This window comes from Hyla sarda, chromosome 5 (assembly GCF_029499605.1).
Source record: "Hyla sarda isolate aHylSar1 chromosome 5, aHylSar1.hap1, whole genome shotgun sequence".
In the NCBI taxonomy this organism is placed as follows: Eukaryota; Metazoa; Chordata; class Amphibia; order Anura; family Hylidae; genus Hyla; species Hyla sarda.
Window position 1 is genome coordinate 366,545,876 of NC_079193.1, and position 113,336 is coordinate 366,659,211.

Here is a 113,336-nt window from a genome sequence, read left to right on the forward strand (position 1 = left end):
GAATGCTGGAGCCTGCGTTGGGAGCTCGTGATGTCATGCTAGGGGCAGAGTACCCCTTTAAGAGTGTTACAGTCTGTTGGTTTGTAGTAAATATCTGCAAAAAGTTTATTACCCATTATAGTGACTTCTGTGTCCAAAAAATTGACTTTATCATCTGAAAAGGTAGGAGTAAATTGTAAATTGGAGTCAATAGTATTTAGAAAGAGTTGAAAATCAAGAAACTCACTAATGCTCCCATTCCATATCATGAAGATATCGTCTATGTATCGTCACCACCACAGGAGTTTAGTGGAGTGGAGGAACACATAGATGTGCTCCTTCTCGAAGTCAGCTATGACAATGTTGGCATATGTGGGCACCACGTTACTGCCCGTGGCAGTCCCTTGTAATTGTATGTAATAATCATCATTGAATGAGAAATTATTATTTTCCAGAACAAAACATAGTAATTCCATTAATAGATCAATTTGTCTGTGGGCAAAATTGGTCCTTTTTAGGCCCTTTCTAACTGCTCTCAATCGCCTATCATGTTGTATGGAAGTATAGAGTGAGACAATGTCAAAATTAGTGATAATACAATTTTCTGGTTGGACATTGGGTGTAATGGCTGAGAGAAAATGCATAGTATCTTGCAGGAAGGATTTTGTGTCGGTGGCTAGTGGTCTAAGAACTTTATCTAGAAAGATGGACATATGATTGGAAAGAGATCCCCTGCCTTAGACAATAGGCCTACCCGGTGGATTATCTAGGCTGTTGTGGATCTTGGGCAGGAGATATAGGACTGGTGTGATGGGAAATTCAACAAATAGAAAATACCTAAATTTTTTGTCAATAATTTGATCATGCAGGGCTCTCTCAAGAATACTAATTTAGCGTAACATCTCAACCTTTGGATCTCTACTCAGTAATTTATATACAGCACAATCGTTACGTTGTCTATGCGCCTCCTTCAGGTAAGTACTCTGGTCCATGACCACAACCCCACCACCCTTGTCAGCTGACTTAATGATGAGGTTGTGGTCATGGATTAGTTGTTGCATAGCTAAAATCTCACCATGGGTTAAATTGGGATGTTTAAGGCGTGTTTGCTGTTCTTTCATACGTAAAAATTCCCTTCTAAGGCAATCAGAAAAAGCTGAAATAGCAGGTGATTCTACCGGCGGTTGGAACTCACTATATGTTGGTAAATCAAATTTCTTAAATTCAAAGGCATGAATTGAATGTTGAATGTTCTGGTCAGGACATATTCGCTCACCAGAAGATTCGTTTTTTTTAATTATGGAACCATATCTTAAGCTTTAATTTAAGTACAAAGCATGTAAATTCGAATTCTAGCCGGAACCAATTATTGTAAAAAAAAAAAAATATATATATATATATATATATATATATATTTCAACTAAACGGGATGAGTATTTAACTCAGGGAGAGTTCACCACTCCTGGTGTGACGGAGCTTTCAAGGGCCCTTGAAAGCTCCTTCACACCAGGAGTGGTGAACTCTCCCTGAGTTAAATACTCATCCCGTTTAGTTGGTCTAAGGCCCCTCATCTCAGCCAAGCCAGATTACCCTGCTCTGTACTGTCGAGGGGCAAGTACCCCGAAACAGCTGTCTGCAGATGGGTGCTCTTTCCTTCTGGAGAGAGAGTTCTGGCTTGGCATCAATCCCGATTAGCATTTTATACTGCGTAACTGGTGCTAAGCTGATACCAGGGAACATCGCCTGAAAAGGTGATGTAATGAGCTGATTTGCATATTCCCCTATATATATTTCAAATATTATAAAAAAAATAAAAAAATAAATTAAAAACTGTCTAACCAAATAACATTTTTAAATTTTTTCTCTAAGGATTTTTTCCACTGGTTCCAGTTACAACAGCAGCAATGTTATATTCCCATAATGTCGTAAACCTGCGTAGGATAAATGGTTGCTTTGTATCAGGAATCATTTTTTGGGGGGAAAAAAAAGACAAAGGCCCAGTAGAGCAAAGTTACAAGTTTATTGTTCTTTAATAAATACAATAATCCCATTCACGTGTATACAATGAGCTCCTTCAACTAGTTCTAGAGAATCACAGTTTTCTGCCGCAAAATAAAAATAAAAAATACACTTGGAAAATGAAAAAAAAATTAAATATATAAAGAACAATGAATAATGAGCAACAGAGAACTGGTTAAAATCAACAAATTTAGAATGAAAAGCAGAAAATTTAGATATCTTTTTGGTAAAATGTGGATATATATATATATATATATATATATATATATATATATATATATATATATATATATATATATACCGTATCTCAAAAGAAAAAAATTACATTGTTTAAATCTTCTATTGAACAAGCTGATATTTTTTGTAACTTTTTCTATATTCTTTATTATTATATATATATTAGCAGCAATTAGCTTACTGAGATATAGTGTATGAGACAGATTCTCGTCCTGCCTAGACAATGTATCTGTATTTCAGCAATCTCAAAATAAAATAATAAAAAAAGCATATATTTTTTAAAATTTGAAGTATTTTTTGTCATTGATTTTTTTTTTCTCGCAAAAAAAAAATATTTTGCATTTCTTTGAATGAAATAGAAGGATGAAAAATCTTCAAAAATTATCGAGAAAAATACATTTGGTTAGACAGTTTATTTGATCATATTTGAAATATATATATATATATATATATATATACAATATATATATATTTTTTTACATAAAAAAAAATCCACATAGGAGTGGCTTATCATAAAAACTATTTCCTACAATTTATCAACTATTAAAAGAAATTTAAATGCACACCACATTTATAAATATTTTCAATTATTTATTTACATTTTTTTTAGCGCCAAATAGCCCAATATCGATGCAAACGCCATTACATTGAGTGTTATTATTAATTTAAAAAAAACAAAAACAAAAAAAAACAATGAAATAAATTTTTTGCCAGTGTTATAAGAGCTATTGAAATCAAATACAAAAAGATTTGACTACAATCTTTTTTTTTTTTTTGGAAGTTTTTCTTTTATTTTTTTGGGAGTGTGTTGGGCTATAGGAGTGGCTACGTGCTAAAGGTTAAATGTCGCGCTTAACAATCTTTGGTCCTCTGAATATTTCTGTTTTCCAGAATTTAGGTTGCCATTAACCCTTTGGCTGTCATGATAACACTTCTCCAGGGCGGAGATCGGTTTAATCTGTACAATTGGCAGGAAAATTTACGCTGATCGCCGAGGTCATGGATTTAGCAGGAGACTTCCATAGATTTGACATTGTTGTGCTCAGGGTTGTTGGTGTTGTTCACATCCATCCTGGTGTCTGTGTGGGAGCGGCCGCGGTTCCCCTCTCCGGTCTGAGCTCGGCTTCGGTTACCGTCTCCGGTGTGGGAGCGGCTCCTCGACCCTTCATTTGTGTGAGACCGGCTCCTATTGCCATCCATAGAGGACACGCTGGCGCCAGAGTTGGTTCTGGACCTCATCAGTCGGGTCATACTGGCAGCGGGCACTACGAAAAAAGAGGTGTTGTAATACATGGGTACAAAAAGATCACTGCAAAACTCATATAGGTAAATCTTAACCTCTTAAAGGGGTACTCCACCTCTGGCATCTTATCCCCATCCAAAGGATAGGGGATAAGATGTTAGATCGCCACGGTCCCGCTGGGGATCCCCGCTGCGGCACCTCGCCATCATTACTGCGCAGAGCGAGTTCGCTCTGTGCGTAATGACGGGCGATACAGAGGCCGGAGCAGCGTGATGTCATGGCTCCGCCCCTTATGACATCACGGCCTGTCCCCTTAATGCAAGTCTATGGCAGGGGGCGTGATCACCGCCACGCCCCCTCCCATAGACTTGTATTGACGGGGGCGGGCCGTGATATCACGAGGGGCGGAGCCGTGATGTAACGATGCTCCGGCCCTTGTATTGCCCGTCATTACGTGCAGAGCGATCTCGCTCTGCGCAGTAATGATAGCGGGGTGCTGCAGCGGCGATCCCCGGGGTCCCCAGCAGCGGGACCCCGGTGATCTGACATCTTATCCCCTATCCTTTGGATAGGGGATAAGATGTCTAGGGGCGGAGTACCCCTTTAAGGACCGGGCCATTTTTCCTTTTTGCACTTTTATTATTTCCTCTTCACCTTCTAAAAATCATAACACTTTCAATTTTGCACCTACAGACCCATATGAGGGCTCCTTTTATGCGCCACCAATATCACTTTGTCATGACATCATCCTTTTTGTGGAGCAAAATTTTAAAAAAATATGCCATTTTGTAACTTTTGGGGGCTTCCGATTCTACACAGTGCACTTTTTGGTAACAATGACCATTTATCTTTATTCTGTAGGTCCATACGGTTACAAGGATACCCAATTTATATAGCTTTTATTTCATTTTACTACCTAAAAAAAGTTCTAACTACATGCACCAAAATTTGTATGTTCAAAATTGGAATCTTCTGACCCCTATAACTTTTTTATTTTTCCGCATACGGGCCGGTATCAGGGCTGATTTTTTGCACCGTCATCTGAAGTTGTTATCATTACCATATTTGTTTTGATGGGACTTTTTGATCGCTTTTTATACAATTTTTTTTATGTATGCAAAGTGACCAAAAATATGCAATTTTGGAATTTGGTATTTTTTTTACGTAATCGACATTGGCCATGCAGTTTAATTAACTTTATATTTTTATAGTTCGGACATTTGCGCAATACCATATATGTTTATTTGTATTATGTTTAGATATTTTTTTATGGAATTTGGGAAAAGGGGGGTGATTCAAACTTTTAATATGGAAAAGGTTAAGGGGTGTTTATTTTACTTTTTATTCAACTTTTTATTTTTTACACTTTTAGTCCCCTTAGGGGATTTTTAGGAGGAATCAGTAGATTACTCAAACAGATCAATGTGGTTCCATAGAAACACATTGATCTGTGTGCTCTGCTCTTGATTGATAAAGCCTGGAACAGCATAGGAGCAGAGGTATCAGAGCATCTCTACTCCGACTTCTGGTTGTAGTGAGGGACCGGCGCATGCGCAGTTACGCAGCGCAGAGCAGCTCTCCCGACGCACAGCTCATGTCATCAGGACGTGAGAGCTGGGTAAAAAATTCAACTCATGCGCTCTGAACACAGAGTGCTGCACTCAGGGGGCGTATAACTCCTCGTCACTAGGACGTGGGGTAGCAGTAAATGGATATGCAACAAGGGGGGCGTTCTTCGGAAGCCTTCCTGCAGAACCCAAATAAATGAATATGCAACAAGGGGGGTGGCCTTCGGAAGGCTTCCTCCGGAACCCAAATAAATGATTATGCAACAAGGGGGGTGGCCTTCGGAAGGCTTCCTCCGGAACCCAAATAAATGAATATGCAACAAGGGTGGCAGCCTTCAGAAGCCTTCCTATGGAACCCAAATAAATGAATATGCAACAAGGGGGGGCAGCCTTCAGAAGGCTTCCTCCGGAACCCAAATAAATGAATATGCAACAAGGGGGGGCAGCCTTCAGAAGCCTTCCTCCGGAACCCAAATAAATGAATATGCAACAGGGGGGGCGGCCTTCAGAAGCCTTCCTCCAGAACCCAAATAAATGAATATGCAACAGGGGGGGCGGCCTTCAGAAGCCTTCCTCCGGAACCCAAAAAAATGAATATGCAACAAGGGGGGCGGCCTTCAGAAGCCTTCCTCCAGAACCCAAATAAATGAATATGCAACAGGGGGGGCGGACTTCAGAAGCCTTCCTCCAGAACCCAAATAAATGAATATGAAACAAGGGGGGGGGGCTTCAGAAGCCTTCCTCCAGAACCCAAATAAATGAATATGCAACAGGGGGGGCGGACTTCAGAAGCCTTCCTCCAGAACCCAAATAAATGAATATGCAACAGGGGGGGCGGCCTTCAGAAGCCTTCCTCCAGAACCCAAATAAATGAATATGCAACAAGGGGGGGGGGGGCTTCAGAAGCCTTCCTCCAGAATCCAAATAAATGAATATGCAACAGGGGGGGCGGACTTCAGAAGCCTTCCTCCAGAACCCAAATAAATGAATATGCAACAGGGGGGGGCAGACTTCAGAAGCCTTCCTCCAGAACCCAAATAAATGAATATGCAACAGGGGGGGCGGCCTTCAGAAGCCTTCCTCCGGAACCCAAATAAATGAATATGCAACAAGGGAGGGGGGGCGGCCTTCAGAAGCCTTCCTCCGGAACCCAAATAAATGAATATGCAACAAGGGGGGCGGCCTTCAGAAGCCTTCCTCCAGAACCCAAATAAATGAATATGCAACAGGGGGGGCGGACTTCAGAAGCCTTCCTCCAGAACCCAAATAAATGAATATGCAACAAGGGGGGGGGGGGGGGGCTTCAGAAGCCTTCCTCCAGAATCCAAATAAATGAATATGCAACAGGGGGGGCGGACTTCAGAAGCCTTCCTCCAGAACCCAAATAAATGAATATGCAACAGGGGGGGGCAGACTTCAGAAGCCTTCCTCCAGAACCCAAATAAATGAATATGCAACAGGGGGGGCGGCCTTCAGAAGCCTTCCTCCGGAACCCAAATAAATGAATATGCAACAAGGGAGGGGGGGGGGGCTTCAGAAACCATCCTCCGGAACCCAAATAAATGAGTATGCAACAAGGGGTGCCGACTTCGGCGCCTTCCTCCGGAACCCAAAGAAAGAAGTCCGGTGGGGGGACCTGCCTGCAGACCGCAACACAGGAGGTGAAGTACGACACTTTAGAGGACTTAAAACTTAAGTGAACCCTTTAGAGACTCTTGTTCCCCCACACTATAACCTAGTGTATTGGGTTTAGTGTGGGTGACCTGGCTGACAGATTTCCTTTTTATTTTGATGCAAAACGACAACAAGAAATTCTAAATTCAAAGACAAAGCTATTGGTAACACAATACTTACTGTAGCCCATGCCTTGGACAAAATATTTGAAGGCTTCAGCAAGCTTGGCAGGCTAAAAACAATAAAAAGTTACATTGAATAAGAATTATTATTATTATTATTTTTTATTTATTTTTTTAAGTCGAAGTTTATTCAGAAATTTTTGGTTTAAAGTTTACATACAACAACAAGAATTCAAAATAAAATAAGTTAAAGCATTATTATTATTATTATTATTATTATTATACGCAGATTTATTGAGCTATTTTGTGTGACACTCATTAGATAATGTACATAAAGCTAAAAAAAATAATAAATAATTATATAAAATAAAGTACAGATAGTTACCTGAACAACTTGTGGAAATCCTCCACAGTCTGACATCTGTGAAGAAATAAAGGAAGGAACATATTTTTAATGGCGGAAATTAAAATCTTGGGTCAAGAGCTGAGCCTACCAGATACAGAAGGGTTTTCTGGGAACACAGTTGTCATCATCAATAGGAGATTGGGGAGTCTAAGATGACCTTTAGGGTCCTAACCAACTGGCTCCATAAAGATAAAAAGATTTGTAAATTACTTCTATTAAAAAATCTTAATCCGTTCAGTACTTATGAGCTGCTGAAGTTGAGTTGTTATTTTCTGTCTGAGTGCTCTCTGATGACACCTGTCTCGGGAATTGTCCAGAGTAGAAGCAAATCCCCATAGCAAACCTCTTCTACTCTGTGCAGTTTCCGAGACAAGCAGAGATGTCAGCAGAGAGCACTGTTGCCAGACAGAAAAGAACAACTCAACTTCAGCAGCTGATAATTATTTGAAGTACAGTGGTCCCTCAACATATGATATTAATTGGTTCCAGGAGAACCATCATATGTTGAAACCATCATATGTCGAGTACATATGTCTATGTAAAAATGGTAATTGGTTCCGGGGCCTTGGAACCATTGTATGTTGAATACATATCTCTATGGGAAACTGCTAATTGGTTCTGGGATGACCATTGTATGTGGAGTGTATGGGGAGTGTTTAACAAACCAGGGTGCCGCCAGCTGTTGCACAACTACAACTCCCAGCATGCATGTACAGCCATTGACTGTCTGGGCATGCTGGGAGTTATAGTTTTGCAACAGCAGGAGGCACACTGATAGGTAAACATTGATGTATGGGGTGTATAGTGTGTCTATGTATTGTATGTGATGTGTGACATCGCATACAGTACTGTACAGTTCTTTAAATACCTTCAGGGGGGACAGAATGTCCTCCATTACCATCCTGCCGACTACAGCTCTATAGGAAAGGAAGGGGAGGGCAGCCAGCAGCTCATTGGATGCCTGCAGCAAGATGCTGCAGGCTATTGGCTATGGCTGCACTGGGGGGTGGGGCTTACATGGAGCTCACAGTGGAAGCCTGCATGAGTTAGCAGGACAGCATGTGAGTAACAGGAGGCAGAACTGGGCACACGGGGCACATTATACAACTATCTGTCAGTTGCTGAAGTTGTCAGCGCTGTCAGATAGCTGTTTGTACGATGGCCCCGACACACAGCAGCATCATATGTCGAGGCTGCCTTCAACATACGATGGGCTCTGAGAGGCCATCATATGTTGAAATGATCATATGTCGGTGCCATCATAAATCGAGGGATCACTGTATTAAGATTTTTTTTATAGAATTAATTTTCAAATCTGTTTATCTTTCTGGAGCCAGTTGATATATATATATATAGATATATATATATATATAAATATAAAAAGTTTTTTTCCTGGATAACCCCTTTAATAATGGGGTCTGATGCCCTATGACCACAGAAGTAATGGGAATGTGTCCTCAGAAAACTGTTCAATTTTGAACTACTGTTTAAATCAGGTATACATATCAATAATTTTTTAAAGATTTTTTTGGTGATTTTTTTTCTATTTTTTTTTTTTATCTTCCATTTTATTGTCTTGCAGTTCCCTGTCTGGCCACTAGGTTTAATATTAGACTGAAACTTCCTATTCTATGTGTAATGATAAGGAGAAGGCTGATGGAAAGAGATCTGTACAGAATAACATTAAAAGGTGACACCAGAAAATAGAGAAGACCATAGATGATGTTCACAGCGCAGCCTCCCCCTCCCTGTAGAATTACATATTTAAAGGTCAGAGAGTACACCCGGTAATCCTTTCCCATTCATGATAACGGGACAGCTCCTGACTATTGTTGCCTATGTCCATGAGCTTGTTGTAAAGCATAACTCTAAAGCAGTGTCTCTCAACCAGTATGCCTCCAGCTGTTGCAAAACTACAACTCCCAGCATGCCCGGACAGCATGCTGAGAGTTGTAGTTTTGCAACAGCTGGAGGCACACTGGTAGGGAAACATTGTTCTAAAGGCTTCATGTCCAGAAGGAAAGTTATCATAGCTGAGTGATTTTTTACCTTTAGTAGTGTGGTCTTGGTTGGGTCCAGTTTTGAATTGCATTCCACCTAAAATTAAGATACAATTTGTCTATTAAAGTTTCATGTCTTTTGGTTGTTTAGACAGTCACATTGCTTAGAGATAAATAGTGTACAATGAAAGAATGAATTGAAGGGGTGGCGTCTATTAAAGGGCTACTCCGGTGACATTTTTTTTTTTCCATATCAACTGGCTCCAGAAAGATAAACAGATTTGCAAATTACTTTTATTAAAAAATCTTGATCGTATCAGTACTTATCTGCTGCTGAAGTTGAGTTGTTCTTTTCTGTCTGACAACAGTGCTCTCTGCTGACACCTCTGTCTGTCTCAGGAACTGTCCAGAGCAGGAGAGGTTTGCTATTGGGATTTGTTCCTACTCTGGACAGTTCCTGAGACAGACAGAGGTGTTAGGGGAGAGCACTGTGGTGAGACAGAAAATAACAACTCAACTTCAGCAGCTAATAAGTACTGGTAGGATTAATATTTTTTAATAGAAGTAATTTACAAATCTTTTTAACTTTCTTGAGCCAGTAGATATGAAACAAATAGTTTTTCACTGAATAACCCCTTTAAAGTATAAGACAGCAAGAGTTTAGGTCGGGGGTGGGGGGGTGTCTTCTAATGCAGGTTTTTGGGGCAACAAGCTTCTGTGCCTTGGGCTAGGGCAGTTGAAGGGAAATATGAACAAATTCCCAATTGGATCGCACTATAGCTCCATGAATGGTTGCACCCTCCAACATCTTTAACCTACACTCTGGTTCCTCTTGGCTTTCTCTTTAATATTTGTAGAGTTTTTGCATTTATACCTTTCCAACATTAAAGGGGTATTCCAGGCCTGGTGGAAGGATTTTATCCCCCCCATACGAAAGCTAATTTTTCCTCCCCATCGACCCTGCCCATTAGCTCCTCCCAATGTACGGAGGTGCACGTGATGTTGGACAGATCAGACCATAGTGATCTCCCCTGTCTGCCTCAGAAGTGGCGCGATCCTCCAGCAGGCTGAAAAATGCTGATTATTAGTGATGAGCGGCAGGGGCCATATTCAAATTTGCAATATTTTGCGAATATATTGACGATTATTCGTCCTATGTTAACGAAATTCGCATATTCGCTATGTTCGTTCACTTTTTTTTTTTCCATGCAAAAATTCACATGGAAGATTTGCATAAAAATTTGCATGTGAAAAAAAGAAAAAAATACAAAAAACGAATATTCCTCATTACGAATATATACAGCACTATATTCTAAATATTCACGAAATAGCAAAGTGACGATATTTGCGATAAAAATTTGCATGTGAAAAAAACAAACAAGAAAAGAATCGAATATTCCTCATTACGAATATACATAGCACTATATTCTAAATATTTGCAAAATAGCAAAGTGCCGATATTTGCGATAAAGATTTGCATAACAAATATTCGTGCTCAGCCCTGCTGATTATTAAAGTATGAGTGGGGGGGGGGGGGGGTAGCAGGGCATGGGTTTTGCTTGATGGGCAGGTTCTTTAGATGGGCAGATGCTTCAGATATTGGCTTTCAGAGCTGCGCCCCCATCAAGAGGGCGCTCTAGGCGGCTGCCTATTTTGCCTATAGGCAGAGCCGGCCCTGGGGTATTCCCATCTGATGAAGTTATCCTCTATCCACAGAATAGGATATATCAGACTTGTTGGTGGGACATTGCTGAGTTCAGCGTTTTTCGGCGGCCCTATAGAGAGTTCTGGCTGTCCATGCACTATGTGCACCTTTCATTCCGCGAACAATTTTATCTTTGTCCTTGAAATTGGGAAAAGTCCGACTGCTGGGACCCCCACCTGTACATAGGGGATAATGTCTTCAGCTTGGAATACTCCTTTAATGGCTGAACCAATGCTCAACTGAAGTATATTTTAAACAGGCATTGTCAGAATCAAAAACTTTTTATAAATTTTACATCTTGGCAAAACATTAACCTTTCTAATGTACTTCATAAAAAAATTCCTATTTTATAAAAATCATGGCTGATAAAAAAAAGACCACTAGGGGTCCCCAAACCATCCAGAACATTATCCTGTCCAGCTGCAGCATCATCTTTGTCCCAGCTGAAGCACAGGCTGGGACAAAGTCCAGGAAATGAGGACGGGACTAGCACTTCTCTGTGCTCACTCCTGTCCTATCAAACCGCAGTATGAAAAAAGAGAGGAGGGGGGTTATAGAGGAGCTTGCAGTGAATGGATGAAGAGACCCAGCAAAGCACAGCAGACTCAGGGAGGAAGTGAATGCATGGTGAGTGAGGGCTCAGTGCTGGCCTCAGACACACCCCTTCCTGAGCAGTGGATGTCAGAATGAGTGAGCAGCAGAACAAAGGGATTTGTGAGCCAAATACAGAAGTTAGACACATAAAAAGACATGTAAAGCATCTCCATGACCTAGTGAGTAACATATAGAAGCATTGTTACTTTTCTGCGATATGACAGGTATGCTTGAAATCAATTCTGTTAATACAGATCCATGACATCTATGGGAGCAGAAGTCCATAAATCTAAAGTCTAATCATTATTATTAGGACCAAAACCTAAGGACTTACCACAGCGTCCACAGCAGGAGAACTGTCACCAACAACCAGAAGAGCAGGACACCTAAAACACACAGAAAACACTATTTAGATACAATAAGAAGGATCAGTGATGGGTCCCAGGGTTCCAGTCCTGCAGGAATCAATGGGAATGGAGTTCCTGCACTTTTTCCATAGCAGCAACATTGTTCCCATAAGCAGAAGTTCTGCAGGACCAGCCCTTGAGGGGAAATCTTAGGTGATCATTTAGTTTGCCTGGAGATAACTATTGGAGTTGTCCGGTAGCCTCTTATCCCCCTTTCACCATAGGTAGAAAACTAAGAAAGGTAGTTGGTAACAAGGAATACAGTTGTGAGCTCCTCGGGGGTGGGGCTTATTGTGAAAACTGTGCTATAATTTGAAGGGGTTATCCAACATTTTGCTAAAATTTATATCTTGCTGGAGAGAGAAAAAAATAGAGAAAAAAAAATATAATCTATGCTTTCCAAGAACCAGTTTGGTGCCCAGAAGTTCTGTCTTCTTTCTGCTTCTGAGATGAGTGCTTGGTGCAGGACCTGCTGGTTCAGCCAATCACTGTCCCAAATGGGATATCACTGCAGCAAGGGACTGGCTGAATAAGCAGGTCCTGCACCAAGCACTTATCTCAGAAGCAGAAAGAAGACATATTACTGGAGTACCCAACAGAGATTAATGGGAGCTGTGGGGGACCGGGAATAGGTAAGTATAGGTATTTTATTCTTTCAATAAATTCTGCCACAAAGAATCAGGCCCTAAAGTGAACAACACTGAAATGGTAGGAAGAGCCGATACATCTGAAAGTTTGAAAAACATTAAAGGGGTACTCCGTCCCTAGACATCTTATCCCCTATCCAAAGTATAGGGGATAAGATGTCTGATCGCGGGAGTCTGGCCGATGGGACCCTCCACGATGTCTATGCGGCATCCGGCATTCTAAGCAGTATATGTGGAACGCTGGGTTCCCATGGCAGGAGATGTGATGTCACGCCAAGCCCCCTCGTTATGTCACCCCACGGCCCCTCCATTCATGTCTATGAGAGGGGGCGTGACGACTGTCACGCCCCCTCCCATAGATATGAATGGAGGGGACATGGCATCACGAGGGGGTGTGTCTCCTGCAGCAATAAACATGAATGAAGGGGGTGTGGCATGATGTCTCAAGGGGGCGTGGCATGACGTCACATCTCCCACCGCGGGAACCCAGCATTCTAAAGATACTGTTTAGAATGCTGGGTGCTGCATGGACATCGCGGGGGGGGGGGGGGGGTCCCAGTGGCCAGACCCCCGCGATCAGACATCTTATCCCCTATCCATTGTCTAGGGGCGGAGTACCCCTTAAACACTATTTTCTTTTGTGCTGTAGAAAAGACAAGAAGGGAGATTTATCGAAACTTGTGCAGAGGAGAAGCAATCAGTCAAATCGCTTCTTTAATTTTTGAAAAGGCCTCAGAGAAATAAAAGAGGCGATCTGATTGGTTGCTATGGGCAACCAACGATAGTTTGATGAATTTAAGAGAATCTCGACTTACTTTAATGTTACTGCATTGGTTCCAGGAATTGGACGTTCAATTTCAAGATCTCTGCGGCTGCGGAAAAAAAAGAACAAAAATAAATAAATTTGTTGAATTTTCCTTTTAAAGGAATTTTAATGTTTTATTTTGTTAGTTATGTCCTGTTTGCTTTATCTTTCTAGTACGAAGTAAAATACGAGTCAGAAGTTGTTCTGAAGGTTCATGTCCATATATTAGTACAGACTGTGCTTTATTAGAGTAACTGCACTACTGTTTGTATTGTAGTGCTATATTGTTACATTGTAACATATATATCCAAAGGTATGAATGTAAAACTCACATACTTTATATAGTAGTTATATTCTTGTACATAGGAGCAGTATTATAGTAGTTATATTCTTGTATATAGGGGCAGTATTATAGTAGTTATATTTTTGTATATAGGAGGCAGTATTATAGTAGTTATATTCTTGTATATAGGAGGCAGTATTATAGTAGTTATATTCTTGTATATAGGAGCAGTATTATAGTAGTTATATTCTTGTATATAGGAGCAGTATTATAGTAGTTATATTCTTGTATATAGGAGGCAGTATTATAGTAGTTATATTCTTGTATATAGGAGCAGTATTATAGTAGTTTTATTCTTGTATATAGGAGCAGTATTATAGTAATTATATTCTTGTATATAGGAGCAGTATTATAGTAGTTATATTCTTGTATATAGGAGCAGTATTATAGTAATTATATTCTTGTATATAGGAGCAGTATTATAGTAGTTTTATTCTTGTATATAGGAGCAGTATTATAGTAATTATATTCTTGTATATAGGAGCAGTATTATAGTAGTTATATTCTTGTATATAGGAGCAGTATTATAGTAGTTATATTCTTGTATACAGGAGCAGTATTATAGTAATTATATTCTTGTATATAGGAGCAGTATTATAGTAGTTATATTCTTGTATATAGGAGCAGTATTATAGTAGTTATATCCTTGTATATAGGAGCAGTATTATAGTAGTTTTATTCTTGTATATAGGAGCAGTATTATAGTAATTATATTCTTGTATATAGGAGCAGTATTATAGTAGTTATATTCTTGTATATAGGAGGCAGTATTATAGTAGTTATATTCTTGTATACAGGAGCAGTATTATAGTAGTTATATTCTTGTATATAGGAGCAGTATTATGGTAGTTATATTCTTGTATATAGGAGCAGTATTATAGTAGTTATATTCTTGTATATCGGAGCAGTATTATAGTAGTTATATTCTTGTATATAGAAGCAGTATTATAGTAGTTATATTCTTGTATATAGGGGCAGTATTCTAGTAGTTATATTCTTGTATATAGGAGCAGTATTATAGTAGTTATATTCTTGTATATAGGAGGAAGTATTATAATAGTTATATTCTTGTATATAGGAGGCAGTATTATGGTAGTTATATTCTTGTATATAGGAGCAGTATTATAGTAGCTATATTCTTGTATATAGGAGCAGTTTTATAGTAGTTATATTGTATATAGGAGCAGTATTAAAGTAGTTATATTCTTGTATATAGGAACAGTATTATAGTAGTTATATTCTTGTACATAGGAGCGGTATTATAGTAGTTATATTCTTGTATATAGGACACAGTATTATAGTAGTTATATTCTTATATATAGGAGCAGTATTATAGTAGTTATATTCTTGTATATAGGGGGCAGTATTATAGTAGTTATATTTTTGTATATAGGGGCAGTATTATAGTAGTTATATTCTTGTATATAGGGGGCAGTATTATAGTAGTTATATTCTTGTATATATGAGCAGTATTATAGTAGTTATATTCTTGTATATAGGAGCAGTATTATAATATTCTTGTATATAGGAGGAGTATTATAGTAGTTATATTCTTGTATATAGGGGCAGTATTATAGTAGTTATATTCTTGTATATAGGGGCAGTATTATAGTAGTTATATTCTTGTATATAGGAGCAGTATTATAGTAGTTATATTCTTGTATATAGGAGCCGTATTATAGTAGTTATATTCTTGTATATAGGGGCAGTATTATAGTAGTTATATTCTTGTACATAGGAGCAGTATTATAGTAGTTATATTCTTGTATATAGGAGCAGTATTATAGTAGTTATATTCTTGTATATAGGAGCAGTATTACAGTAGTTATATTCTTGTATATAGGAGCAGTATTATAGTAGTTATATTCTTGTATATAGGAGCAGTATTATAGTAGTTATATTCTTGTATATAGGGGCAGTATTATAGTAGTTATATTCTTGTACATAGGAGGCAGAAGAATTTGTTAACTTTGAGTTTTTGGGCTCTTTTTAATAATATAGTATAAGATATTTCAGGTTAACCATTATCATAAGCTCCAGAAACAATTAAATAGACTAATTAATTCTATGTAAGTTGCTATGGTGACCGTGTCATCCCTATTACCTGTTATATGACTTGACAAACAATGTAAGATTATTCTGGTTGATGTCATTGACAATGTGCTTTCGGTAGGTGTACACTAGATCGGGGTTGTTATGGATTTCCTCCTAGTTACGGAAAAAAAAAAAGAGAGAGAGATAAGCTTAGATTACATCCCAGATAGATGCCGGACGCACTGCGGTTATGAATATCTGAATCTAGGTCAGTAAACAAGCTGCTTTACCCGAGGAAAAACTAAACACATAAAAGCTACATAGACAGAGTCCCCGGAGCCTGTAATATAGATAAAAGCTCATGTCTCCCTGTGTTACACAAGATCACTTATGATAATATCAGTGTTTATCCAATACTGCATCCAATGAATGGACTTATTTATAGGGCTGGATAACCCAAAAATGTACATACATGACTGTAGCCGGGGCACCATGTAGAAACCCTTGCCCCCTAGCAACCGTAGTCCCTATGGACAATAACTTCACTTGCACTACTTTTTTTCACTACTTTTTCACATGCCCACACGTCACAGCCGGGTTACCCTCCGTGCTGGTTCCTCGTGTGTCACAGATTGATCTTTGTGGACCTGAGGAAGGTGCATGTTGGTGCCAAAACGCGTTGTCCAATATTTTCTATTCTAATAAATTCTTGTCCTGTGCAACCGTGGCTGATGAGTCCCGTCCTTTACTAGCAGAAGCTCTCCACCCAATTCCCTCCTTTTCTCTGCCCATTTTGAACCCCTAAAAACTGTCTATAGGAGTGCCAGTGATACTAGGGCTATGTACTCCTGTATCTCCAGGACTCCCATAGACAATATATGGAGTCCGTGCCGACCCAACTACTCCAGTTAAAAGCCAGGGCCCTGTTTAGAGAGAGATGATCTCTGTGATTCCTTGAAATCAGGCACTTATCAAAGAATAGGGGGAAAGTTTGTAGGGGATGGAATATGCCTTTTAATAGTTGTCATTTGAACAGTTTTTTCAATGATCAATAGCACAAGTGAATCTGTAATATATGGTATTAGACAAAAATATTATCAACCTTCTTCCCCCCTCTCCTGTGAGACTGTTTTCCACTCTGAAAATCAGCTCAGCTTTGTCCTGTGTCTGCAAGACAAGCAATACAAGTCTATGGAGCGGGGAGGATTGAGCTCCAACCACCAGCTCTGAAAGAGCTGAATAATACCATATACAAGTTATATAATGGCCATAAATAGTTCTGCTCCTCATGTACACACACAGGGCAGCATACCCTGAAAAGTCACCTGAAATGACAGGTATGTTTTATGGTAACAAAAGTTATCTAACAAAATGTTCTGCAACTTTACATAGTGTAGAACTTTTTATGCCTGTCGTCTCTCTTTGTTTGCCTTGAATCTGTGAAAATCTACAAGTGTTGACGTGTATAGATATAATAATACACTCACCTTGGAAAATAGATGGGAAATCAACATATCTGGCAACCCATGGGCAAGTCCAGAAAGCTGTGAAACATAAACAAAAAGTAAAAAAAAAGTCATTAAAAACTCTCAACAATGGATACCAAGCTTAAGCTCTTCTGCTCAACAGGAGGTTTCTGTCCTCCCTGAGCTCGCCTTAGGACCCCTGCGTTACGGTTTGACAGGTGTACCACCGCAGTCAAACTCCCCACCTGGAAATCCAAATTTCACCCTTCATACAGTTGTAAAGGAGGAGCAATGGCCTGCTGGTATTTATATGCAAACAGAGGTATCGGAAGAAGAAAGGGCTTTTCCCAAGTGATTCTAAAAATTAACCCATTTTTGGGAGTAGCAACAGGATTGGCATTCAAGAAAATACACGAAACCCTTATGCATGTTCTTCCCTATTAGTAAAAACAAAACGAAAAATAACCTATCACACTTATCATTACACTGACAAAACAGATGCAGAACGCTCTCTGCTGCTTTACTACAATGATTATATATGTGGCTTCTACTGCTATCGGTGTTGGTCACTGTTCACTGTCCCTCACAGAGTTCTTCATCTATCACCTTCTATCTCTAATATAGCAGCTAAAGCTATGTGCATAGGCTTTTATAGTGGCCCTGACATCACCCCTATATGGCCTACTGATTGTTTGGGTGAGCTGTTTGAAAGGCATTATGGGATTCCCTGAGGCCATGTGATCCTTTCTCCTTTCTGCCATGTGGCTGATGTTATTTTAGCAGGTTCTGACCAAAATGAACCACCCGAAATTTGAGTTAGCAAAGTTCTGACCAAACTTGAGTTTTATGAGTTCGGTTGGCTCATCTCTAGTCATAATGACGTCATCGGGGGAGGGGACGGTTAGTCTTGGTCACACCAATCTATAAATTAAATTTGGAGAGGTGCCAACCCTTCAGTAGGTGGCAATGTAGAGCAGGTTCTTTTCTTTCTAGAGCTACTTTGCATACTTTTTTTTCCCCCCCATGGAGCATTTCATGGCCTGTAAGACCCCATATAGCAGAGTCCATACGCTAGACACACTACCCTTTCAGTCCCAATAGAGAGCCACCAGAATAAGATATCCCTGCACTGTTGGATTAGAGGGGTCTAAAGATGCCAAACCTGCAGAGTTTCTATGTATAGATCAGTGGTATCCAAACTGTGCCCCTTCAGATGTTGCAAAACTACAACTCCCAGAATGCCCGGACAGCCGTTGGCTGTCCGGGCATGCTGGGAGTTGTAGTTTTGCAACATCTGGAGGGCCACAGATTGGTGATCACTGGTATAGGTTACAGTGATTTATATTATCCAAGCAAATATGAAACAATTATAGCAAGAGAAGACAATACTGAGTCAACAGAGAAAGACCGAAACGCGTGTTTTGGATTTACCTTAGTGGCTGCCCAGTCCATCCAGCCCTCGGCACAGGGGTTAATGTTAATGAGCAACAAGCCTTCCACCATGCTGGGGTGATTCAGCTGGAACAGAAAGCATGTGTTTGTTCAGAGCACAATTCAGTACATTTCCACGGAGAGAGAACAACAAGCCGCGTTTCATGTGGAGTCCCTGCAGCTGGGAGCAAACGCGCACATTCCCCAGCCGGTTTGTTGTGAATTAAGTAGTATCGTCTAATCCTTTTAATGGATCTTAATGAGAACTTGATGTCCCATGTGGAAAAAAAAAAAAAAAACTTTGGTCGCGCGGTGCATCATCTCAATACGTCATAAACAGACATTTTATTGGTGAAATACAGATGTAGCCGAGATTATTTGACATTTCACAACCCCCTTGGCTGCCGCAGTCCTGTGCACAGAGTATTTATTCTTCTAATCCCTGATCACTATAAAATGCAAGGCCTTTGCAAGTCCCTGAAACCCCTTTAAAGGGGTACTCCAGAGGAATTTTTTTTTTTAAATCAACTTGTGTCAGAAAGTTATATAGATTTGTAAATTACTTCTATATAAAAATCTTAATCCTTCCAGTACTTATCAGCTGCTGTATGCTCTAGAGGAAGTTGTGTAGTTCTTTCCAGTCTGACCACAGTGCTCTCTGATGCCACCTCTGTCCATGTCAGGAACTGTCTAGAGAAGGAGCAAATTCCCATTGCGAACCTTTCCTGCTCTGGACAGTTCCTGACACAGACATAGGTGTCAGCAGAGAGCACTGTGGTTAGACTGGAAAGAACTACACAACTTCTTTTGGAGCATATAGCAGCTGCTTAGTACTGGAAGGATTAAGATTTTTACGTAGAAGTAAAGGGTTCAGTTTTTAACTTGTGGTCTGGTGGTATTAACCCATGCACTATTACACTGTCCAGATCCAGTGTATTAGCTGGACTAATGGGGTGTGATCGTGACACTGTGTTATAACTAGTGTAGTTCCTCAGGGGCGGGGCATGACACAGGGATTCAAGAAGACCAAAGAGTGTCTCTGTGTTATGCTCCACCCCTGCAGACCCTAAATGAAGAAAAATACAGTGAATCAGTTTTCTATGTTGCATTGAGTGTTCTTTTCATTGAGTGTATTCAGGGATATTACTTTTAGTTCCGTGCGGACATCATTGAGAAATAAAACAATAGGTAAATGGCAGCTTAAAAACTGAGGTAAACTTACAGCAAATCTAGTGAGGATATAAGCACCGGCTCCGATTCCCATCCCAATGATACTCTTTAAACTGTGAAAACAAAGAATTATACATGACTTTCTGCCGCATGTAGAGTTGTCTCCTACAGGGGGCACCATCCACCTAAGAGCTGAGAAACAAGTATTGGGATTCTGAATGCAAAGATGATGCCTTCCCAATATAACAAGTAGAGATGGCCCCCACAGTGATGGACAAGCGTCCAATCAGAGAAGCGCCCTAAATTCTCTCTACTTATGGGACATATGAGAAAAGGGTTTTTGTAATATATTTAGCTTTTCATCAAAATAAATATATATGACTCCTTACCCGAGCTGCTGTACAACACCAGGTAGCATTTCAGCCAGTTGGTCCATTGAAGGGTACACATACCTGCGCAAAATAAAATATACTTATTAAAGTGGTTGTCACATGTAGAAAGTCAATTGTCATAGATACTAAGTCAATAGAGGCAGGTACCACATTTAGGATCTTCACCCTTGGCTAGAGTGGATAGTAACTACAAAGAGCGTCTCCTACCTACTCTGGAGGACCTCTCCTGTCCTGCATTACCCAGATTATCCATTGATATGAATGGATGCCATGCAATGCTCCTTTTCCCCTGTGGTGGCGCTGCAGGAATAGTGAACACTTGCTGCCAGATTGGCTCTCAGATTATTGTTGATTCCAGGAGGTCCCAGCAGAGGTACTATTTGTAAGGACACTTCTAAAAAGTAGGGATGGTCCAAAAACGGAGAACTCCTTTAGTACCTGATTTGGCTTTTTTGATCCTCATCTCTGCTAGTCTTTATCCTGTTGCCCCCAATTCAGTTGTACTGCAGTCTATTGTGATTGTGATCATGGCTAGTAGCAAAGGTATTGTGAGAGTCTATTGTGGTCCCCATGGTATTTTATCTCTTAGGTAGAGTCAGGGGAGGGCGGGGCATCAGAGTTTGGACTAATGACATCACTGCACCTTTGTGATGACATCAAAGTTGTCCAAAAAAGTGTGATTGATGGCTTCTATGACTAGAACCTCCAATGGGAGCAACATATGGAGACACATTGGTTGGGAAACACTGGTCTACTGGACTATGATGAGGAACCTTTGTTAGAAATGTGTCAATCATTGATGGCCTCTATGACTAGCACCTCCAGTGCTGGCCCCTTCATTGACAGATAGGTGGGCAATCATACGTTAAAATGTAAGGGGGATACAAGAAAGTGCCCCCACTCCTTCAGCATGCCCATCAGTTCTAAGAGTTATGGAGGTTACCTTGGTTGGACCTCCACCCATAAACCTTCACAAGTAGAGAGCCCAATGGAACTGAAATTAATTGGCTTCAATTCTAGGAGTTGGCAACATCTGGAGGCCCATTGGCTGGGAAACACTGGTCAAGGACTATGATTAAGAATGTTTGTTAGAAACGTGTCCCTTCATTGAAAGGTGGTGGCCAATCGTATATTAATGTATAGAGGGATACAAAAAAAGTGTGCCAACTTCTTCAGCATGCTCGCAAGATCTGTAAAGGTTACGTTGGTTGGACCTGACCTATGACCCTTTACGTAAAGAGAGCCCAATGGAACCAAAAGGCACTGGTTTCAATTTCTGGAGTTGTCTTGTAACATCTTGAGGCACATTGGCTGGGAAACACTGGTCTAGGACTATGATTAAGAACGTTTGTTAGAAACGTGTCAATCATTGATGGCTTCTATGACTAGCACCTCTAATGGGGAGTGCTGGTCCCTTCATTGGCAGATAGAAGGCCAATGATACATTAAAATGTAAGGGGGATACAAAAACAGTGCGCCCACTCCTTCAGCATGCCCACAAGATCTGTGGAGGTTATGTTGGTTGGACCCGACCTTTGACCCTTCACGAGAAGAGAGCCCAATAGAACCGAAAAGGAACTAGCTTCAATGCCAACCCCAGTAGGTTCACCATTGGGCTGGTTTGGCATTGGTGGCCTATTGGTAGTGTCTTAGAGTCCTGACAATGAGGGGGAGAGTCCCAGTAGAGGGATACCCCATTAGCCATCAATGCATTTGGTGTACAGCAAGTATACAAAAGGAAACTCAAAGTGGACCCACTTGTTTGTTGATGCCCTTTGTTCAACTTAAGACGTTTTCCGTCACTGAGCCGTACTTAACTGTGATTTCCCCCGGACCGAAATCCTGAAGTCACCGCGCATTACTAAATCTTAATTCTGATAAGTCTCATTGAAACTGACAGGGCTTAGTGGTCCATTAACCTCTTATGTCCCAAAAGTCCACTAATCCCAGGCGAAAAACACAATGCCAATCATCTCATTAGGGGGGCCTTACCCGGTTGGAAAAGACGCCGCTCCTTCTTGCTGGCCTGGTGCGTCCACATGGCACACGGAGAAATGCTGCGTGATTTCGTGCATGTCTTCATAGTTGAACAGGGCGTTGAAGCACGTTTTGTCTGTAATTTAGGAAATGCACTAACGTTACGGTGTGGAATCGGTAAACAAGGTCTCAAAGTCATAGAACAGTGGTCTCCAAACTGGCGACCTCCAGATGTAGCAAAACTACAATTTCCAGCATGCCCGGACAGCCAACGGCTGTCCGGGCATGCTGGTAATTGTAGTTTTGCAACATCTGGAAGCCCGTTGGTTGGGAAAAAAAAACTTGTCTAGGACTATGATGAAGAACATTTGTTGGAAACCCGTCAGGACGGCAATGAATTTTAATAGACCATCATCTGGGGTGCTGAAACTTTACATCATCCCTCTGTTTAGGGCCACACAGGGTTCGGTAGATCTTAAAGGGTGTGTGTGTGTGTGGGGGGGGGGGGGGGTACATCACAAAATTTAAATACATTTCCCAATTTTGGTTATGCAAACATCTGGAGGGCCACCGTTTGGAGACCACTGTGATGCTATTTAAATCATATTTTTGGACGATTATGAAAAGTTTTACAAACAATGTGGGCAGCTGGAATAGTCTGTGGTATTTCACTTGGTGCATGTAGTTGAGTAAAGTGGAGTGACAAAAATTCTTTTTGGACATGGTACCTTAGAGAAAATTGGCAAATTTAAAGTGATACTCCGGTGAAAAACAATTTGTTTTAAATCAAATGCTGCCAGAAAGCGAAACAGATTTGTAAATGACTTCAATTTAAAAATCTTAATCCTTCCAGTACTTATCAGCTGCTGTATACTCCAGAGGAAGTTGAGTGGTTCTTTTCAGTCTGATCACAGTTCTCTCTGCTGACACCTCTGGCCATGTCAGGAACTGTCCAGAGCAGGAGAGGGTTTTCTATGGGGATTTGCTCCTACTCTGAACAGTTCCTGACACAGACAGAGGTGTCAGCAGAGAGCACTGTGGTAAGACAGAAAAGAAATTCAAAAAGGAAAGAACTTCCTGTGGAGCATACAGCAGCTGATAAGTACTGGAAGGGTTAAGATTTTTAAATGGAAGTAATTTGCAAATCTGTTTAACTTTCTGGCACCAGTTGATTTATATACATTTTTTTTTTTTGCACTGGAGTACCCCTTTAAATGTACTGCTATAACAAACACCAACAATGGTGGTTGGGGCTTCACAAAATCTTACGAAAACTAACTTTTTTATGGGACGTACTAAGAAAAAACTATACAATAATGTCAGTGTATATAGGACACTATGACATCATGTTGGTCCTGGTCATGCAATGTTGTGCCACCAAAATATAATTATGATCTGAAGGGTTAAGGAGGAATTCCTTAAGGTTGGACACTAAGCCAAGGTTACCAAGGACTGGATAGTATTCTAGGTGGTCACTAGGGGTTGACACTATCCTACGGGTTCAAGGGGTTCCAAATGGTATACACTATGTATACTTCTTGGACCTATAGAGGTTCTCCGGTGGAAAATACATTTTTTTTAAATATACTGTTGCCAAAAAGTCAAGCAGATTTGTAAAATAATTCTATTTAAAAATCTTTATCCTTCCAGTACTTATGAGCTGCTGTATGCTCCACAGAAAGTTGTGTAGTTCTTTCCAGTCTGACCACAGCGCTCTCTGCTGCCACCTCTTTCCGTGTCAAGAACTGTCCGGAGCAGGAGAGGTTTGCTATGGGGATTTGCTTCTACTCCGGACAGTTCCTGACACGGACAGAGGTGTCAGCAGAGAGCACTGTGGTCAGACTGGAAATAACGACACAACTTCCTGTGGAGCATACAGCAGCCGATAAGTACTGAAAGGGTTAAGATTTTGAAATAGAAGTAATTTACAAATCTTATAACTTTTTGGCACCAGTTGATTAAAAAATAAAAAAAAATAAAAAAATAATTCCACCAGAGTAGGGTCAACACTGGCTAAGATATTATCGGAAGAAAATCTTACCATTGGTCACCAGAGTTGTCACCATAGGGTAGTTGTTCTAGGTACTTTAAAGGGGTACTCCGCCCCTAGACATCTTATCCCCTATTCAAAGGATAGGGGATAAGATGTCTGATTGCGGGGGTCCCGCAGGTGGGACCCCCACAATCTCTGTGCAGCACCCGGCATTCGTTTAGAATGCTGAGTGCGGGCGGTGGGAGTCGTGAAGTCATGGCCACACCCCTCGTGATATCATGCCATGCCCCCTCAATGCAAGTCTAAGGGAGGGGGCGTGGCGGCTGCCGCCACGCCCCCTCCCATAGACTTGCATTGAGGGAGCGTGACATGATGTCACAGGGGGCGTGGCCTTGACGTCACGACTCCCGCTGCCCGCACCCAGCGTTTGGAACAAAATGTTCAGAACGCTGGGGCAGCGGAGTACCCCTTTAAGTTGGCTCAAGGTGGATTTACGTTTCCATTCTTACAATATTTGGCCCTACAGCGTACGTGCAGCCCGTTGTGCCGTAGCCATTAGAGATGAGCGAACTTACAGTACATTCAATTCGTCACAAACTTCTCGGCTCGGCAGTTGATGATTTATCCTGCATAAATTAGTTCAGCTTTCAGGTGCTCCCGTGGGCTGGAAAAGGTGGATACAGTCCTAGGAGACTCTTTCCTAGGAATGTATCCACCTTTTCCAGCCCACGGGAGCACCGGAAAGCTGAACTAATTTGTGCAGGAAAAGTGATCAACTGCCGAGCCGAGAAGTTCGTGACGAATCGAATTTACTGTAAGTTCGCTCATCTCTAGTAGCCATACATAAATCATACAGAGATTCTACTAAAACAAGATCACTCACGATTCAGTCCGATGTCGTGGTACGTCAGTATGACGGGTCTGTTCAGTCTGGGCGTTCCACACATGGTGACGTGGACAACTCCATGAGCCGTTTCGATGTCATGTTCCTGAAGAAGAAGATAGAAGAAGGGTTTATAAAATGTCATACAACAATTCTGGGGACTGGTATTGGTTTTCTTTGTCTGAAAAATTCCCCAAATAAGGCAGGACCCGCCCAAACATCAAGACCCCTCCGAGAGTGTCCAAGAGGTCCGTGTGATTAGCCGAGAGCATATCCAACCACGTGGTGAGTTTTAGGAGCACTATGTAATATACGTTGAATTTAATTACTATTATTTTTCAGATTTTTCATCTCTTTATCCGATATGGCGTCAAGTGACTAAAGTCTTAATGGAGTGATCCTATGCAATGCCTTGTTAGGTGCACAGAAGACAAAAGCATTGGATCCTTAAAGGGGTACTCCGTCCCTCGACATTTTATCCCCTATCAAAGGATAGGGAATAAGATGTTTTATCGAGGTGGTCCCCCTGGTAGGACCCCCCATGATCTCCCTGTTGTACCTGCATTCATTTAGAGTATCGGGTATAGCACCGGAGGCTCGTGGCGTCACGGCCGCACCCCACTCGTAATGCCACGTCCACGCTCCCTCAATGCAAGTCTATGGGTGGGGGCGTGACCCTGATGTCACAAGCCTCCGCCCCATATCACCAGTCATTCGGCTGGTGATCTCTAGGGGTGGAGTACTCCTTTAAAGGGGGAATCTGCTCGAAAACTTATTTTTTTAATGAACTGGTGCCATAAAGATAAACAGATTTGTAAATTGCTTCTATTAAAAAATCTTTACCCTTCCGGTACTTATTAGCAGCTGTATGCTACAGAGGAAATTCTATTCTTTTTGAATATCGTTTTTGTCTTGTCCACAGTGCTCATTGCTGACACCTCTGTCCGTGTCAGGAACTGTCCAGAGCAGGATAGGTTTGCTATGGGGATTTTCTCCTGCTCTGGACAGTTCCTGATACGGGCATCAGGTGTCAGCAGAGAGCACTGTGGACAAGACAAAAAAAGAAATTCAAAAATAATAGACTGGAAGGGTATTTTTTAATAGAAGTAATTTACAAATCTATTTAACTTTCTGACACCAGTTGATTTAAAAAAACAATAAAATGTTTTCCACCAGAGTACCCCTTAAAGTCAAAAGCGTCTACATGTGAATCACACTCTGAAGCAGGGGGCGCAGTTGCACCAGGGCTGTGGTCATTCAAGTCTCAAAGGCCCCTCTGCCACATAAGACATCAGTATTATTAATGTTTACAATTATAAATAAATACATTTTTGCAAATATTTTCTTATAATATTCTAACAAATATATTATCTTTTCATGTGACAACACTGAAGAAATTACTCTCTGCTCCAATATAAAGTAATGAGTGCCCAACCTGTATAACAGGGGTTAATGTTGTGCCCCTTCAAAATAACTCAACACAGCCATTAATGTCTAAATGTGGGCAACAAAAGTGAGGACACCCCTAAGGGGAAATGTCCAAATTGGGCCCAATTACCCTTTTTCCCTCCACAGTGTCAAGTGACATATTAGTGTTATAAGGTCTCAGGAGTAAATGGGGAGCAGGTGTCTTAAATCTGGTGTTATCGCTCTCACACTCTCTAATACTGGTGACTGAAAATTCAACATGGCACCTCATGGCAAAGAACTCTTTGCGAATCTGAAAAAAAGAATTGTTGCTCTACACCAAGATGCCCTAGGCAAAAAGAAGATTGCCAAGACCCTGAAACTGAGCTGCAGCCTGGTGGGCAATAGTGATGAGCGGCAGGGGCCATATTCGAATTTGCAATATTTTGCGAATATATTGACGATTATTTGTCCTATGTTCACAAAATTCGCATATTCGCTATGTTCATTCACTTTTTTTAATGCACAATTTACATTGAAAATTTGCATGTGAAAAAAACACCCAAAAAATAAATTTGTTATTCCAAATATATAGCAATGTATTCTAAATATTCACGAAATCAAATCGCGAAGTGCCGATATTTGCCATAAAAATTTGCATTATGAATATTCGTACTCAACACTAGTGGGCAAGTTCATACATAAATTCAGGAAAGGTTCCAATCAGAACAAGCCTCGCCATAGTCGACCAAAGAAGTTGAGTGTACGTGCTTAGCGTCGTATCCAGAGGTTGTCTTTGAGAAATAGATGTATAAGTGCTGTCAGCATTGCTGCAGAGGTTGAAGGGGGTGTGTGTCCTGTCTACAGTCAGCATGGTGGTGGAATGTCATGGTCTGGGGCGGCATGAGTGGTGCTGGCACTGGGGGCTACAGATCATTGAGGGAACCATGAATGCCAACATGTACTGTGACGTACTGAATAGTGTGGAGCGCGAATATTCGAATAGCAAATTTTTATCGCGAATATTGCCACTTGGCGATATCGCAAATATTTAGAATATAGCAAAATATATATTCGTTATGACGAATCCCAATGATCATTCCTCCCTGCTTCCAGCTTGTGGTCCAAAGAAGGTGAATATGCGAAAATTCCTTCTTTTAGCTTGTGGGCCAATGAGAAGGATGCAAATACAGATGTCAGAGGTTAGCAACATCCCTAGCAACCAATAGGAAAGTAGCTAGTTTGAAAGATATAATTGTGCATGCGCATTTTGCAAATTTCATTATGAATTTCGTATGGAAAAAAAAGTCAACGAATATGCGAAATTTGCGAATATATGACGAATATTTATCCATATATTCACAAAATTTTGTGAATTTGAATATGGCCTTTGCCGCTCATCACTAATACTGAAGCCCGATCCCCGCCCCTCAGACACTGGGCCGCATTCACACACTATATATATTACTAGAGGTTGGATAAAGCTTTACGTTCTTACTCCCGGTTATTTCCTACATGATATGAGCGTCTGATTCACTGAAGATAATTCCGCTTTGTGTTATGTAATGTGTTATTCCTGATAAAAAGTCCTTCGATTCGTTTGTATCTGTCTGGACGACCTAATGAACCCTGAAAAAGGTCCCCGCTGGGGTCTCCATAGTGATATGGATTAGATGTCACAGCGATGACCCCTCAATATACACGGGCAAAGCTTTACTCCACAACCCGGAGGACTGGATACATACAGACTCATATAGAACAATCTGTCTATCTATCTATCTATCTATCTATCTATCTATCTATCTATCTATCTCATATCTCTCTATCTATATATCTCATATCTATCTATTTCATATCTATCTCATATCTATTTATCTCATATCTATCTATCTATCTCATATCTATCTATCTCATATCTATCTCATATCTTTCTATGTATCTCATATCTATCTATCTCATATCTATCTATCTCATATCTATCTATCTAATATCTATCTATCTCATATCTATCTATCTATCTCATATCTATCTATCTCATATCTATCTCATATCTATCTATCTCATATCTATCTCATATCTATCTATCTCATATCTATCTATCTCATATCTATCTATCTATCTCATATCTATCTATCTATCTCATATCTATCTATCTCATATCTATCTCATATCTATCTATCTCATATCTATCCATCTATCTAGTAAAGAGAAGCGGGCAGCACTACGAAGTGAAGGTTGGTGCTAGCTGGTTGACTCGGTCCCAAGTCCCAAGTAGATATGCAGAGAAGACAGCAGCACTCACTGTATACAGGTGGATAATGTGTGGCTTTATTCACAAAACATCAAGATAGCTTGACAAAGGCCTTGTGAGAAGGCTGAAACGTCGCTATCCTTATGTTTTGTGAATAAAGCCACACATTATCCACCTGTATACAGTGAGTGCTGCTGTCTTCTCTGCATAGCCATCTATCTATCTCATATCTATCTATCTCATATCTATCTATCTCATATCTATCTATCTATCTCATATCTATCTATCTATCTCATATCTATCTATCTATCTCATATCTATCTATCTCATATCTATCTATCTCATATCTATCTATCTCATATCTATCTATCTCATATCTATCTATCTATCTCATATCGATCTATCTCATATCTATCTATCTCATATCTATCTATCTATCTCATATCTATCTATCTCATATCGATCTATCTCATATCTATCTATCTCATATCTATCTATCTATCTCATATCTATCTATCTCATATCGATCTATCTCATATCTATCTATCTATCTATCTATCTATCTATCTATATCTATCTCATATATATCTATCTATCACATATCTATCTCATATCTATCTATCTCATATCTATCTATCTATTTGTCTATCTATCTATCTCTTATCTATCTATCTCATATCTATCTATCTCATATCTATCTATCTATCTATCTATCTATCTATCTATATATCTCATATCTATCTCTCTCTCATATCTATCTATCTCATATCTATCTATCTCATATCTATCTATATCTATCTATCTATATCATATCTATTTTTCTATCTAATATCTATCCTTTCTATCTATCTATGTGGCTGATATCTATCTATCTATCAAGATAGACATGAGATATAGATTGATTGATAGATAGATAGATATGAGACAGCTAGATATGAGATAGATATGAGATAGATAGATAGATATGAGATAGATAGATAGATAGATATGAGATAGATAGATAGATAGATAGATATGAGATAGATAGATATGAGATAGATAGATAGATAGATATGAGATAGAGAGATAGATATTAGCCGATAATTAAATAGATAGATATGAGATAGATAGATAGATAGATAGATAGGAGATAGATAGATAGATAGATATGAGATAGATAGATATGAGAGAGATAGATAGATATGAGATAGATAGATAGATATGAGATAGATAGATAGATAGATATGAGATAGATAGATATGAGATAGATAGATAGATAGATATGAGATAGATATGAAATAGATAGATAGATAGATATGACATAGATAGATATGAGATAGATAGATATGAGATAGATAGATATGAGATAGATAGATATGAGATAGATAGATAGATAGATATGAGATAGATATGAGATAGATAGATAGATAGATAGATAGATAGATATGAGATAGATAGATAGATATTAGCCGATAGATAAATAGATAAATAGGATCTTATACTATAGGACACGGCACACACCATACATAGCCCCTTACTCACTTCGTTGGTGGTTTGGAATACACTGCCCTCCACATCCAGCACCATTATGGGATATGATTTGCAGCGGAGTGCCACCTGTGCCCACGACTTACACGTAGGCTCCCATGTAACATTCTTATATATAGCTCTGTATAAGTACGCCAGCTCCCAGCATGCACCACCACCACAACAAGCTCAGTTGGGATGAGGATGTGCTTAACCTGGATCTGTGTCAAAGGTTCATCATATGACAAATGCTCTCCCAATCCAGCTCAGACAACAAAACAAGGTCAACAGAAAAGATGGGGCCCCCCAGGACCAAGATAAATCCCCTCCATCCCCAGTTAAGAAGGGCACAGCATGGCACGTAGAGTGGCCCCCACAGACTGTAACACCACAACAACCTGATTACACCTGGCAGGTGTCACCTATACTTGGCCAATGTGGGGTTAACGGGGTCCCCATCCCTCCAAAATTGGTTTGAAAAAAATAATTTTGAAGGTATCATTTAGGATGGACCCTATAAGAAGGTTCCTAATGGACGTCCACTATGTGTCCATTCATTCTGCTCTGGAGGACTCATTTCTGCCATGTGTAAGGGTACACTGGAGCCCGAAAAATATATTCAAATCAACTGGGGCTAGAAAGTCATAGATATTTGTAGATTACTTCTATGTACAACTCGTCATCCTTCTTATCAGCTGCTTATCAGCTGCTGTATGCTCCAGAGGAAGTTGTGTAGTTCTTTCCAGTCTGACCACAGTGCTCTCTGCTGCCACCTCTGTCCATTTCAGGAACTGTCTGGAGTAGGAACAAATCCTTTGCTCTGGATAGTTCCTGACACAGACAAAAGGTGGCAGCACCTTTGATAGATGGATAGATAGATATGAGATAGATAGAGAGATAGATAGATATGATATAGATACATAGATAGATATGAGATAGATAGACAGATAGATAGATAATAGGAGATAGATATGAGATAGATAGATAGATATGAGATAGATATGAGAGAGATAGATCTCATATCTATCTTTCTATCTATCTCATATCTATCTATCTATCTATCTCATATCTATCTTTCTATCTATCTATCTCATATCTATCTATCTCTCTCATATCTATCTCATATCTATCTATCTCATATCTATATATCTATCTATCTCATATCTATATATCTATCTCTCTCATATCTATCTATCTATCTCATATCTATCTATCTATCTCTCTCATATCTATCTATCTCATATCTATCGATCTATCTATCTCATATCTATCTATCTCATATCTATCTATCTATCTCATATCTATCTCTCATATCTATCTATCTCATATCTATCTATCTCATATCTATCTATCTATCTCATATCTATCTATCTATCTATCTATCTCATATCTATCTATCTCATATCTATCTATCTATCTATCTCATATCTATCTCATATCTATCTATCTCATATCTATCTATCTCATATCAATCTATCTATCTCATATCTATCTCTCATATCTATCTATCTATCTATCTATATCATATCTATCTATCTCATATCTATCTATCTCATATCTATCTATCTATCTCATATCTATCGATCTATCTCATATCTATCTATCTCATATCTATCGATCTATCTCATATCTATCTCTCATATCTATCTATCTATCTATCTCATATCTATCTATCTATCTCATATCTATCTATCTATCTATCTATCTCATATCTATCTATCTATCTATCTATCTCATATCTATCTATCTATCTATCTATCTATCTATCTCATATCTATCTATCTATCTATCTATCTCATATCTATCTATCTATCACATATCTATCTATCTCATATCTATCTCTCATATCTATCTATCTCATATCTATCTATCTATCTCATATCTATCTATCTATCTCATATCTATCTATCTATCTCATATCTATCTATCTCATATCTATCTATCTATCTATCTATCTCATATCTATCTATCTATCTATCTATCTATCTATCTATCTATCTATCTATCTATCTAAGGGTTTGTTACAATTGTATCCTATACATCAGCAGTAGAACTCTCTCTCTGTATTCCTGACATTTTGCTACAATGTTTAAGGCCAATAAACTGTCTTCAGATTCTGTTCAGGTAGCAGATTGTCCAGACTGGATACATTTGTAACAAACCCTCAGCCATGAGAAGGATTAGACCTGTACGGATTTATAGTCTCTAGAAAGCAGAGATCTGGGAAGTGGTGAGGAAGTGGATAAAGGTAGATTGGAAAGCTGCGGAACTTAATTAGTCGGTGACTAATCTTAACAGAGTCCCTTATAAATCTCCATGATCGGTGACACCAGAGTTTTCTAAACACAATGAGGACATATTGGAATCTTCTGCTCCAGCGATATCAATGACATTTTCTTTTCTCCTCACATTTCAAAGGTCCCTTGTGCTGCTTGAGTTAATTTTGGTGCCACTTTTTGCTTTTTTTCGTGCCATTTTTTTTTTTTGGCGCCAAAATTTCCATGTTAATCCCAGAAAATTCCGGCAGAAGAATTTTACATAATATTCCATGATTACTTGTGCCGACACAAGCGATAACTGTATGAATGAAACATCTCCAAGGATTAAAGGGGTACTCCGGTGAAACACTTTTTTTTTTTTAAAAACCAGCTGGTGCCAGAAAGTTAAACAGATTTGTAAATTACTTCTATTAAAAAATCTTAATCCTTCCTGTATTTATTAGCTGCTGAATACTTTTCTTTTTGAAACACAGAGCTCTCTGCTGACATCACGAGCACAGTGCTCTCTGCTGACATCTCTGTCCATTTTATGAACTGTCCAGAACAGCATGTGTTTGCTATGGGGATTTCCTTTTACCCTGGACAGTCCCTACAAATGGACAGAGATGTCAGCAGAGAGCACTGTGCTCGTGATGTCAGCAGAGAGCTCTGTGTTTCAAACGGAAAAGAATTTCCACTGTAGTATTCAGCAGCTAATAAGTACAGGAAGGATTAAGATTTTTTAATAGAAGTAATTTACAAATCTGTTTAACTTTCTGGCACCAGTTGATTTAAAAAAAAAAAAAAAAAAAAATGTCACCCCTTTAAAGGCAAGTGCAGGTGCAGTGACCATGTAAAAATAAATATATAATAATTATTTTCATTTTCCAATAGTAAATATTTATTTTTCTATAATTGATTAACTGCTTAAAGGGGTACGGGGTACTCCATCCCTAGACATCTAATCCCCTATCCAAAGGATAGGGGATAAGATGTCTGATCGTGGGGATCCCGCCGCTGGGTATAGTATAGCATGCGGCACCCACCTGTTTCTTGTCCAAAAGCACTGGAGGGTCTGGGTCGCGACCACGGGAACGGAAGTCCATGACGTCATGACTCCGCCCCCGTGTGACGTCACGCCCTGTCCCCTCAATGCAAGTCTATGGGAGGGGGCGTGACAGCCGTCACACCCCCTCCCATAGACTTGCATTGAGGGGACGGGCATGACATCACATGGGGGCGGAGTCATGACGTCACGGACTTCCGTTCCCATGGTCGCGACCCAGACCCTCCAGCACTTCCGGATAGGGGATAAGATGTCTAGGAGTGGAGTACCCCTTTAAGGACTAGGCAGTTTTTTTCATTTTTTCACTTACATTTTTTTTCCCTACTCACCTTCTAAAAATCATAACACTTTCACGTAATGACATCAATCATTTCACCACAAAATCTGTGGCATAAGCAGAAAAAAAAATTCTGGGGCAAAATTTAAAAAGCAAACAAAAACAAAACGCCATTTTGTAACTTTTGGGGTCTTCAGATTCTACGTAGTGCACTTTTCGGTAATAATCACACCTTATCTTTATTCTGTAGGTCCATATGATTACATTGATACCAAACTTATATAGGTTTGATTTACTTCTGTTAAAAAATTATAACTTTTTGCATCAAAATTTAAATGTATAAAAACGTCCTTTTCTGACCTCTATAACTTTTTTATTTTTCAATATACGGGGCTACATGAGGGCTAATTTTTTGTTCCGTGATCTGAAATTTTTATCGGTAGCATTTTTATTTTGATGGGACTTTTTGATTGGTATGTTTCTTACATAAATGCCATTGGTCGTGTGGTTTAATTGATATTATATTTTTATAGTTCGGACATTTATGTGCACGGCAATACCACATATATTTATATAAATTTTTATTAGGGAATAGGTTAATTCACATTTATTAACTTTATTTTTTTTTACACCATCTTTAGTCCTCATAGGGGACTATAAAATGCAATCTGCTGATCATTGATCATTGATCAGTGTTATCGGTGCTCGATTGCTCCAGCCTCTAGAGACTGCCTGGAGCATCCTAGCAACAATCAGACGGCAAGGAGGCAGGTAAGGGCCCTCCTGCCGACCTATAAGCTGATTGGGACACCACGGTTTTACCGCGGTGTTCCTGATCAGCTCCACTAAGCTGCCTGGACTTTGATCGCGGCATTTAAGGGGTTAAAGCAGGGTTGACGCAATCGGTGATGTCCAGTATTAGTCACGGGACCAACCCGCTATGACGCGGGGTCAGCTCCTGACCCTGCGTCACTGAAGGGGAGTGGGACAAGGACGTACAGGTACGCCCTTTGTCCTTAAGATGTTAAAGGAGTTATCCAGGAAGAATTTTTTATTTTTTTTTATATCAACTGGCTCCAGAAAGTTAAACAGATTTGTAAATTACTTCTATTAAAAAAATCTTAAAATCCTTCCAATAATTATCAGCTGCTGAAGTTGAGTTGTTCTTTTCTATCTGAAAACAGTGCTCTCTGCTGACATCTCTGCTTGTCTCAGGAACTGCACAGAGTAGAAGAGGTTTGCTATGGGGATTTGCTTCCACTCTGGACAATTACTGAGACAGGTGTCCTCAGAGAGCACTTAGACAGAAAAGAACAACTCAACTTCAGCAGCTCATAAGTACTGAAAGGATTACGATTTTTTTTTTTATAGAAGTCATTTAGAAATCTGTTTAACTTTCTGGAGCCAGTTGATATATATATATATATATATATATATATATATATATATATATATATATATATAAAAATTTTTCCTGGAATACCCCTTTTTAAAAAGCAAATAAATTAAATAAATAGTTTGTTTTTTGTAACACAAGATACATTTTGTCAACAGAAATCGATACATATATTTAAAACTCTTTTTTTTTTTCTATGAAAGGAAAAGAATCATTAGAAAAGACCCAAATACTTGAATGGCCACCACTTCCCCCCTACATAGGATCGTCGAATGACCCTCATAGAGGGTTGGTAGTGGAGACTAGTGTTGAGTGTGAATATTCGAATGGCGAATTTTTACCGCGAATATCGGCTCTACACAATGATGTGTACTGTGTAAAAAAGCTTGTGGTCTAAAGAAGGCTCCAATATTATTTACTGTGTGAGTCGATGGAGCGCAAATATTTTGTATATGCGAAAATGCAAATATTTGCGAATATTGCCACTTGCAGAGGACACCGATCCCTCCCTTCTTTTAGCTTGTGGGCCAATGAGACGGATGCAAATACAGATGTCAGAGGTTATCAGCATCCCTAGGAACCAATAGGAAAGTAGTTAGTTGAACGATATAATCGCGCATGGGAAATATATGAATTTAATTACGGATTTCACATGGAAAAAAAGGGAACAAATATGCGAAATTTGCCAACATAGGACAAATTTTCATCCTTATATGTGCGAAATATCGCAAAGTCGAATATGGCCTATGCTGCTCATCACTAGTGGAGACCCCAGGGCATGCGCCCTTTTATAATCACCCAGATTCCTCATATGAAGCAGAGAAATTTTGAGACATATAAAACAGCATAATAGAGACAAGTTAGATCTCCAGGGTCTACAGTAAAACAGATCCAAAATGGCTTCTGTAGACCCCATATACTCCTTTTATTATTGGTCAGGGGGAGCTAGGGCTGCAACGAAAAGCTCCTGTGCCCAGGCCTAGTGCAAGAATATATTACCTACAAGCCCAAAAGGCTAATACTAATCAACAAAACCTACAAAAATTAGCCCAAAAATATTCAAAATTTCATCTTTATTATTGTATACAAACAGGTGGAAAAACACCCATAAAATAACCCACCCCTAAAAAACTCCCCAACAAAAAGCTGAGCAGGATACCACTGGGATATATACAAGGATCACAATACTACCAATAATACAGTCCTGCAGTATCAGTTTAGTCAGCACACGGTAGAACAATATCTCAAGTCAAAACTTTACCTAATTGTGACATGCTGACGGCTCCTCGGTGGTTTTCCTGCGCCCTCTTGAGAAAGGAATCGTCCGAAACACGTGTCGAGGTCGCAGGATAACCACCGAGGAGCCGTCAGCATGTCACAATTAGGTAAAGTTTTGACTTGAGATATTGTTCTACCGTGTGCTGACTAAACTGATACTGCAGGACTGTATTATTGGTAGTATTGTGATCCTTGTATATATCCCAGTGGTATCCTGCTCAGCTTTTTGTTGGGGCGTTTTTTAGGGGTGGGTTATTTTATGGGTGTTTTTCCACCTGTTTGTATACAATAATAAAGATGAAATTTTGAATATTTTTGGGCTAATTTTTGTAGGTTTTCTAGTGCAAGAATATTTGCCACCCTAGCGAAAGCTAATTTTGCCACCCCTTGACTCTGCCCATTGGCTCTGCCCTTACTGCTGGGGTGACACACTGTAACAAACCTCCTAATGTAATCACCTTACTACTGGGGTGACACACTGTAACAAACCTCCTCCTCATATAATCTCCTTACTACTGGGGTGACACACTGTAACAAACCTCCTCATGTAATCTCCTTACTACTGGGATGACACACTGTAACAAACCTCCTAATGTAATCACCTTACTACTGGGGTGACACACTGTAACAAACCTCCTCCTCATATAATCTCCTTACTACTGGGGTGACACACTGTAACAAACCTCCTCCTCATATAATCTCCTTACTACTGGGGTGACACACTGTAACAAACCTCCTCATGTAATCTCCTTACTACTGGGGTGACACACTGTAACAAACCTCCTAATGTAATCACCTTACTACTGGGGTGACACACTGTAACAAACCTCCTCCTCATATAATCTCCTTACTACTGGGGTGACACACTGTAACAAACCTCCTCCTCATATAATCTCCTTACTACTGGGGTGACACACTGTAACAAACCCCCTCCTCATGTAATCTCCTTACTGCTGGGGTGACACTCTGTAACAAACCTCCTAATGTAATCACCTTACTACTGGGATGACACACTGTAACAAACCTCCTCCTCATATAATCTCTTTACTACTGGGGTGACACACTGTAACAAACCTCCTCCTCATATAATCTCCTTACTATTGGGATGACACACTGTAACAAACCCTCTCCTCATGTAATCTCCTTACTGCTGGGGTGACACACTGTAACAAACCTCCTAATGTAATCACCTTACTACTGGGGTGACACACTGTAACAAACCTCCTCCTCATATAATCTCCTTACTACTGGGGTGACACACTGTAACAAACCTCCTCCTCATATAATCTCCTTATTACTGGGATGACACACTGTAACAAACCCCCTCCTCATGTAATCTCCTTACTGCTGGGGTGACACACTGTAACAAACCTCCTAATGTAATCACCTTACTACTGGGGTGACACACTGTAACAAACCTCCTCCTCATATAATCTCCTTACTACTGGGGTGACACACTGTAACAAACCTCCTCCTCATATAATCTCCTTACTACTGGGATGACACACTGTAACAAACCTCCTCCTCATATAATCTCTTTACTACTGGGGTGACACACTGTAACAAACCTCCTCCTCATGTAATCTCCTTACTACTGGGGTGACACACTGTAACAAACCTCCTCCTCATGTAATCTCCTTAATACTGGGGTGACACACTGTAACAAACCTCCTCATGTAATCTCCTTACTACTGGGGTGACACACTGTAACACACCTCCTCCTCATGTAATCACCTTACTACTGGGGTGACATGGTGGTGCTGGCTGGGCGGGTGCTTCAGGTGAGCAGGGGATGCAGATGCTAGCTGGCTACTAACTTTCTTGCAGCGGGCAGAGCAGCGCCCCTATCAAGAGGGCGCTCTAGGCGGCTGCCTATTTTGCCTATAGGCAGAACTGGCCCTGCCTTTGCCGCAATACAAATTCTATTACAAGGCCCCCACATACAATGTACCATTAAAATACTTGTCTGGGGAGGATGATTGGGGCCCCCATCCGACCTCTGGGACCTGGACCCCCCTGTCCCCCAAACCATACAGGAGAGGTGGCTGCACATGTATGTGGCCTTTTCCAATGATGTCTATGGAAGTAATGGAGGAACTAAATCCATTTGACATCAGAAGAGACTTTTATGTTTTCATGGCTGCCACTGAATAGGATGCTTGAATTTTTTAAGTCAACCGGTGCCAGAAAGTTAAACAGATTTGTAAATAACTTCTATTTAAAAATCTAAATGCTTCCAGTACTTATCAGCTGCTGTATACTACACAGGAAGTTCTTTTCTTTTTGAATCTCTCTTCTGTCTGACCACAGTGCTCTCTGCTGACACCTCTGTCCATGTCAGGAACTTTCCAGAGCAGGAGAGGTTTTCAATGAGGATTTGTTTCTACTCTGGACAGTTCCTGACAGGGACAGAGGTGACCGCAGAGAGCACTGTGGTCAGACAGAAAAGAAATTCAAAAAGAAAAGAACTTCCTGTGGAGCATACAGCAGCTGATAAGTACTGGAAGGATTAAGATTTTAAATAGAAGTAATATACAAATCTGTTTAACTTTCTGGCACTGGTTGATTTAAAAAAAAAAATAATAATTCCACCAGAGTACCCCTTTAAGTTGATAGACTCCACATTAATGTAATGTTATTATTGGGGCGATTTGTGCTGCCGACTTCATAGGAAGTAAAGTGCAAGCGAAGCGCGGCCTATTGCCGTGGAGACAGATGGCCGCACATAACACGACCGCGTCACTGTTATTAGGGAAGCAGCCTCTTTAACCACATAGTTGCATTAAACACCATCTCAGGGAAGAGGAGGGGGGGACGGACACCGGAGTCTGCAGGGGTAATCTGCTGAGGATGAAGGCCGCCATCTGTCCAGACATTGTGACCTTTATACAGCACAAGAATTGTTCCATGCACAACATTGGCGCGGAGCGTGTATACAGAGGAAGACGTTAATATGTCACAATAACCTTCTGGAAGTCTTTATGGCTGACTGTGTATAGGGTGGATGGGAAATGAAGAATTAACATGATCAATGGAGCCTGGAGAGGATTAGACTGTGGGCTCCTTCTAGTACAGTGGTCTCAAACTGTGGCCCTCCAGATGTTGCTAAACTTCAGCTCCCAGCATGCCCGGACAGCCATTGGCTGTCCGGGCATGCTGGGAGCTGAAGTTTTGCAACATCTGGAGGGCCACAGTATGAGACCACTGTCCTAGTACATCTATGGTAATAATTAAGATTTGTAGAGGTCACCAATGGTCTTCTACTCTACAGATCATTGCCCAATCCCCCTCTTCCAATCATAGCAGTGCCCCCATCACATACCGCTATATCCTCACTGGCATGTCATTGCCTGCTACAAGACCAGCAAACCCCTCCCATGACATACTCTGTGCTACAGTGCACCCTGCTCTTTCCAGTATGTTCCTCTCCTGACATACCCTGTGCTGCAGTGCACCCTGCTCCTTCCAGTATGTTCCTCTCTGACATACCCTGTGCTGCAGTGCACCCTGCTCCTTCCAGTATGTTCCTCTCCTGACATACTCTGCGCTGCAGTGCACCCTGCTCCTTCCAGTATGTTCCTCTCTGACATACCCTGTGCTGCAGTGCACCCTGCTCCTTCCAGTATGTTCCTTTCTGACATACCCTGTGCTGCAGTGCACCCTGCTCCTTCCAGTATGTTCCTCTCCTGACAAATTCTGTGCTGCAGTGCACCCTGCTCCTTCCAGTATGTTCCTCTCTGACATACTCTGTGCTGCAGTGCACCCTGCTCCTTCCAGTATGTTCCTCTCTGACATACCCTGTGCTGCAGTGCACCCTGCTCCTTCCAGTATGTTCCTCTCTGACATACCCTGTGCTGCAGTGCACCCTGCTCCTTCCAGTATGTTCCTCTCCAGACATACCCTGTGCTGCAGTGCACCCTGCTCCTTCCAGTATGTTCCTCTCCAGACATACCCTGTGCTGCAGTGCACCCTGCTCCTTCCAGTATGTTCCTCTCCTGACATACCCTGTGCTGCAGTGCACCCTGCTCCTTCCAGTATGTTCCTCTCCTGACATACCCTGTGCTGCAGTGCACCCTGCTCCTTCCAGTATGTTCCTCTCTGACATACCCTGTGCTGCAGTGCACCCTGCTCCTTCCAGTATGTTCCTCTCTGACATACTCTGTGCTGCAGTGCACCCTGCTCCTTCCAGTATGTTCCTTTCTGACATACTCTGTGCTGCAGTGCACCCTGCTCCTTCCAGTATGTTCCTCTCCTGACATACTCTATGCTGCAGTGCACCCTGCTCCTTCCAGTATGTTCCTCTCTGACATACAATGTGCGGCAGTGCACCCTGATCCTTCCAGTATGTTCCTCTCCTGACAAATTCTGTGCTGCAGTGCACCCTGATCCTTCCAGTATGTTCCTCTCTGACATACCCTGTGCTGCAGTGCACTCTGCTCCTTCCAGTATGTTGCTCTTCTGACATACCCTGTGCTACAGTGCATCCTGCTCCTTCCAGTATGTTCCTCTTCTGACATACTCTATGCTGCAGTGCACCCTGCTCCTTCCAGTATGTTCCTCTCCTGACATACCCTGTGCTGCAGTGCACTCTGCTCCTTCCAGTTTGTTCCTCTCCTGACATACCCTGTGCTGCAGTGCACCCTGCTCCTTCCAGTATGTTCCTCTCCTGGCATACCCTGTGATGCAGTGCACCCTGCTCCTTCCAGTATGTTCCTCTCCTGACATACCCTGTGCTGCAGTGCACCCTGCTCCTTCCAGTATGTTCCTCTCCTGACATACCCTGTGCTGCAGTGCACCCTGCTCCTTCCAGTATGTTCTTCTCTGACATACTCTGTGCTGCAGTGCACCCTGCTCCTTCCAGTATGTTCCTCTCTGACATACCCTGTGCTGCAGTGCACTCTGCTCCTTCCAGTATGTTCTTCTCTGACATACCCTGTGCTGCAGTGTACTCTGCTCCTTCCAGTATGTTCCACTCCTGACATACCCTGTGCTGTAGTGCACCCTGCTCCTTCCAGTATGTTCCTCTCCTGACATACCCTGTGCTGCAGTGCACCCTGCTCCTTCCAGTATGTTCCTCTCCTGACATACTCTGCGCTGCAGTGCACCCTGCTCCTTCCAGTATGTTCCTCTCTGACATACCCTGTGCTGCAGTGCACCCTGCTCCTTCCAGTATGTTCCTTTCTGACATACCCTGTGCTGCAGTGCACCCTGCTCCTTCCAGTATGTTCCTCTCCTGACAAATTCTGTGCTGCAGTGCACCCTGCTCCTTCCAGTATGTTCCTCTCTGACATACTCTGTGCTGCAGTGCACCCTGCTCCTTCCAGTATGTTCCTCTCTGACATACCCTGTGCTGCAGTGCACCCTGCTCCTTCCAGTATGTTCCTCTCTGACATACCCTGTGCTGCAGTGCACCCTGCTCCTTCCAGTATGTTCCTCTCCAGACATACCCTGTGCTGCAGTGCACCCTGCTCCTTCCAGTATGTTCCTCTCCAGACATACCCTGTGCTGCAGTGCACCCTGCTCCTTCCAGTATGTTCCTCTCCTGACATACCCTGTGCTGCAGTGCACCCTGCTCCTTCCAGTATGTTCCTCTCCTGACATACTCTGTGCTGCAGTGCACCCTGCTCCTTCCAGTATGTTCCTCTCCTGACATACTCTGTGCTGCAGTGCACTCTGCTCCTTCCAGTATGTTCCTCTCTGACATACCCTGTGCTGCAGTGCACCCTGCTCCTTCCAGTATGTTCCTCTCCTGACATACCCTGTGCTGCAGTGCACCCTGCTCCTTCCAGTATGTTCCTCTCTGACATACCCTGTGCTGCAGTGCACCCTGCTCCTTCCAGTATGTTCCTCTCTGACATACTCTGTGCTGCAGTGCACCCTGCTCCTTCCAGTATGTTCCTTTCTGACATACTCTGTGCTGCAGTGCACCCTGCTCCTTCCAGTATGTTCCTCTCTGACATACAATGTGCGGCAGTGCACCCTGATCCTTCCAGTATGTTCCTCTCCTGACAAATTCTGTGCTGCAGTGCACCCTGATCCTTCCAGTATGTTCCTCTCTGACATACCCTGTGCTGCAGTGCACTCTGCTCCTTCCAGTATGTTGCTCTTCTGACATACCCTGTGCTACAGTGCATCCTGCTCCTTCCAGTATGTTCCTCTTCTGACATACTCTATGCTGCAGTGCACCCTGCTCCTTCCAGTATGTTCCTCTCCTGACATACCCTGTGCTGCAGTGCACTCTGCTCCTTCCAGTTTGTTCCTCTCCTGACATACCCTGTGCTGCAGTGCACCCTGCTCCTTCCAGTATGTTCCTCTCCTGACAAATTCTGTGCTGCAGTGCACCCTGATCCTTCCAGTATGTTCCTCTCTGACATACCCTGTGCTGCAGTGCACTCTGCTCCTTCCAGTATGTTGCTCTTCTGACATACCCTGTGCTACAGTGCATCCTGCTCCTTCCAGTATGTTCCTCTTCTGACATACTCTATGCTGCAGTGCACCCTGCTCCTTCCAGTATGTTCCTCTCCTGACATACCCTGTGCTGCAGTGCACTCTGCTCCTTCCAGTTTGTTCCTCTCCTGACATACCCTGTGCTGCAGTGCACCCTGCTCCTTCCAGTATGTTCCTCTCCTGGCATACCCTGTGATGCAGTGCACCCTGCTCCTTCCAGTATGTTCCTCTCCTGACATACCCTGTGCTGCAGTGCACCCTGCTCCTTCCAGTATGTTCCTCTCCTGACATACCCTGTGCTGCAGTGCACCCTGCTCCTTCCAGTATGTTCTTCTCTGACATACTCTGTGCTGCAGTGCACCCTGCTCCTTCCAGTATGTTCCTCTCTGACATACCCTGTGCTGCAGTGCACTCTGCTCCTTCCAGTATGTTCTTCTCTGACATACCCTGTGCTGCAGTGTACTCTGCTCCTTCCAGTATGTTCCTCTCCTGACATACCCTGTGCTGCAGTGCACCCTGCTCCTTCCAGTATGTTTCTCTCTGACATACTCTGTGCTGCAGTGCACCCTGCTCCTTCCAGTATGTTCCTCTCTGACATACCCTGTACTGTAGTGCACCCTGCTCCTTCCAGTATGTTCCTCTCTGACATACAATGTGCGGCAGTGGATCCTATTCCTTCCGCTGTCTAACTCTTACTCTTAGTCACACTGCCTTTCTTCAGTCATGGCACTTAGTGATGAGCGGCATTGGCCATATTCGAATTTGCGATATTTCACGAATACATAGACGAATATTCGTACTATATTAGCAAATTTCGCGTATTAGTTATATTTGCATATTCGAGGAAGAAAACAGTGAGGGGTTGGGCAACTTTACTATTGGTTGCTAGGGATATTGATAATAACCTCTGACAAGTGTATTTGCATCATTCTAATTGGCCCACAAGTAAAAAGAAGGAATATGCGCATATGCGGGAAAAAGGGAATATTCGTAATTTCAAATATATAGTGAATATATTGGAAATCTTGGCAAATTTGCGATATTTGCGAAAAAAATTTGAAATGCGAATATTCGCGCCCAACACTAATGGCACTGCCACTATTCCATAATGCCATGATCTCACCAATATAGACACTGCCTTCCGTGCACTCCTCTGCAGACATGCTCTGTGCTGCAGAAGGACCCTGCTCTTTCCACTATGTAACTTTTACTATTAGTCACATTACCCATTGCCTTTCCTCAAGTCATGGCACTGCCCTGTCATCTGTATTCCAATAATGACTGGCACATCCCTTTCCTGACATACTCTGTGCTGCTGGGTCTGTGACCTCCCATCTCACCGTCCATATAACATTATCATAGGTGTGGATAGGTCTCTGCCACTATTATAAAAAAAAAAAAAAAAAAACATAGCTTATATCTTCCAAAAACAGTGACACCCCTGTCCTCAGGTTACGTGTGGTATTACAATTCTGCTTTGTTTAAGTTAATGAAACTGATCTGCAATACCACACACAACCTGAGGACAAGACTGGCGCTGTTTCTGGAAAGAAAGCAGCTTTATTTTTATATATATCCTGGATAACCCTTTTAAATACTATACTCTGTGAGTGGAAGGAACACCCAGGGTCATCCAGCAGCACAGAGTATTTCAGGGGAGTAATTCAATGATTGTTTACCTGTGACAGGTCCTCATAGAGCAGGGTTTGACAACCAGTGTGCCTCCAGCTGTTGCAAAACTACAACTCCCAGCATGCCCAGACAGCGGGAAATTTCACAGTACACTGCAATTCATTACCTTAGTATTGCAGTGTACTGTACAGGATATTGATTCATCACACAGTAAAGTCCCCCCTATTTACTTGTGACAGGTCCTCATAGAGCAGTGTTTGACAACCAGTGTGCCTCCAGCTGTTGTAATACTACAACTCCCAGCATGCTCAGACAGCGGGTAATTTCACAGTACACTGCAACACATTACCTTAGTATTGCAGTGTACTGTACACGATATTGATTCATCACACAGTAAAGTCCCCTGTTTACCTGTGACAGGTCCTCATAGAGCAGTGTTTGACAACCAGTGTGCCTCCAGCTGTTGTAAAACTACAACTCCCAGCATGCCCAGACAGCGGGTAATTTCACAGTACACTGCAACACATTACCTTAGTATTGCAGTGTACTGTACAAGATATTGATTCATCACACAGTAAAGTCCCCCCTATTTACCTGTGACAAGTCCTTATAGAGCAGTGTTTGACCACCAGGGTGCCTCCATCTGTTTCAAAACTACAAGTGCCAGCATGCCCGGACAGCGAGTGTTCAGTAATTTCACAGTACACTGCAATACATTACCTTAGTATTGCAGTGTACTGTACAAGATATTGATTCATCATCACACAGTAAAGTCCCTCCTATTTACCTGTGACAGGTCCTCATAGAGCAGTATTTGTCAACTAAGGTGCCTCCAGCTGTTGCAAAACTATAGCTCCCAGGATGCCCAGACAGTGGGTAATTTCACAGTACACTGCAACACATTACCTTAGTATTGCAGTGTACTGTACAAGATATTGATTCATCACACAGTAAAGTCCCCCCTATTTACCTGTGACAGGTCCTTATAGAGTAGTGTTTGACAACCAGTGTGCCTCCAGCTGTTGCAAAACTACAACTCCCAGCATGTCCAGACAGCGGGAAATTTCACAGTTCACTGCAATACAGTACCTTAGTATTGCAGTGTACTGTACAAGATACTGATTCATCACACAGTAAAGTCCTCCTATTTACCTGTGACAGGTCCTCATAGAGCAGTATTTGCCAACTAAGGTGTCTCCAGCTGTTGCAAAACTATAGCTCCCAGGATGCCCAGACAGCGGGTAATTTCACAGTACACTGAAACACATTACCATAGTATTGCAGTGTACTGTACAAGATATTGATTCATCATACAGTAAAGTCCCTCCTATTTACTTGTGACAAGTCCTCATAGAGCAGTATTTGCCAACTAAGGTGCCTCCAGCTGTTGCAAAACTATAACTCCCTGGATGCCCGGACAGTGGGTAATTTCACAGTACACTGCAACACATTACCTTAGTATTGCAGTGTACTGTACAAGATATTGATTCATCACACAGTAAAGTCCCCCTATTTATCTGTGACAGGTCCTCATAGAGCAGTATTTGCCTACTAAGGTGCCTCCAGCTGTTGCAAAACTATAACTCCCAGCATGCCCAGATAGCAGGTAATTTCACAGTACACTGCATTACAGTACCTTAGTATTGCAGTGTACTGTACAAGATATTGATTCATCATACAGTAAAGTCCCCTTATTTACCAGTGAATGGTCCTCATAGAGTAGTGTTTGACAACCAGGGTGCCTCCATCTGTTGCAAAACTACAAGTGCCAGCATGCCCGGACAGCGAGTGTTCAGTAATTTCACAGTACACTGCAATACATTACCTTAGTATTGCAGTGTACTGTACAAGATATTGATTCATCACACAGTATAGTCTCCCCTATTTACCTGTGACAGGTCCTCATAGAGCAGTATTTGCCTACTGAGGTGCCTCCAGCTGTTGCAAAACTATAGCTCCCAGGATGCCCAGGCAGTAGGAAATTTCACAGTACACTGCAACTCATTACCATAGTATTGCAGTGTACTGTACAGGATATTGATTCATCACACAGTAAAGTCCCCCCTATTTACCTGTGACAGGTCCTCATAGAGCAGTATTTGCCTACTGAGGTGCCTCCAGCTGTTGCAAAACTATAACTCCCTGGATGCCCGGACAGTGGGTAATTTCACAGTACACTGCAACACATTACCTTAGTATTGCAGTGTACTGTACAAGATATTGATTCATCACACAGTAAAGTCCCCCTATTTATCTGTGACAGGTCCTCATAGAGCAGTATTTGCCTACTAAGGTGCCTCCAGCTGTTGCAAAACTATAACTCCCAGCATGCCCAGATAGCAGGTAATTTCACAGTACACTGCATTACAGTACCTTAGTATTGCAGTGTACTGTACAAGATATTGATTCATCATACAGTAAAGTCCCCTTATTTACCAGTGAATGGTCCTCATAGAGTAGTGTTTGACAACCAGGGTGCCTCCATCTGTTGCAAAACTACAAGTGCCAGCATGCCCGGACAGCGAGTGTTCAGTAATTTCACAGTACACTGCAATACATTACCTTAGTATTGCAGTGTACTGTACAAGATATTGATTCATCACACAGTATAGTCTCCCCTATTTACCTGTGACAGGTCCTCATAGAGCAGTATTTGCCTACTGAGGTGCCTCCAGCTGTTGCAAAACTATAGCTCCCAGGATGCCCAGGCAGTAGGAAATTTCACAGTACACTGCAACTCATTACCATAGTATTGCAGTGTACTGTACAGGATATTGATTCATCACACAGTAAAGTCCCCCCTATTTACCTGTGACAGGTCCTCATAGAGCAGTATTTGCCTACTGAGGTGCCTCCAGCTGTTGCAAAACTATAACTCCCTGGATGCCCGGACAGTGGGTAATTTCACAGTACACTGCAACACATTACCTTAGTATTGCAGTGTACTGTACAAGATATTGATTCATCACACAGTAAAGTCCTCCTTTTTATCTGTAACAGGTCCTCATAGAGCAGTATTTGCCTACTAAGGTGCCTCCAGCTGTTGCAAAACTATAACTCCCAGCATGCCCGGATAGCCTTCGGCTGTCCGGGCATGCTGGGAGTTATAGTTTTGCAACAGCTGGGGGGCATCCTGCTTGGGAAACGCCGTCATAGAGGAACAGTGATCGCCTTTTCTATAGAAAGACTTAATCGTTTGGAAAATGCTCTTTCGGGAGATCCGCAGCTTTGTAGCGCTGGATATAACAGCGATAAATGGATTAACCTCCCCTCACTGGCTGACACACTTACATCTCTGGGGCAAACAAGACAAGTGGGCCACCATGACACAACCAGGAGACGACGCGAGATGGAAGAGACGTCTAATTTAGGAAACAAAAGATCCAGAATAGAACTTATCTTTCTTCCCAGATCCAGAATTTGATACAACTTCAACAAATGTATCAAAGACTTTAGAACTGACACTAATACAGTATAAAGGATACATTCCATTCTTAAAGGGGTACTCCAGTGGAAAACATTATTTTTTTTTATTTACATCATCAGATTTGTAAATTACTTCTATTTAAAATCTTAATCCTTCCAGTACTTATCAGCCGCTGTATGTTCCACAGGAAGTTCTTTTCTTTTTTTTTGTCTGACCACAGTGCTCTCTGCTGACACCTCTGTCCGTGTCAGGAACTGTCCACAACAGGATAGGTTTGCTATGGGGTTTTGCTTCTACTCTGGACAGTTCCTGAGATGGACAGAGGTGTCAGCAGAGAGCACTGTGGTCAGACAGAAAAGAAATTCCAAAAGAAAAGAACTTTCTCTGGAGCATACAGCAGCTGATAAGTACAGGAAGGATTAAGATTCTTTTTTTTTTTTTATAGAAGTCATTTACAAATCTTAGACAAAAATTAACCACACCTCAAGAATAACACCCAGCCGGGTACACAATGAAAATTAATGAAAACAGTTGGTTTGAAAAAATGTAAAGATTTTATTAATATCTTAATAAAATCTTTACATTTTTTCAAACCAACTGTTTTCCTTAATTTTCATTGTGTACCCGGCTGGGTGTTATTCTTGAGGTGTGGTTAATTTTTGTCTATATTATTTATTACTTTTGATGGGTGGGGATCGATCTTTTAACCACATTAACCTCGGATACATGGTTGTGAGCTGCACACACAATTTCCTCTGTAGCATACAGCTGCTAAAAAGTACCAAAAGGATTAAGATTTTTTAATAGAAGTAATTTACAAATCTGTTTCACTTTCTGGCACCAGTTGATTTAAAAAAAAAAAAAACTCCGGTGAAAAGCAATTTGTTTTAAATCAACTGGTGCCAGAAAGTTAAACCAATTTGTAAATTACTTCTATTTAAAAATCTTAATCCTTCCATTACTTATCAGCTGCTGTATGCTCCACAGGAAGTTGTATTTCTTTCTGGAGTTCTTTTCTGTCTGATCACAGTGCTCTCTGCTGACACCTCTGTCCATGTCAGGAACTGTCCAGAGCAGGAGAGGTTTGCTATGGGGATTTGCTTATACTCTGCTCAGTTCCTGACATGGACAGAGGTGTCAGAAAAGAACTGAAAAGAACTTCAAAAAGAAAAACAACTTCCTGTGGAGCATGTAGCAGCTGATAAGTACTGGAAAGATTAAGATAGAAGTAATTTACAAATTGGTTTAACTTTCTGGCACCAGTTGAGCTTTTATTAACATAGGCAAAAGTATATACTTTACCAACCAGAGTCTATGGTACATCAAGCAATAGGTTTGAATGCAGATAGCAAAAATACAATGTGAACAGTCTTCCAATTGGTCGAGGATAGACAAAACAGGAGTTTATGAGACAGCGTACAGTATGGCATGAGGCTGTGTGCTCCTTCCAGGTAGGAGAACCCGCCATGTTATCCACACAATATCAATTTACAACACCAATCTAATACTGCCACATTGTGTTCACATAATAGCGCCATCTAGTGCCTTGATTAGGTGCCTGTATTAGGGACAGGGTAGAAGCCGTTAAGTCAGCGGTTTGCAAACTTGTGGACCTCCAATTGTTGGAAAACTACCAAACCACCTCCAGATGTTGCCATACTACAATTCCCAGCATGCAATGTAATTTCTAAAGCACAAGTGTCATCAAATGTAAAAAAAAAGAAAAAATGCTCAAAGAAAGTTTAAGTACATAGGCCGACACTTATCATTGTCTTTTGACCATTTTTTTTGTGTCTAGAAAAGGCGCAAAAAAAAAAGCCGCAAGCAGGGTTTATTTGCGCCTTTTTTGTGCCTTTTGGTTTACACATTTCTGCTGATTTCAAGTTGCAATCCACTGATTCTGGCAATACACATGATATGGAAGGGTTTTATGAACTTCACCTTTTTTTGTGAAAAGGCGCAAAAAAGGCGCAAAAAAGGCGCAAAGCCACTGAAAAGTCTCTAAAACGACACCAGGCCAGGCAAAATTTCTCAAATGCGCTGTAACTATTTAAAGGGGTACTTCGGCGCTTAGACATCTTATCCCCTAGGCAAAGGATAGGGGATAAGATGCCTGATCGCGGGGGTCCCGCCGCTGGGGACCCCGTGATCTTGCACGCCGCACGTGTTCGCTCCGGGTCTGATTACCGGCGACCACAGGGCTGGCGGCGTGTGACGTCACGCTCCGCCCCTCAATGCAAGCCTATGGGAGGGGGCATGCAAGATCACGGGGTCCAAAGTGGCGGGACCCCCGCGATCAGGCATCTTATCCCCTCTCCTTTGGATAGGGGATAAGATGTCATACGCTAGAGTACTCCTTTAAAAGAAAACTGTCAGCTTTTCCCCCCCGCACTAACCAGCGGTACTGGCTGGTAGTGCGGGGGACCCTGATCAGTTTGGTCCTTACCTTTGGTCCACCTTTTTTTGTTTGCTGATATTGTGTAGGGGCGCCAAATTTATTAAAGGAAAACTGTTGGCTTTCTCCCCCCGCACTAACCTGCGGGGGATGCTGATCAGTTTGGTCCTTACCGTACCCGGATCTGCGCCGTCGTTCGGCCGCAATCTTCTATTTTCGGTATATGCAAATGAGGTGCTATCTGGCACCGGCCGGGCTAACTGGCACTCTGACGTCAGTGCCGCCTGCCACAGCACCGCCCAGCTCATCAATATTCCTCCCCTCCCTCCGCCTCTCCCTCTTCTCCCCACTCTGTAATGAAGAGAGAGGGGAGGAATATTGATGCGTTGGGCGGTGCTGCAGCAGGCGGCACTGACGTCAGAGTGCCAGTTATCCTGGCCGGTGCCAGATAGCACCTCATTTGCATATTCCGAAAATAGAAGATTACGGCAGAACGGCGCGGCGGATCCGGGCACGGTAAGGACCAAACTGATCAGCATCCCCCGCAGGTTAGTGCGGGGGGAGAAAGCCAACAGTTTTCCTTTAATAAATTTGGCGCCCCTACACATTATCAGCAAAGGAAAACTGTTGGCTTTCTCCCCCCACACTAACCTGCGGGGGATGCTGATCAGTTTGGTCCTTACCGTGCCCGGATCCGCCGCGCCGTTCTGCCGTAATCTTCTATTTTCGGTATATGCTAATGAGGTGCTATATGGCACTTTTACACTCTTATAGTCCCCATAGGGGACTATTTATAGCAACCATTCGATTGCTAATACTGTTCAGTGCTCTGTATAGGACATAGCACTAATCAGTGTTATCGGTGATCTTCTGCTCTGGTCTGCGGGAAGGCAGATAAGAGTAGAAGACTCCCGGAAGGCAGCGGAGCCAGGTGAGGGGACCTCCGTCTGCCGTGCAGGATGATCGGATCGCTGCGGCAGCGCTGCGGGCGATCCGATCATCCTGTTAAGTTACCGCGATGCTGCAGATGCTGTGATCTGTATTGATCACGGCATCTGAGGGGTTAATGGCGGACATCCGCGGGATCGCGGGTGTCCGCCATTACCGGCTGGTCCCTGGCTGCGATCAACAGCCGGGACCTGCCGCGCATGATGCCGGCATCGCTCCGATGCCCGCGGTTATGCTTAGGACGTAAATGTACGTCCTGGTGCATTAAGTACCACATCACCAGGACGTACATTTACGTCCTGCGTTGTTAAGGGGTTAGAGACAATGTAGTTAGCAGCCTATTTATTTATTTACCCTGAATCTCTATTACTGTTTTTCTTTCTTTTTTTTTTTTTCCGTATTACTTTTTGGCTCAATTCTCTTCTTATTGGGGACGATATTTTAGGTTTGGCCTATGTAACTTTAAGGAATGATAGATATTGGCCCTCATTTACTATTCTAAACCCGACTTCTTTTGTCGGGTTTTTTCATCGCATCTTTGTCTGCGACATGTCGCAGACATTGTGCCCCAGTCTGCGACACGATGCAACATTTTTTCCCGTCGGACCCGATTTGGATTCTCCCAACCCCGAAAAAGGGGCGTAACCCGACATTTCTGAGCTCTCCCACGTATTTATTAAGGTTTCCAACCCAAATTTGTTCAATTGTTGTGGATTTTTTCCCGACAGCTCAGAGGAGTTGGAAACCAAAACCAACAAAACCCACGTGCGACAAACAGGATGAAACATAATAATAAATACCAGAGAAAAAAGCAGTCGGGTAAGAAAGCAACATAGACTTACAACCCGATTTTCTAAGTAAATGAGGGCCAATGACTATACTATGATGTCAAAGAGTGATTTTTGCTGTTTTGAAATAATAATAAATAGACTGAAAGAGAAAGTTTAAGTATCTTAGTATATCGATATCTTGTACAGTACACTGCAATACTAAGGTAATTTATTGCAGTGTACTGTGAAATTACTGAACACCTGCTGTCCGGGCATGCTGGGAGTTGTAGTTTTGCAAAAGCTGTTGGTCCACAATTTGGAGACCGCTCTTGCTGGTTCTACCCACGTTGTGGCACAGCCTTACCGAAACTAAGTGATAATATGTATCTGAGAGGAAGATTAGCACAGCGTGCAGCAGAATTCCTTCCACAATACAACAGATGCCTAAACAGAACCCCTGATTGGCCCCAATGTCAAGGAGGTCCGTCCTATTATAAGATAAATCATAATAACAGTGTGAATAGACCCCAATGAGATTCCTACCATAGAACATCCTGGATAAGCTGTAAACAAAACAATATATCAAAGGATCTTACAATAAATAAAAAATGAAGGTTTTTAAGGCTGCGTTCACACTGAGTAATTCCTCTTGAATTCTCCACTTTGAAATAATTAAAGGGGTATTCCAGGAAAAAACTTTTATGTATATATATATATATATATATATATATATATATATATATATACATATATATATATATATCAACTGGCTCCAGAAAGCTAAACAGATTTGTAAATTACTTCTATCAAAAAATCTTAATCCTTTCAGTACTTATGAGCTTCTGAAGTTAAGGTTGTTCTTTTCTGTCTAAGTGCTCTCTGATGACACCTGTTTCGGGAACCACCCAGTTTAGAAGAGGTTTGCTATGGGGATTTGCTTCTAAACTGGGTGTTTCCAGAGACAGGTGTCATCAGAGAGCACTTAGACAGAAAAGAACAACCTTAACTTCAGAAGCTCATAAGTACTGAAAGGATTAAGATTTTTTGATAGAAGTAATTTACAAATCCGTTTAACTTTCTGGAGCCAGTTGACATATATAAAAAAAAAGTTTTTTTCCTGGATAACCCCTTTCACATCTGCTTTGCCACTGACTTCAATGTATTTTACTCTGCACTGCTCACACTGCGTAAATTCCGCTCGCGGACATCCGCTGCGGAATTCTGTTCCGCTAGAAGACAGAACATGTTCCATCTTCTTGCGGAATACGCAAGCAGAAGTCCATTGAAATCAATGGCAAAAATTTTTTCGCTTGAAATCGTTTCCGTGCAGAATTTGCACAAAATTTGCGTGGATTTTGCAATAAATTAGAGCGGAAATTTTGCACGAATTTTTTTTTTTTTTATAAAAAGGGAAATTCCAATTAGTGGTTGTAGTCCAGCAAAAAAAAAAAAAACACGGAAAATCTGCATTAATTCCGCACGATTTTTGCACAAATGTCATGCAAAATTTGCGCAAATTTAGCGCAAAAAAAAACTTAAATTCCATGGCTGAATTTTTATGCAACGATTCCTCTCCTATTCCTCAGTGTGAACGCACCCTTAAATGGAAAATGACCAATAGTAACAAAATACAAAACATCACACGTAGCATTAAACTTACCACAATTTCATACTCCTGCAGTAATACAGTAATTCCCTAGGGGAAAAAAAATCCCATTAATTGGCTTAGTAAAGAAAAACCTGGACCGCATTACTAATTAGGGTGTGTAAGAACTTTATGGTTAAAGGGGTACTCCGGCGCAAAACATCTTATCCCCTATCATAAGGATAGGGGATAAGATGTAAGATCGCGGGGATTCCGCTGCTGAGGACCCCCTGTGATCACCTGCGCGACACCCTGGTCATCCGTGCACAGAGCGAAATCTGCTCCATGCTGGCTGACTGGTGACTACAGCCGCCACGCCCCCTCCATTCAGGTCTATGGGAGGAGGCGTGACGGCTACGTAGTAGCCGCCACGCCCCCTCCCATAGACCTGAATGGAGGGGGCGTAGCACGATGTCACGAACACGGGAGCTCCGCGCTTCCGTGTTTTGGTCACCGCTGCTGCCAGCCCGGAGATCACGTGGGTCCCCAAAGGCGGGACCCCCGCGATCTATCATCTTATCCCCTATCCTTTTGATATCGAATAAGATGTTTTGAACCGGAGTACCCCTATAATTTCAACCCTGGCCAGCAGGGGGACCCTGTGTGCAAATGGTGCCCAGAGATGAAGAGGATCCAGATGGATCCAGATGTGAGGAGCGGAACATTATTTTGCGTGTATAGTGCAGCACATGCTATTATTAGAGAATAATGTAAAGGTTCTTGTGTATACCTTGTGCTTACCTGTTTATCTGATGTGGCAGGCACAGGTTTTAAGCCATACTGGTTGTAATATCTTCACTAAAGGGATTTCCTGATGTTACCTACATTTCCCAAGAATGCTCTGGCTTTGCAGAGAAGGAAGTGGAGTCTGATCACTGCACCTGGTCTTCTTATCAGGCTGCTGGTGCTGGTGGTCACCGAAGTGAACTAATTCGACTCATAAGGGGGTTGGAGTAGGTTCAAATTATGTGCATTTTGTTGTATTTTTTTTTTTTTTTTTATTTGTGTGTGTTTTCTATTATGATTATTATTTTTTAAGAGAAACATTGCCACGAGGAGAAAGTGATTTGACCTATAATCACAAATTAGGTATAATTTATGAAGATTCCAAGTCTTTATTTTGTGTTGCACATTATCTTTTGACCACATTTTTACATATAGAGCTGGAGGGGAGGTGTATAACTACTATATATCCTGATCCCATAGAGATAGCAGCAGTATACAGATAGAGCTGGAGGGGAGGTGTATAACTACTATATATCCTGATCCCATAGAGATAGTAGCAGTATACAGATAGAGCTGGAGGGGAGGTGTATAACTACTATATATCCTGATCCCATAGAGATAGCAGCAGTATACAGATAGAGCAGGAGGGGAGGTGTATAACTACTATATATCCCGATCCCATAGAGATAGTAGCAGTATACAGATAGAGCTCGAGGGGAGGCGTATAACTACTATATATCCTGATCCCATAGAGATAGCATCAATATACAGATAGAGCTGGAGGGGAGGTGTATAACTACTATATATCCTGATCCCATAGAGATAGCAGCAGTATACAGGTAGAGCTGGAAGGGAGGTGTATAACTACTATATATTCTGATCCCATAGAGATAGCAGCAGCAGTTTACAGATAGAGCTGGAGGGGAGGTGTATAACTACTATATATCCTGATCCCATAGAGATAGCAGCAGTAGTATACAAATATGTCTGGAGGGGAGGTGTATAACTACTATATATCCTGATCCCATTGATATAGCAGCAGTAGTATACAGATAGAGCTCGAGGGGAGGTGTATAACTACTATATATCCTGATCCCATAGAGATAGCAGCAGTATACAGATAGAGCTGGAGGGGAGGTGTATAACTACTATATATCCTGATCCCATAGAGATAGTAGCAGTATACAGATAGAGCTGGAGGGGAGGTGTATAACTACTATATATCCTGATCCCATAGAGATAGCAGCAGTATACAGATAGAGCAGGAGGGGAGGTGTATAACTACTATATATCCCGATCCCATAGAGATAGTAGCAGTATACAGATAGAGCTCGAGGGGAGGCGTATAACTACTATATATCCTGATCCCATAGAGATAGCATCAATATACAGATAGAGCTGGAGGGGAGTTGTATAACTACTATATATCCTGATCCCATAGAGATAGCAGCAGTATACAGGTAGAGCTGGAAGGGAGGTGTATAACTACTATATATTCTGATCCCATAGAGATAGCAGCAGCAGTTTACAGATAGAGCTGGAGGGGAGGTGTATAACTACTATATATCCTGATCCCATAGAGATAGCAGCAGTAGTATACAAATATGTCTGGAGGGGAGGTGTATAACTACTATATATCCTGATCCCATTGATATAGCAGCAGTAGTATACAGATAGAGCTCGAGGGGAGGTGTATAACTACTATATATCCTGATCCCATAGAGATAGCAGCAGTATACAGATAGAGCTGGAGGGGAGGTGTATAACTACTATATATCCTGATCCCATAGAGATAGCAGCAGTAGTATACAGATAGAGCTGGAGGGGAGGTGTATAACTACTATATATCCTGATCCCATAGAGATAGCAGCAGTATACAGATAGAGCTGGAGGGGAAGTGTATATCTACTATATATTCTGATCACATAGAGATAGCAGCAGTATACAGATAGAGCTGGAGGGGAGCTGTATATCTACTATTTATCTTGATTCCATAGAGATAGCAGCAGCAGTATACAGATAGAGCTGGAGGGGAGGTGTATAACTAATATATATCCTGATCCCATAGAGATAGCAGCAGTAGTATACAGATAGAGCTGGAGGGGAAGTGTATATCTACTATATATTCTGATCACATAGAGATAGCAGCAGTATACAGATACAGCTGGAGGGGAGGTGTATATCTACTATTTATCTTGATTCCATAGAGATAGCAGCAGCAGTATACAGATAGAGCTGGAGGGAAGGGGTATGGGAGCAAGCAGGAGGGATCTTATAGGAAATGAAGTCATCTTCTAGATCACAGGATGTCAGCTAACCCAAGACTGACCACTTCCTCTTACACAATAAGCACTGTGTGTGGATCAAACTGGTGATCACATGACCCAGTTACAGTAATGAAACACATGGATAAAGCTGTGCTGGAATGAAACAGATGGCGATGTAGTACTAGTGATGATGAGTGTGCATGATATGGGGGAAAAACAAACCAACCTGGGGTGTGTCTATAATTTCGGGGTCCAGTCTGGAATAATTGTGAAGTCTTGTCGGGTTCTTGATTTTGTTTTGGAGTTTTGTTTGTCTGAGCATATACGGCAGCGCAGTACATCTCTGGACACTGTAGTCACCCCGACCCCTAATTTTACATGGAACTAGCAAATGTTCTTTGATGGCGGGGATACAGATGTTATATAGTGGATTGTTATTTATGCCGTCTTCATAGGAACAACAGCTTTACACTCTCACAGTGGTCTTCAACCTGCGGACCTCCAGATGTTTCAAAACTACAACTCCCAGCATGCCCGGACAGCCGATGGCTGTCCGGGCATGCTGAGAGTTGTAGTTTTGCAACATCTGGAGGTCCGCAGGTTGGAGACCACTGCTCTATCAGGTCGGATTTTGTCTTTCTATTTTTTTTTTTTGTGCTTTTCTATTTTTTTAGTGTCTTGTAGATTTTTGGAGTCCGGCCCATAGGAGGCCTCTTTAGAAAATTCCTAAGAAATCACTCATATGCATAAACGCTGGCAAATACATCCTGTAACTATAAGGCCTCCCTGCCCGTTACTGTAATGCTGAGGCCATTCATGACATGAGGGAAGGATTTCATGCCTCTTACCTCTTCCTTCTCCACCAACAGCGGCTTTCCCTCCCCGAAACTGAAGTCCTGAAGCTGAGTAGACATTTTGGGAGTCTGTAAAACAGAAAGAAAATCATTGATAAGAATGAAAACTGTGCAGCACCATCAATAATGATGGAAATACATGAGGTCAAATTTGTTTTAATCTTTCAATTGATAATATGGGAGTGTTGACACCTCAGTATTGATTTTCACATAAATATAATTGCAATAATACTACCCCCTATGTGCAAGAATGTTCTATAACACTGCCTCCTATGTAGAAGAATATAACTACTATAATACTGCTCCTATATACAAGAATATAATTACTATAATACTGCTCCTATATACAAGAATATAACTACTATTATACTGCCCCTATATACAAGAATATAACTACTATAATACTGCCTCCTATATACAAGAATATAACTACTATAATACTGCCCCCTATATACAAGAATATAACTACTATAATACTGCTCCTATGTACAAGAATATAACTACTATAATACTGCCCCCTATATACAAGAATATAACTACTATTATACTGCTCCTATATACAAGAATATAACTACTATAATACTGCTCCTATATACAAGAATATAATTACTATAATACTGCTCCTATATACAAGAATATAACTACTATTATACTGCCCCTATATACAAGAATATAACTACTATAATATTGCCTCCTATGTAGAAGACTATAACTACTATAATACTGTTCGTATATACAAGAATATAACTACTATAATACTGCTCGTATATACAAGAATATAACTACTATAATACTCCTCCTATGTACAAGAATATAACTACTATAATACTGCTCTTATATGCAAGAATATAATTACTATAATACTGCTCCTATATACAAGAATATAACTACTATAATACTGCCTCCTATATACAAGAATATAACTACTATAATACTGCTCGAATATAACTACTATAATACTGCTCCTATATACAAGAATATATCTACTATAATACTGCCCCCTATATACAAGAATATAACTACTATAATACTCCTCCTATATACAAGAATATAACTACTATAATACTGCTCCTATATACAAGAATATAACTACTATAATACTGCCTCCTATATACAAGAATATAACTACTATAATACTGCTCCTATATACAAGACTATAACTACTATAATACTGCTCCTATATACAAGAATATAACTACTATAATACTGCTCCTATATACAAGAATATAACTACTATAATACTGCTCCTATATACAAGAATATAACTACTATAATACTGCCTCCTATATACAAGAATATAACTACTATAATACTGCTCCTATATACAAGACTATAACTACTATAATACTGCTCCTATATACAAGAATATAACTACTATAATACTACTCCTATATACAAGAATATAACTACTATAATACTGTTCCTATATACAAGAATATAACTACTATAATACTGCTCCTATATACAAGAATATAACTACTATAATACTGTCTCCTATATACAAGAATATAACTACTATAATACTGCTCCTATATACAAGAATATAACTACTATAATACTGCTCCTATATACAAGAATATAACTACTATAATACTGCTCCTATATACAAGAATATAACTACTATAATACTGCTCCTATATACAAGAATATAACTACTATAATACTGCTCCTATATACAAGAATATAACTACTATAATACTGCTCCTATATACAAGAATATAACTACTATAATACTGCTCCTATATACAAGAATATAACTACTATAATACTGCTCCTATATACAAGAATATAACTACTATAATACTGCTCCTATATACAAGAATATAACTACTATAATACTGCTCCTATGTACAAGAATATAACTACTATAATACTGCTCCTATATACAAGAATATAACTACTATAATACTGCTCCTATATACAAGAATATAACTACTATAATACTGCTCCTATATACAAGAATGTAACTATTATGCTGTATGCAAAGAAATCATAAACAGTGATATTACCCACTTGATGTTTGGTTTAATACGTCGATATGGTAAATTTGTACTGTTAGGGACATGTCCTGATCTATTCCCTAGAGTTTTAACGTAACTGTAAAACCCTATATAAAGTATATGGTAAATAATCATTCTGGCTGCAGAGTGTTGCACTTTAACTCCATCCCGTCTATAGCAAACTATATTGTATAATATTTTCCATTTTTTAAATTATGTTTCCTGCTTTGTATCCAGGATTTCCTGTCTCCTAAATTAGCATCAGTTTGAGTAATCCATGATTTTAGAACCCCTGTGTCCTGAAAGTTAAAACAGTGTTTCCCGACTAGTGTGCCTCCAGCTGTTGCAAAACTACAATTTCCAGCATGCCCGGACAGCCTTTGGCTGTCCGGGCATGCTGGGAGTTGTAGTTTTTTTTAACAGCTGCAGGCACACTGCTTGGGAAACACTGATTTAGAATATGAGGCCATATCTACAGAATGGGACATAGCAGAAGAACTACAGGTGTCCTTTGAAGCTTCTTTCTCAAAATTAATTGCTTGGAAAATCGATTTAAACAGGCACTGTGGTGTGTCATTTAGACAAACTTTGCATAAATCAATAGTGCAGGCGAATATAAAGAACTTTGCAATATATCTTATCAGACAAAAATGCTTCTTTCTCGTGTTATGAAGCTTCTTCCCTCCCCCCCTCCCCCCCACCTCTCCTGTGAAACTGTATTTCAATTTGAAAATCAGCTCAGCTTTGTCCTGTGTCTGCAAAAAAAAGCAATACAAGTCTATGGAGGGGGGAAGGAACTAGCTCTACCCACCAGCTCTGGGAGAACCGCAAATTTGAGATGAAGCCTGCAGAGTAGAAATCTGCTCATGTCCTCACAGAGGGCTGCTTATCCTGAGAGGTCACCCGAAATAACAGGTACACCTCACGGCCAGGTTTCTATCACTGTTGCAGTAATATCACGATTTTTACCCTGACTTTCCCAAATCCCAATATTTAGCGATTTTTTAAAGCTACAATTGTCCCAATACATCTAAAAAGGATGGAATTGTTTAATTTGGAACCAACTGTACATTTTTTAACAACATTTTATCACAAAATGTACGACAAAGCAAAAAATCTTAGACATTTTTAGAGTAAAATAAAAAAAAAAAAAATAACCCAAGATCCTGCAATTTTGCAACTTTTGGGGGGTTCATTTCTACACAGAGCAGTAAAAGTAACATGTTATCTTTATTCTGTGGGTCAATATTATATTAACGATATCCAATTTCTATAGGTTTTGTTTTATTTTACTACTTAAATAAATAAATAATAATATAACATTTTGCAGTCCCCATAGGGAATTATGACTGCCGTGGTGCCGTCCCTATGATCAGACATCTTAACTAGAGAGGAGCGAACTTACAGTAAATTTGATTCGTCACAAACTTCTCGGCTCGGCAGTTGATGACTTTAGCCTGCATAAATTAGTTCAGCTTTCGGGTGCTCCGGTGGACTGGAGACTCTCTCCTAAGACTGTATCCACCTTTTCCAGCCCACCGGAGCACCTGAAAGCTGAACTTATTTATGCAGGAAAAGTCATCAACTGCCGAGCTGAGAAGTTTGTGATGAATCGAATTTACTGTAAGTTCGCTCATCTCTAATCTTAACCATTGCATAGGGGATACGATGTCTAGGGGCGGAGTACCCAGAGTACTCCTTTAATGTCACTACTTTATAAAAGTCCTCCCAAGGGGGGAAAAAAATCAAATTTGCTTAGACCAAAAAGTTATACAGCTTTATAAATAACTTCTATTTAAAAATCTTAATCCTTCCAGTACTTATCAGATGCTGGATGCTCCAGAGGAAGTTGTGTAGTTCTTTCCAATCTGACCACAGTGCTCTCTGCTGCCACCTCTGTGCGTGTCAGGATCTGTCCAGAGCAGGAGAGGTTTGCTATGGGGATTTGGTCCTACTCTGGACAGTTCCTGACATGAACAGAGGTGACAGTAGAGAGCACTGTGGTCAGACTGGAAAGAACTACACAACTTCCTCTGGAGCATACAGCAGCTGATAAGTCCTGGAAGGGTTAAGAGTTTAAAATAAAAAGTAATTTACAAATCTGTACAACTTTCTGCCACCAGCTGATTTGAATTTTTTTTCCTTCAGAGTACCCCTTTAAAGGGTACTCCACCCCTAGACATCTTATCCCCTATCCAAAGGATAGGGGATAAGATGTCTGATCATGGGGGACCCCCGCAATATAGCATGCGGCACCCACCTGTTTCTGCTCCGTAAGCGCTGGAGGGTCTGGGTCCCGACCACCGGAAAGGAAGTCTGTGACGTCATGACTCCGCCCCCGTGTGAAGTCACTCCCCGTCCCCTCAATGCAAGTCTATGGGAGGGGGCGTGACGTCACACGGGGGCGGAGTTGTGACATTACGGACATCCGTTTTGGTGGTCGGGACCCAGACCATCCAGCGCTTCCGGAGCAGAAACAGGTGGGAGCCGCATGCTATATTGCGGGGGTCCCCAGTGATCAGACATCTTATCCCCTATCCTTTGGATAGGGGATAAGATGTCTAGGGGTGGAGTACCCTTTTAAGCCCTGAAGTCAAGGAGCATTTTAGTCTCCCACATTAGGATGAACGAGATTCAGATCTCTACTGGAAAGAAACTTTGCCCTTCAGACAATGCTGAAACAAGAAGATATTATCCATAGACTGTATGTCAGGGAACGGAGTCATTTTATTCTGCTGGAAATATATTAGGATTCCTATCTGCAGTGTGCCGAAAATGAAGAATAACAAATATTTGGTAATGATCCAGGATAATAAAATCTCTGAGATCCAACACATATCAATGGAATGTATCAAGCTGGAGACTACGTGGTATCAGGTCATATGGAGGCTTTCTATTCTACAAACAGAGGACTACAACTCCCAACAGGCTCGACCATTTGTTGTGAACTTAATACAATTCTATTATATAGAACTGTTGTTTATATGGGCTAAAGGCAAAGGGATGAGACAGCATTAAAACTTTGTTTTTACTTACTGATTCCGAAAAAGGCAAAAAAAGATCTCAAACATACAGCCCCCTATTTCTATTTATCATAGTTAAGAACAAATAAATAAAAAATAAATACAAATTTTAATAAAACATATCCTGCGTGAAAAATAAACAAAACAAAGCACAAAACATGTATTAAAAGTGATCAAAATGTCATACATATCCCTATAAGTTATTAATTAAAACTAGTGCTCAACCTGCAAAAAACGAGCCCTCACATGGTTCTTCATGTGGAAAAAAGATAATTGGGTCAGAATATGGAGAGACAAACCAATGATTCTCTACATTCTTTGTTACTCTGGGAAAATATCAAATCTTTTTTCATTTGTTCTCACTGTAACTCCAAGGACTAGTAGAATAAAGCAAACATGTCATTGGTACTGTAGGGTTAAACACTTTTAAAAATAATATTATCAAGAAGTTTGCAACCCATGGCCCTGGAGCTAATCTCCCTGGGCGTGGACGGAAGAGGAAAAATTATGAAAGGTGTCAATGCAGGATAGTCCGGATGGTGGATAAGCAGCCCCAAACAAGTTCCAAAGATATTCAAGCTGTCCTGCAGGCTCAGTGAGCATCAGTGTCAGCGCGAACTATCCATCGACATTTAAATGAAATGAAACAATATGGCAGGAGACCCAGGAGGACCCCACTGCTGATAGGGAGACATATAAAAGAAAGACTACATTTTGCCAAAATGAATCCTTCTGGGAAAACGTCTTGTGGACAGATGAGACCGAGATAGAGATTTTTGGTAAAGCGCATCATTCTACTGTTTACTGAAAACGGAATGAGGCCTACAAAGAAAAGAACACAGCACCTACAGTGACATATGGTGGAGGTCAGTGATGTTTTGGGTTGTTTTGCTGCCTCTGCCACTGGGGGCCTTGAATGTGTACAAGACATCATGAAATCTGAGGATTACCAACGGATTTTGGGTCGCACTGTACAGCCCAGTGTCAGAAAGCTGGGTTTGTGCCTGAGATCTTGGGTCTTCCAGCAGGACAATGAACCCAAACATACGTCAAAAAGCCCCAGAAATGGATGACAACAAAGCGCTGGAGAGTCCTGAAGTGGTAGCAATGAGTCCAGATCTAAATCCCATTAGACACCTGTGGAGAGATCTTAAAAATGCTGTTGGGAAAAGGCGCCTTCCAATAAGAGAGACCTGGAGCAGTTTGTAAAGGAAGAGTGGTCCAACATTCCGGCTGAGAGGTGTAAGGAGCTTATTGATGGTTATAGAAAGAGACTGATTTCAGTTATTTTTTTCCAAAGGGTGTGCAACCAAATATTAAGTTAAGGGTGTCAATAATTTTATCCAGACCATTTTTGGAGTTTGGTGACTTTATGTCCAATTTGTTTTTCTTCCTCCCTTTTTTTGGTTTAGTTCCAATACACACAAAGGGAATAAACATGTGTATAGCAAAACATGTGTTACTGCAATCCTTTTCTGTGAGAAATACTTCAGGAGTGCCAACATTTACGGCCATAACTGTATGTCTCTGATCGCTGGGGTAGGGTGAATGTGGTGGTTAGGTGTTACCACCTCTGGTTCCACTGCGATCTCCATAAATAGTGCATGGAGCACATGGCGACACATTGCTGTATGCACAGGGAGAAAGAGGGCCGTGTTTTGAAGGTCTAAGGTCACAGGGGTCCAAGAAGTCAGCGCCCCCATATTCCCCCCCCCCCCCCCCCCCCCCCAAAGGGATTGGAGACCTAGTGAGAGAATAGTGAGTACAGCTCTGGAGTATAATACAGGAAATAAGTCAGGATCAGTACAGGATAAGTAATGTAATGTATGTACACAGTGATCTCACCAGCAGAATAGTGAGTACAGCTCTGGAGCATAATACTAGATATAACTCAGGATCAGTACAGGATAAGTAATGTAATGTATATACACAGTGACCTCACCAGCAGAATAGTGAGTACAGCTCTGGAGTATAATACAGGATATAACTCAGGATCAGTACAGGATAAGTAATGTAATGTATGTACACAGTGACCTCACCAGCAGAATAGTGAGTACAGCTCTGGAGTATAATACAGGATATAACTCAGGATCAGTACAGGATCAATAATGTAATGTATGTACACAGTGACCTCACCAGCAGAATAGTGAGTACAGCTCTGGAGTATAATACAGGAAATAAGTCAGGATCAGTACAGGATAAGTAATGTAATGTATATACACAGTGACCTCACCAGCAGAATAGTGAGTACAGCTCTGGAGTATAATACAGGATATAACTCAGGATCAGTACAGGATAAGTAATGTAATGTATGTACACAGTGACCTCACCAGCAGAATAGTGAGTACAGCTCTGGAGTATAATACAGGATATAACTCAGGATCAGTACAGGATCAATAATGTAATGTATGTACACAGTGACCTCACCAGCAGAATAGTGAGTACAGCTCTGGAGTATAATACAGGATATAACTCAGGATCAGTACAGGATCAGTAATGTAATGTATGTACACAGTGACCTCACCAGCAGAATAGTGAGTACAGCTCTGGAGTATAATACAGGATATAACTCAGGATCAGTACAGAATCAGTAATGTAATGTATGTACACAGTGACCTCACCAGCAGAATAGTGAGTACAGCTCTGGAGTATAATACAGGATATAACTCAGGATCAGTACAGGATAAGTAATGTAATGTATGTACACAGTGACCTCACCAGCAGAATAGTGAGTACAGTCTGGAGTATAATACAGGATATAACTCAGGATCAGTACAGGATAAGTAATGTAATGTATGCACACAGTGACCTCACCAGCAGAATAGTGAGTACAGCTCTGGAGTATAATACAGGATATAACTCAGGATCAGTACAGGATAAGTAATGTAATGTATGTACACAGTGACCTCACCAGCAGAATAGTGAGTACAGCTCTGGAATATAATACAGGATATAACTCAGGATCAGTACAGGATAAGTAATATAATGTATGTACACAGTGACCTCACCAGCAGAATAGTGAGTACAGCTCTGAAGTATAATACAGGATATAACTCAGGATCAGTACAGGATAAGTAATGTAATGTATGTACACAGTGATTTCACCGGCAGAATAGTGAGTGCAGCTATGGAGTATAATACAGGATATAACTCAGGATCAGTACAGGATAAGTAATGTAATATATGTACACAGTGACCTCACCAGCAGAATAGTGAGTACAGCTCTGGGGTATAATACAGGATAAGTAATGTAATGTATGTACACAGTGACCCCACCAGCAGAATAGTGAGTACAGCTCTGGAGTATAATACAGGATATAACTCAGGATCAGTACAGGATAAGTAATGTAATGTATATACACAGTGACCCCACCAGCAGAATAGTGAGTGCAACTCAGTCAGGAGGATCAATATAATTATCCTGCAAACCAAAAAAGAGTCAATTTTATCTAGAAATGGGTTGTAAAATGTTTTAAAGGTAAAGTAACTCATAAAATGTCTTTGGCGTCTCTGCTGTCTTTGTATTTGTCTTTTATGTTATTTTACACTTTGAAGAGGTGAAGGTGCGCTGTCAGCGGATTCCTCACCTTTGCTCCATAACATTTAGCAGGTCTTGTGACAAACCTTGTAAAGATATAAGGACACTTATAAGGACACAACAGGGGGTTAATGATTACATTGTATCAAAAAAATAAATGGATATAAAAATCCCTTGATACTTTATATGGCCACATTCTGGATGTGTAAAACTACCCATAGGTAATGTCAGAGCAGTGTTTCCCAACCAGGGTGCCTTCAGCTGTTGCAAAACTACCACTCCCAGCATGCCCGGACAACCGTTGGCTGTCCGGGCATGCTCGGAGTGGTAGTTTTGCAACAGCTGGAGGCACCCTGGCTGCAACAGCTGGAGGCACCCTGGTTGGGAAACACTGACTTATGCCATGGCTGGTGGAGTGCTACATTATACAGCAATATACTTGATGGTAAAGAAATTGAATGATGATTCAGTATTGTAGTATATTAACCGTAAAGTGAGGAGCATAGTCCATAGTCTTGTGCGGTATAATCCATTACTGTATATGTCACATTTCATTTATTGGCTCTATAGTCCAAAATCTTAAAACTTTCCTATTTTGAGGCAAAGTTGCTTGCACAATCCACAATCTACTGGCTCAGAAGTATCACTACTTGGTTCAAAAAGGTGTTAACATGAAGACAAGATGTCTCATGATGAGTCTTAAAGGGGTACTCCCGTGGAAAACTTTTTTTTTTTTTAAATCAACTGGTGCCAGAAAGTTAAACAGATTTGTTAATCACTTCTATTAAAAAATCTCAATCCTTCCAGTACTTTTCAGGGGCTGTATATGTATACTAAAGAGAAATAAAAAAAAGAAATGCATTTCCTCTGATGTCATGACCACAGTGCTCTCTGCAGACCTCTGCTGTCCATTTTTAGTAACTGTTTAGAGAAGCATATGTTTGCTATGGGGATTTTCTCCTTCTCTGGACAGTTCCTAAAATGGACAGCAGAGGTCAGCAGAGAGCACTGTGGCCATGACATCAGAGGAAATGCATTTCTTTTTTGGATTTCTCTTTAGTATACAGCCCCTAAAAAGTACTGGAAGGATTAAGATTTTTTTTTAATAGAAGTGATTTACAAATCTGTTTAACTTTCTGGCACCAGTTGATTTAAAAAAAAAAAAAAAGTTTTCCACGGGAGTACCCCTTTAAAGGATAATGCGATGTCCCAGTACGGGATGATCTGGCCGTGTACTGTCCTCCTGTCCTGTAAGGCTGAGTCCCTGCATGTCCCCATTATGTATATAGGTTTGCCTCATTTAATGTACTGTTGCTTTAATGTTTGTACCACATGATTGTTACCAAGAGGGCTCCAGTGACCAGGTGACCCCCCCCCCCCCCAAGTGACCTATGGACTCCTTGCACAGCCCCCTATATAACCAGGGGAGGGGCTGCAATCTCTCTTAGTTCCTTAGGTCAAGTCCAGTCAAGTTGTTCCAGTGTCTGTGTCCAGAGCATTAGAGGCCTCAAGCCTAAAGTCCTGCAGCCACAAGTCGGTCATCAGTAAGTCAAGTCCATCTTATTGTCAGCCACCATCTCTGTCATGTCAGGTCCATCTGTAGTCACCGTGGCCTCCACTAAAGTCAGTCCAACTAGTGCAAGTCCCAACAAGCCTGCGTGGTCCCCCTGTGTCACTGGTCACCTCCCTGGGATACTTGGCTGTACTGCAAAGACTATATCACCGGCCTTGCCTCAGAAAAAGCTGCAGTTATCCTTAATCTGGCATTGGTGTCTTCATTGCCCCTGCCTAACCCAGGTTCAGCGGTATTACCTTCAGGTGGTTAAGGATAAACCATGCACTGGTGTCACGATGCCGGCTGGCAGGAGGTGGATCCTCTGTGCCAGAGAGGGATTGGCGTGGACCGTGCTAGTGGACCGGTTCTAAGTCACTACTGGTTTTCACCAGAGCCCGCCGCAAAGCGGGATGGTCTTGCTGCGGCGGTAGTGACCAGATCGTATCCACTAGCAACGGCTCAACCTCTCTGGCTGCTGAAGATAGGCGCGGTACAAGGAAGTAGACAGAAGCAAGGTCGGACGTAGCAGAAGGTCGGGGGCAGGCGGCAAGGTTCGTAGTCAGGGTGGATAGCAGAAGTTCTGGTACACAGGCTTTGGACACACAAAAACGCTTTCACTGGCACAAGGCAACAAGATCCGGCAAGGGAGTGCATGGGAGGAGGTCAGATATAGTCAGGGACCAGGTGGAAGCCAATTAAGCTAATTGGGCCAGGCACCAATCATTGGTGCACTGGCCCTTTAAGTCTCAGGGAGCTGGCGCGCGCGCGCCCTAGAGAGCGGAGCCGCGCGCGCCAGCACATGACAGCAGGGGACGGGAACGGGTAAGTGACCTGGGATGCGATTCGCGAGCGGGCGCGTCCCGCTGTGCGAATCGCATCCCCGACGGCCATGACAGTGCAGCGCTCCCGGTCAGCGGGACCGACCGGGGCGCTGCGGAGAGAGAGACGCCGTACGCGCTCCGGGGAGGAGCGGGGACCCGGAGCGCTAGGCGTAACAGTACCCCCCCCCTTAGGTCTCCCCTTCTCTTTGTCCGGTAACTGCCCCCCCTGGGATGAGGACACCGGGAAAGGATGGAGGGATTCCTCAACGGCAGGCAGTACCGCAGGAGTGGGAATGGGGAGGGAGGGCAGAGGGCGAGGCCTGGCACGGGGCAGTGTGACACCAGGACGAGGGCCACGAGGAGGCACCGAGGCTTGCCTGACTGGACTGGGAGGGGGGGAGAGGCACTTCTTATGGCAGGCAGAGTCCATAAAGACCTTAGGGAGACCGGATACAAGGGGAACCACAGGGTCACGGCAGGGAGTACTGGGAGCCGGTTTAAGGCAGTCCTTGAAGCAAGAGGTACCCCAGCTCTTGATCTCCCCTGTGGACCAATCCAGGGTTGGGGAATGGTGTTGAAGCCAGGGTAGTCCAAGGAGAATTTCGGAAGTGCAATTGGAGAGGACCAAAAACTCAATTTTTTCGTGATGAGGTCCGATGCACATTAGGAGGGGTTCCGTGCGGTAACGCACGGTGCAATCCAACCTGGCTCCGTTGACCGCGGAAATGTGGAGTGGCTTGACAAGACGGGTCACCGGGATGCGGAATTTATTCACAAAGGACTCCCGTATAAAATTCCCAGAGGCACCAGAGTCCAGGCAGGCCACGGCTGAGAGGGGAAGAGCTGGCTGAAGGCGAAATCCGTACAGGCACCGTGAGACGTGGAGAAGCCGACTTAGCATCAAGAGACGCCACACCCACGAGAGCTGGGTGCGAGCATGCGTTTCCCAGACGTGGAGGACGGATAGGGCAATCCACCAAAAAATGTTCGGTACTGGCACAGTACAGACAAAGATTCTCTTCCTTACGGCGATTCCTCTCTTCCAGGGTCAGGCGAGACCGATCCACTTGCATGGCCTCCTCGGCGGGAGGCCTAGGCGCAGATTGCAATGGAGACTGTGGGAGAGGTGTCCAGAGATCTAAGTCTTTTTCCTGGCGGAGCTCTTGATGCCTCTCAGAAAAACGCATGTCAATGCGAGTGGCTAGATGAATGAGTTCATGCAGGTTAGCAGGAGTTTCTCGTGTGGCCAGAACATCTTTAATGTTGCTGGATAGGCCTTTTTTAAAGGTCGCGCAGAGGGCCTCATTATTCCAGGAAAGTTCAGAAGCAAGAGTACGGAATTGTATGGCGTACTCGCCAACGGAAGAATTACCCTGGACCAGGTTCAGCAGGGCAGTCTCAGCAGAAGAGGCTCGGGCAGGTTCCTCAAAGACACTTCGAATTTCCGAGAAGAAGGAGTGTACAGAGGCAGTGACGGGGTCATTGCGGTCCCAGAGCGGTGTGGCCCATGACAGGGCTTTTCCAGACAGAAGGCTGACTACGAAAGCCACCTTAGACCTTTCAGTAGGAAACTGGTCCGACATCATCTCCAAGTGCAGGGAACATTGCGAAAGAAAGCCACGGCAAAACTTAGAGTCCCCATTAAATTTGTCCGGCAAGGACAGGCGGAGGCTAGGAGTGGCCACTCGCTGCGGAAGGGGTGCAGGAGCTGGCGGAGGAGATGATTGCTGCTGAAGTTGCGACTGAAGTTGCTGCACAATGGTGGACACTTCCGACAGCTGGTGGGTTAGATGGGCGATCTGTCGGGATTGCTGGGCGACCACCGTGGTGATATCAGAGATATAAGGCAGAGGGACCTCAGCGGGATCCATGGCCGGATCTACTGTCACGATGCCGGCTGGCAGGAGGTGGATCCTCTGTGCCAGAGAGGGATTGGCGTGGACCGTGCTAGTGGACCGGTTCTAAGTCACTACTGGTTTTCACCAGAGCCCGCCGCAAAGCGGGATGGTCTTGCTGCGGCGGTAGTGACCAGGTCGTATCCACTAGCAACGGCTCAACCTCTCTGGCTGCTGAAGATAGGCGCGGTACAAGGAAGTAGACAGAAGCAAGGTCGGACGTAGCAGAAGGTCGGGGGCAGGCGGCAAGGTTCGTAGTCAGGGTGGATAGCAGAAGTTCTGGTACACAGGCTTTGGACACACAAAAACGCTTTCACTGGCACAAGGCAACAAGATCCGGCAAGGGAGTGCATGGGAGGAGGTCAGATATAGTCAGGGACCAGGTGGAAGCCAATTAAGCTAATTGGGCCAGGCACCAATCATTGGTGCACTGGCCCTTTAAGTCTCAGGGAGCTGGCGCGCGCGCGCCCTAGAGAGCGGAGCCGCGCGCGCCAGCACATGACAGCAGGGGACGGGAACGGGTAAGTGACCTGGGATGCGATTCGCGAGCGGGCGCGTCCCGCTGTGCGAATCGCATCCCCGACGGCCATGACAGTGCAGCGCTCCCGGTCAGCGGGACCGACCGGGGCGCTGCGGAGAGAGAGACGCCGTACGCGCTCCGGGGAGGAGCGGGGACCCGGAGCGCTAGGCGTAACAACTGGCGTCACAACAAGAAGGGGCTAATACCATCTGCCCCTTGGGCCATAACATCTACCCTGCACCTCAAACACCACAAAAAGTTCACAATTCTAAATCTACCTATAAAATTATTCTACAGAAATTGTCATTTTGTAAATACATTCCATTCTTCCCGAGCTGTACTCATTATTCTGCTGGTGAGGTCACTGTGTACATACATTACATTACTTATCCTGTACTGATCCTGAGTTATATCCTGTATTATACTCCAGAGCTGTACTCACTATTCTGCTGGTGAGGTCACTGTGTACATACATTACATTACTTATCCTGTACTGATCCTGAGTTATTTCCTGTATTATACTGCAGAGCTGTACTCACTATTCTGCTGGTAAGGTCACTGTGTACATACATTACCTTACTTATCCTGTACTGATCCTGAGTTATATCCTGTATTATACTCCAGAGCTGTACTCACTATTCTGCTGGTGGGGTCACTGTGTACATACATTACATTACTTATCCTGTACTGATCCTGACTTATATCCTGTATTATACTCCAGAGCTGTACTCACTATTCTGCTGGTGAGGTCACTGTGTACATTACATTACTTATCCTGTACTGATCCTGAGTTATATCTTGTATTATACTCCAGAGCTGTACTCACTATTCTGCTGGTGAGGTCACTGTGTACATACATTACATTACTTATCCTGTACTGATCCTGAGTTATATCTTGTATTATACTCCAGAGCTGTACTCACTATTCTGCTGGTGAGGTCACGGTGTACATATATTACATTACTTATCATGTACTGATCCTGAGTTATATCCTGTATTATACTCCAGAGCTGTACTCACTATTCTGCTGGTGAGGTCACTGTGTACATACATTACATTACTTATCCTGTACTGATCCTGAGTTATTTCCTGTATTATACTGCAGAGCTGTACTCACTATTCTGCTGGTAAGGTCACTGTGTACATACATTACCTTACTTATCCTGTACTGATCCTGAGTTATATCCTGTATTATACTCCAGAGCTGTACTCACTATTCTGCTGGTGGGGTCACTGTGTACATACATTACATTACTTATCCTGTACTGATCCTGACTTATATCCTGTATTATACTCCAGAGCTGTACTCACTATTCTGCTGGTGAGGTCACTGTGTACATTACATTACTTATCCTGTACTGATCCTGAGTTATATCTTGTATTATACTCCAGAGCTGTACTCACTATTCTGCTGGTGAGGTCACTGTGTACATACATTACATTACTTATCCTGTACTGATCCTGAGTTATATCTTGTATTATACTCCAGAGCTGTACTCACTATTCTGCTGGTGAGGTCACGGTGTACATATATTACATTACTTATCATGTACTGATCCTGAGTTATATCCTGTATTATACTCCAGAGCTGTACTCACTATTCTGCTGGTGAGGTCACTGTGTACATACATTACATTACTTATCCTGTACTGATCCTGAGTTATTTCCTGTATTATACTGCAGAGCTGTACTCACTATTCTGCTGGTAAGGTCACTGTGTACATACATTACCTTACTTATCCTGTACTGATCCTGAGTTATATCCTGTATTATACTCCAGAGCTGTACTCACTATTCTGCTGGTGGGGTCACTGTGTACATACATTACATTACTTATCCTGTACTGATCCTGACTTATATCCTGTATTATACTCCAGAGCTGTACTCACTATTCTGCTGGTGAGGTCACTGTGTACATTACATTACTTATCCTGTACTGATCCTGAGTTATATCTTGTATTATACTCCAGAGCTGTACTCACTATTCTGCTGGTGAGGTCACTGTGTACATACATTACATTACTTATCCTGTACTGATCCTGAGTTATATCTTGTATTATACTCCAGAGCTGTACTCACTATTCTGCTGGTGAGGTCACGGTGTACATATATTACATTACTTATCATGTACTGACTCTTTATTCTATTAAACATTCTACAGGCTTTAGAGTTGAAAAACCTCCGAAATCTGCTAATGATTAAAGGGGTACTCCGGTGGAAAACAAATTTTTTTTTTATTAACTGGTGCCAGAAAGTTAAACAGATTTGTAAATTAATTCTATTAAAAAAAAATCTTAATCCTTCCATTACTTATCAGCTAGTGTATGCTTCACAGGAAGTTCTTTTCTTTTTAAATTTATTTTCAGTCTGAGCACAGTGCTCTCTGCTGACACCTCTGTCTGTCTCAGGAACTGTCCAGAGTAGAAGCAAATCCCCATAGCAAACCTCTCTTGCTCTGGACAGTTCCTGAGACAGACAGAAGTGTCAGCAGAGAGCGCTGTGGTCAGGCAAAAGGCTGCCCGGGCATGCTGGAAATTGTTGTTTTGCAACAGCTGGAGGCACCCTCGTTGGGAAACACTGCCTTAATTCCATTAAAAAAAAACTGCAGAAGTCTTAAATCTTTGAGATTTCCAGCTGTATTCTGCATTGGTTTACACCACAGGTAACACTCAGGTAAATCTCAGGCTGCAGCTCTATCTATATCCAACAGATGGCGCCAGTGCACTGACTTGTAGAACAGGTTTCTGCTTCCTCTCTGCCTGTGACAGGATGGGGGTCGCCTGCTGGGACGTCCCCATGGATTCTTATTGGAGGAAGAAATATATACACATACCTCATCAAACCTGCATATAATGTTATTATTATCTGACATATTTTATTGGAACTTCTCCACGTACAGATGGGAGCAATCCTCCAATATGGCACATTTAGGGTTAAGTGACATGGCGCAGTCATGTTTTTCGCTATTTTCTAAAATTGCAGCACAACATACATGCTTCAATTTGGAAAAATGGAAAAGATAGTAATGGAAAAAAGGTACCTAAAAAAGATACCAATAGAAAAGATATTTTTTTCTGCAAAAAACATGCCCCACCCATCTCCGTCATGGAAAAAATAAAAAAAGGTATGGTTCTTGGAATGTGGCCATACAATTTGAGTAGTATTATTATTGTTTATTTATTGTCACATTTTTAAACAATAATTAATAAAATGAATTAATAAGTTATATAAATCCCAAAATACAACTTGCTCCACAAAAACAAGCCTTCATAAGGCTATGGTGACTGAAAACAAAAATATGTATAGCTTTCAGAGTGCTACAATAAAAAATAAATAAATAAAATAACATAATAATAATAATTAGGAGAATAATGGGCATTAAGACCCAAATTGCCTTGGTCACTTAAAGGGGTACTCAGGCACTTAGACATCTTATCCCCTATCCAAAGGATAGGGGATAAGATGCCTGATTGCAGGGGTTCCACCGCTGGAGACCCCCTGTGATCTCGCACGCCGCACCCCGTTAAAATCAGTCCGCGGAGCATGTTCGCTCCGGATCTGATTACTGTTGATCATGGGGCCGGAGCGTGAAGGGCGAAGCTGTGACGTTACAATGCTCTGGCCCCGTGATCAACAGAAATCAGACCCGGAGAAAACATGCTTCAGGGACTGATTTTAACGGGGTGCGGCGTGCAAAATCACGGTGGTCCCCAGCGGCGAGACCCCCGCAATCAGGCATCTTATCCCCTATACTTTGGATAGGGGATAAGATGTCTAAGCACCGGAGTACCCCTTTAAGCATCAATTAGCTGAGCAGATGTCTCCTCTTATTTCTATGGACACTTTCATGTACTGAACCAGAGCGACAGTGGTGCTTTTCCTGTCAGAGGGTTTCTGTGCCTAAGGGTGCGTTCACACGTGCATATTTTCTGCTGCAGATTTGCTTCAGCAGATTTTGCTGCCCATTGAAGTGAATAGGCAGCAAAATCTGCAGCAGATCTGGCGTATACGCAGCGTATTCCACGCTGTGCAAAATTTGAGGCAAATGCGGGAAATACGCTGCGTATCCTTCGCTCTCTATTCACACAGCGCTTTCTGGCGGCAGCCCTATACGTGTAGTGAGTTTTGGAGGCGGGGCGAAGTGCCGGCCTGACTGTGATGCGCGGCTCCGCCTCCAAAATTCACTACACACATAGGAAAGCCTTGTGTGTATAGTGAGCAAGGAATACGCAGCGTATTTCCCGCTGCTGCTGCAAATTTTGCGCAGCGTGAAATACGCTGCCTATACGCCAGGTCGGAACGCACCCTTATAGTCGTTGAAGCGGTGCATTGTGGGAGAATTTGTGTCTCCTGCATGCTTGCTGCATATAGTATCTATCCATGTAGCAACTTATAACAATGTATCAGGCGCTGCTGACAGCCAATCACAGCTTGTTTCCTCTTTCTGACAGATAAAACCTTCTCGGATACATTTTGCTATTATTTATTTATTTTTTATTTATTAATTTTTTTATACATTTAGGTTACTAATATTTATTATTATTATTATAGCAACATTTGTAGTAGAAATATTAGGCTCTATTACAACATGGATACAAATAATAATAATACAAAACTATTATTAATAAATATTATTATTGTTATAATTATTACTGTTGTTGTTTTTGTTATTGTTATTATTAATAATAATAGTTATTATTTAGTTATTATTATTATTATTATTATTATTATTATTAGTGTTGTAGTATTTCTTCAATGTTTCCATCTTGTAATAGAGTCTTATATTTCCTCAGCTGGAGGGCCACAGTTTGTTGACCGCTGATCTAGACAAGCCTCTTTGATTAAACCTGCCTGATACATTTTACCTGCACCGATACACTGTAGCAAACTATCAGCACACAGGACGATCTATGTTGTTACATTATAACAAAGCTTTAGCCATGTGATCATCACAGGGGCCGAACACATATTCAATCGGAAGAATGGCCACAAGGTGTTTCTAGTCATTGAAAGCAAGAAGAGCTCTTGCATAAGGGTGAAAAATTAAAACACAATGGGGAGAAGTTATCACAAGTGGTGCAAATTGCGTAAAAATTGAGGTTTCGCACAAACATTTTACGCCTTTTTACGTGGCATCGCTACGTAAAAAGACTTTCAAGCCGTGATTTGCAGAGGTAATGTATCGATCAACTACACATTTTTTCGTTGAAGCGCAAACTTTTGCGCAATGCGTTACGTCTTTACGCCTTAAGTCTACACCAACATTTTGCTGGCTTCGAAAAAGCGCTTTCGACAACATTTTTTTTTTACACACGTATGGACTGGCGCCGAATTTATCCTAGTACACCACCTGACCTGCACCCCCATTCCCCCCAAAGTATTTTAGAAAGTTCTAGAACCTGCAGTGAGAATTTTTGCTCTATTTGGGGTCACTAACAGCAATGAAGTCTACAGACTTATACATTGTAACAAACTATAAGGACGGGAAAGAGTTTTTTGTTTCCCCCCCCCCCCCCCCCCCCCCCCCTGCTGCTGCTGTTCTCACTTGGGATGATCTACACCGATACATTGCAGCAAACCTTCAGCTGTGTGAGCAGGATAAGCTCAGGATAGGTTTACGCAGAAATAACGCGTTTCTAGTCACAGACAGCAAGAAGAGATCTTGAAGATGCCGATGAGGAATTTAAACAAACTATATTAGAAAGAGTACTAGGAGCTGTTGCAAAACTAAATCTCTCATCAACTCATTAGTTCTTTTCACCCCAGAAAATCATAGATCAGTGTTTTCTAACCAGAGGGGCCTCCAGCTGTTGCAAAACTACAACTCTCATCAACTCATCAGTTATTTTCACCCCAGAAAATCATTGACCAGCATTTCCTAACCAGAGGTGCCTCCAGCTGTTGCAAAACTACAACTTTCATCAACTCATCAGTTCTTTTCCCCCCAGAAAATCATAGATCAGTGTTTTCTAACCAGAAGGGCCTCCAGCTGTTGCAAAACTACCACTCTCATCAACTCATCAGTTCTTTTCACCCCAGAAAATCATTTACCAGCATTTCCTAACCATAGGTGCCTCCAGCTGTTGCAAAACTACAACTCTCATCAACTCATCAGTTCTTTTCACCACAGAAAATCATAGATCAGCGTTTCCTAACCAGAGGTGCCTCCAGCTGTTGCAAAACTACAACTCTCATCAACTCATCAGTTCTTTTCACCCCAGAAAATCATTGACCAGCATTTCCTAACCAGAGGTGCCTCCAGCTGTTGCAAAACTACAACTTTCATCAACTCATCAGTTCTTTTCCCCCCAGAAGATCATAGATCAGTGTTTCCTAACCAGAGGTGCCTCCAGCTGTTCCAAAACTACAACTCTCATCAACTCATCAGTTCTTTTCACCCCAGAAAATCATTGACCAGCATTTCCTAACCAGAGGTGCCTCCAGCTGTTGCAAAACTACAACTTTCATCAACTCATCAGTTCTTTTCCCCCCAGAAGATCATAGATCAGTGTTTCCTAACCAGAGGTGCCTCCAGCTGTTCCAAAACTACAACTCTCATCAACTCATCAGTTCTTTTCACCTCAGAAAATCATAGATCAGTGTTTCCTAACCAGAGGTTCCTCCAGCTGTTGCAAAACTACAACTCTCATCAACTCATCAGTTCTTTTCACCCCAGAAAATCATTTACCAGCATTTCCTAACCGGAGGGGCCTCCAGCTGTTGCAAAACTACAACTCTCATCAACTCATCAGTTCTTTTCACCCCAGAAAATCATTGACCAGCATTTCCTAACCAGAGGTGCCTCCAGCTGTTGCAAAACTACAACTTTCATCAACTCATCAGTTCTTTTCACCCCAGAAGATCATAGATCAGTGTTTCCTAACCAGAGGTGCCTCCAGCTGTTGCAAAACTACAACTCTCATCAACTCATCAGTTCTTTTCACCAAAGAAAATCATTTACCAGCATTTCCTAACCAGAGGTGCTTCATCAGTTCTTTTCACCCCAGAAAATCATAGACCAGCGTTTCCTAACCAGAGGTGCCTCCAGCTGTTGCAAAACTACAACTCTCATCAACTCATCAGTTCTTTTCACCACAGAAAATCATAGACCAGCATTTCCTAACCAGAGGGGCCTCCAGCTGTTGTAAAACTACATCTCTCATCAACTCATCAGTTCTTTTCACCCCAGAAAATCATAGACCAGCATTTCCTAACCAGAGGTGCCTCCAGCTGTTGCAAAACTGCAACTTTCATCAACTCATCAGTTCTTTTCACCCCAGAAAATCATAGACCAGTGTTTCCTAACCGGAGGTGCCTCCAGCTCTTGTAAAACTACAACTCTCATCGACTCATCAGTTCTTTTCACGCCAAATAATCATAGATTGGCGTTTCCTAACCAGAGGGGCTGTTGCAAAACTACAACTCTCAGCATGCCCGGACAGCCAACGGCTGTCCGGGCATGTTGGGAGTTGTAGTTTTGCAGCAGCTGGAGGCCCCCCAGCTTGGGAAGCATAGCCATAGACATATGTGTATGGATCTCCAACACAACACAAAACATGAGGTCACTCCAGGGTAATCCAGGCCAAGTACCCACCAAACACATAACATGTGCAAAGATGTAGCAGAGCCGAGTCAGTTCTACACTTTAACCTGCTGCTACAAGCCAATTTACATAGGACTGCAAGCAACACTGCTACCTGCATTATCTCAACTAACGTCGGTCGGTACCAAAGAGCCAGTCGGTACCAACTTCGGCTCTGCTACATCTGTACAAAAAACTAAAACAATTGCTGGCTGTATGGACACTGGACGTCACAAGTGGATCCAATCTCAGTAACTGGGGGGGGGGGGGGGGACTACAAGTCCTAGCAGATCTGTTCTCAGTCCTTTTTTTTTTCTTCATCTTGGGGACTACAACTCCCAGCGACCAAAGTGGCTACTGAAGTACTATTACTCCAAGGATGTATTTCTGGAATATATATATATATATATTATTATTATTATTTTTTGCACTATGGTTAAAGTAAGTCTTCAATTTACATGTGACCGCTGGGACTTGTAGTTCCCCTAGTCCTATCTGCAGTGTTCTTGAGCTCTTACCTTTCACCAGTGAGATGTGTCTGTGTCCCCAGATGCTGTTTTCTCTCTTTCCTTCCAGTTGTTTTATTTTTTTTCACTAATCTGGTCAGGGCAGTGTGGGGGGTTATATGGAGATGGAGCTGCTCCACCCCAGGGCTGAACACTTGGAGGGGCTGGATTTGGAGTGGGTCATCCAGGCACGCCTTGTAAACAGCGCAGCAGCATGGAGGACAGGAATACACCCTCAATGGGGAAGTTGTACTCACATAGGAAGCAGCAGAGTGGATGTGATTGCTGGCACGCCACTAGATACTATGTTTTTTTACTATATGTTTGCAGACGTAGCAGAGCCGATTTGGTCGTTCAACTTTTTACGGCTCGTTTCTGCATTTCAGCTGCAACTTTTTAGTTAGGACACGCAGCTCCCAGAGAAGAGATCCGGAAGGGTAAAGCTATGTTCACACGTCGGAATGTCCGCACGGAAAATCTCCAGGCGGGCGCGGATGCTAGGACCATACAGGAACGCACGGTCTCCTAGACAGCTATGCATTCCGTGCAGAGTCCGCAGAAAGAATGAACATCTGGCACGGAAATTCCGCAGTTTGCACAGCGCAGCAGAATCCCGTTGAATTAAAGGGGTACTACCGCGCTGACAACTTATTCCCTATCTAAAGGATAGGGGATAAGTTGCCTGATCACGCGGGGTCCCGCCGCTGGGGACCCCCGTGATCTCGCACGCAGCACCCCGTTCTCATCAGGCCCCAGAGCGGACATCCGCTCCGGGTCTGATGACGGGGCCGGTGATCGTTACGTCACAGCTCCACCCCCTGTGTGATGTCACACTCCGCCCCTCAATGCAAGTCCATGGCAGGGGGCGAGACAGCTGTCTCGCCCCCTGCCATAGACTTACATTGAGGGGGCGGAACGTGACGTCACATGGGGCGGAGCCGTGATGTCACGATACTCCGGCCTGTGATCGGCAGTCATCAGACCCGCAGCGATGTTCGCTCCAGGGCCTGATGAGAGCGGGGTGCTGTGTGCGAGATTGCGGGGGGTCCCCAGCGCCAGGACCCCGTGCGAACAGGCAACTTAAGGACCCCATGCGAACAGGCAACTTATCCCCTATACTTTAGATAGGGGATAAGTTGTCAGGACAGTAGTACCCCTTTAAATAGGACACTGCTGTAGCGGAATTTCCGTGTGAACATTCCAAGCGGAATCCAGCACGGAAATTCTGACGTGTGAACACGTTCACACGGCGGAATGTCCGCACGGAAAATCTCCATGCGGACATTCCGGAGTCTGCAGGTGCGGATGCTAGGACCGCAAAGGAAAGCGCGGTCTCATAGACAGCCATGCATTCCGTGCAGAGTCCGCAGAAAGATTGAACATGTTCATTCTTTCTGCAGACAAGGTAATGGACATTTCTGTGCCGGAAACATCTGGCACGGAAATTCCGCGGTTTGCACAATCCCGTTGAATTAAAAGGGACACTGCTGCAGCGGAATTTCCGTGTGAACATTCCAAGCGGAATTCAGTACGTAAATTCTGACTAGAGATGAGCGAACTTACAGTAAATTTGATTCATCATGAACTTCTCGGCTCGGCAGTTGATGACTTATCCTGCATAAATTAGTTCAGCTTTCCGGTGCTCCCGTGGGCTGGAAAAGGTGGATACAGTCCTAGGAAAGAGTCTCCTAAAACTGTATACACCTTTTCCAGCCCACCGCAGCTTCTGAAAGCTGAACTAATTTATGCAGGATAAGCCATCAACTGCCGAGCTGAGAAGTTCGCGACGAATCGAATTTACTGTAAGATCGCTCATCTCTAATTCTGACGTGTGAACGTGGCCTAAGGCCACGTTCACACGGCGGAATGTAAGCGCGGTTAATCTCCATACAGTGCGGGGCTAGGACCGCATGGAACGTGCCGTCTCAATAGACGGTTATGCATTTCGTCACAGAGCTCTCTGCTGACATCATGACCACAGTGCTCTCTGCTGACACCTCTGTCCATTTTAAGAACTGTCCAGAGCAGCACATGTTTTCTATGGGGATTTTCTCCCACTCAGGACAGTTCTTAAAATGGACAGAGGTGTCAGCAGAGAGCACTGTGGTCATGATGTCAGCAGAGAGCTCTGTGTTCCAAAAATATGTTTTTCGTCGGAGTGCCCCTTTAAAGGGGCATTCCGGTGAAAAACTTTTTTTTTTTTTTTTAAATCAACTGGTGCCAGAAAGTTAAACAGATTTATAAATTGCTTCCAATAAAAATGTTTTAATCCTTCCAGTATTTATTAGCTGCTGAATACTACAGAGGAAATTCTTTTCTTTTTGGAACACAGAGCTCTCTGCTGACATCAAGAGCACAGTGCTCTCTGCTGACATCTCTGTCTATTTTAGGAACAGTCCAGAGAAGCATATGTTTTCTATGGGGATTTTCTCCCACTCTGGACAGTTCTTAAAACTGAGATGTCAGTAGAGAGCACTGTGGTCATGATGACAGCAGAGAGCTCTGTGTTCCAAAAAGAAAAGAATTTCCTCTGTAGTATTAAGCAGCTAATAAGTACTGGAATGATTAAGATTTTTTTTATGGAAGTAATTTACAAATCTGTTTAACTTTCTGGCACCAGTTGATTTAAAAAAATAATAAAAAAAAAAGTTTTCCACCGGAGTACCCCTTTAAAGGGGCATTCCGGCGAAAAACATCTTATCCCCTATCCGAAGGATAGATGATATGATGTTTTTCGCCGGAGTACCCCTTGAATGTGCTCCTTTGTTGCCTTGGCCATGTGTTTTGGGTCATGTCATGTAAGAAAACCCGTCCATGACCCATTTGCAATACCCCGGCTGAGGGAAGGAGGTTCTTACCCAAGATTTAACGGTACATGGTGCAATCCAATGTCCCTTTCATGAGGTGAACTTGTCCTGTCCACTTAGCAGAAAAACACCCCCAAAGCATAATGTTTCCACCTCCATGTGGGACAGGGGGGATGGTGTTCCTCGGGTCATAGGCAGCATTCCTCCTCCAAACATAGCAAGTTGAGTTGATGCCAAAGAACTCCATTTTGGTCTCATCTGACCACAATACTTTCACCCAGTTCCCCTTTGAATCATTTGGATGTTCATTGACAAACTTCGGGTCTGCACATAAGTGTTCTTGAGCAGGGAGACCTTGCAGACACTGCAGGATTTCAGTCCTTAAAGGGGTACTCTGCTGCTCAGCGTTTGGAACAAACTGTTCCAAACGCTGGAGCCGGTGTCGGGAGCTTGTGACGTCATAGCCTCGCCCTTTCATGATGTCAGCCGTCACGCCCCCTCCCATAGACTTGCATTGAGGGGGCGGTGCACGACGTCATGAGGGGGCGAGGCTATGACGTCACAAGCTCCCGGCGCCGGCTCCAGCGTTCAGAACAGTTTGCTCCAAATGCTGAGCAGCGGAGTACCCCTTTAATGGCATAGTGTGTTACCATTTGTTTTCTTGGTGACTTTGGTCCCAGCTGCCTTGAGATCCTCCCGTGTAGTTCTGGGCTGATTCCTCACGGTTCTCATGGACATTGAAACCCCACAAGGTGAGATCTTACATGGAGCCCCCGACCGAGGGAGATTGACAGATATTTTGTGTTTCTTCCATTTGTGAATGATCGCACCAACTGTGATAAACTGGCTGTTTGGCGATGGTCTTGTAGATGGTCTTGTAGAGGGTCTTGTAGAGGGTCTTGTAGAGGGTCTTGAAGAGGGTCTTGTAGAGGGTCTTGTAGAGGGTCTTGTAGAGGGTCTTGTAGAGGGTCTTGTAGAGGGTCTTGTAGATGGTCTTGTAGAGGGTCTTGTAGAGGGTCTTGTAGATGGTCTTGTAGAGGGTCTTGTGGATGGTCTTGTAGAGGGTCTTGTGGAGGGTCTTGTGGAGGGTCTTGTGGATGGTCTTGTAGAGGGTCTTGTGGATGGTCTTGTGGATGGTCTTATGGATGGTCTTGTAGATGGTCTTGTAGATAGTCTTGTAGCCCATTCCAGCCTTGTGTAGGTCTACAATCTTGTCCCTGACATCCTCGGACAGCTCTTTGGTCTTGGCTGTCATGGAAAGTTTGCAATATGATTGATGGCTTCAGTGGACAGATTTTTTTTTTATACAGGTAACAAGTTGAGATTAGGAGCAGTCCCTTTAAGAAAGTGCTCCTAATCTCAGCTCATTATCTGTATAAAAGACACCTGAGAGCCAGAAATCTTTGCTGATTAATAGGGGATCAAATACTTATTTCACGGAGTAAAATGCAAATCACTTTATAACTTGAATGTGTTTTTCCGGATATTTTGTTGTTCTGTCTCTCCCTGTTCAAATAAACCGACCATTAAAATGATAGAATGATCATTTATTTGTCAAAGGGCAAATGTACAAAATCATCAGGGGTCAAGTACTTTCATCCTTCACTGTAACAATTGGGGTTTACATTTTCCATGGTTCCATCTACCAAAACCAGCTGAGTTTTCAGATGCAAAAGTCTTTGAAAACAGGAGATAAGGACCTTAAAGGGGCACTCCAAATGATAGAGGATAAGATGTCTGATCGCAGGGGTCCCCCTGCTGGGGCCCCCCCGCGACATCTTGCAGCACCCGGCGTTCTAAACAAACGCTGGGTTCCTGCGGCAGTGGTTGTGACATCACCGCCGGAGTACCCCTTTAAGCCCTCACCATTGAAATAGTAATGGCCGTCTGCTGCATATAATGACATACATGGATATTTTCTTGCCCGGGGAGAAGTGCAGAACACCTCATAAGAATGATGGGAAGAGTTCAGATTATTCATTATGGACTTTATAGACTGTAATTGATGTTTGAGTCACAGGGTGGCCTTCATCCCTGCGGGGGACTCCCACAACCCCTCTGTGTTCTCTTCACATTTTGGCAGCTTCTGATGAAGTTTTTTACAAGTGGATGAACTGCTACCGGCCTGGCCCGGCGCCCGAGCATTCCCAAGCAGCGGGGCACCTCGTGGACCACAGGAACCTCTCACGGCTCGGCCCGGTAGGGGGATTGATCAAATTCTCGTAAATCAGAGCTAATGGTAATTGGATGATGTGAGAAAAGATGTGTTACACAATGGAAGGAGATTATATTGCTATGGAAAAGAAGTCTCTGCTGTCCCTAGCAACCGAGCAGAGTTTCCCTAGCAACCAGACCACAGCTGTCAATATTCAGCATACAAAATGAAAGCCAAGGTAGGATTGGTTGCTAGCGGCAACAGAGACAGTCTTTCTTTTAGACAGCTTCCCTTAGATACCCAAATGTGTTAATACATTGATTTGATATCTGCATGAACCAAGTACATGATGGGGGAGATAAGGAGATTTATCCAAACCTGTCCAGAGGAAATCTTGCTGAGTTGCCCATAGCAACCAATCAGATCTCTTCTTTCATTTTTGAAAAGGCCTCTGGAAAATGAAAGATGCGATCTGATTGGTTGCTATGGGCAACTCAGCAACATTTCCTCTGGACAAGTGTTGATATATCTCCCCTATCTGTGTTGATAGGCCCGAGATGAAAGCAGGTTACCCATAGACGCATTCAAAGAAGGGGTCTCCAAATTGTGGCCCTTCAGATATTGCAAAACTACAACTCCCAGCATGCCCGGACAGCCAACAGCTGTGGTACCATACTGATACAAAAAAACAAAACAACACAATATAAAGACCAATATTGTGGTAGATAAATGCCATCCTTATGTGCTGCCATGTAAGAGATTACAGTGTAGTTGCATGCAGCGATTACAGGGGGGCATCTTTACTCATCCTTTTCTTCTCTATACAGGCCCACACCACCATGAAGACTTCTTCCAGCCATGACGTCCTTGCAGAGTTCACGCCAATACATCTATGAGTTCTCCTGCAGTCTCCCTAGCTTTCACCAGCTTACACAAACTCCCCATCCTGCTATTAGCCCCCAATTCTGTGCCCTTTTTTGTCCTGTTTGTCCCTATACCTGCACCTGCTGTGTGAGTGCTGCCAAGTACAGCGATCTCGGCTGCGGCACCCCAAACGTCCAGTGCATGGAGCGAACTTATCTCAGTGCTGGATGACTAGCGATGTGAGGTGGAGGCTTGTGGCGTCACGGCCACGTTCCCTCAATGCAAGTGTACGGGAGGGGGTGGGACGTCTGTCACGCCCCCTCCCATAGACCTGCATTGAGGGGGGGTGGCCGTGACATCATGAGCGGGGCGTGGCCATTACGTCACTAGCCTCCTGCGCCACACCCGACGCTCAAAACGAACACCGGATGCAGCAGAGAGATCGTGGGGGTCCCCCCGCGTGGGACCCCGCAATCTCCCTGCAGCACCGGCATTCGTTTAGAGCGTCGGGTGAAGCGTGGGAGGCTTTTGACGCCGCAACCCCTCAATGCAAGTCGATAGGAGGGGGCCTGACTAGCGTTTGGATAGGGGAAAATGGTCTCGGGGTGGAGTACCCCTTTAATATATAATAGTGCTGATTCCAACTCATTTCACTGCTTCTACTTCATTTCTGCTCCAGTAACGTGGATTCAAGAGGAATTCAGTGAATACATTTTCCTCACTCAATTCCGTAGTGTGAAAAGGGCCTTAGAGGCAGTATGGCAAGGAAAAGCATCAGAGGCGTAAATAGTTTTTTCTGGGCCCTAATACAAAATCTACAACAGGGCCCTATGTGCCAAATATAATACTGGCCTCTAATGGGGCAGATGTGCTTTGGGGCCCCCTCAGGCACCAGGGCCCTGGTGCGACTGCTACCTCTGCATCCCCTATAGCTATGCCACTAAAGAGTATCTATGGCTAGTATCTATCTCTCTCTGCTCTGCCATAGTGTTCAACTGTATCTACATCCAGAGGATACAGGTGAAAGTGGTGCACCCCTGGGGCACTGGGCCAAAAGTCTGGGGCACATGCCCTGGCTACCGTGCCCTGGCCCTGCGAAAACCTGGACATCTATCACATAATTGATGCAAAAAAAATATTGGGAAATAACATTTATTTGCTGTGACCAAAATACCCCAAATTCCTTGTTCATCCATTTTTGGTTGGAATGGAACTCTGTGCAATGAAGCTTTTTTGAGGAGCAGAGTTATATAAAGACTTATAGACAGCATATATGTATAAAGAAATGTTCTAAAATTATAGGTACTGAACCCAGCCTAGGGGGAGCCTCTTGTAGACATTTGAGGACACTTAAGCACAGGGTTTCCTAACCAGGGTGCCTCCAGCTGTTGCAAAATTCCAACTCCCAGCATGCCTGGTCAGCCTTTGCCGAGGGCAAAGGTATAACCTAGTCTACACTGAGACGCTGTGAAGTCTGAGGTGGGCAACCATAAAACGTACATTTACCTTGAGGAACACACTTTGGTGACTGCTTTGTTGGGTGGCTGGTAGTAAGCCACCAGTATAGAGAGGGAAGATTTTGTGTAGTTAGCGTTGGACAAACAGGATTTATTTTGTATTTGTTTATGTCCGAAGTTAAAGGCTGTGTTTGTTTTGTTAATGAGAAATAAAAACAGGAGAAGCCCTGTCTTACTATTACTTCCATGTCCTTGTCTATACTATGCTGCTGCTATTTGACTGGTTCTACAGAGCTAATCTCCCACATGCATAAACAAATACACCATGGTCGTTCTTCATGGTATTATCCATTTTTCCCCTCACAGGTGACAGGGAAACTGAGAACTGCAGCAAATACCAACCAAGATCCGGTTGTAGATATTCCTGGACCAATTGGACGTTTATGGGATTCGAAGGCTGTTAATGGCATTTCGGTCATTACAGCATGGACATTCCTCACCCTAAGGAACGAAAAGTGTTCCTTGTTTTATTACTTATGCTGATGGTTCTAACAAATACCTTTTAACCAGTCATAACTGACTGATGGCATGCCGAAGCATCAAGTGTAGTACCTTTTCTGTTAGTTTGAGGTGTGGAAGACCACCAAGGCAGAATGGGAAACCACATAGCGGGGCAGGTGTACCAGGGATGGCTGTATCGCAGCACCAGTCATCCCTTATGAGACCTGTTCCTGTTGGATCTGGCCCTAAGGTCCGGGTAGAGTAAGAGCCGAGGTGCAAAAGTGCCCTGGGAGTGGTGACCCCAGGGTGCCAGAACTCACTTGGGAGTAGCAACCCTACTTGACTAATGGCACACAGCGCACCCTTAGTATCCCAGCCTTCCGGCTTGGATCGGGGAATTTTTATAGATCCGGTTGTATGTCTGGGCAGTATTACACTGCACACATCCACTTATTTATTTATTTTTGTCACTGTGTCCATGTTTTATTTTATTACTAGGATTGGTTAGGGTGTGGTAGCCCTTCTAGGAGTCCTTCCTGCCGGTCTAGGGGAGGTGTGTGTGGCAAGGGCGCCAAACCAGTTTTACTGGCTCCTTGGTGACAACTTGGTTTTTGCCTGGTTGTTCACCAGGAGCACGTTCGGTTCCCGAGTAGCTTCGGCAAAAGGGGACATTGTACCTGGAGCCTTTCAGGTGCGTTTTGCCCCGGAGGTGAAGGGTTTGCTTTATTGAGGGGCATCTCTCTTTTCAGAGAAAGGCAAACGATGGACCACATCCTCGTGCACGTTTTTTTGCACTTTTTACTTGCACTTGGGTAACTTGAGAGCACGTACCTCGGCTCTTAAAGATAGAAGCATATGGAATAGCCATTTGGGCCTTTGGATCCCATGATCGCCCAGTTGGACCCAAATTGGTCTAATAAGACATATATAACTGGGTTTCCCTGATTCTATAACCTTTCTAGTTTACATTGATGTCTGTGATACTACAGGTTACCCCCCACTTGTCTTGTTGAACACCATATGAGCATTTGCAGCGAGAAAAGTTGCCCAATTCTGCACTGGGTTGTTACATAACATAAGGATCAAGATTTCTCAAGAAACCATTCAAAAGCATGCAGGATGGAGGGGGGATTGTGAGGTGGGGGGCATAAATGATGTGCTGTATCCCGAGATGAAGGTTTGACTTGCAAATTGGAAACAGGCCTTCGAAAAATTCCAAAATATATGTTTTTTTTTGAAGAATTCTAAAAATGTTCTTGTTTCCAACATTCCACAAAAATTCTTCTCTGATTCCGGGTGGTGATTGACACTTTTCGGGTCTATTCACACGGCAGAATTTCCACTTACGGAATTCTGTCTCTTTGTGGCATTCCGCACTCCCATTCACACTTCCGAATTTCCGCTTGCGGAATTCCGCTAGCGGAATTCCACAAGTGGAAATTTGGAAGTGTGAATGGGGGTGCGGAATCCCATAAAAGTCTATGGGCTTTAATTTTAGGCAGAATTTTTGTAGCGGAATTCCACAAGTGGAAATTCGGAAGTGTGAATAGACCCTTACAGTAGAGAAATCTTTTTTGTCTCTTGAGACTGAATGCTTTTCTCCAGACTGGTGGGATACCCCTTTATCATTTGTCTCTTCTCATGATTAAAACTTTCCTTATTACATAGATTAAAGGGGTACTCCTATGGAAAACTTTATTTTTTAAATCAACTGGTGCCAGAAAGTTAAACAGATTTGTAAATCACTTCTATTAAAAAATCTTAATCCTTTCAGTACTTTTTAGGGGCTGTATATACTACAGAGGAAATGCTTTACTTATTTAGATTTCTCTGATGTCATGACCACAGTGCTCTCTGCTGACCTTTGCTGTCCATTTTAGGAACTGTCCAGAGCAGCATATGTTTGCTACGGGGACTTTCTCCTGCTCTGGACAGTTCCTAAAATGGACAGCAGAGGTCCGGATCCGCCCGGCCGTTCGCCCACAATTGTAGTTTTAATCTATGTGTATATCTTGCTGTAACTGGCACGGGCAGAGCTTCTGCAGCTAACTGGTACTGACGTCTGCGCCGCTTATGAATATTCATAAGCGGCGCTGACATCAGTGCCAGTTTAGAGCAGAAGCCCCACCCGTGCCAGTTACAGCAAGATATACACATAGAATAAAACTATAATTGCGGGCGAACGGCCGGGTGGATCCATGTAAGGTAGGGATCATTGGAATCCGTGTCTCCCGCACTATCCATCAGTGTACCTGTGGATAGTGCGGGAGAAAACATGTGACAGTTTTCCTTTAACTTAAAACTATTGTTCTTTTTTTTTTTTTTTTGCACTTTGTATCCTTTCTTAACCAGTGCCAAGTAGTGAACAGCATATCCCCCGAATGAGGCCGCATCATGCTTTGTAATATTATGTAGACCACAATATGTTGCTGGCTTTAGCAGCAGCTTATTGACTTTGCGTGCTGTTTTTTGTAGTCTGTGATCTACAAGTTTTCCCAAAACGTTTTTATTTGTTAAAGGGGTTATGCAGGAAAAAAAACTTTTTTTTAGATATATATCAACTGGCTCCAGAAAGTTAAACAGATTTGTAAATTACTTCTAATAAAAAATCTTAATCCTTTCAGTACTTATGAGCTGCTGAAGTTGAGTTGTTCTTTTCTGTCTAAGTGCTCTCAGATGACACATGTCTCGGGAACTGTCCAGAGTAGAAGCAAATCCCCATAGCAAACCTCTTCTACTCTGTGCAGTTCCCGAGACAAGAAGAGATGTCAGCAGAGAGCACTGTTGCCAGACAGAAAACAACAACTCAACTTCAGCAGCTGATAATTATTGAAAGGATTAAGATTTCTTAATAGAAGTAATTTACAAATCTGTTTAACTTTCTGGAGCCAGTTGATATAAATATTTTTTTTTTTCCTGGAATACCCCTTTAAGACTTCTTATGACTGCCCAGAACCTGCAATGTTATTGTATTCTGCAAAGTTTCTATCTTGTTTTCCTTTCACGCTCTATATAAGTAACGTATTACATGATGATTCATGTGCAGCTTGTGGTTTCCTGTGTCTTCCAGTAGTTTGTAGCTGATGTTTTGATCAATGGCACTGAAGACATTGTAAACTGCTGAATGTGCCCCTGTTGCATCATCTTGTGGGCGGATAGTCGCTTTTTGTTGGGTCTTGTGACTCCTCACTGGAAATAGTGGTTAATATTAAATATCAGATCAGACCTGGACTAGAAATCTAGAGATTCTGCATGAGCCATTGTACTAATCAGGATTCTTGAGTGGAGTGCTTTGGAGTGCTGTTGTATAGTACTCCACCTATTGGCCTTCCTCTTCTCTGGATGATCACTATATATGGAAAATATCAATACAATTGTCACGTACCAGGCAAGGAACAGTGCAGTCCTGACATCTGCCCCAAATTACTGCCCTTTCCAAGTTGGATGATCCGCCCTAAACAACAGCCCCCAACTTGGTGATGGTCCCTACACTGAACTATGTGCAGTCAGACAAACCAGGTTGGCAACACATAGGCAGATATATACAAAATCACAAACCAGAGACAGAGTCTGGACAGGCAATGGATCAAACAAAGATAGCTGTGTAGGACAAAATCAGTAGGCAAAGGCAACATTAGGGAACAAGCAAAGATCAAGTCACAGGAGGTTAGCAGGGACAAACAAGCACAGGGAACAAAGAATGTGAGTGATGGGAAGAACCTCTTTCATGGGGAGAGGTGAAAATACAGAGCAGATTTAAATGTCCAGCCCCGAGAAGTGTGAGCACAAGAGCTGTTGCTGATTGGCTCGATGCTCCTACCTCCAACTGGGCATTGGCCCCTACACTAAACTATGTGCAGAGGAGTCAGAATAGTCAGACAAACCAGATCGGCAACACACAGGCAGATGAGTAAAAAATTACAAATCAGAGACAGAGTCTGGACAGGCAATATGTCAAAACTAAAGTGTGGTGTGGTACAAAATCAGAAGGCAAAGGCAATGTCAGGGAAAATGAATAGTTCAAAGGTGGCAAGCATATATAGGCACAGGAATCAAGTTGGAATCTCTATAACAGGTTTAGATGACAACCATTGACTGTCTGAGAATAATGAGAGTTGTAGTTTAGCAACAGCTGGAGGAACACTGGTTAGGCAACACTGCTCTATAGATAAGTTACCCATCCATTAACAAGATGCTACCACAAACAACAGCTCCCACTCTGGTGGCCTGAGCATGAGCGCATATTATATGGATGCCTATTTATTTGGATAGCAACCATAGTGCCATGTTGTAATATATGTCTCTCCAAAAAACAATAACATGGCTGACATCATGAGGTTAAAAACTTCACCAATTTGCACAATCCCTCCCAGTTAGAATGATCTGTTGACAATTACCTGACCACAAAGTCCCCTCCTAAAGGATCCTACAGCGATTAGCAATTATCTGTGACAAAAGTTGGCAGAACATGTTAAGTATTACGGGAAAACCACAACAGGGAAGATTAAGAATCTGTTCCCATTAGTGGGTCATTTAGGGAACAATAAGGTGCTGAGCAATGCCACAGGCAGAGTAGCAGACAGGGAATGAGTAACAGGTGCTGAAACCTCACTGATTGTGCCATAGTGCAACCTCACTGATTGTGCAGCTCTGGGCGGGGAACTAGCAGAAGTTCTGTAGGAGGGGAGTAGGGAGGTCTGTGATAAAGATCGGGGAAGCAATGCATTCTGGAAAGTGTAGTACTGAGCAACTGCACAACCACGAAGTACAAACAGGAAGTATGGGACTAAGACCCCTAAAATAAATTGATTTGGAACTGGGGAAGACAAATGACCTGACGAAGAGTAGGGCATCACCACTCGAAACGCGCTGTCAGTTGTACATTATCCTTGAATAAAGTTGCCTTCCTGATTCGAATCTCGGGAACCCAATGAACCTGAATTAATCTGAATAGGGTTAGAATTGGCATTGACCAGGAGCTCCATCTCCAGCGTTGTTTGTAAGTGTATTTAGATCCCTCAGACTCCAAATATTCTCAGCCTCCAGCTCCATTGACCTGTAAACCTCAGGTTGTAAACTGCAAACAAGTCCATTGTCCTTGCAGCCGGGCGCCCAGCCAGAGGACAGACAAATGTGGCCGAAATGGGCGATTAAACCGCGACTCAGGACTGAAAGCAATACAGCGAATAGAAGGCAGAACCCACTCCACAGGGCGCTCTAGTGTAAAGGGCCAAGAGAACGACTTCCCCGCAGGGGAATGAAAGAAAAACATGTTTATCTCCTATACAACAGGTTCTGCCAAGGTTATGGGACAGAGAGTGATGGGAGAGGTCACTGATGTTATTGTTGATGGATTGTGAATATTTGTCTCGAATCAAGTGACAGTTTTGAATGTTTTTCATATTTGTTATATTATGTCTGGAGCACAAAAGCGATGAGTGTTCTAGATCGTCTTCAGGATGTTGGGTGTTTTCTTCTGTACTCTGGGACTTTTGGTACAGTGATTGTAAATAAACTAGGTGCAAACACCTGGACACAAGGGACTGGAGCACTAGACCACTGGACAACAGGGACTGGAGCACTAAACCTCTGGACAACAGGGACTGGAGCACTAGACAACAGGGACTGGAGCACTAAACCACTGGACAACAGGGACTGGAGCACTAGACCACTGGACAACAGGGACTGGAGCACTAAACCACTGGACAACAGGGACTGGAGCACTAAACGAATGGACACAAAGGACTGGAGAACTAAACCACTGGACAACAGGGACTGGAGCACTAAACCACTGGACAATAGGGACTGGAGCACTAAACCACTGGACAATAGGGACTGGAGCACAAAACCACTGGACACCAGGGACTAGAGCACTAAACCACTGGACACCAAGGACTGGAGCACTAAACGAATGGACACAAAGGACTGGAGCACTAAACCAGTGGACAACAGGGACTAGAGAACTAAGCCAATGGACCACCAGGGACTGGAGCCCTAAACCACTGGACACTGGGGACTAGAGCACTAAACCACTGGACACCAGGGACTAGAGCACTAAATTACTGAATACCAGGGACTGGAGTACTAAACCACTGGAGAAAAGGGACTGGAGCACTAAGTCCCTGGACACCAGGGACTGGAGTAATAAAATACTAGACACCGCGTACTGTAGGATTTCAACACAAGACACTAGGCACTGGAGGACTAACCCACTGGACATCAGGGACTGGAGCTTTGACCTCAACCCAATGAAACACCTGTAAACCAGACCCTCTCATCCTACATCAGTGTCTGTCCTCACAAATGCTCTTTTAGATGAATGGGCAGAAATTACAACACCCTCCAAAATCTTGTAGACAATCTTCCCAAAAGAGTGGAGGATGGTATATCTGAAAAGGGGGGACAAACACCGGGTTTATCTGCAAAGGGGGGGAACAACACCATATTAAAAGGGTAGTCCCATTTAGGAAAATCTATCCCCAATCCGACCACTGAGACCCCCCTCGATCTCCTTTACCGCACTCCGCCTCTCCTCCTGCACGGAGAGGGGGTGGCATCTCAATGGAAGAGCCAGAGATACACGAGCACACCAACACGTGTATCTCCAGCTATCCCATAGAGATGCATGCAGCGGACGGGTTGACCCCCACTCTGTGCACAAAGGGATCACGAGCACCGTACAGGGGATCTCAGCAGTCGACCCCTGCAATAAGATTTTCCTAAAAGGGAATTCCCCTTTAATTCCTATGGATCTAGAATGTGAATATATATATATATATATATATATGAAGACTAAAGAAGTAGAAAACAGTATACAAAAAGGTCCTATTAATGCAATTCTTCCCTGGAGCACAGAAGTCTTAAAGTGACCCACTATTAGGCTTCGGCGATTCGTGTCACCCCATTGCAGGATACATTACAAGTTGTAGCTGTATATACATTACATTAATTATTTACCAACGCAGCTCAATTAGGTTAGGATAAACATGAGTTTTCCAATTAACATTGTAGCCCTGAAGCTTCTATAAATGTCCTGCAAAAGTCTATAACTGGGTGTAAGAGACGCTTTCTATTAGTCATTTCAAAACCACAAAAAGGACTCGTGGGCCTTTAACAAAGCTAATATCCTATTCTACACTCCTGGTTGGAAAAGAATGCCCCCAGTAAGACTGTGGTTTCCTACCAGGGTGCCTCCAGCTGCTGCAAAACTACAACTCCCAACATGCCCCGACAGCCGTCGGCTGTCCGGGCATGCTGAGAGTTGTAGTTTTGCAACAGCTGGAGGCACCCTGGTTGGGAAACACTGACCTAGGGGGATTTTACCGTTTGATCACTTGATATCTTGTACAGTACACTGCAATACTTAGGTAATGTATTGCAGTGTACTGTGAAATTACTAAATACCTGATTTCCGGACATGCTGGGAGTTGCAGTTTTGCAACAGCTGGAGGCACACTGGTTGGGAAACACTGACCTAGGGGATTTTACAGTGTTATCACTTGATAGCTTGTTCAGTACACTGCAATACTAAGGTAATGTATTGCAGTGTACTGTGAAATTACTAAATATATGCTCTCCGGGCATGCTGGGAGTTGTAGTTTTGCAACAGCTGGAGGCACACTGGTTGGGAAACACTAACTAGGGGGATTTTACTGTGTGATCACTTGATATCTTGTACAGTACACTGCAATACTTAGGTAATATATTGCAGTGTACTGTAAAATTACTAAATACCTGCTTTCCGGGCATGCTGGGAGTTGCAGTTTTGCAACAGCTGGAGGCACACAGGTTGGGAAACACCGATCTAGTGGGACTTTACTGTGTGATCACTTGATAGCTTGTTCAGTACACTGCAATACTAAGGTAATGTATTGCAATGTACTGTGAAATTACTAAATATATGCTCTCCGGGCATGCTGGGAGTTGTAGTTTTGCAACAGCTGGAGGCACACTGGTTGGGAAACACTAACTAGGGGGATTTTACTGTGTGATCACTTGATATCTTGTACAGTACACTGCAATACTTAGGTAATATATTGCAGTGTACTGTAAAATTACTAAATACCTGCTTTCCGGGCATGCTGGGAGTTGCAGTTTTGCAACAGCTGGAGGCACACAGGTTGGGAAACACCGATCTAGTGGGACTTTACTGTGTGATCACTTGATAGCTTGTTCAGTACACTGCAATACTAAGGTAATGTATTGCAGTTTGCTGTGAAATTACTAAATCTATGCTCTCCGGGCATGCTGGGAGTTGTAGTTTTGCAACAACTGGGGGCACATTGGTTGGGAAACACTGTAGTAAGGTGTAGCTCCCAGATTTGGGCATTTGATCAGCACTTAAGGGGAAAATGTGAAAACATTAGACTTTTTAACCCCTTAAGGACCGGAGGTTTTTCCGTTTTTGCATTTTCGTTTTTTGCTCCTTGCCTTTAAAAAATCATAACTCTTTCAAATTTACACCTAAAAATCCATATGATGGCTTATTTTTTGCGCCACCAATTCTACTTTGTAATGACGTCAGTCATTTTGCCCAAAAATCTATGGTGAAGCGGGAAAAAAAATCATTGTGCGACAAAATTTAAAAAAAAACGCTGTTTTGTAAATTTTGGGGGCTTCCGTTTCTACGTAGTACATTTTTCGGTAAAAATGACACCTGATATGTATTCTGTAGGTCCATACGATTAAAATGATACCCTACTTATATAGGTTTGATTTTGTCGGACTTCTGGAAAAAATCATAACTACATGCAGGAAAATTAATACGTTTAAAATTGTCATCTTCTGACCCCTATAACTTTTTTATTTTTCCGTGTATGGGGCGGTATGAGGGCTCATTTTTTGCGCCGTGATCTGAAGTTTTTAACGGTACCATTTTTGCATTGATAGGACTTATTGATCGCTTTTTATTCATTTTTTCATGATATAAAAAGTGACCAAAAATGCACTATTTTGGACTTTGGAATTTTTTTGCGCGCACGCCATTGACCGTGCGGTTTAATTAACGATATATTTTTATAATTCGGACATTTCCGCACGCGGCGATACCATTTATGTTTATTTTTATTTTTATTTACACTGTGTTTTTTCTTTTATGGGAAAAGGGGGGTGATTCAAACTTTTAATAGGGAATGGGTTAAATGATGTTTATTCACTTTTTTTTTGCACTTTTTTTTTGCAGTGTTATAGGTCCCATAGGGACCTATAACACTGCACACACTGATCTTTTACATTGATCACTGGTTTCTCATAAGAAACCAGTGATCGATGATTCTGCCGCATGACTGCTCATGCCTGGATCTCAGGCACTGAGCTGTCATTCGGCGATCGGACAGCGAGGAGGCAGGTAGGGGCCCTCCCGCTGTCCTGTCAGCTGTTCGGGATGCCGCGATTTCACCGCGGCTATCCCGAACAGCCCACTGAGCTAGCCGGCATGCTTTCGGTTTCACTTTAGACGCGGCGTTCAACTTTGAACGCCGCGTCTAAAGGGTTAATAGCGCGCGGCACAGCGATCAATGCCGCGCGCTATTAGCCACGGGTCCCGGCCGTTGTTAGAGGCCGGGCCCGACCCGCTATGACGCGGGGCCACGCCGTGGCCCCGCGTTATAGATCGGGAGTGGACACATGACGTTCCAGTACGTCATGTGTCCTTAAGGGGTTAAAGCCTCCTTCGGGTTTGTTCCGAAAATGTATCTTTCAGTCTCCAGCCAAAATTAAAGGGGGATTCCAGGAAAAAACTTTTTTTTTTATATATCAACTGGCTCCAGAAAGTTAAACAGATTTGTAATTTACTTCTATTAAAAAATCTTCATCCTTTCAGTACTTATGAGCTTCTGAAGTTGAGTTGTTCTTTTCTGTCTAAGTGCTCTCTGATGACACGTGTCGCGTGAACTGCCCAGTTTAGAAGCAAATCCCCATAGCAAACCTCTTCTACTCTGTGCAGTTCCCGAGACAAGCAGAGATGTCAGCAGAGAGCACTGTTGCCAGACAGAAAACAACAACTCAACTTCAGCAGCTGATAATTATTGAAAGGATTAAGATTTTTTAATAGAAGTAATTTACAAATCTGTTTAACTTTCTGGAACCAGTTGATATAAAAAAAAAAAAAAAGTTTTTTTTTCCTGGAATCCCCCTTTTATCCACAGGATAGGGGATAAGTAGCTGATCCTGGGGGTCCGATCGCTGGGGCCCCCAACGATCTCCGGAATGGGACCCTGACTCTCTCAGTGATGAGACGGCACCCGCTCCATATATTTCTATGGGAGCGCCAATAATGCCTGAGTGCTGTATTCGGGTCTCTTGGGGGCTACCATAGAAATTAATGGATCATGTGTAATCTACTGTAACCGCTCTTTACTGGGGGGGGGGGGGGGGGGTAGGGGGGGGTGGGAGTCTCAGCAGTTGGACCCACCGCGATCAGCTTTTTATCCCCTATCTTGTGAATGGGGGATACGTTAATTTTGCCTGAAGTTCTCCTTTAAGGTGCCCATTCACACTGTGACATCCTTTTTTTTATGTAGGAAAATCTGGCAGAACTTCTTTGATTTCCCTGCAGCACCTCCAGAGGAGAAATGAGGTATTACAAAAGCTGAGGATCCTAAAAATTGACCTAGCAACTAAGAATTTACTAAGATCAGATATTAAAACTGTTTTACTAAGCTGAACAACCCCATTAGATGCCCAATAAATCAAATGTATTAGGTTCCGATGACACTTCTCCTCCCTTACAGCAGTGGTCTCCAAACTGTGGACCTCCAGCAGGGAGGTATAGTTTTGCAACATCTGGAGGTCCACAGTTAGGAGACCATTTCCTTTGAGAGTCTTTTCAAAAACCCAAAAATGGACTCAAGTCTTGAACATGACTAAGAACATGTTAACATTAGCTTCACTTTTTAGGGCATCGTGAGCAGAAGTTGCGAACACATGTTGTCTTTTTCCAGTCTGACCTGTTTTTCCACTTTGAGGCTTTGCTAAAAGAATCGGAAAACGTCAACCTGAGGTTACATACCCGATAAAGATAAGTAATTGGGTGAAAAAAAAAAGACCTTACAAAAGCAGAAAGAGTTCACTAGGGACTAGGGACATGGGAAATACCAACACAATTACCCTCATGACACTTCTGACTAATAAAGGGTCACACGTAACGGATCCGCAGCGTATTTTATTATACACTTGCCTTCTATTATACGCTTGCCTTCTATTATACGCTTGCCTTTTAATATACCTTGCCTTCTATTCGCTCTATTGCTTTAAGTCCTTTTACGCTGCCGATCTGCCATTGACCTGACCCATTTTGTGCCTCCAGCTGTTGCCACCCCCGTTCCCCCGCCTTGCTCCACCCCTGGCCGTCTCACAGTGGCAATCTGTGCTTGTGTTGGTGGTAAATAGCCATGTCCTGTGTCCCCCATCACACTGCTGGCTTGTTTTTGGGAACTTGCTACTTTCTTTTTCTGTGGCCTCCCTCAGACTACACTCCCCAGGAGCCTTTGTTTCAAGGTGGGAGGTGACTTATTTCTCTTGCCCACATTGGCCGCTCCACCCATTGCAGCACAGCCACACTCTTTGATCACATGACTTGCCTGATATCACCTGACACAAAAGCTGTGGATGATGAATGCATGCTCATATGCACTGGTATCATCATCAGGGGGCTGGCTTGTCACACAACAGACGGCGCAGCCAAGCTCCCTTTCAGCACCTGACTTGTGATTTATTGTCTCGGGCCGCACAGAAAGCTGGGAAAGGTCTGAGACAACACTAGGCTGCAAAAAAAATGAACTTCTGGGGAAAAGGCAAAGAAAATCAATACCAGCCACCAAACACGGGTAAGTGAAGTATATTAGTAACTAGACTAACTTTGCTGCCCCTGTCTCGTATTCAAAGAACCAAAAATTCCAGAATACCCTGCAAGATCCTCTGATGGTGGCTTAACTTCCTGAGAACAAAAGGATCAGGCATTTGAAATCCATCATGTCTGATCCTTCTCTCTTCTGATATCATTTTTTTAGGGAATAGAGGCCACCAATCAAATTAGTGGGCTTGGATAATCAAATTAGATAGTGGGTCGGTTCTACCGAGGTTAAAGGGGTACTCCGGCCCTACTACATCTTATCCCCTATCCAAAGGATAGGGGATAAGATGTCTGTCTGCCGGGGACCCCCGCAATCTTGCATTTGGCACCCACCTCTTTGAGCTGCACACCGCGCTGCCAGCTCACAAACTGCCGGGTGCCGACCACGGGGCCGGAGTATCGTGACATCACAACTATGCCCCGGTGTGACGTCACCCCCGCTATGCAAGTCTATGGGAGGGGGCGTGACGGCCGTCACGCCCCCTCCCATAGACTTGCATAGCGGGGGTGACGTCACACGGGGGCGTAGTTGTGACGTCACGATACTCCGGCCCCTTGGAGGTCCCCAGTGGTGTGACCCCCGCGGTCAGACATCTTATCCCCTATCCTTTAGGGCATAAGATGTCTTAGGGCCGGAGTACCCCTTTCGGACAACTGTTTTATGTATATGGGGACCTCCAAGCAGTTATCAATTTTTTTTTTGAAAACTTTTTGTCTTTCAATCTGATTCGTATTTTTCTTCCTATAAAGCTCAATTTACACTGAAAAGAAACATACCGTTCCCCGATTGCCCTAAGGTCAAACATTGGGTCCTGTTCGGACTCGAAAGGACACGGCTTCGTTCTGCGACTCATTAATTCTGCAATAACCTTTTGTGTTCACGAATGAAAACCCAACGTTAATGTTACATTCGCAGACGAGCAGCAGTTTCAGCTTTACACGCTCGGTTACACTTTGGCTACAGCCGATGCCGCACTTGCAGATTAGATTTGGAATGTTTTTATTTATTTATTTTATTCTTTTCAACTCCCGAAATACTTGATACTCGCTGACCCCCAAATCACAGAAGTCATATGAACCCTGTCCCTGGTAAATAGCTGCAGACGCAGGAAGATTGTCCCCAGGTTATTAAAGTTGTGTAGAAAAGGTACCAGGGTGGATTCCGAATTATGTTTACTCTGAGGATCTATCTACATTAGGGAGAAATGGAAGCAATTTATTCTATTGTTTAGGCATTTTTAGGCTTTGGCCTTTTGGGGTTCAAGTGGTATAACTTTAAAGAGGTACTCCGAAGGGGAGAAAAAATCCAAATAAGCTAATGCCAAAAAGTTAGATTTGTAGATTACTTCTAAATCTGTGAACCCTTCCAGTAATCAGCTGCCAGGTCACTTTCTGTAAGATCCGGTCACTACTGATCGCAGCAGGCGAAGAGTTACCCCCTGAGGACACAGGACGTATGTGTATATACTGAGTCTCTACCGGACTATGAAGCTAAATGAGATCCGCAATGTAGGTAGATATGAGATAGATAGATATGAGATAGATAGATATGAGATAGATAGATAGATATGAGATAGATAGATAAGAGATAGATAGATAGATATGAGATAGATAGATATGAGATAGATAGATAGATAGATATGAGATAGATAGATATGATATAGATAGATAGATAGATAGATAGATATGAGATAGATAGATAGAGATAGATATGAGATAGATATGAGATAGATATGAGATAGATATGAGATAGATAGATAGATAGATAGATAGATATGAGATAGATAGATAGATATGAGATAGATAGATATGAGATAGATAGATAGATAGATAGATAGATATGAGATAGATAGATAGATAGATAGATAGATAGATAGATAGATAGATAGATATGAGATAGATAGATAGATAGATATGAGATAGATAGTTATGAGATAGATAGATAGATATGAGATAGATAGATATGAGATAGATATGAGATAGATAGATAGATAGATAGATAGATATGAGATAGATAGATATGAGATAGATAGATATGAGATAGATAGATATGAGATAGATAGATAGATATGAGATAGATATGACATAGATAGATATGAGATAGATAGATATGAGATAGATGGATAGATAGATAGATAGATAGTAGTGTTGCTCGCGAATATTCGCAATGCGAATTTTATTCGCGAATATCGCATATTCGCGAATTCGTGAATATTCGCGAATATAGCACTATATATTCGTAATTACGAATATTGTTTTTTTTTTTTTCCCACAGTAAACATCACAGTGATCACCCCTCTCTGCTTCCAGCTTGTGTGGTGTAAAGAAGGCTGTAATACTACTGTGTGAGACTGGTGTGCGACTTTTCGCATATGCGAAGATTTGGTTATGTTGATTTTTGTGTATGCGAAAATAAACCACGAATATTCGCGAATTCGAATATGGCCTATGCCGCTCAACACTACTAGATAGATAGATATGAGATAGGTAGATAGATAGATATGAGATAGATAGATAGATAGATAGATAGATATAAGATAGATTGATAGATAGATAGATAGATAGATAGATATGAGATTGATAGATATGAGATAGATTGATAGATAGATAGATAGATATAAGATAGATAGATAGATAGATATATATGAGATAGATAGATATGAGATAGATAGATATGAGATAGATAGATAGATAGATAGATATGAGAGAGAGATAGATATGAGAGAGAGAGATAGGAGATAGATATGAGATAGATAGATATGAGATAGATAGATAGATATGAGATAGATAGATAGATAGATAGATAGATAGAGAGAGAGAAATGAGATAGATAGATATGAGATAGATAGAGATAGATAGATATGAGATAGATAGATAGATAGATAGATATGAGATAGACAGATATGAGATAGATATGAGATAGATAGATAGATAGATATGAGATAGATAGATAGATAGATAGATAGATAAGAGATAGATATAAGAGAGATAGATAGATATGAGATAGATAGATAGATAGATAGATAGATATGAGATATATAGATATGAGTTAGATAGATAGAGAGAAATGAGATAGATAGATATGAGATAGATAGAGATAGATAGATATGAGATAGATAGATAGATAGATAGATAGATATGAGATAGATAGATATGAGATAGATAGATAGATATGAGATAGATAGATAGATAGATAGATAAGAGATAGATATAAGAGAGATAGATAGATATGAGATAGATAGATAGATAGATATGAGATAGATAGATAGATTAATATATAAATGGATAAATTAAATAAAAAGTAGTAGTAATAATAATAATACTGCTATAATAATAGTATTTATTATTATTATTATTATTATTATTATTATTCACCTGACATTTTTATGTTGATTAAATAAATTGAATGAGAAAATAATAAGGTACATAAATGAAGTAAAAATAGCAATTGACAAAACTCATCCTCCTCGCTGCAGCTGTAATGTAATGTACAGAATCGCACATAAGCTAAACCCCCCTCCCCACTATTATGGTGTCTCCCCCACTGTTACCTCTGTGGTTCCCATTTTCCAGACTTTGATCATTCCCTCCTTGTATATTCTGACTCCACAGTCATACAGGGTGTATACCGCCTGCTCCCGACCATACAGATGACATTGGGAGTAAGAGGCTCATCGTCCTCTGTAGGGATCCAAGAAGGTTTTCCCAATGGCGTAAATACTCATATAGGATTATGTAGAATCATATGACTAATCCTCCATGATTGACACTTCTATTACAGCTCACAGACACCTGTCATAGTATAGACTGGACTGGGCTGTCTATAATAGACTACATAACAGATTACCAGAATTATTATTGGCACCAAGTGCAGCCAAGAGATACAACCCCAAGTTATAGCAGGTGTAGAGTATAGATCCTACATTATAGGACCTGGACTAAGCTGTAAGGGGTGCACCTAGCAACAAGCTTGTCTACTGTGTCCTAAAACAACCAGCAGAATAGTGAGTACAGCTCTGGAGTATAATACGGGATATAACTCAGGATCAGTACAGGATAAGTAATGTAATGTATGTACACAGTGACCTCATCAGCAGAATAGTGAGTACAGCTCTGGTGTATAATACAGGATATAACTCAGGATCAGTACAGGATAAGTAATGTAATGTATGTACACAGTGACCTCACCAGCAGAATAGTGAGTACAGCTCTGGAGTATAATACAGGATAAGTAATGTAATGTATGTACACAGTGACCTCACCAGCAGAATAGTGAGTACAGCTCTGGTGTATAATACAGGATATAACTCAGGATCAGTACAGGATAAGTAATGTAATGTATGTACACAGTGATCTCACCAGCAGAATAGTGAGTACAGCTCTGGTGTATAATACAGGATATAACTCAGGATCAGTACAGGATAAGTAATGTAATGTATGTACACAGTGACCTCATCAGCAGAATAGTGAGTGCAGCAGTACAAGATGTATGACCTTCCTACAACGCCTGGGCATGCTCCTGATGAGGTGGCGTGCTCCTGGACAGTCTGTGGTGGATGGAGCAAGACATGATGTCCCAGATGTGCTCAATCGGATTCAGGTCTGGGGTACGGACGGGCCAGTCCATAGCATCAATGCCTTCCTCTTGCAGGAACTGCTGACACACTCCAGCCACATGAGGTCTAGCATTGTCTGGTATTAGGAGGAACCCAGGGACAACCGCACCAGGTATCACAAGGTGTCTGAGGATCTCATCTTGGTACCTAATGGCAGTCAGGCTATCTTTGGCAAGCACATGGAGGGCTGTGCGGCCCCCCAAAGAAATGCCACCCCATACCATTACTGACCCACCACCAAACCGGTCATGCTGGAGGATGTTGCAGGCAGCAGAACGTTCTCCACAGCGTCTCCAGACTCACATGTGCTCAGTGTGAATCTGTGAAAGAGCACAGGGCACCAGTGGCGAATTTGCCAATCTTAGTGTTCTCTGGCAAATGCCAAATGTCCTGCACGGTGTTGGGCTGTAAGCACAACCCCCACCTATGGACGTTGGGCCCTCATACCACCCTCATGGAGTCTGTTTCTTACCGCTTGAGTGGACACATGCACATTTGTGGCTTGCTGGAGGTAATTTTGCAGGGCTCTAGCAGTGCTCCTCCTGCTCCTCCTTGCACAAAGGCTGTGGTAACGGTCCTGCTGCTGGGTTGTTGCCCTCCTACGGCCTCCTCCACGTCTCCTGATGTACTGGCCTGTCTCCTGGTAGCGCCTCCATGCTCTGGACACTATGCTGACAGAAACAGCAAACCTTCTTGCCACAGCTCGCCTTGATGTGCCATCTGGATGAGGTACACTACCTGAGCCACTTCTTTGGGTTGTAGACTCCATCTCATGCTACCACTAGAGTGAAAGCACCGCCAGCATTCAAAAGTGACCAATACATCTCAGGAACTGAGAAGTGGTCTGTGGTCACCACCTGCAGAACCACCCCTTTATTGGGGGTGTCTTGCTAATTGCCGATAATTTCCACCTGTTGTCTGTTCCATGTGAAATTGATTGTCAATCAGTGTTCTTCCTGAGTGGACAGTGGGATCTCACACAAGTGTCAGTGACTTGGAGTTTCATTGTGGTGTTTTAAGTGTTCCCTTTTTTTTTTTTTTTGAGCAGTGTATTATGACATTTCTTTATTCTAAAACCTATATGATATTTGTTTATTTTCTTGCCTGATTTATATATTTTAATAGATTTCTTAAAATTTGTATTTTTTACCAGCTGAGTACCCAGTGTTTCCCAATCTTTCTACCTAAACCTTGTTGGAGATGAAAAGCAACACATGAGGACATATCTCGTCCTCTTATCCTGTCCTCATATCCCATTCTCATCTACAGAGCTTATGTTCTGACCTCATATCCCCTCCCTATTTCCCGTCCTCATATTATGTCCTTATATGCCAACCTCATACCCCGTCCTCATAACTCGTCCTCATATCATGACCTCTCTTCCCATCCTCAAATCCCAATCTTATATCCCATCCCCATACCCTGTCCTCATATCTCGTCCTCATGTCTAGTCCTCATATCCCGTTCTCATATCCCTTCCTCATATCCCGACCTCATATCATGACCTCATATCCAGTCCTCATATCCTGACCTCATATACTGACCTCATATCCTGACCTCATACACTGATCTCATATCCCTTCTCCAACCTCATATTCTGTCTTCAGGTAGGGCGGAGCTGTAATGAAGAGATTGTAGGCCAAAAAATATATGGGGATGTGGAAAATTGAAGCAGTGGTGAATTTGCAGGGCGGCAGGGTTTACAAGAGAGACCAACACACAATAAACAGAAGCCATGTGGCTTGTGGGAGGGGAGTGGTTTGTGGGAGGGGCATGGTTTGTGGGAGGGGCATGTTTGTGGGAGGGTGTGGCTTGCCAGCTAGACTGTCACTCTCACCAGGAGATGCAGAGCAGAGTATGTGGAGAAAGGTATCAGAAGTCTCATGGACTTGCATGGGACTTTAGACAAAAACCCGACCCTTAAAGATTGTTTGTGTTAATTTAACTATTCTTTATTTTTAGTTAACATATAAGTAACATGTGACCAATTTTCATTCAAATATCTCCAGATGTTTGAAAGTGATGCTGGAACATATATACATTATATATATACACACAGATTTATCAAAACCCGTGCAGAGGAAAAGTTGCTGAGTTGCCCATAGCAACCAATCAGATCGCTTTGTTCATTTTTCAGAGGCCTTTTCAAAAATGGAAGAAGGATATCTATCACCAGATTTTACCCTAAATAACTGGTGGCAACATATAGGGTGAAATAAGGTTTCTTACCAGATCCCGATGTCCTCCTCCTTCCTCTGAGCAGAGCGGTGACGTTGGCGGTGCCCGGGCTCCCAGTCACACCCTAGTGGTGGTGATAACAGGGCCGACTGACTACATGAGGATGCTGCCTGCTCCAATGACTGCTCACAGCCGATGATGCCAACAGTTATATAGGATAAAATCAGATGACAGGTTCCTTCAAAGGGGGGCACCTATGTCACTAATGAGTGGCAGCTATCTACCTAAAGGGGGGCAGTTATCTACCTAAAGGGGACAGCTATCTACCTAAAGGGGACAGCTATCTACCTAAAGGGGGACAGTTATCTACCTAAAGGGGGGCCGCTATCTACCTAAAGGGGGGCCGCTATCTACCTAAAGGGGGGCCGCTATCTACCTAAAGGGGGGCAGCTATCTACCTAAAGGGGGGCAGCTATCTACCTAAAGGGGGGCAGCTATCTACCTAAAGGGGGGCAGCTATCTACCTAAAGGGGGGCAGCTATCTACCTAAAGGGGGGCACCTATATCACTAATGAGTGTCAGTTATCTACCTAAAGGGGGACAGCTATCTACCTAAAGGGGGACAGCTATCTACCTAAAGAGGGGCAGCTATCTACCTAAAGGGGGCACCTATGTCACTAATGAGTGGCAGCTATCTACCTAAAGGGGGACAGCTATCTACCTAAAGGGGGACAGCTATCTACCTAAAGGGGGAAAGCTATCTACCTAAAGGGGGAAAGCTATCTACCTAAAGGGGGGCACCTATGTCACTAATGAGTGGCAGCTATCTACCTAAAGGGGGACAGCTATCTACCTAAAGGGGGGCAGCTATCTACTTAAAGGGGGGGCAGCTATCTACCTAAAGGGGGGCAGTTATCTACCAAAAGGGGGGCAGCTATCTACCTAAAGGGGGGCACCTATGTCACTAATGAGTGGCAGCTATCTACCTAAAGGGGGACAGCTATCTACCTAAAGGGGGACAGCTATCTACCTAAAGGGGGACAGCTATCTACCTAAAGGGGGACAGCTATCTACCTAAAGGGGGGCACCTATGTCACTAATGAGTGGCAGCTATCTACCTAAAGGGGGACTGCTATCTACCTAAAGGGGGGCAGCTATCTACCTAAAGGGGGACAGTTATCTACCTAAAGGGGGGCAGCTATCTACCTAAAGGGGGGCAGCTATCTACCTAAAGGGGGGCAGTTATCTACCTAAAGGGGGATAGCTATCTACCTAAAGGGGGGCAGTTATCTACCTAAAGGGGGACAGCAATCTACCTAAAGGGGGCAGCTATCTACCTAAAAGGGGACAGCTATCTACCTAAAGGGGGGCAGCTATCTACCTAAAGGGGGGCCGCTATCTACCTAAAGGGGGGCCGCTATCTACCTAAAGGGGGGCAGCTATCTACCTAAAGGGGGGCAGCTATCTACCTAAAGGGGGGCAGCTATCTACCTAAAGGGGGGCAGCTATCTACCTAAAGGGGGGCAGCCATCTACCTAAAGGGGGGCAGCTATCTACCTAAAGGGGGGCAGCTATCTACCTAAAGGGGGGCACCTATATCACTAATGAGTGTCAGTTATCTACCTAAAGGGGGACAGCTATCTACCTAAAGGGGGACAGCTATCTACCTAAAGAGGGGCAGCTATCTACCTAAAGGGGGCACCTATGTCACTAATGAGTGGCAGCTATCTACCTAAAGGGGGACAGCTATCTACCTAAAGGGGGACAGCTATCTACCTAAAGGGGGAAAGCTATCTACCTAAAGGGGGAAAGCTATCTACCTAAAGGGGGGCACCTATGTCACTAATGAGTGGCAGCTATCTACCTAAAGGGGGACAGCTATCTACCTAAAGGGGGGCAGCTATCTACTTAAAGGGGGGGCAGCTATCTACCTAAAGGGGGGCAGTTATCTACCAAAAGGGGGGCAGCTATCTACCTAAAGGGGGGCACCTATGTCACTAATGAGTGGCAGCTATCTACCTAAAGGGGGACAGCTATCTACCTAAAGGGGGACAGCTATCTACCTAAAGGGGGACAGCTATCTACCTAAAGGGGGACAGCTATCTACCTAAAGGGGGGCACCTATGTCACTAATGAGTGGCAGCTATCTACCTAAAGGGGGACTGCTATCTACCTAAAGGGGGGCAGCTATCTACCTAAAGGGGGACAGCTATCTACCTAAAGGGGGGCAGCTATCTACCTAAAGGGGGGCAGCTATCTACCTAAAGGGGGGCAGTTATCTACCTAAAGGGGGATAGCTATCTACCTAAAGGGGGGCAGTTATCTACCTAAAGGGGGACAGCAATCTACCTAAAGGGGGCAGCTATCTACCTAAAAGGGGACAGCTATCTACCTAAAGGGGGGCAGCTATCTACCTAAAGGGGGGCAGCTATCTACCTAAAGGGGGGCACCTATCTACCTAAAGGGGAGCAGCTATCTACCTAAAGGGGAGCAGCTATCTACCTAAAGGGGAGCAGCTATCTACCTAAAGGGGGGCAGCTATCTACCTAAAGGGGGGCAGCTATCTACCTAAAGGGGGGTAGCTATCTATCTAAAGGGAGGCAGCTATCTACCTAAAGGGGGGCAGCTATCTACCTAAAGGGGGGCAGCTATCTACCTAAAGAGGGACAGCTATCTACCTAAAGGGGAGCAGCTATCTACCTAAAGGGGGGCAGCTATCTACCTAAAGGGGGGCAGCTATCTACCTAAAGGGGGAAAGCTATCTACCTAAAGGGGTGCAGCTACCTACCTAAAGGGGGGCAGCAATCTACGTAAAGGGGGGCAGATATCTACCTAAAGGGGGGCAGCTATCTACCTAAAAGAAGGAAGCTATCTACCACAGGGGGCCACCTACAGTATCTACCTTAAGGGGGGCAGCTATATACCTACTTGGGACCTATCTACATACAGTGAACCTGAGGCGCCATTTGTCCTCATTGCCCTGGGCATTAAAATATGTTATTCCAGCCCTGGTACAAAGGACTGGTTATGTCCTCTCTGGGGAGTCACAAATCACAATAATCCAGATATCCAAACTGTGTATTAGATAGATAGATAGATATGAGATAGATAGATAGATATGAGATAGATAGACATGAGATAGATAGATATATATGAGATAGACAGATAGATAGATATGAGATAGATAGATATGAGATAGATAGATAGATATGAGATAGATAGATATGGGATAGATAGATATGAGATAGATAGATAGATAGATAAATATGAGATAGATAGATATGAGATAGATAGATATGAAATAGTTAGATAGATATGAGATAGATAGATAGATAGAAGATAAATAGATGATAGATATAGATAGATATGAGATAGATAGATATGAGATAGATAGATGATAGATATAGATAGATAGATATGAGATAGATATGAGATAGATAGATATGAGATAAATAGATGATAGATATAGATAGATATGAGATAGATAGATAGATGATAGATATAGATAGATATGAGATAGATAGATATGAGATAGATAGATGATATATATAGATAGATATGAGATAGATACAGTATATAGATAGATATGAGATAGATAGATAGATAACTGATATAGATATATAGATAGGTAAGTGTATAATGATCTTTTTGTGAACCCAAAAAACAAGCACCACTACACCAAAACAAACCTTTAATAGTTATTCCCTGCAGACACGGCTATAGATAGAATTGTAATGATGGAGTTTGCTCGTAGCCTTCGTCTTCCCTCCTCTCACCTGCCATACATAGCCCTGGTAATAATATGTTCGGCTACTGTGGTGGCCCAGTACGGGAGGTGTTATCCCATACTCCTGCTGTCCTGTCAGGCAGCCTCTTTCAGTGTCCCCGTGGCCCATGCACTTGTTTCCCCATTGTAAATATGTTTTACCATGTAAAATGTAATGTTGCTTTAAGAGTTATACCATGTGATATGTCATGTGATTGTATGAGTTCCCCTCATAGACTCACTGACCTGCTGAGTGGATTTGCCATATATTTTGTGATCGTACATATCTAGTGATAATGTGGATCTAGGGATTTATGTAACTGGGCATGACAGAACACATGGAAGTTCTGTGTGTCAGTGCGCACACACACGCCTATGACATACTAGAATAATCGGACCTATCACCAGCGAGCATCGCTATCGCCGTAGCAACGGCTCTCTTGATGTCTGTGCGCATGCGCCAAAGCGAATCGCTGTCACGGAACACCATATTGGATGTTGGCAAGCTATATAAAATAGCTGTTAGTTTGCCCATATGTTGCTGTACTGTGGGGCGAATCTAGTCGGCACTGGCGTCGGCACCACTATGCACAAATCTCACACAGGCTGGCTCACTCCTGAACAGAGCGGAGTCCGAGTCATTGGAAAGCTAAAATGGTTTTGGACTATCAGTGTAGTAAGGCCTAATCCCCTAGGGAAAAATCAGAAAACACCGGAAAAAGCTGAAAACTCCACCTAAATTAAAGATGCATGGAACCTTGGTCACATGACTTTCCCTTAGACTGGTTTCCATGTAGAAACTGCTATAAGTTCTAAGGGAGGGGTCTTCAAAGTCCAACCCTCATACATCATGTGACTAGAGATTACATGCAGTATATGTTATGAGTTCATGTATCAGTGAGGTCTTGTATTTAGGAAGAACTTTTACCTAGTAATGCCATGTACCTAGTGATGTCATACAGTATATCTAACAAATGTTTTTAATGACGACCTTGATAGATAGATAGATAGGATGGGTAGATAGATAGATTGCACCTGCAGGCCGGGTTTTTACAATAGTTTGGATCAATAGTGCTGGCCAATTTATCCTTTGGTTGTAATATACACACGGGGGAGTGGCTACCTCCATGTCCAGGTGCCCACCCACCTCTATTAGGTGTATATAAGGTGCCTTGGATATTTCATACCTTGCATGCCTGCTGTACTGTTCACACAGAGGCATATACACAGTGTAGGGTTGGTCCCAGAATGAGGTCACCATACCGTGGTGGGACGGTCCACGCTATTTGGCGCCAAATTTGCAAGCTAAGTACCTCATATTTTCATAGTTTCATATCTTCATTTATTGCATCACAGCTGTATAGCTTTTCATGTTCTATCTATATACTCATGTTTTATATATATACTCATGTTTAATCTATATCTTTGTGCTAGCAGTGTGCTGCTGTATTCTCCTGTTGCTGTAGATAGATAGATAGATAGATAGATATGAGATAGATATGAGACTGTTACGCCGAGCGCTTCGGGTCCCCGCTCCTCCCCGGAGCGCTCGCTTCTCTCTCGCTGCCGCAGCGCTCCGGGCAGCTCCACTGACCCGGTGCGCTGCGATACCGTCTCCAGCCGGGATGCGATTCGCGATGCGGGTAGCGCCCGCTCGCGATGCGCATCCCGGCTCCCGTACCTGACTCGCTCTCCGTCTGTCCTGTCCCGGCGCGCGCGGCCCCGCTCCCTAGGGCGCGCGCGCGCCGGGTCTCTGCGATTTAAAGGGCCACTGCGCCGCTGATTGGCGCAGTGGTTCCAATTAGTGTGTTCACCTGTGCACTCCCTATTTATACCTCACTTCCCCTTCACTCCCTCGCCGGATCTTGTTGCCATTGTGCCAGTGAAAGCGTTTCCTTGTGTGTTCCTAGCCTGTGTTCCAGACCTCCTGCCGTTGCCCCCGACTACGATCCTTGCTGCCTGCCCCGACCTTCTGCTACGTCCGACCTTGCTTCTGTCTACTCCCTTGTACCGCGCCTATCTTCAGCAGTCAGAGAGGTTGAGCCGTTGCTAGTGGATACGACCTGGTCACTACCGCCGCAGCAAGACCATCCCGCTTTGCGGCGGGCTCTGGTGAAAACCAGTAGTGACTTAGAACCGATCCACTAGCACGGTCCACGCCAATCCCTCTCTGGCACAGAGGATCCACTACCTGCCAGCCGGCATCGTGACAGAGACATATATATATATAGATAGATAGATATGAGATAGATAGAATGAGATAGATAGATAGATATGAGATAGATAGATATGAGATAGATAGATATGAGATAGATAGATAGATATGAGATAGGTAGATAGGAGATAGCTATGAGACATATAGATAGATAGATAGATAGATAGATAGATAGATAGATAAATAGATAAACAAGCCTAATCCCTTAGGGAAAAAGCAGAAAACAACACCTAAAGTAAGGATGCATGGAACCTTGGTCACGTGACTTTCCCTCAGACTGGTTTCTATGTAGAAACTGCTAGAAGTTCTAAGGGAGGAGTCTTCCAAGTCCAACCCTCATATATCATGTGACTAGAGATTACATACAGTATATATTATGAGTTCGTGTATCAGTGAGGTTTTGCATCTAGGAAGAACATTTACTTAATAATGCCATGTACCTAGTGATGTTATACGGTATACTGTATCTAGTCATAAGATGTATCTAATGACGACCTTGCATGACCTTCTTATAATCATCTTTATTGTAGCCGGCGGGCTGTGATCCCTCAAGGACCATGGCTGCATTAACTTGGCATCTAGATGAGAAATACACAAACATTTTTTGAATGTGTCTGTCTGAAGAGGGTGATCAGATAGTGAGCCGCTTCGGGGCAGAGATTACTGTGGACGGTGACAATCTCTGTACATCGCTGCGGAATATGTCAGTGCTCTATAAGTAACAAATAAATAGTAAATAAAGTGTGGTGCATAAGGGCACGTTCAAACTGCGGAATTTCCGTGGAATTCCGAGAGCAGAATTCCGGGAGTAGAATTCCGCGCAGTGAACTGTAACATTAGCGTGAATGTGTATTCCGCCGCTGAAATTGTTCCGGGTAAAGAAAGAACATGTTCATGTCCGCGAGTACTGCATGGCCGTCAATAGAGACGGAGCAGTGCCCCGCGGTCCTAATGCCGAAGTATCTACGGCGGCGGCGGCTGTCTGACGGAATCTCTGCAGTGTCAACGTACCCTTAGGAACCCCCATAGAATGTTGTTTATGTTTTTACTTTGACAATAAAAAGTATCAGGAGGAAAAGAAAAAAGTCAGGAAAGCAAACACTAGAGAAGCAGAAGGAGCAAAAACTAGATCTGTCACGCAGGGGAAATTAATGAGGAACACTTCATTCCCGTGAAGGATTATTTGGGAGCCGCTGCCAAGGTCATTGAGACCTGAGAGATTCTGAGTTACAGCTGATTGTGAAGAAGGAAACTCTCAGAATCCTCCGATACGTTCTACAGTAACGTAAGGACTGGCGAGGGACCCTGGAGATCGTCTTCATTGTAAAGCACTGAATATCCACAAAACGTTCGCACCGTGTTCTATATACAGGAGTTCATGGATCGTGTATGGTTACAGAGCAGTTATGTCCGGCATTACAGGGAGAAGGACTTTTCTTAAAGGGGTACTCCACTGACCCAGCGTCTGTAACATTTTGTTCCGAATGCTGGGTGTGGGCTGAAGGGGTCCTGACATCACTGCCAAGGCCCTCGTGACGTCACATCATGCCCCCTCAATGCAAGTCTATGGGAGGGGGCGTGGCAGCTGCCACGCCCCCTCCCATAGACTTGCATTGAGGGGGCGTGGTGTGACTTCACAAGGGGCGTGGTGTGATGTCACGACCCCCGCAGCCCACACCCAGCATTCGGAACAGAATGTTAAAAAACTGAGGCAGTGGAATACCCCTTATCCGCTATCCAAAGGATAGGGGATAAGATGTTAAATCGCGGGGGTCCCACCGTTGGAGACCCCCCCCCCCCCCCGATCTTCGGGCCTGCAGCTTAGGCGTCTGTAACATCAT

At 42.7% G+C, this 113,336-nt stretch overlaps 1 protein-coding gene across 1 annotated transcript; it reads right to left on the minus strand.

Moving 5' to 3' along the window:
• Nucleotides 1–1,980: 1,980 nt before the first annotated feature.
• Nucleotides 1,981–79,180, minus strand: NDRG1 (N-myc downstream regulated 1). The gene is made up of 16 exons (XM_056522798.1): nucleotides 79,098–79,180; nucleotides 57,640–57,714; nucleotides 53,814–53,849; nucleotides 25,096–25,201; nucleotides 22,235–22,355; nucleotides 20,240–20,302; nucleotides 19,903–19,963; nucleotides 18,681–18,767; nucleotides 17,271–17,327; nucleotides 15,854–15,957; nucleotides 13,417–13,473; nucleotides 11,882–11,933; nucleotides 9,298–9,345; nucleotides 7,228–7,263; nucleotides 6,901–6,952; nucleotides 1,981–3,500 (listed from the first exon to the last, which is right to left on the minus strand). Exons 2-16 carry the CDS (start codon nucleotides 57,703–57,705, stop codon nucleotides 3,241–3,243), a joined length of 1,206 nt encoding a protein of 401 aa, XP_056378773.1. The 5' UTR covers nucleotides 57,706–57,714; nucleotides 79,098–79,180; the 3' UTR covers nucleotides 1,981–3,240.
• Between the last annotated feature and the right edge of the window lie 34,156 nt (nucleotides 79,181–113,336).

Bases quoted from the DNA above. Each gene is read 5' to 3' on its own strand.
- NDRG1 (XM_056522798.1), bottom strand. From the start codon at position 57,705: ATGTCTACTCAGCTTCAGGACTTCAGTTTCGGGGAGGGAAAGCCGCTG. The intron at 25,202-53,813 runs GTAAGTTTAATG...CTTCTTCTTCAG, and splicing joins TGCAGGAGTATGAAATTGTG to GAACATGACATCGAAACGGC. The intron at 13,474-15,853 runs GTAATAGGGATG...TTTTTTCCGCAG, and splicing joins TTTGTCAAGTCATATAACAG to CCGCAGAGATCTTGAAATTG.